Genomic DNA, 141,737 nt, shown 5'->3' with positions numbered 1-141,737 from the left:
TCTGTTTGTTCTCGTTTATATTCTACTTTAAAAGACGTTCTGTTAGTTCTTGTTTATATTCTACTTTTAAAGATGTTCTGTTAGTTCTTGTTTATATTCTACTTTTAAAGATGTTCTGTTTGTTCTTCTTTATATTCTACTTTAAAATGTTCTGTTTGTTCTCGTTTATATTCTACTTTAAAAGATGTTCTGTTTGTTCTTGTTTACATTCTACTTTAAAAGACGTTCTGTTTGTTCTTGTTTACATTCTACTTTAAAAGAGGTACTGTTTGTTCTTGTTTATATTCTGCTTTAAAAGACGTTCTGTTTGATCTCGTTTATATTCTACCTTGAAATATGTTCTGTTTGTTCTTGTTTACATTCTACTTTAAAAGAGGTACTGTTTGTTCTCGTTTATATTCTGCTTTAAAAGACGTTCTGTTTGATCTCGTTTATATTCTACCTTGAAATATGTTCTGTTTGTTCTTGTTTATATTCTACTTTAAAAGAGGTACTGTTAGTTGAAGTTTATATTCTGCTTTAACAGATGTTCTGTTTGTTCTCGTTTGTATTGTACTTTGACAGACATTCTCTTTGTTCTCAGTTATATTCTACGTTAAAAGAAGGAAACCCTTCCTGGGAGGTGACGGAAGCTGTTCTATTCATCATGGCTGCAATCGCAAAAAGTGTAGATCCGTGAGTATCTGAAGATTCTTTTTACAATCAAACGTTCTTTTTCCTTCAGGAGAAAGAAAATATGAAACACATTAATAATATCAGTTTATTTTCTTTTTTTTGACAAATGTTTTTATTGTCTTTTCCACAATACAAAAACACACGACAGAACAAGGCACATCAAAAGGTACACATAGGCACTTGGAGATATTTCAAATAAAGATATCGGTGGCATGTTTTATTGTTGGGTGTTACTGACTGTTTATATTCTATCTCTAAACCTTCTGGTGTGTGGTTCTCTTTCCGTACGATTATTCTGAATCTGTCCGGAATACATGTCATTAAAAAGTTTAAAGTTCAAACTGACTCTGTTTGTGTTTATCTTTCAGAGAGAACAACCCAACGCTGTCAGAGGTGTTGCAGCAGGTGGTTTTACTTCCGGAAACCGTCCATATGGCAGTTCGTTATACGAGCATCGAGCTGGTCGGGGAGATGAGCGAGGTTGTGGACAGAAACCCAAGATTCCTCGGTAAGCAATCATGATTTATTTCAAGATTAGTGAGTGAGGAATCAGAAGGCATTCAATGGCAGAATAAAACAGTTCAATGGCAGAATAAAACTGTTCAATGGCAGAATAAAACTGTTCAATGGCAGAATAAAACAGTTCAATGGCAGAATAAACAGTTCAATGGCAAAATAAAACAGTTCAATGGCAAAATAAAACAGTTCAATGGCAGAATAAACAGTTCAATGGCAGAATAAAACAGTTCAATGGCAGAATAAAACAGTTCAATGGCAAAATAAAACAGTTCAATGGCAAAATAAAACAGTTCAATGGCAGAATAAAACTGTTCAATGGCAGAATAAAACAGTTCAATGGCAGAATAAAACAGTTCAATGGCAGAATAAACAGTTCAATGGCAGAATAAACAGTTCAATGGCAGATTAAAACAGTTCAATGGCAGAATAAACAGTTCAATGGCAGAATAAACAGTTCAATGGCAGAATAAACAGTTCAATGGCAGAATAAACAGTTCAATGGCAGATTAAAACAGTTCAATGGCAGAATAAACAGTTCAATGGCAGAATAAACAGTTCAATGGCAGATTAAAACAGTTCAATGGCAGAATAAACAGTTCAATGGCAGAATAAAACAGTTCAATGGCAGAATAAACAGTTCAATGGCAGATTAAAACAGTTCAATGGCAGAATAAAGCAGTTCAATGGCAGAATAAAACAGTTCAATGGCAGAATAAAACGGGTAATAAAAGATGTTTTGACTGGACTGATGTGATATTGGTAACCTGTGAGGAGAAACTGGACTGATGTGATATGACTTGTCTTTATTGTCCTGACTCTGTAAAGGTGGAGTGTTTATTTTGAAAACCCTGACTCTGTGTTTCCTCTTCCTGTCACAGACCCTGTGTTAAACTACCTGATGAAAGGCCTCAGAGAGAAATCTCTGGCGTCGGCAGCAGCGAAGGCAATCCACAACATCTGTTCAGTGTGCAGAGACCACATGGCTCAACACTTCCAGGGTCTGCTGGACATCGCTCGGGCCCTCGACTCCTTCGTCCTGTCGACCGAGGCCGCCGTAGGACTGCTTAAAGGCACGTTAGTACACCTGTAACACACCTGTAGGGCAGCAGTCACACTATCCCCACCTGGCTGGCTAATTAGTATTCATACTCACCTGTGCCCCCTTGGCAGCTGACCTGGTCATACTAATACCTGACTTTAGTTATTTGTCTGTTTACCTGTACAGGTACTGCTCTGGTCCTCAGGTCTGTCACATCAATGTTACACTTTGTTTATTTACCTGTACAGGTACTGCTCTGGTCCTGGCCCGCCTTCCTCTGGAGAAGATTGCAGAATGTCTCAGTGATCTCTGTGCTGTTCAGGTCATAGCTCTAAAAAAGGTAAGTCACCTGTCTATCCCCTGGACTCTGAATAAAAGCAACAATTTTCAAACAAATACCAAAGTTAAGTTTTCTTTCAGCTTTTGGCTGAGGAGTCTACGAATGGTAAATCAGCTGATCCCACCGTCTGGCTCGACAGACTGGCTGTTATCTTCAGGTGAGTTTACCTATATTCAAATTTCAAAATGTATTTAAATTTACGCAGCAGCAGACTGTGAATAGGTTCATACAATTTGTTTGTTTTTCCTACAGACACACAAACCCTATTGTAGAGAACGGACAGACTCACCCTTGTCAGAAGGTCATTCAGGAGGTAAAACACCTGAGCACGCCTCACCTCACCTGACTTTTTCCTGGAAGACTCATTTGAATATTTACACAAAGTATTTTATTCATTAATAGCGTCATAATCATGTGACCACCCCATAGAGCCGTTCGTATGTTATTGATACGTTTAACCTGTGTCATGTGACTCCACTGTAAATCGGATAATGTATTCAATGAACGTTTCTTACCTGCGTCATGTGACTCACTTCTAGATCTGGCCGGTGCTGTCGGAGACTCTGAACACTCATCAGGCTGATAACAGGATCGTGGAGCGATGCTGTCGCTGTCTCAGGTTCGCTGTACGATGTGTAGGGAAAGGCTCCGCCTCCCTGCTGCAGCCACTCGTCACTCAGGTGAGACTCACCTGGACCCGTTTGTTTTTCTGATTTGTAATGAGTAGGACTGATGGGATCTCACGATCAATCGGTGATCCAAAATTTAACACACCTGTCCATGTGTGTATTTGAAACACACTTTAATTCTTCTGGTTGGCTGTTTGTTGTCATCAGATGGTGAGTGTGTATCAGGTGTATCCACACTCCTGCTTCCTGTACCTGGGCAGCATTCTGGTGGACGAGTATGGCATGGAGGAGGGTTGCAGGCAAGGACTGCTCGACATGTTACAGGTAAACACACCAACACACCTGTAGAATAGGTGCAAGAACACTTGATTGAGTTTTGACTCACAAAAAAGAGACGTTGGTGCACTTTGAGGTAAAATTCAGAAACACTAATCTACTTCCTCTTCCTTCCTCCAGGCTCTGTGTATGCCGACTTTCCAGCTGTTGGAGCAGCAGAACGGTCTGAGGAATCATCCTGACACCGTAGACGACCTGTTCAGACTGGCCACCAGGTGAGTCTGCTGGTTCACCTGAACACATTTATCTACTGCGGTACGTCTACCTGTACGTCCAGCTGTACGTCTACGTGTACGTCTACCTGTACGTCTACTGCGGTACGTCTATCTGTACGTCTACCTGTACGTCTACCTGTACGTCTACGTGTACGTCTACCTGTACGTCTACTGCGGTACGTCTACCTGTACGTCTACCTGTACGTCTACCTGTACGTCTACCTGTACGTCTACGTGTACGTCTACCTGTACGTCTACTGCGGTACGTCTACCTGTACGTCTACCTGTACGTCTACCTGTACGTCTACCTGTACGTCTACGTGTACGTCTATCTGTACGTCTACTGCGGTACGTCTACCTGTACGTCTACCTGTACGTCTACGTGTACGTCTACCTGTACGTCTACCTGTACGTCTACCTGTACATGTGCCTGACATCTACCTGATATCTCTACCTGTTCAGGTTTGTCCAAAGGAGTCCCGTCACTTTACTCAGCAGCAGCATCATCGTTCACATCATCCAGTGCGCCATCGCTGCCACCTCATTGGACCACCGAGACGCCAACTGCAGCGTCATGAAGTTTGTTCGAGACCTCATACACACCGGAGTCGCCAACGACGTGAGTCAACAGAAATAAAGAGATTCAGTCTACGTTAAGACCACACCGAGGACAGGAACATTGATCCTCACGTCTGTCCTCTCTCTCTCTGCAGCATGAGGAGGACTTTGAGGTGAGGAAGCAGCTGATTGGTCAAGCCATGGAGCAGCACGGTCAGCAGCTCATCTCTCAGCTGATGCACTCGTGTTGTTTCTGCCTGCCGCCGTACACGCTGCCGGACGTCGCCGAGGTGCTGTGGGAGGTCATGGTGTTCGACAGACCTGTGAGTAGAAAGAGTCACAGTCGAGTCGGTGCTCGTTCCTCAGGTACAATTTTAAACTCTTCTTCTTCTTCTCTGTTTCAGACGTTTTGTCGCTGGTTAGAAATTGCTCTGAAAGGTTTACCAAAGGAGACGTCAGGAGGAGCCGTGACCGTCACTCACAAACAGCTGACTGATTTCCACAAACAGGTCACCAGGTGAGTCACCTGCAACACAGTCATGTTTAGGGATGATTACTGCTTCTTTTTCCATTACTAAATAACTGCTTTTTAATATTTAAATTATAGTAACTTAAAAACAGGATTAGAATTTATTTAGCCGACAGCGAGGCGTTCAGGTGCACGTAGAGCCAACGGCGAGGCGTTCAGGTGCGCGTAGAGCCGACGGCGAGGCGTTCAGGAGCGCGTAGAGCCGACAGCGAGGCGTTCAGGTGCACGTAGAGCCGACAGCGAGGCGTTCAGGTGCACGTAGAGCCGACAGCGAGGCTTTCAGGAGCGCGTAGAGCCGACAGCGAGGCGTTCAGGTGCGCGTAGAGCCGACAGCGAGGCGTTCAGGAGCGCGTAGAGCCGACGGCGAGGCGTTCAGGAGCGCGTAGAGCCGACGGCAAGACATTCAAGGACCCGTTTAACATTATGTGACAGGTATTTGTTGAGACTTGTTCATCTGAATGTGGAAAGCAGAAATACCGGAGTCCTCGTAACAAGTTGAGACAAATCCTGTGAGGACTTGAACACACCTGAGTTCACCTGAACACACTGAAGGACAACAGAGGAAGGTTTTTATCAGACGGCTTGACGTTGACTAGCTCTCCTCCTCCTGCTGATGTCAACACAGACTTGTTGCATCATCAGGGATCGGCCACTGGAATGTAAATCTCCTAGTTGCATATTATAACCGAATAGCGATGGATGGCATCCTTAATAAAGAGACACTTATTCCACTAACCCAAACACAGGTTCTGTTCCCTCAGTGAAGTCCTAATGTTCATGTTTCCTGTCTTCAGTGCTGAGGAGTGTAAACAGGTGTGTTGGGCCATCAGAGAGTTCACCAGACTGTTCCGATAGCTGCACCCTTCACACAACACCAGGTAACTACCACCACAAGTAACTATTCACTACACAGGTATTCACACAACACGGGTAACTATTGACACAACACGGGTAACTATTCACACAACAAGGGTAACTATTGACACAACACGGGTAACTATTGACACAACACGGGTAACTATTGACACAACACGGGTAACTATTGACACAACAAGGGTAACTATTGACACAACACGGGTAACTATTGACACAACACGGGTAACTATTGACACAACACGGGTAACTATTCACACAACACGGGTAACTATTGACACAACACGGGTAACTATTGACACAACACGGGTAACTATTGACACAACACGGGTAACTATTGACACAACAAGGGTAACTATTGACACAACACGGGTAACTATTGACACAACAAGGGTAACTATTGACACAACACGGGTAACTATTCACACAACACGGGTAACTATTCACACAACAAGGGTAACTATTGACACAACACAGGTAACTATTGACACAACACGGGTAACTATTCACACAACAAGGGTAACTATTGACACAACACGGCTAACTATTGACACAACAAGGGTAACTATTGACACAACAAGGGTAACTATTGATACAACACGGGTAACTATTCACACAACACGGGTAACTATTGACACAACACGGGTAACTATTGACACAACACGGGTAACTATTGACACAACACGGGTAACTATTGACACAACACGGGTAACTATTCACACAACAAGGGTAACTATTGACACAACACGGGTAACTATTCACACAACAAGGCTAACTATTGACACAACACGGCTAACTATTGACACAACAAGGGTAACTATTGACACAACACGGGTAACTATTGACACAACAAGGGTAACTATTGACACAACACGGGTAACTATTCACACAACACGGCTAACTATTGACACAACACGGGTAACTATTGACACAACACGGGTAACTATTGACACAACACGGGTAACTATTGACACAACACGGGTAACTATTGACACAACACGGGTAACTATTGACACAACACGGCTAACTATTCACACAACACGGCTAACTATTCACACAACACGGCTAACTATTGACACAACAAGGGTAACTATTGACACAACACGGGTAACTATTCACACAACACGGCTAACTATTGACACAACAAGGGTAACTATTGACACAACACGGGTAACTATTGACACAACACGGCTAACTATTGACACAACAAGGGTAACTATTGACACAACACGGGTAACTATTGACACAACACGGGTAACTATTCACACAACAAGGGTAACTATTCACACAACACGGGTAACTATTGACACAACACGGGTAACTATTCACACAACAAGGGTAACTATTGACACAACACGGGTAACTATTGACACAACACGGGTAACTATTCACACAACAAGGGTAACTATTGACACAACACGGGTAACTATTGACACAACAAGGGTAACTATTGACACAACACGGGTAACTATTGACACAACAAGGGTAACTATTGACACAACACGGGTAACTATTGACACAACAAGGGTAACTATTGACACAACACGGGTAACTATTGACACAACAAGGGTAACTATTGACACAACACGGGTAACTATTGACACAACAAGGGTAACTATTGACACAACACGGGTAACTATTGACACAACAAGGGTAACTATTGACACAACACGGGTAACTATTGACACAACAAGGCTAACTATTGACACAACACGGCTAACTATTGACACAACACGGCTAACTATTGACACAACAAGGGTAACTATTGACACAACACGGGTAACTATTGACACAACAAGGGTAACTATTGACACAACACAGGTAACTATTCACACAACACGGCTAACTATTGACACAACACGGGTAACTATTGACACAACACGGGTAACTATTGACACAACACGGCTAACTATTCACACAACAAGGGTAACTATTCACACAACACGGGTAACTATTCACACAACACGGCTAACTATTGACACAACAAGGGTAACTATTGACACAACACGGGTAACTATTGACACAACAAGGGTAACTATTGACACAACAAGGGTAACTATTGACACAACAAGGGTAACTATTCACACAACACGGGTAACTATTGACACAACACGGCTAACTATTGACACAACAAGGGTAACTATTGACACAACACGGGTAACTATTCACACAACAAGGGTAACTATTGATACAACACGGGTAACTATTGACACAGGTGTAAACCAGTGATCCAGATGTTCAGCAGCTGTTGTCTTCTCTGTTCCAGGTTAAATCTTTTGTTGACCAACATTCAGAGGTGACGGCAAAAAGCTGCGACTGCAGACAAGGATCCAAAGGGACGGGATGAAGATGATGAAGAAGATGGAGGAGGGACTTTGAATGTGAAACAGGACAAATAACTCTGATGGACTGACAGAGTGAGTTCTCCACCCCGACCCCTGACCTCACCTGACCACACCTGCAGCAGGTGTCAGGTGGGCGGGGTCGGGTCCAGCGGGTTTCAGGTGGGCGGGGTCAGGACTAGGAGGAGTTCACTAAGTGAACTGATGTGGATCAGTCCTGTTGGATCTTCATCAGTAATCAATTGTAGGACGTGCCTGGCCAACAGTTTTTAAGAGAAGATTTATTTTTTGGGACTTTGGTCGTGATGTTTTTTGTCCGTGCCATACAAAGAGCCAAAAGATTTCCCATGATGCTCTTGGCTGAGTGGCTGCCTGTAGAGGCTTTAATGCTGGGATGATTTGGCGTCACCTTTGACCTTTTTAACTTTGGTTGACTTTTAGTTGTTTTTCCACAAAGTGAGACAGAGTGAACTCTGGGTAATGAGACGGAGAGACTGACACCATGACATCATCGGTGATGTAGCCTTGTTGTAAACAATAAACAAAAAACAACTGAAACAACAAATCCCGTCTGCTTCAGTGTGTTAATCGTCTGACCCGTCTGGATGTGTCTCGTTGTGTATCGGGTGTGAAAGTGACCCAGGTAAGTGTCTGGGGTGGGGGTTCTGGACTGTCGGGCCTGCTGGGGTCCTGTGAGAAACCGAGCTCGGAGACTCAAAAGACCGGATCCTGCAGCTGGAGAACACAACAGGCCCGACTGATTGGTCCTGAAGAAGAAGCGGCTCAGAGGAACCTGAACCAGAACACCCAGAACCTGGAGGACCCAGGTGGACCTGGGCCGAGACGAAACCTCAGAGACCTACTAGACTCTTGATTCGTTCGTGCATCATCGTCTTTTCTCTCTTTTATTTTTAAATGTAGGCTACACACAATCAACTACTGTTACTGGACCCTGGTTCTGATGGGACCCTGCACACATGAATAATGCTCATTGTAACGTGAGTCGTGGAGAGTCCTCTCTGTTGCTTCGCTCAGTAATCCGACGCCGTCTGCGATGATGTCACTGTGATGTCATCGTTGAGGCTTTCTGGTCGAACTGGTTCCAGTTTGTCAGTAATACACTAATACTGTAGGATACAGTGTATTACTGGTATTACAGGTTAATACTTTGTACTATGTTTTACTGTGTAATACAATATATTAGTTTAGAACAGTGTAATACAATGTATTACTGTATAATACTTTGTTTTACAGTGTCTTACTGTTATTCTGTGTATTAGAGTATTATAATGCTACAATGCAATACTGTATATTACTGTGTTTGTGTAATACTGTATATTACTGTGTGTTTGTATAATAATGTCTTCTCCGGTAAGTAAAAAGGTAAAAACTTGTGATGTATGAAAGAATACTGCAGTGGTGTTTATTGAACATGTCGGAGGTTGACGGACAGATCAGAGTTATTAAAGTCTCATTAAAAGCACTTCTAGTGTCACATGAAGTTTTCAGAATCAAACCTGCAGACATGATTCAGGATTCAGATGTTTTACAGAAGTGTGTCTCTTTAGACATGAGACACACTTCCTTTAACTCGACACAGTTCTGATGATCAACTGAAGGTTTCACTTATTCTAAAACTGAGGTCAGCTGACAAGGGAAAAGTTTAAAACCATTTGAATCTTTAACATGTTCAGAGTCTTTGAAAGTCAGTTCTGTAGTTTGGTCGTCATTACTCGGGACGTGGAGGGGTTCAACCTCTGGATGTGTGGATCAGGGGACGTGGAGGGGTTCAACCTCTGGATGTGTGGATCAGGGGATGTGGAGGGGTCCAACCTCTGGATGTGTGGATTAGGAGACATGGAGGGGTCCAACCTCTGGATGTGTGGATTAGGGGACATGGAGGGGTTCAACCTCTGGATGTGTGGATCAGGGGACGTGGAGGGGTCCAACCTCTGGATGTGTGGATCAGGGGACGTGGAGGGGTTCAACCTCTGGATGTGTGTATCAGGGGACATTGCCGGGGGTCCAGGGCCCCTGGATGTGTTGGCTCTGCAGGAGCCTCTGCAGCTCCTTGAACTGCTCCACCGTCTGGTCCTTCACATCAGGGTTTGAGATTTGCAGCCGGATGCTGTCGGTGGACCAACTGAGTTCTCCAGAGAACATCTCGGTCAGGATCCGAGCCACGACTGGAACAACCTGAGGAAAACCAGAACCAGATTTAAAAACCACAGAAAACAAACAGAGTGAAGGAATTAAACGTGCCCCCCAGTGGACGAGTGTTGACGAACAGACCTGGACGATGATGAGCTTCTTCTCTTTGGGTTTCTTGTCGGGCCAGTCCTCCCCGAAACAGAAGTAGATCTCGAAGGGTGGAGGGTTCTGAGTTTCCCCTCTATGAAACAGGATCAGCCCTGCGGACCGACACACGTTGATGTAAGTGTAAATGTGTAAATGAGACAGAGTTCTCCAACACCTCAGTGATTCAGTACCTTGCAGGAAGTCGTTGAGGCTGAACACCTTGATCTTCTTCTCCCGCTCCAGGGGGTTCGGTGGACCGTGCTCAGGCATGCCGGGTCCGGACCAGAACACTTTGCACTGACAGAGGCGGACGGCATAGATGTCCTGCTCCCAGATCTCCAGGATCAGCCCGCGGTCCATGACGTCCAGCAGGGCGTCGGTGTAGAACCTCTGCTTCTGGTTCTGAACATCAGACGTCCCGGGGAACAGGACCTGCTGCAGGGTGACGGGTCCAAACAGGTCCACCTGCTCCGGGGTCGGCTCCAGGTGTCCATAGTAAATCCGGCAGCCCTGAGGGTTACTGACGGTCAGAGAGCCGGTCGACCGGCCTCGATACTGGAACCTCAGGTCCAGATCTGTTACTACGGACACAGTTATTATATCTGTTACATCTGTTCCTTCAACAACAAACAACAACCATTTAAATAAGGACGCCACGTTCTTGGTTAATAATACACTCTAACCCTCAGCTTTCTTGGTAATACTCTGTGTTGAATAAACTTTTGTGATGTTCAGGGTTGAACCACAGAACCTGTTCCTCACCACACCTTCTCCACTGTGAGCCAACAGGTGGGCGTATCATCCAGGTGAAACAACACACCATACTTCATCCTCCTTTAGTCCTCTAGATAAGACTTAGTGTAGCTCCAGAGTTTTAACATTCATAAGTCATTATAGAGGTTAGAGGTTGAACTGTACCGGTCCACCTGAGATCAGGACCGTCTGGGATCCGGTGTTCAGGAGCTCCTGATCAAAGACCACCAGAGACACATCCCACTCCTTCATCAGTTACCTGAACACTGAAACCCCCCCCCCCCGCTGCCAGTCTTTGTGCTAAGCTAGGCTAAAGCTAACGTTGTTTTTATTGTCTCGACAAGAACCAAACCGGTGCTACTCACGTGGGACGCTGCTCAGCAGGTCGTACTTGCAAGGTTGCTGGTTCTGGGCGTCCCCCATGCTGCTGGCCTCCATCGGTGCCGGCTCGGGGGGAGTGGACGCTGCCGACGGGGGGGGCAGAGAGTTCAGGTCCTGGAGTCCGTTAGAGAGTCCTGCGGCGTGGACGAAGCTCCCCTGAACCACCATCGGACCCTGAGCCCGGAGGTCGGCGGTCATGGGGATCATGTGTTCAAACGCCGCCTCGGAATGCGGCGGGAAGGAGCCGAAGGAGGGGGGGTCACCGACGATCCTGGGGTCTGATGAGGCATGACATCATCATGAGAGGAAACGCTGAAACATGTGACTTCAGTGAAAAGATTCAAACAGGGAGGGAGGGAAGGAAGGACAACAACAACCAAGGAAGGAAAGAACAACAAACAAGGAAGGAAGGATGGAAGGAAAGAACAACAACAAACAAGAAGGAAGGAAGGAAAGAACAACAACAATTAAGGAAGGAAGGAAGAACAACAACAACAACCAAGGAAGGAAGGAAGGAAAGAACAACAAACAAGGAAGGAAGAATGGAAGGAAAGAACAACAACAAACAAGAAGGAAGGAAGGAATGAACAACAACAAACAAGGAAGGAAGGATGGAAGAAGAACCGTCAACCAGAGGAGCATGGAGAGGAGTCTTCAGGAATCGGTTTTCATTGTTCTTTCATTGTTCTTTCAGTCAGCTGTCTCATGATGTCCGGAGACAAAGACGATATAAATATAAACCCGACAACAAATCAGCTGATGTGAGTGAAATATCCACTACATCAAGTCTGGACTCTCTCCTGTTCCATGAGGAACCAGAAGAACCCGAGACGCGAGGCCTTCTGGTTCCTCACAGATCCAGTGTGGTTCCATGGAGACGCTGAAGTGAACGTGGTGCTTACTGATGGTGAGGTCCATCAGGTTGGGCATCTGACAATAGAAACACATTGTTGTTGTCAGTCAGCTGATTAAAGTGTGAAAGAGTGTCTTTTTTATTAACGCGTCGTCTTCCTTACCTCCTCGTCATCGTCGTCGGCTCCATCTGAGGAAGGAAGCAGATCAATGAGATGAAGATAAAGATGATGACAATAATGATGATAATGATGTCATCGAGACCTCACCTGTGGTCCCGCTCTGCTCACAGACCTCGTAGATCTTGTACGGTTGAACCGGAGTCTCTTTGGTGCCGTCGTACTTCAGCTGAAACTCTCGACTCTTGTTCAGAGCGCAGCGGAGGTTCGCCTTCCATTTGGCCGGCTCAGGTTCATCCACGCCCTCCTGGTATTTACCCGTCTCCAGGGCCCACGCCTGCAAGACATAGAGCAGGGCTAACGCACACCACAACAAACAGCTGATATAATCAGTCTGTGTTGTTGTGTTACGTCTTTGTAAACAAACAAAAAAACAGCTGATATAAACAGTCTGTGTTGTTGTGTTACGTCTTTGTAAACAAACAGCTGATATAAACAGTCTGTGTTGTTGTGTTACATCTTTGTAAACAAACAAACAAACAGCTGATATAATCAGTCTGTGTTGTTGTGTTACGTCTTTGTAAACAAACAAACAGCTGATATAATCAGTCTGTGTTGTTGTGTTACATCTTTGTAAACAAACAGCTGATATAATCAGCCTGTGTTGTTGTGTTATGTCTTTGTAAACAAACAAACAGCTGATATAATCAGTCTGTGTTGTTGTGTTACGTCTTTGTAAACAAACAAACAGCTGATATAATCAGTCTGTGTTGTTGTGTTACGTCTTTGTAAACAAACAGCTGATATAATCAGTCTGTGTTGTTGTGTTACGTCTTTGTAAACAAACAGCTGATATAATCAGTCTGTGTTGTTGTGTTACGTCTTTGTAAACAAAACAGCTGATATAATCAGCCTGTGTTGTTGTGTTATGTCTTTGTAAACAAACAAACAGCTGATATAAACAGTCTGTGTTGTTGTGTTACGTCTTTGTAAACAAACAAAAAAACAGCTGATATAATCAGTCTGTGTTGTTGTGTTACGTCTTTGTAAACAAACAGCTGATATAAACAGTCTGTGTTGTTGTGTTACGTCTTCGTAAACAAACAAACAAACAAACAGCTGATATAATTAGTCTGTGTTGTTGTGTTACGTCTTTGTAAACAAACAAACAGCTGATATAATCAGTCTGTGTTGTTGTGTTACGTCTTTGTAAACAAACAGCTGATATAATCAGTCTGTGTTGTTGTTACGTCTTTGTAAACAAACAGCTGATATAATCAGTCTGTGTTGTTGTTACGTCTTTGTAAACAAACAGCTGATATAATCAGTCTGTGTTGTTGTGTTACGTCTTTGTAAACAAAACAGCTGATATAATCAGCCTGTGTTGTTGTGTTATGTCTTTGTAAACAAACAAACAGCTGATATAAACAGTCTGTGTTGTTGTGTTACGTCTTTGTAAACAAACAAAAAAACAGCTGATATAATCAGTCTGTGTTGTTGTGTTACGTCTTTGTAAACAAACAAACAAACAGCTGATATAATCAGTCTGTGTTGTTGTGTTACGTCTTTGTAAACAAACAGCTGATATAAACAGTCTGTGTTGTTGTGTTACATCTTTGTAAACAAACAAACAAACAAACAAACAAACAGAGAACACGTTTCGGAGCTCAGAGTGAAACTTTCAGCAGAAACTGATCTGAGACATAAAAGCAGAAGTGGTTACTGGTGAAGGAGGAAGTGACATCATCAGCAGTAAAGCTCAGTGAGCCAATCAGCACGTTCCAAGTTTGCGGAACCTGACACTGAACTAACCCCCCTGACAGTACTGAGCTGATGGTTCAGTGTTTTTATATTTATTAGTATTATTGAGTCTCTCAGACCTTGAACACGGTGTTCTCCTCCTCGGACCCGGAGGACGGATTGTGACGTGTCGCGTGTCTCCAGGGGATCTGGAAGAGTCGGTGTTCTGAGCTGAGCCACTGGAGACCAGGATACCTGCCGCTGTTCACCTGGGCCAACAGCCAGGGCTTCAGACGGATCCTCCGGGGCTGCACGCTCATACTGGGAGGAGATGGTGGAGGGGATGATGGAGGAGATGATGGAGCACCTAGATGAGTGGTAACAACAGTTGTAATATATATTTAAATATGTTTAATATTAATGATGTTAGAGGTGAAAGTTCCCTTTGATGAAGACCATGAGATCCAGCTGAAAGTTCTGAAAAACTGTATGTGGACCTTACAGACCTCAGAAATCCTTTCACTCATCTATAAAGGACTAAATACCGGGGTCAGCTTCGGGTTCTCTACTGCCCACCTGAGGAACACCTGAAGAACAGGAACTAAATAAACTTTTGGGAAGTCAGAGTCACGAAGTCAGGACTCAGAGGACTCAGGTCCTCACAGAGGTCTCAGGTCTCAGAGGTCTCGGGTCTGAGAAACTCAGTGAAGAGAAGCGCTCAAAGTTTTCATGTAAACTGGTTCAGCTTCACGGCGACGGTTCGCTAAGCGCACGTGCGTGTGTGCAGGTGTGTGTGCGCGCGCCCTTTACTGTAATGATGGACTCACCTGGTCCTGGTCCTGGTCCCAGTCCCGGTCCTGGTCCTCGTTCCGGTGACTCTCCGCTCGTGAGTCGTTATTCAGGAACTCAAACTGAAGCTCATCACAGAGAAGAAGAAAAAGTCACGCAGACTTCAGAATCAAGTGACGTAATGACAAATACTACTTCCTGTTAGAGAGACCAAATAAAAGCCTCACTCTGGAATGAGAGAATAAGAAATGGAAACTGTTTTTTAAGAGACAAGAACACACATTAAATACATTCAAATTAAATTACATATAAATATTACATATAGTAAAGAATACTTCCACTACCACTACTTCTAAATACAAATCTACTAGAATCTACTGCAACCTGAGGAGAAGGCAGCCCCCAATCAATTATTTGATGTATTGCTTTAGTTACATATAGAAGCTTTTATTGTTTTAAATAAAATATTTAGTGCACGGAATGAGACCAAGTGTTTTATTGTGTAGGGGTGTCCGGTGGTTTCCGGAGTGTTGATGTTGTCTTGACGGTTTTCACGGAAGTGCGCGAGGTTCCTCCCTTCCGCTCAACACCGACATAAATAACTTCTACGAACTAAATAAAACTAATTAACTGTATTTAATTGAATATGTTGTTTAAAACTTATTCATAACTATCAATAAAGTTATTGAATTCATAATTCATTTTATTTTCAATATGAATTTAACAATACCAGGAAACTTATTGCTATGAATAATTAGTCTGTAAAATGTTTTAAATATTTAACACCAGATTGATTTTCTTTTAATATAAACTTTATAGTTTTTGCTTTAGCAGTTTTCTAACATTCACTCTCCTGATTATATGATTTCACTATAAACTGAATGTAAAGATATATAAAGTCTATAAAGATAAATAAAGTATATAAAGATATATAAAATATATAAAGATAAATAAAGTATATAAAGATATATAAAGATAAATAAAGTATATAAAGTATATAAAGATAAATAAAGTATATAAATATATATAAAGTATATAAAGATATATATGATATATAAAGATAAATAAAGTATATAAAGATATATAAAGTATATAAAGATATATAAAGTATATAAAGATATATAAAATATACAAAGATAAATAAAGTATAAAGATATATAAAGTATATAAAGATATATAAAGTATATAAAGTATATAAAGATATATAAAGATATATATGGTATATAAAAATAAAGTTTATAAAGATATATAAAGTATATAAAGATATATATGGTATATAAAGATCAATAAAGTATATAAAGATATATAAAGTATACAAAGATAAATAAAGTATATAAAGATACATAAAGTATATAAAGATATATATGGCATATAAAAATAAAGTTTATAAAGATGTATAAAGTATTTAAAGATATATATAATATATAAAGATAAATAAAGTATATAAAGATATATATGGTATATAAAGATCAATAAAGTATATAAAGATATATAAAGTATATAAAGATAAATAAAGTATATAAAGATATATAAAGTATATAAAGATAAATAAAGTATATAAAGATATATAAAGTATATAAAGATAAATAAAGTATATAAAGATAAATAAAGTATATAAAGGTATATACAGATAAAGACCTTTGGACTGCATATAGATAGAAATATTTAGACTGTATATAAAGATATATAAAGCATATAATAATATATATAGATAGATACCTTTATACTGTATATAAATATATATATGCAGATAAAAGCCTTTAAACTGTAAATAATTATATATATATAGATATAAATCTTTAGACTATATATTTATATGTATAAAGAGCTGTATATGTAAAGTCTATGGTTGTGACCACTGATTGTATATAAAGATATATATATATATATATCTATATGTATATATATATATATATATATCTTTATGTATATATATAGAGAGAGAGATACCTTTAGACTGTAGATACAGATATATAAAGTATATATAGATACACATAGATAAAGATCTGCAGACTATATAAATATATAAATAAATAAATAAATAAATATATATATATATATATATATATATATATATAGATAGATAAAGAGCTGTATATGTAAAGTCTATGGTTGTGATCACTGACTGTGTATAAAGATATATACTGTATATAAAGATATATAAATATATTGTAGATAATGATATATGTATATAGATAGAAATCTTTAAACTGTATATAAAGATATATAAAGAAAGAGACCTGTTGACTGATGACTGTTTAACATCTGTTGCCTTTATTTTGAAGTTTCTCGTGGAGGCAGGGTCGTGATGTGTCACGCTGTCATTGGACGACTCGGGTGTCTGATGTTGCTCGCTGTCATGATGAAGTCCATGTGCTGAAAGCTGTGGGTGTGATTACAGAGCAGCTGTTGGTGTTTTTAGAAGATTCACACACACACACACACACACACACACACACACACACACACACACACACACCTGGAGCTGATCACCTGCAGACAGGTGAGTGACGTCAGTCTGTGGCTCTGTGTGTTAACTGTGTGTTCATGTTTGATACAGAGTGTATCTGTTGGTTTTGTTGGGGGGGCGAGGCTTCTGGTTGGGGTGCAAGATGCTGATTGGTTCCCATTTGAATGACCTCACGTGGTCTAACAGCAGGTTATGTGATCAGTTGTGATATCGATGAAGACTTCTGTTAAACAGGAAGTGTTGTCATTTGTTTCACAGAATGATCAAAAGCATTTTGAGGTTTGTTGTATAAAGATTTATTCTGAGTTACAAAATTAGACTTGAACAATATCTTGGTTTTAATTTCTAAAAGTGGAAAAGGAAACAATAACAAGAAGGTCTGATATCACATCTATTTATTTGTCCCAAATGCAGAATAGTTCCTGGAACAAGATGACCACAGAGGAACTCTTTCTCCAATGAAGCAGTCTGAGGATGACTCGTGTAACTCTCTGATGTTCCTGCTCTGTGATTGGCTGCAGAGACATGTCAGTGTCCTGTACAGGCCATCATCCAGTACGGGTCATCTGAGTCCTGTGACGTCTCCTCTGATTGGTCCGTCTTCACGTTATCCTGTAACGTGTCGAAATTTTTTTTTAAAAAGTCATAGTATGGCAGCTATACTATGACTTTTAAAAAAAAATTCGACATACTATACTAGGACTTTTTTCGACATGCTATACAATGACTTTTATAACTTTTTTCGACATGCTATACAATGACTTTTATAACTTTTTTCGACATGCTATACTATGACTTTTTTCAACTTGCTATACAATGACTTTTTAAGACTTTTTTCGACATGCTATACTATGACTTTTATGACTTTTTTATGACTTTTTTCGACATGCTATACAATGACTTTTATGACTTTTTGTGACTTTTATGACTTTAATTACTTTTTTAGACAGAAAAAAACAGTGCATTCCTGTGAATTTTAAAACTTGCATCGGGGGGAATGCAAACAGCGACAACAAAACAGTTCTCTGGGCAATAAATTCAAAATCTTAACACAATTTCACATCAGAGTAACACAGTCCAAACAGCAATGATGTAAAGTCCTCTTGTCCAACTGGAGTCATGTACTCCGACCTTGATGTGATATCCAACGGTGGATGTACTATAACTTTTTTCGACATGCTATACTATAGCATGTCGAAAAAAGTAAAAAAAAAACGGTCATAGTATAGCATGTCGTAAATAGTCATAGTATAGCCTGTCAAAAACAGTCATAGTATAACCTGTCGAAAAAAGTGAAAAACGGTCATAGTATAGCATGTCGAAAAAAGTCAAAAAACAGTCATAGTATAGCCTGTCGGAAAAAGTGAAAAATGGTGTTATTATAGCATGTCAAAAAAAGTGAAAAACGGTCATAGTATAGCATGTCAAAAAAAACAAAAAACAGTCAAAGTATATTATGTCTTAAACAGTCATAGTATAGCCTGTAGAAAACAGTCATAGTATAGCATGTCGAAGAAAGTGAAAAACGGTCATAGTATAGCATGTCGAAAAAAGTTAAAAAAAACAGTCATAGTATAGCATGTCAAAAAAAGTCAAAAAACAGTCATAGTATATTATGTCGTAAACAGTCATAGTATAGCGTGTCGAAAACAGTTATAGTATAACCTGACGAAAAAAGTGAAAAACGGTCATAGTATAGCATGTCGAAAAAAGTAAAAAAACAGTCATAGTATATTATGTCGTAAATAGTCATAGTATAGCCTGTTGAAAACAGTCATAATATAACCTGTCGAAAACAGTCATAGTATAACCTGTCGAAAAAAGCGAAAAACAGTCATAGTATAGCATGTCGGAAAAAGTCAAAAAGAAGTCATAGTATATTATGTCGTAAACAGTCATAGTATAGCCTGTCGAAAACAGTCATAGTATAGCATGTCGAAAAAAGTCAAAAAATAATCTTAGTATATTATGTCGTAAACAGTCACAGTATAGCCTGTCGAAAACAGTCATACTATAACCTGTCGAAAAAAGTGAAAAACAGTCATAGTATAGCATGTCGAAAAATGTAAAAAAACAGTCATAGTATATTATGTCGTAAACAGTCATAGTATAGCCTGTCGAAAACAGTCATAGTATAACCTTTTGAAAAAAGAGAAAAACAGTCATAGTATAGCATGTCGAAAAAAGTCAAAAAACAGTCATAGTATAGCATGTCGTAAACAGTCACAGTATAGCCTGTCGAAAACAGTCATACTATAACCTGTCGAAAAAAGTGAAAAACAGTCATAGTATAGCATGTCGAAAAATGTCAACAAACAATCATAGTATATTATGTCGTAAAAAGTCATTGCATAGCCTGTCGAAAACAGTCATAGTATAACCTGTCAAAAAAAGTGAAAAAAGGTCATAGTATAGCATGTCGAAAAAAGTCAAAAAACAGTCATAGTATATTATGTCGTAAACAGTCATAGTATAGCCTGTCGAAAACAGTCATAGTATAGCCTGTCGAAAAAAGTGAAAAACGGTCATAGTATAGCATGTCGAAAAAAGTAAAAAAAAACGGTCATAGTATAGCATGTCGAAAACAGTCATAGTATAACCTGTCGAAAAAAGTTAAAAACGGTCATAGTATAGCATGTTGAAAAAAGTCAAAAAAATAACATAGTATATTATGTCTTAAACACTCATAGTATATTATGTCGTAAACAGTCATAGTATAGCCTTTCGAAAAAAGTGAAAAACGGTCATAGTATAGCATGTCGAAAAAAGTCAAAAAACAGTCATAGTATATTATGTCGTAAACAGTGATAGTATAGCCTGTCGAAAAAAGTGAAAAACAGTCATAGTATAGCATGTCGAAAAAAGTCAAAAAACAGTCATAGTATATTATGTCGTAAACAGTCATAGTATAGCCTGTCGAAAACAGTCATAGTATAGCCTGTCGAAAAAAGTCAAAAAAGGTCATAGTATATTATGTCGTAAACAGTCATAGTATAGCCTGTCGAAAACAGTCATAGTATAGCCTGTCGAAAAAAGTAAAAAACGGTCATAGTATAGCATGTCGAAAAAAGTCAAAAAATAGCCATAGTATATTATGTCGAAAACAGTCATAGTATAGCCTGTCGAAAACAGTCATAGTATAGCCTGTCGAAAAAAGTGAAAAACGGTCATAGTATAGCATGTCGAAAAAAGTCAAAAAACAGTCATAGTATATTATGTCGTAAACAGTCACAGTATAGCCTGTCGAAAACAGTCATACTATAACCTGTAGAAAAAAGTGAAAAACAGTCATAGTATAGCATGTCGAAAAATGTCAAAAAACAGTCATAGTATATTATTTCGTAAACAGTCATAGTATAGCCTGTCGTAAACAGTCATAGTATAACCTGTCGAAAAAAGCAAAAAACGGTCATAGTATAGCATGTCGAAAAAAGTTAAAAAAAACGGTCATAGTATAGCATGTCGAAAACAGTCATAGTATAACCTGTCGAAAAAAGTTAAAAACGATCATAGTATAGCATGTTGAAAAAAGTCAAAAAAATAACATAGTATATTATGTCTTAAACACTCATAGTATATTATGTCGTAAACAGTCATAGTATAGCCTGTCGAAAAAAGTCAAAAACGGTCATAGTATATTATGTCGTAAACAGTGATAGTATAGCATGTCGAAAACAGTCATAGTATAACCTGTCGAAAAAAGTGAAAAACAGTCATAGTATAGCATGTCGAAAAAAGTAAAAAAACAGTCATAGTATATTATGTCGTAAACAGTCATAGTATAGCCTGTCGAAAACAGTCATAGTATAGCCTGTCGAAAAAAGTCAAAAACGGTCATAGTATATTATGTCGTAAACAGTCATAGTATAGCCTGTCGAAAACAGTCATAGCATAACCTGTCGAAAAAAGTGAAAAACGGTCATAGTATAGCATGTCGAAAAAAGTCAAAAAACAGTCATAGTATATTATGTCGTAAACAGTCACAGTATAGCCTGTCGAAAACAGTCATACTATAACCTGTAGAAAAAAGTGAAAAACAGTCATAGTATAGCATGTCAAAAAATGTCAAAAAACAGTCATAGTATATTATTTCGTAAACAGTCATAGTATAGCCTGTCGTAAACAGTCATAGTATAACCTGTCGAAAAAAGCAAAAAACGGTCATAGTATAACCTGTCGAAAAAAGTTAAAAACGGTCATAGTATAGCATGTTGAAAAAAGTCAAAAAAATAACATAGTATATTATGTCTTAAACACTCATAGTATATTATGTCGTAAACAGTCATAGTATAGCCTGTCGAAAAAAGTCAAAAACGGTCATAGTATATTATGTCGTAAACAGTGATAGTATAGCATGTCGAAAACAGTCATAGTATAACCTGTCGAAAAAAGTGAAAAACAGTAATAGTATAGCATGTCGAAAAAAGTAAAAAAACAGTCATTGTATATTATGTCGTAAACAGTCACAGTATAGCCTGTCAAAAACAGTCATACTATAACCTGTCGAAAAAAGTGATAAACAGTCATAGTGTAGCATGTCGAAAAAAGTCAAAAAACAGTCATAGTATATTATTTCGTAAACAGTCATAGTATAACCTGTCAAAAAAAGTGAAAAACAGTCATAGTATAGCATGTCGAAAAAAGTCAAAAAACAGTCATAGTATATTATGTCGTAAACAGTCATAGTAAAGCCTGTCGAAAACAGTCATAGTATAACCTGTCGAAAAAAGTGAAAAACGGTCATAGTATAGCATGTCAAAAAAAAAAAAAAACAGTCAAAGTATATTATGTCTTAAACAGTCATAGTATAGCCTGTAGAAAACAGTCATAGTATAGCATGTCGAAGAAAGTGAAAAACGGTCATAGTATAGCATGTCGAAAAAAGTTAAAAAAAACGGTCATAGTATAGCATGTCAAAAAAAGTCAAAAAACAGTCATAGTATATTATGTCATAAACAGTCATAGTATAGCGTGTCGAAAACAGTTATAGTATAACCTGACGAAAAAAGTGAAAAACGGTCATAGTATAGCATGTTGAAAAAAGTCAAAAAACAGTCATAGTATATTATGTCGTAAACAGTCATAGTATAGCGTGTCGAAAACAGTTATAGTATAACCTGACGAAAAAAGTGAAAAACGGTCATAGTATAGCATGTCGAAAAAAGTCAAAAAACAGTCATAGTATATTATGTCGTAAATAGTCATAGTATAGCCTGTTGAAAACAGTCATAATATAACCTGTCGAAAACAGTCATAGTATAACCTGTCGAAAAAAGCGAAAAACAGTCATAGTATAGCATGTCGGAAAAAGTCAAAAAGAAGTCATAGTATATTATGTCGTAAACAGTCATAGTATAGCCTGTCGAAAACAGTCATAGTATAGCCTGTCGAAAAAAGTGAAAAACGGTCATAGTATAGCATGTCGAAAAAAGTCAAAAAATAATCTTAGTATATTATGTCGTAAACAGTCACAGTATAGCCTGTCGAAAACAGTCATACTATAACCTGTCGAAAAAAGTGAAAAACAGTCATAGTATAGCATGTCGAAAAATTAAAAAAAACAGTCATAGTATATTATGTCGTAAACAGTCATAGTATAGCCTGTCGAAAACAGTCATAGTATAACCTTTTGAAAAAAGAGAAAAACAGTCATAGTATAGCATGTCGAAAAAAGTAAAAAAACAGTCATAGTATATTATGTCGTAAACAGTCACAGTATAGCCTGTCGAAAACAGTCATACTATAACCTGTCAAAAAAAGTGAAAAAAGGTCATAGTATAGCATGTCGAAAAAAGTCAAAAAACAGTCATAGTATATTACGTCGCAAACAGTCATAGTAAAGCCTGTCGAAAACAGTTATAGTATAGCCTGTCGAAAAAAGTGAAAAACGGTCATAGTATAGCATGTCGAAAAATGTCAAAAAACAGTCATTGTATATTATGTCGTAAACAGTCACAGTATAGCCTGTCGAAAACAGTCATAGTATAACCTGTCGAAAAAAGTTAAAAACGATCATAGTATAGCATGTTGAAAAAAGTCAAAAAAATAACATAGTATATTATGTCTTAAACACTCATAGTATATTATGTCGTAAACAGTCATAGTATAGCCTGTCGAAAAAAGTCAAAAACGGTCATAGTATATTATGTCGTAAACAGTGATAGTATAGCATGTCGAAAACAGTCATAGTATAACCTGTCGAAAAAAGTGAAAAACAGTCATAGTATAGCATGTCGAAAAAAGTAAAAAAACAGTCATAGTATATTATGTCGTAAACAGTCATAGTATAGCCTGTCGAAAACAGTCATAGTATAGCCTGTCGAAAAAAGTCAAAAACGGTCATAGTATATTATGTCGTAAACAGTCATAGTATAGCCTGTCGAAAACAGTCATAGCATAACCTGTCGAAAAAAGTGAAAAACGGTCATAGTATAGCATGTCGAAAAAAGTCAAAAAACAGTCATAGTATATTATGTCGTAAACAGTCACAGTATAGCCTGTCGAAAACAGTCATACTATAACCTGTAGAAAAAAGTGAAAAACAGTCATAGTATAGCATGTCAAAAAATGTCAAAAAACAGTCATAGTATATTATTTCGTAAACAGTCATAGTATAGCCTGTCGTAAACAGTCATAGTATAACCTGTCGAAAAAAGCAAAAAACGGTCATAGTATAACCTGTCGAAAAAAGTTAAAAACGGTCATAGTATAGCATGTTGAAAAAAGTCAAAAAAATAACATAGTATATTATGTCTTAAACACTCATAGTATATTATGTCGTAAACAGTCATAGTATAGCCTGTCGAAAAAAGTCAAAAACGGTCATAGTATATTATGTCGTAAACAGTGATAGTATAGCATGTCGAAAACAGTCATAGTATAACCTGTCGAAAAAAGTGAAAAACAGTAATAGTATAGCATGTCGAAAAAAGTAAAAAAACAGTCATTGTATATTATGTCGTAAACAGTCACAGTATAGCCTGTCAAAAACAGTCATACTATAACCTGTCGAAAAAAGTGATAAACAGTCATAGTGTAGCATGTCGAAAAAAGTCAAAAAACAGTCATAGTATATTATTTCGTAAACAGTCATAGTATAACCTGTCAAAAAAAGTGAAAAACAGTCATAGTATAGCATGTCGAAAAAAGTCAAAAAACAGTCATAGTATATTATGTCGTAAACAGTCATAGTAAAGCCTGTCGAAAACAGTCATAGTATAACCTGTCGAAAAAAGTGAAAAACGGTCATAGTATAGCATGTCAAAAAAAACAAAAAACAGTCAAAGTATATTATGTCTTAAACAGTCATAGTATAGCCTGTAGAAAACAGTCATAGTATAGCATGTCGAAGAAAGTGAAAAACGGTCATAGTATAGCATGTCGAAAAAAGTTAAAAAAAACGGTCATAGTATAGCATGTCAAAAAAAGTCAAAAAACAGTCATAGTATATTATGTCATAAACAGTCATAGTATAGCGTGTCGAAAACAGTTATAGTATAACCTGACGAAAAAAGTGAAAAACGGTCATAGTATAGCATGTTGAAAAAAGTCAAAAAACAGTCATAGTATATTATGTCGTAAACAGTCATAGTATAGCGTGTCGAAAACAGTTATAGTATAACCTGACGAAAAAAGTGAAAAACGGTCATAGTATAGCATGTCGAAAAAAGTCAAAAAACAGTCATAGTATATTATGTCGTAAATAGTCATAGTATAGCCTGTTGAAAACAGTCATAATATAACCTGTCGAAAACAGTCATAGTATAACCTGTCGAAAAAAGCGAAAAACAGTCATAGTATAGCATGTCGGAAAAAGTCAAAAAGAAGTCATAGTATATTATGTCGTAAACAGTCATAGTATAGCCTGTCGAAAACAGTCATAGTATAGCCTGTCGAAAAAAGTGAAAAACGGTCATAGTATAGCATGTCGAAAAAAGTCAAAAAATAATCTTAGTATATTATGTCGTAAACAGTCACAGTATAGCCTGTCGAAAACAGTCATACTATAACCTGTCGAAAAAAGTGAAAAACAGTCATAGTATAGCATGTCGAAAAATTAAAAAAAACAGTCATAGTATATTATGTCGTAAACAGTCATAGTATAGCCTGTCGAAAACAGTCATAGTATAACCTTTTGAAAAAAGAGAAAAACAGTCATAGTATAGCATGTCGAAAAAAGTAAAAAAACAGTCATAGTATATTATGTCGTAAACAGTCACAGTATAGCCTGTCGAAAACAGTCATACTATAACCTGTCAAAAAAAGTGAAAAAAGGTCATAGTATAGCATGTCGAAAAAAGTCAAAAAACAGTCATAGTATATTACGTCGCAAACAGTCATAGTAAAGCCTGTCGAAAACAGTTATAGTATAGCCTGTCGAAAAAAGTGAAAAACGGTCATAGTATAGCATGTCGAAAAATGTCAAAAAACAGTCATTGTATATTATGTCGTAAACAGTCACAGTATAGCCTGTCAAAAACAGTCATACTATAACCTGTCGAAAAAAGTGATAAACAGTCATAGTATAGCCTGTCGAAAAATGTCAAAAAACAGTCATAGTATATTATTTCGTAAACAGTCATAGTATAACCTGTCAAAAAAAGTGAAAAACAGTCATAGTGTAGCATGTCGAAAAAAGTCAAAAAACAGTCATAGTATATTATGTCGTAAACAGTTATAGTATAGCCTGTCGAAAACAGTAATAGTATGACCTGTCGAAAAAAGTGAAAAACGGTCATAGTATAGCATGTCGAAAAAAGTCAAAAAACAGTCATAGTATATTATGTCGTAAACAGTCATAGTAAAGCCTGTCGAAAACAGTCATAGTATAACCTGTCGAAAAAAGTGAAAAACGGTCATAGTATAGCATGTCAAAAAAAAAAACAAACAGTCAAAGTATATTATGTCTTAAACAGTCATAGTATAGCCTGTAGAAAACAGTCATAGTATAGCATGTCGAAGAAAGTGAAAAACGGTCATAGTATAGCATGTCGAAAAAAGTTAAAAAAAACAGTCATAGTATAGCATGTCAAAAAAAGTGAAAAAACAGTCATAGTATATTATGTCGTAAACAGTTATAGTATAGCATGTCGAAAACAGTCATAGTATAACCTGTCGAAAAAAGTGAAAAACAGTCATAGTATAGCATGTCGAAAAAAGTCAAAAAACAGTCATAGTATATTATGTCGTAAACAGTCATAGTATAGCCTGTCGAAAACAGTCATAGTATAGCCTGTCGAAAAAAGTCAAAAACGGTCATAGTATATTATGTCGTAAACAGTCATAGTATAGCCTGTCGAAAACAGTCATAGTATAGCCTGTCGAAAAAAGTGAAAAACGGTCATAGTGTAGCATGTCGAAAAATGTCAAAAAACAGTCATTGTATATTATGTCGTAAACAGTCACAGTATAGCCTGTCAAAAACAGTCATACTATAACCTGTCGAAAAAAGTGATAAACAGTCATAGTATAGCCTGTCGAAAAATGTCAAAAAACAGTCATAGTATATTATTTCATAAACAGTCATAGTATAACCTGTCAAAAAAAGTGAAAAACAGTCATAGTGTAGCATGTCGAAAAAAGTCAAAAAACAGTCATAGTATATTATGTCGTAAACAGTTATAGTATAGCCTGTCGAAAACAGTAATAGTATGACCTGTCGAAAAAAGTGAAAAATGGTCATAGTATAGCATGTCGAAAAAAGTCAAAAAACAGTCATAGTATATTATGTCGTAAACAGTCATAGTAAAGCCTGTCGAAAATAGTCATAGTATAACCTGTCGAAAAAAGTGAAAAACGGTCATAGTATAGCATGTCAAAAAAAACAAAAAACAGTCAAAGTATATTATGTCTTAAACAGTCATAGTATAGCCTGTAGAAAACAGTCATAGTATAGCATGTCGAAGAAAGTGAAAAACGGTCATAGTATAGCATGTCGAAAAAAGTTAAAAAAAACAGTCATAGTATAGCATGTCGAAGAAAGTGAAAAACGGTCATAGTATAGCATGTCGAAAAAAGTTAAAAAAAACAGTCATAGTATAGCATGTCAAAAAAAGTCAAAAAACAGTCATAGTATATTATGTCGTAAACAGTCATAGTATAGCGTGTCGAAAACAGTTATAGTATAACCTGACAAAAAAAGTGAAAAACGGTCATAGTATAGCATGTCGAAAAAAGTAAAAAAACAGTCATAGTATATTATGTCGTAAATAGTCATAGTATAGCCTGTTGAAAACAGTCATAATATAACCTGTCGAAAACAGTCATAATATAACCTGTCGAAAAAAGCGAAAAACAGTCATAGTATAGCATGTCGGAAAAAGTCAAAAAGAAGTCATAGTATATTATGTCGTAAACAGTCATAGTATAGCCTGTCGAAAACAGTCATAGTATAGCCTGTCGAAAAAAGTGAAAAACGGTCATAGTATAGCATGTCGAAAAATGTCAACAAACAATCATAGTATATTATGTCGTAAAAAGTCATTGCATAGCGTGTCGAAAACAGTTATAGTATAACCTGACGAAAAAAGTGAAAAACGGTCATAGTATAGCATGTCAAAAAAAGTCAAAAAACAGTCATAGTATATTATGTCGTAAACAGTCACAGTATAGCCTGTCGAAAACAGTCATAGTATAACCTTTCGAAAAAAGTGAAAAACAGTCATAGTATAGCATGTCGAAAAAAGTCAAAAAACAGTCATAGTATATAATGTCGAAAACAGTCATAGTATAGCCTGTCGAAAAAAGTAAAAAACGGTCATAGGAGAGCATGTCGAAAAAAGTCAAAAAACAGTCTTAGTATATTTTGTCTTAAACAGTCATAGTATAGCCTGTCGAAAACAGTCATCGTATGACCTGTCAAAAAAAGTGAAAAACGGTCATAGTATAGCATGTCGAAAAAAGTCAAAAAACGGTCATAGTATATTATGTCGTAAACAGTCACAGTATAGCCTGTCGAAAACAGTCATAGTATAACCTGTCAAAAAAAGTGAAAAACGGTCATAGTATAGCATGTCGAAAAATGTCAACAAACAGTCATAGTATATTATGTCGTAAAAAGTCATTGCATAGCCTGTCGAAAACAGTCATAGTATAGCCTGTCGAAAAAAGTGAAAAACGGTCATAATATAGCATGTTAAAAAAAGTAAAAAAACAGTCATAGTATAGCCTGTCGAAAACAGTCATAGTATAGCCTGTCGAAAACAGTCATAGTATAACCTGTCGAAAAAAGTTAAAAACGGTCATAGTATAGCATGTTGAAAAAAGTCAAAAAAAATAACATAGTATATTATGTCTTAAACACTCATAGTATATTATGTCGTAAACAGTCATAGTATAGCCTTTCGAAAAAAGTGAAAAACGGTCATAGTATAGCATGTCGAAAAAAGTCAAAAAACAGTCATAGTATATTATGTCGTAAACAGTGATAGTATAGCCTGTCGAAAAAAGTGAAAAACAGTCATAGTATAGCATGTCGAAAAAAGTCAAAAAACAGTCATAGTATATTATGTCGTAAACAGTCATAGTATAGCCTGTCGAAAACAGTCATAGCATAACCTGTCGAAAAAAGTCAAAAAAGGTCATAGTATATTATGTCGTAAACAGTCATAGTATAGCCTGTCGAAAACAGTCATAGTATAGCCTGTCGAAAAAAGTAAAAAACGGTCATAGTATAGCATGTCGAAAAAAGTCAAAAAATAGCCATAGTATATTATGTCGTAAACAGTCACAGTATAGCCTGTCGAAAACAGTCATACTATAACCTGTAGAAAAAAGTGAAAAACAGTCATAGTATAGCATGTCGAAAAATGTCAAAAAACAGTCATAGTATATTATTTCGTAAACAGTCATAGTATAGCCTGTCGTAAACAGTCATAGTATAACCTGTCGAAAAAAGCAAAAAACGGTCATAGTATAGCATGTCGAAAAAAGTTAAAAAAAACGGTCATAGTATAGCATGTCGAAAACAGTCATAGTATAACCTGTCGAAAAAAGTTAAAAACGGTCACAGTATAGCATGTTGAAAAAAGTCAAAAAAATAACATAGTATATTATGTCTTAAACACTCATAGTATATTATGTCGTAAACAGTCATAGTATAGCCTGTCGAAAAAAGTCAAAAACGGTCATAGTATATTATGTCGTAAACAGTGATAGTATAGCATGTCGAAAACAGTCATAGTATAACCTGTCGAAAAAAGTGAAAAACAGTCATAGTATAGCATGTCGAAAAAAGTAAAAAAACAGTCATAGTATATTATGTCGTAAACAGTCATAGTATAGCCTGTCGAAAACAGTCATAGTATAGCCTGTCAAAAACAGTCATACTATAACCTGTCGAAAAAAGTGAAAAACAGTCATAGTATAGCATGTCGAAAAATGTAAAAAAACAGTCATAGTATATTATGTCGTAAACAGTCATAGTATAGCCTGTCGAAAACAGTCATAGTATAACCTTTTGAAAAAAGAGAAAAACAGTCATAGTATAGCATGTCGAAAAAAGTCAAAAAACAGTCATAGTATAGCATGTCGTAAACAGTCACAGTATAGCCTGTCGAAAACAGTCATACTATAACCTGTCGAAAAAAGTGAAAAACAGTCATAGTATAGCATGTCGAAAAATGTCAACAAACAATCATAGTATATTATGTCGTAAAAAGTCATTGCATAGCCTGTCGAAAACAGTCATAGTATAACCTGTCAAAAAAAGTGAAAAACGGTCATAGTATAGCATGTCGAAAAAAGTCAAAAAACAGTCATAGTATATAATGTCGAAAACAGTCATACTATAACCTGTCGAAAAAAGTAAAAAACGGTCATAGTATAGCATGTCGAAAAAAGTCAAAAAACAGTCTTAGTATATTTTGTCTTAAACAGTCACAGTATAGCCTGTCGAAAACAGTCATAGTATGACCTGTCAAAAAAAGTGAAAAACGGTCATAGTATAGCATGTCGAAAAGAGTCAAAAAACGGTCATAGTATATTATGTCGTAAACAGTCACAGTATAGCCTGTCGAAAACAGTCATACTATAACCTGTCGAAAAAAATGAAAAACGGTCATAGTATAGCATGTCGAAAAATGTCAACAAACAGTTATAGTATATTATGTCGAAAAAAGTCATTGCATAGCCTGTCGAAAACAGTCATAGTATAGCCTGTCGAAAAAAGTGAAAAACGGTCATAGTATAGCATGTCAAAAAAAGTAAAAAAACAGTCATAGTATAGCCTGTCGAAAACAGTCATAGTATAGCCTGTCGAAAACAGTCATAGTATAACCTGTCGAAAAAAGTGAAAAACAGTCATAGTATAGCATGTCGAAAAAAGTCAAAAAACAGTCATAGTATATTATGTCGTAAACAGTCATAGTATAGCCTGTCGAAAACAGTCATAGTTTAACCTGTCGAAAAAAGTGAAAAACAGTCATAGTATAGGATGTCGAAAAAAGTCAAAAAACAGTCATAGTATATTATGTCGTAAACAGTCATAGTATAGCCTGTCGAAAACAGTCATAGTATAGCCTGTCGAAAAAAGTGAAAAACGGTCATAGTATAGCATGTCAAAAAAAGTTAAAAAAAACGGTCATAGTATAGCATGTCGAAAACAGTCATAGTATAACCTGTCGAAAAAAGTTAAAAACGGTCATAGTATAGCATGTTGAAAAAAGTCAAAAAAATAACATAGTATATTATGTCTTAAACACTCATAGTATATTATGTCGTAAACAGTCATAGTATAGCCTGTCGAAAAAAGTCAAAAACGGTCATAGTATATTATGTCGTAAACAGTGATAGTATAGCATGTCGAAAACAGTCATAGTATAACCTGTCGAAAAAAGTGAAAAACAGTCATAGTATAGCATGTAGAAAAAAGTCAAAAAACAGTCATAGTATATTATGTCGTAAAAAGTCATTGCATAGCCTGTCGAAAACAGTCATAGTATAGCCTGTCGAAAAAAGTGAAAAACGGTCATAGTATAGCATGTCGAAAAAAGTCAAAAAACAGTCCTAGTATATTATGTCGTAAACAGTCATAGTTTAGCCTGTCGAAAAAAGTGAAAAACGGTCATAGTATAGCATGTCGAAAAAAGTCAAAAAACAGTCATAGTATATTTTGTCGTAAACAGTCACAGTATAGCCTGTCGAAAACAGTCATACTATAACCTGTCGAAAAAAGTGAAAAACAGTCATAGTATATTATGTCGTAAACAGTCACAGTATAGCCTGTCGAAAACAGTCATAGTATAACCTGTCGACAAAAGTGAAAAACGGTTATAATATAGCATGTCGAAAAAAGTCAAAAAAAAGTCACAGTATATTATGTCGTAAACAGTCATAGTAAAGCCTGTCGAAAACAGTCATAGTATAACCTGTCGAAAAAAGTGAAAAACGGTCATAGTATAGCATGTTGAAAAAAGTCAAAAAACAAACATAGTATATTATGTCTTAAACACTCATTGTATAGCCTGTCGAAAACAGTCATAGTATAACCTGTCGAAAAAAGTGAAAAACAGTCATAGTATAGCATGTCGAAAAAAGTCAAAAAACAGTCATAATATATTATGTCGTAAACAGTCATAGTATAGCCTGTTGAAAACAGTCATAGTATAGCCTGTCGAAAAAAGTGAAAAACGGTCATAATATAGCATGTCGAAAAATGTCAAAAAACAGGTATAGTATATTATGTCGTAAACAGTCATTGCATAGCCTGTCGAAAACAGTCATAGTATAACCTGTCGAAAAAAGTGAAAAACGGTTATAGTAGAGCATGTTGAAAAAAGTCAAAAAACAGACATAGTATATTATGTCTTAAACACTGATAGTATAGCCTGTCGAATACAGCCACAGTATAGCCTGTCGAAAAAAGTGAAACAAGGTCATAGTATAACATGTCGAAAAAAGTTTTATAAAACGGTCATAAAATAGCATGTCGAAAAAAGTCAAAAAACAGTCATAGTATATTATGTCGTAAACAGTCACAGTATAGCCTGTCGAAAACAGTCATAGTAAAACCTGTCGAAAAAAGTGAAAAACGGTCATAGTATAGCATGTCGAAAAAAGTCAAAAAACAGTCATAGTATATTTTGTCGTAAACAGTTACAGTATAGCCTGTCGAAAACAGTCATACTATAACCTGTCGAAAAAAGTGAAAAACAGTCATAGTATATTATGTCGTAAACAGTCACAGTATAGCCTGTCGAAAACAGTCATAGTATAACCTGTCGAAAAAAGTGAAAAACAGTCATAGTATAGCATGTCGAAAAAAGTCAAAAAACTGTCATAGTATATTATGTCGTAAACAGTCACAGTATAGCCTGTCGAAAACAGTCATAGTATAACCTGTCGAAAAAAGTGAAAAACGGTTATAATATAGCATGTCGAAAAAAGTCAAAAAAAAGTCACAGTATATTATGTCGTAAACAGTCATAGTAAAGCCTGTCGAAAACAGTCATAGTATAACCTGTCGAAAAAAGTGAAAAACGGTCATAGTATAGCATGTTGAAAAAAGTCAAAAAACAAACATAGTATATTATGTCTTAAACACTCATAGTATAGCCTGTCGAAAACAGTCATAGTATAACCTGTCGAAAAAAGTGAAAAACAGTCATAGTATAGCATGTCGAAAAACGTCAAAAAACAGTCTTAATATATTATGTCGTAAACAGTCATAGTATAGCCTGTTGAAAACAGTCATAGTATAGCCTGTCGAAAAAAGTGAAAAACGGTCATAATATAGCATGTCGAAAAATGTCAAAAAACAGGTATAGTATATTATGTCGTAAACAGTCATTGCATAGCCTGTCAAAAACAGTCATAGTATAACCTGTCGAAAAAAGTAAAAAACGGTTATAGTAGAGCATGTTGAAAAAAGTCAAAAAACAGACATAGTATATTATGTCTTAAACACTCATAGTATAGCCTGTCGAATACAGCCACAGTATAGCCTGTCGAAAAAAGTGAAACAAGGTCATAGTATAACATGTCGAAAAAAGTTTTATAAAACGGTCATAAAATAGGATGTCGAAAAAAGTCAAAAAACAGTCATAGTATATTTTGTCGTAAACAGTTACAGTATAGCCTGTCGAAAACAGTCATACTATAACCTGTCGAAAAAAGTGAAAAACAGTCATAGTATATTATGTCGTAAACAGTCACAGTATAGCCTGTCGAAAACAGTCATAGTATAACCTGTCAAAAAAATTGAAAAACGGTCATAGTATAGCATGTTGAAAAAAGTCAAAAAACAGTCATCGTATATTGTGTCGTAAACAGTGATAGTATAACCTGTCGAAAACAGTCATAGTATAACCTGTCGAAAAAAGTGAAAAACAGTCATAGTATAGCATGTCGAAAAAAGTCAAAAAACAGGTATAGTATATTATGTCGTAAACAGTCATTGCATAGCCTGTCAAAAACAGTCATAGTATAACCTGTCGAAAAAAGTGAAAAACGGTTATAGTAGAGCATGTTGAAAAAAGTCAAAAAACAGACATAGTATATTATGTCTTAAACACTCATAGTATAGCCTGTCGAATACAGCCACAGTATAGCCTGTCGAAAAAAGTGAAACAAGGTCATAGTATAACATGTCGAAAAAAGTTTTATAAAACGGTCATAAAATAGCATGTCGAAAAAAGTCAAAAAACAGTCATAGTATATTATGTCGTAAACAGTCACAGTATAGCCTGTCGAAAACAGTCATAGTATAACCTGTCGAAAAAAGTGAAAAACGGTCATAGTATAGCATGTCGAAAAAAGTCAAAAAACAGTCATAGTATATTTTGTCGTAAACAGTTACAGTATAGCCTGTCGAAAACAGTCATACTATAACCTGTCGAAAAAAGTGAAAAACAGTCATAGTATATTATGTCGTAAACAGTCACAGTATACCCTGTCGAAAACAGTCATAGTATAACCTGTCAAAAAAAGTGAAAAACGGTCATAGTATAGCATGTTGAAAAAAGTCAAAAAACAGTCATCGTATATTGTGTCGTAAACAGTGATAGTATAACCTGTCGAAAACAGTCATAGTATAACCTGTCGAAAAAAGTGAAAAACAGTCATAGTATAGCATGTCGAAAAAAGTCAAAAAACAGTCATAGTATATTATGTCGTAAACAGTCATAGTATAGCCTGTCAAAAACAGTCATAGTTTAGCCTGTCGAAAAAAGTGAAAAACGGTCATAGTATAGCATGTCGAAAAAAGTAAAAAAACAGTCATAGTATAGCCTGTCGAAAACAGTCATAGTATAGCCTGTCGAAAACAGTCATAGTATAACCTGTCGAAAAAAGTGAAAAACAGTCATAGTATAGCATGTCGAAAAAAGTCAAAAAACAGTCATAGTATATTGTGTCGTAAACAGTCATAGTATAGCCTGTCGAAAACAGTCATAGTTTAACCTGTCGAAAAAAGTGAAAAACAGTCATAGTATAGGATGTCGAAAAAAATGAAAAACAGCCATAGTATAGGATGTCGAAAAAAGTCAAAAAACAGTCATAGTATATTATGTCGTAAACAGTTATAGTATAGCCTGTCGAAAACAGTAATAGTATAACCTGTCGAAAAAAGTGAAAAACGGTCATAGTATAGCATGTCAAAAAAAGTAAAAAAACAGTCATAGTATATTATGTCGAAAACAGTCATACTATAACCTGTCGAAAAAAGTGAAAAACGGTCATAGTATATTATGTCGTAAACAGTCATAGTATAGTCTGTCGAAAAAAGTGAAAAACGGTCATAGTATAGCATGTCGAAAAAAGTCAAAAAAAAGTCACAGTATATTATGTCGTAAACAGTCATAGTAAAGCCTGTCGAAAACAGTCATAGTATAACCTGTCGAAAAAAGTGAAAAACAGTCATAGTGTAGCATGTCAAAAAAAGTCAAAAAACAGTCATAGTATATTATGTCGTAAAAAGTCATTGCATAGCCTGTCGAAAACAGTCATAGTATAGCCTGTCGAAAAAAGTGAAAAACGGTCATAGTATAGCAATTCGAAAAAAGTCAAAAAACAGTCCTAGTATATTATGTCGTAAACAGTCATAGTAAAGCCTGTCGAAAACAGTCATAGCATAACCTGTCGAAAAAAGTGAAAAACGGTCATAGTATAGCATGTCAAAAAAAGTAAAAAAACAGTCATAGTATATTATGTCGTAAACAGTCACAGTATAGCCTGTCGAAAACAGTCATAGTATAACCTGTCGACAAAAGTGAAAAACGGTTATAATATAGCATGTCGAAAAAAGTCAAAAAAAAGTCACAGTATATTATGTCGTAAACAGTCATAGTAAAGCCTGTCGAAAAAAGTGAAAAACGGTCATAGTATAGCATGTCGAAAAAAGTCAAAAAACAGTCCTAGTATATTATGTCGTAAACAGTCATAGTAAAGCCTGTCGAAAACAGTCATAGCATAACCTGTCGAAAAAAGTGAAAAACGGTCATAGTATAGCATGTCGAAAAAAGTCAAAAAACAGTCATAATATATTATGTCGTAAACAGTCATAGTATAGCCTGTTGAAAACAGTCATAGTATAGCCTGTCGAAAAAAGTGAAAAACGGTCATAATATAGAATGTCGAAAAATGTCAAAAAACAGGTATAGTATATTATGTCGTAAACAGTCATTGCATAGCCTGTCGAAAACAGTCATAGTATAACCTGTCGAAAAAAGTGAAAAACGGTCATAGTATAGCATGTCGAAAAAAGTCAAAAAACAGTCATAGTATATTTTGTCGTAAACAGTCACAGTATAGCCTGTCGAAAACAGTCATAGTATAACCTGTCAAAAAAAGTGAAAAACGGTCATAGTATAGCATGTTGAAAAAAGTCAAAAAACAGTCATAGTATATTGTGTCGTAAACAGTGATAGTATAGCCTGTCGAAAACAGTCATAGTATAACCTGTCGAAAAAAGTGAAAAACAGTCATAGTATAGCATGTCGAAAAAAGTCAAAAAACAGTCATAGTATATTATGTCGTAAACAGTCATAGTATAGCCTGTCAAAAACAGTCATAGTTTAGCCTGTCGAAAAAAGTGAAAAACGGTCATAGTATAGCATGTCGAAAAAAGTCAAAAAACAGTCATAGTATATTATGTCGTAAACAGTCATAGTATAGCCTGTCGAAAACAGTCATAGTATAGCCTGTCAAAAAAAGTGAAAAACGGTCATAGTATAGCATGTCGAAAAAAGTCAAAAAACAGTCATAGTATATTATGTCGTAAACAGTTACAGTATAGCCTGTCGAAAACAGTCATACTATAACCTGTCGAAAAAAGTGAAAAACAGTCATAGTATATTATGTCGTAAACAGTTACAGTATAGCCTGTCGAAAACAGTCATACTATAACCTGTCGAAAAAAGTGATAAACAGTTACAGGATAGCCTGTCGAAAACAGTCATAGTATAGCCTGTCGAAAAAAGTGAAAAACAGTCATAGTATAGCATGTCGAAAAAAGTCAAAAAACAGTCATAGTATATTATGTCGTAAACAGTCATAGTCAAGCCTGTCGAAAACAGTCATAGTATAACCTGTCGAAAAAAGTGAAAAACGGTCATAGTATAGCCTGTCGAAAAAAGTAAAAAAAAACCGTTAATATCATAGCATGTCGAAAAAATTGAAAAACGGTGATAGTATAGCATGTCGAAAAAAGTCAAAAAACAGTCATAGTATATTATGTCGTAAACAGTCATAGTATAGCCTGTCGAAAACAGTCATAGTATAACCTGTTGAAAAAAGTGAAAAACGGTCATCGTATAGCATGTCGAAAAAAGTCAAAAAACAGTCATAGAATATTATGTCGTAAACAGTCATAGTATAGCCTGTCGAAAACAGTCATAGTATAGCCTGTCGAAAAAAGCGAAAAACGGTCATAGTATAGCATGTCGAAAAAAGTCAAAAAACAGTCATAGTATATTATGTCTTAAACAGTTACAGTATAGCCTGTCGAAAACAGTCATACTATAAACTGTCGAAAAAAGTGAAAAACAGTCATAGTATATTATTTCGTAAACAGTCATAGTACAGCCTGTCGTAAACAGTCATAGTATAACCTGTCGAAAAAAGTGAAAAACGGTGATAGTATAGCTTGTCGAAAAAAGTAAATAAACAGTCATAGTATATTATGTCGTAAACAGTCATAGTATAGCCTGTCGAAAACAGTCATAGTATAACCTGTCGAAAAAAGTAAAAAACGGTCATAGTATAGCATGTCGAAAAAAGTCAAAAAACAGACATAGTATATTATGTCTAAAACACTCATAGTATAGCCTGTCGAATACAGTCACAGTATAGCCTGTCGAAAACAGTCATACTATAACCTGTAGAAAAAAGTGAAAAACAGTCATAGTATAGCATGTCGAAAAATGTCAAAAAATAGTCATAGTATATTATTTCGTAAACAGTCATAGTATAGCCTGTCGTAAACAGTCATAGTATAACCTGTCGAAAAAAGTAAAAAACGGTCATAGTATAGCATGTCGAAAAAAGTTAAAAAAACCGGTCATAGTATAGCATGTCGAAAACAGTCATAGTATAACCTGTCGAAAAAAGTTAAAAACGGTCATAGTATAGCATGTCGAAAAAAGTCAAAAAACAGTCATAGTATATTATGTCGTAAACAGTCACAGTATAGCCTGTCGAAAACAGTCATAGTATAGCCTGTCGAAAAAAGTGAAAAACGGTCATAGTATAGCATGTTGAAAAAAGTAAAAAAACAGTCATAGTATATTATGTCGTAAACACTTACAGTATAGCCTGTCGAAAACAGTCATACTACAACCTGTCGAAAAATGTCAAAAAACAGTCATAGTATATTATTTCGTAAACAGTCATAGTACAGCCTGTCGTAAACAGTCATAGTATAACCTGTCGAAAAAAGTGAAAAACGGTCATAGTATATTATGTCGTAAACAGTCATAGTATAGCCTGTCGAAAACAGTCATAGTATAACCTGTCGAAAAAAGTAAAAAACGGTCATAGTATAGCATGTTGAAAAAAGTCAAAAAACAGACATAGTATATTATGTCTAAAACACTCATAGTATAGCCTGTCGAATACAGTCACAGTATAGCCTGTCGAAAAAAGTGAAACAAGGTCATAGTATAACATAATGAAAAAAGTTTAAAAAAACGGTCATAATATAGCATGTCGAAAAAAGTCAAAAAACAGTCATAGTATATTATGTCGTAAACAGTGATAGTATAGCCTGTCGAAAACAGTCATAGTATAACTTGTCGAAAAAAGTGAAAAACAGTTATAGTATAGCATGTCAAAAAAAGTAAAAAAAAAGTCATAGTATATTATGTCGTAAACAGTCATAGTATAGCTTGTCAAAAACAGTCATAGTATGAACTGTCGAAAAAAGTGAAAAACGGTCATAGTATAGGATGTCGAAAAAAGTCAACAAACAGTCATAGTACATTATGTCGTAAACAGTCATTGCATAGCCTGTCGAAAACAGTCATAGTATACCCTGTCGAAAAAAGTGAAAAACGGTCATAGTATAGCATGTCAAAAAAAGTCAAAAAACAGTCATAGTATATTATGTCGTAAACAGTCATAGTATAACCTGTCGAAAAAAGTGAAAAACGGTCATAGTATAGCATGTCGAAAAGTCATAGTATAGCATGTCGAAAAAAGTGAAAAACGGTCATAGTATAGCCTGTCGAAAAAAGTAAAAAAAAACGGTAATAGCATAGCATGTCGAAAAAAGTCAAAAAAAAGTCACAGTATATTATGTCGTAAACAGTCATAGTAAAGCCTGTCGAAAACAGTCATAGTATAACCTGTCGAAAAAATTGTAAAACGGTGATAGTATAGCATGTCGAAAAAAGTCAAAAAACAGACATAGTATATTACGTCTTAAACACTCATAGTATAGCCTGTCGAATACAGTCACAGTATAGCCTGTCGAAAAAAGTGAAACAAGGTCATAGTATAACATGTTGAAAAAAGTTTAAAAAAACGGTCATAGTACAGCATGTCGAAAAAAGTCTAAAAACAGTCATAGTATATTATGTCGTAAACAGTCATAGTATAGCCTGTCGAAAAAAGTGAAAAACGGTCATCGTATAGGATGTCGAAAAAAGTAAAAAAACAGTCATAGTATATTATGTCGTAAACAGTCACAGTATAGCCTGTCGAAAACAGTCATACTATAACCTGTCGAAAAAAGTGAAAAACGGTCGTAGTAAAGCATGTCGAAAAAAGTAAAAAAACAGTCATAGTTTATTATGTCGTAAACAGTCATAGTATAGCCTGTCGAAAAAAGTAAAAAAACAGTCATAGTATATTATGTCGTAAACAGTCATAGTATAACCTGTCGAAAACAGTCATAGTATAACTTGTCAAAAAAAGTGAAAAACGGTCATAGTATAGCATATCGAAAAAAGTAAAAAAACAGTCATAGTATATTATGTCATAAACAGTCATGGTATAGCCTGTCAAAAACAGTCATAGTATAGCCTGTCGAAAACAGTCATAGTATAACCTGTCGAAAAAAGTAAAAAACGGTCATAGTATAGCATGTCGAAAAAAGTCAAAAAACAGACATAGTATATTATGTCTAAAACACTCATAGTATAGCCTGTCGAATACAGTCACAGTATAGCCTGTCGAAAACAGTCATACTATAACCTGTAGAAAAAAGTGAAAAACAGTCATAGTATAGCATGTCGAAAAATGTCAAAAAACAGTCATAGTATATTATTTCGTAAACAGTCATAGTATAGCCTGTCGTAAACAGTCATAGTATAACCTGTCGAAAAAAGTAAAAAACGGTCATAGTATAGCATGTCGAAAAAAGTTAAAAAAAACGGTCATAGTATAGCATGTCGAAAACAGTCATAGTATAACCTGTCGAAAAAAGTTAAAAACGGTCATAGTATAGCATGTCGAAAAAAGTCAAAAAACAGTCATAGTATATTATGTCGTAAACAGTCACAGTGTAGCCTGTCGAAAACAGTCATAGTATAGCCTGTCGAAAAAAGTGAAAAACGGTCATAGTATAGCATGTTGAAAAAAGTCAAAAAACAGTCATAGTATATTATGTCGTAAACACTTACAGTATAGCCTGTCGAAAACAGTCATACTACAACCTGTCGAAAAATGTCAAAAAACAGTCATAGTATATTATTTCGTAAACAGTCATAGTACAGCCTGTCGTAAACAGTCATAGTATAACCTGTCGAAAAAAGTGAAAAACGGTCATAGTATATTATGTCGTAAACAGTCATAGTATAGCCTGTCGAAAACAGTCATAGTATAACCTGTCGAAAAAAGTAAAAAACGGTCATAGTATAGCATGTTGAAAAAAGTCAAAAAACAGACATAGTATATTATGTCTAAAACACTCATAGTATAGCCTGTCGAATACAGTCACAGTATAGCCTGTCGAAAAAAGTGAAACAAGGTCATAGTATAACATAATGAAAAAAGTTTAAAAAAACGGTCATAATATAGCATGTCGAAAAAAGTCAAAAAACAGTCATAGTATATTATGTCGTAAACAGTGATAGTATAGCCTGTCGAAAACAGTCATAGTATAACTTGTCGAAAAAAGTGAAAAACAGTTATAGTATAGCATGTCAAAAAAAGTAAAAAAACAGTCATAGTATATTATGTCGTAAACAGTCATAGTATAGCTTGTCAAAAACAGTCATAGTATGAACTGTCGAAAAAAGTGAAAAACGGTCATAGTATAGGATGTCGAAAAAAGTCAACAAACAGTCATAGTATATTATGTCGTAAACAGTCATTGCATAGCCTGTCGAAAACAGTCATAGTATACCCTGTCGAAAAAAGTGAAAAACGGTCATAGTATAGCATGTCAAAAAAAGTCAAAAAACAGTCATAGTATATTATGTCGTAAACAGTCATAGTATAACCTGTCGAAAAAAGTGAAAAACGGTCATAGTATAGCATGTCGAAAAGTCATAGTATAGCATGTCGAAAAAAGTGAAAAACGGTCATAGTATAGCCTGTCGAAAAAAGTAAAAAAAAACGGTAATAGCATAGCATGTCGAAAAAAGTAAAAAAAAAGTCACAGTATATTATGTCGTAAACAGTCATAGTAAAGCCTGTCGAAAACAGTCATAGTATAACCTGTCGAAAAAATTGTAAAACGGTGATAGTATAGCATGTCGAAAAAAGTAAAAAAACAGACATAGTATATTATGTCTTAAACACTCATAGTATAGCCTGTCGAATATAGTCACAGTATAGCCTGTCGAAAAAAGTGAAACAAGGTCATAGTATAACATGTTGAAAAAAGTTTAAAAAAACGGTCATAGTACAGCATGTCGAAAAAAGTCTAAAAACAGTCATAGCATATTATGTCGTAAACAGTCATAGTATAGCCTGTCGAAAAAAGTGAAAAACGGTCATCGTATAGGATGTCGAAAAAAGTAAAAAAACAGTCATAGTATATTATGTCGTAAACAGTCACAGTATAGCCTGTCGAAAACAGTCATACTATAACCTGTCGAAAAAAGTGAAAAACGGTCATAGTAAAGCATGTCGAAAAAAGTAAAAAAACAGTCATAGTTTATTATGTCGTAAACAGTCATAGTATAGCCTGTCGAAAAAAGTAAAAAAACAGTCATAGTATATTATGTCGTAAACAGTCATAGTATAACCTGTCGAAAACAGTCATAGTATAACCTGTCAAAAAAAGTGAAAAACGGTCATAGTATAGCATATCGAAAAAAGTAAAGAAACAGTCATAGTATATTATGTCATAAACAGTCATGGTATAGCCTGTCGAAAACAGTCATAGTATAGCCTGTCGAAAAAAGTGAAAAACGGTCATAGTATAGCATGTCGAAAAAAGTAAGAAAACAGTCAAAGTATATTATGTCGTAAACAGTCATAGTATGTCTGTCGAAAACAGTCATAGTATAACCTGTTGAAAAAAGTGAAAAACGGTCATAGTATAGCATGTCGAAAAAAGTCAAAAAACAGTCATAGTATATTATGTCGTAAACAGTCATAGTATAGCCTGTCGAAAACAGTCATAGTATAACCTTTCGAAAAAAGTGAAAAACAGTCATAGTATAGCATGTTGAAAAAAGTCAAAAAACAGACATAGTATATTATGTCTAAAACACTCATAGTATAGCCTGTCGAATACAGTCACAGTATAGCCTGTCGAAAAAAGTGAAACAAGGTCATAGTATAACATAATGAAAAAAGTTTAAAAAAACGGTCATAATATAGCATGTCGAAAAAAGTCAAAAAACAGTCATAGTATATTATGTCGTAAACAGTGATAGTATAGCCTGTCGAAAACAGTCATAGTATAACTTGTCGAAAAAAGTGAAAAACAGTTATAGTATAGCATGTCAAAAAAAGTAAAAAAACAGTCATAGTATATTATGTCGTAAACAGTCATAGTATAGCTTGTCGAAAACAGTCATAGTATGAACTGTCGAAAAAAGTGAAAAACGGTCATAGTATAGGATGTCGAAAAAAGTCAACAAACAGTCATAGTATATTATGTCGTAAACAGTCATTGCATAGCCTGTCGAAAACAGTCATAGTATACCCTGTCGAAAAAAGTGAAAAACGGTCATAGTATAGCATGTCAAAAAAAGTAAAAAAACAGTCATAGTATATTATGTCGTAAACAGTCATAGTAAAGCCTGTCGAAAACAGTCATAGTATAACCTGTCGAAAAAAGTGAAAAACGGTCATAGTATAGCATGTCGAAAAGTCATAGTATAGCATGTCGAAAAAAGTGAAAAACGGTCATAGTATAGCCTGTCGAAAAAAGTAAAAAAAAACGGTAATAGCATAGCATGTCGAAAAAAGTCAAAAAAAAGTCACAGTATATTATGTCGTAAACAGTCATAGTAAAGCCTGTCGAAAACAGTCATAGTATAACCTGTCGAAAAAATTGAAAAACGGTGATAGTATAGCATGTCGAAAAAAGTCAAAAAACAGTCATAGTATATTATGTCGTAAACAGTGATAGTATAGCCTGTCGAAAACAGTCATAGTATAACTTGTCGAAAAAAGTGAAAAACAGTTATAGTATAGCATGTCAAAAAAAGTAAAAAAACAGTCATAGTATATTATGTCGTAAACAGTCATAGTATAGCTTGTCAAAAACAGTCATAGTATGAACTGTCGAAAAAAGTGAAAAACGGTCATAGTATAGGATGTCGAAAAAAGTCAACAAACAGTCATAGTATATTATGTCGTAAACAGTCATTGCATAGCCTGTCGAAAACAGTCATAGTATACCCTGTCGAAAAAAGTGAAAAACGGTCATAGTATAGCATGTCAAAAAAAGTCAAAAAACAGTCATAGTATATTATGTCGTAAACAGTCATAGTATAACCTGTCGAAAAAAGTGAAAAACGGTCATAGTATAGCATGTCGAAAAGTCATAGTATAGCATGTCGAAAAAAGTGAAAAACGGTCATAGTATAGCCTGTCGAAAAAAGTAAAAAAAAACGGTAATAGCATAGCATGTCGAAAAAAGTCAAAAAAAAGTCACAGTATATTATGTCGTAAACAGTCATAGTAAAGCCTGTCGAAAACAGTCATAGTATAACCTGTCGAAAAAATTGTAAAACGGTGATAGTATAGCATGTCGAAAAAAGTAAAAAAACAGACATAGTATATTATGTCTTAAACACTCATAGTATAGCCTGTCGAATATAGTCACAGTATAGCCTGTCGAAAAAAGTGAAACAAGGTCATAGTATAACATGTTGAAAAAAGTTTAAAAAAACGGTCATAGTACAGCATGTCGAAAAAAGTCTAAAACAGTCATAGCATATTATGTCGTAAACAGTCATAGTATAGCCTGTCGAAAAAAGTGAAAAACGGTCATCGTATAGGATGTCGAAAAAAGTAAAAAAACAGTCATAGTATATTATGTCGTAAACAGTCACAGTATAGCCTGTCGAAAACAGTCATACTATAACCTGTCGAAAAAAGTGAAAAACGGTCGTAGCAAAGCATGTCGAAAAAGTAAAAAAACAGTCATAGTTTATTATGTCGTAAACAGTCATAGTATAGCCTGTCGAAAAAAGTAAAAAAACAGTCATAGTATATTATGTCGTAAACAGTCATAGTATAACCTGTCGAAAACAGTCATAGTATAACCTGTCAAAAAAAGTGAAAAACGGTCATAGTATAGCATATCGAAAAAAGTAAAGAAACAGTCATAGTATATTATGTCATAAACAGTCATGGTATAGCCTGTCGAAAACAGTCATAGTATAGCCTGTCGAAAAAAGTGAAAAACGGTCATAGTATAGCATGTCGAAAAAAGTAAGAAAACAGTCAAAGTATATTATGTCGTAAACAGTCATAGTATGTCTGTCGAAAACAGTCATAGTATAACCTGTTGAAAAAAGTGAAAAACGGTCATAGTATAGCATGTCGAAAAAAGTCAAAAAACAGTCATAGTATATTATGTCGTAAACAGTGATAGTATAGCCTGTCGAAAACAGTCATAGTATAACTTGTCGAAAAAAGTGAAAAACAGTTATAGTATAGCATGTCAAAAAAAGTAAAAAAACAGTCATAGTATATTATGTCGTAAACAGTCATAGTATAGCTTGTCGAAAACAGTCATAGTATGAACTGTCGAAAAAAGTGAAAAACGGTCATAGTATAGGATGTCGAAAAAAGTCAACAAACAGTCATAGTATATTATGTCGTAAACAGTCATTGCATAGCCTGTCGAAAACAGTCATAGTATACCCTGTCGAAAAAAGTGAAAAACGGTCATAGTATAGCATGTCAAAAAAAGTTAAAAAACAGTCATAGTATATTATGTCGTAAACAGTCATAGTAAAGCCTGTCGAAAACAGTCATAGTATAACCTGTCGAAAAAAGTGAAAAACGGTCATAGTATAGCATGTCGAAAAGTCATAGTATAGCATGTCGAAAAAAGTGAAAAACGGTCATAGTATAGCCTGTCAAAAAAAGTAAAAAAAAACGGTAATAGCATAGCATGTCGAAAAAAGTCAAAAAAAAGTCACAGTATATTATGTCGTAAACAGTCATAGTAAAGCCTGTCGAAAACAGTCATAGTATAACCTGTCGAAAAAATTGAAAAACGGTGATAGTATAGCATGTCGAAAAAAGTCAAAAAACAGACATAGTATATTATGTCTTAAACACTCATAGTATAGCCTGTCGAATACAGTCACAGTATAGCCTGTCGAAAAAAGTGAAACAAGGTCATAGTATAACATGTTGAAAAAAGTTTAAAAAAACGGTCATAGTATAGCATGTCGAAAAAAGTCTAAAAACAGTCATAGTATAACTTGTCGAAAAAAGTGAATTAAGGTCATAGTATGACATGTCGAAAAAAGTCAAAAAACAGTCATAGTATATTATGTCGTAAACAGTCATAGTATAGCCTGTCGAAAAAAGTGAAAAACGGTCATAGTATAGGATGTCGAAAAAAGTAAAAAAACAGTCATAGTATATTATGTCGTAAACAGTCACAGTATAGCCTGTCGAAAACAGTCATACTATAACCTGTCGAAAAAAGTGAAAAACGGTCGTAGTAAAGCATGTCGAAAAAAGTAAAAAAACAGTCATAGTTTATTATGTCGTAAACAGTCATAGTATAGCCTGTCGAAAAAAGTAAAAAAACAGTCATAGTATATTATGTCGTAAACAGTCATAGTATAACCTGTCGAAAACAGTCATAGTATAACCTGTCAAAAAAAGTGAAAAACGGTCATAGTATAGCATATCGAAAAAAGTAAAAAAACAGTCATAGTATATTATGTCATAAACAGTCATGGTATAGCCTGTCGAAAACAGTCATAGTATAGCCTGTCGAAAAAAGTGAAAAACGGTCATAGTATAGCATGTCGAAAAAAGTAAGAAAACAGTCAAAGTATATTATGTCGTAAACAGTCATAGTATGTCTGTCGAAAACAGTCATAGTATAACCTGTCAAAAAAAGTGAAAAACAGTCATAGTATAGCATGTCGAAAAAGTCAAAAGACAGTTATAGTATATTATGTCGTAAACAGTCACAGTATAGCCTGTCGAAAACAGTCATACTATAACCTGTAGAAAAAAGTGAAAAACAGTCATAGTATAGCATGTCGAAAAATGTCAAAAAACAGTCATAGTATATTATTTCGTAAACAGTCATAGTATAGCCTGTCGTAAACAGTCATAGTATAACCTGTCGAAAAAAGTAAAAAACGGTCATAGTATAGCATGTCGAAAAAAGTTAAAAAAAACGGTCATAGTATAGCATGTCGAAAACAGTCATAGTATAACCTGTCGAAAAAAGTTAAAAACGGTCATAGTATAGCATGTTGAAAGAAGTCAAAAAAATAACATAGTATATTATGTCTTAAACACTCATAGTATATTATGTCGTAAACAGTCATAGTATAGCCTGTCGAAAAAAGTCAAAAACGGTCATAGTATATTATGTCGTAAACAGTCATAGTATAGCCTGTCGAAAACAGTCATAGTATAGCCTGTCGAAAAAAGTGAAAAACGGTTATAGTAGAGCATGTTGAAAAAAGTCAAAAAACAGACATAGTATATTATGCCTTAAACACTCATAGTATAGCCTGTCGAATACAGCCACAGTATAGCCTGTCGAAAAAAGTGAAACAAGGTCATAGTATAACATGTCGAAAAAAGTTTTATAAAACGGTCATAAAATAGCATGTTGAAAAAAGTCAAAAAACAGTCATAGTATATTATGTCGTAAACAGTCACAGTATAGCCTGTCGAAAACAGTCATAGTATAACCTGTCGAAAAAAGTGAAAAACGGTCATAGTATAGCATGTCGAAAAAAGTCAAAAAACAGTCATAGTATATTTTGTCGTAAACAGTCACAGTATAGCCTGTCGAAAACAGTCATAGTATAACCTGTCAAAAAAAGTGAAAAACGGTCATAGTATAGCATGTTGAAAAAAGTCAAAAAACAGTCATAGTATATTGTGTCGTAAACAGTGATAGTATAGCCTGTCGAAAACAGTCATAGTATAACCTGTCGAAAAAAGTGAAAAACAGTCATAGTATAGCATGTCGAAAAAAGTCAAAAAACAGTCATAGTATATTATGTCGTAAACAGTCATAGTATAGCCTGTCAAAAACAGTCATAGTTTAGCCTGTCGAAAAAAGTGAAAAACGGTCATAGTATAGCATGTCGAAAAAAGTCAAAAAACAGTCATAGTATATTATGTCGTAAACAGTCATAGTATAGCCTGTCGAAAACAGTCATAGTATAGCCTGTCAAAAAAAGTGAAAAACGGTCATAGTATAGCATGTCGAAAAAAGTCAAAAAACAGTCATAGTATATTATGTCGTAAACAGTTACAGTATAGCCTGTCGAAAACAGTCATACTATAACCTGTCGAAAAAAGTGAAAAACAGTCATAGTATATTATGTCGTAAACAGTTACAGTATAGCCTGTCGAAAACAGTCATACTATAACCTGTCGAAAAAAGTGATAAACAGTTACAGGATAGCCTGTCGAAAACAGTCATAGTATAGCCTGTCGAAAAAAGTGAAAAACAGTCATAGTATAGCATGTCGAAAAAAGTCAAAAAACAGTCATAGTATATTATGTCGTAAACAGTCATAGTCAAGCCTGTCGAAAACAGTCATAGTATAACCTGTCGAAAAAAGTGAAAAACGGTCATAGTATAGCCTGTCGAAAACAGTCATAGTATAGCATGTCGAAAAAAGTGAAAAACGGTCATAGTATAGCCTGTCGAAAAAGTAAAAAAAACCCGTTAATATCATAGCATGTCGAAAAAATTGAAAAACGGTGATAGTATAGCATGTCGAAAAAAGTCAAAAAACAGTCATAGTATATTATGTCGTAAACAGTCATAGTATAGCCTGTCGAAAACAGTCATAGTATAACCTGTTGAAAAAAGTGAAAAACGGTCATCGTATAGCATGTCGAAAAAAGTCAAAAAACAGTCATAGAATATTATGTCGTAAACAGTCATAGTATAGCCTGTCGAAAACAGTCATAGTATAGCCTGTCGAAAAAAGCGAAAAACGGTCATAGTATAGCATGTCGAAAAAAGTCAAAAAACAGTCATAGTATATTATGTCTTAAACAGTTACAGTATAGCCTGTCGAAAACAGTCATACTATAAACTGTCGAAAAAAGTGAAAAACAGTCATAGTATATTATGTCGTAAACAGTCACAGTATAGCCTGTCGAAAACAGTCATACTATAACCTGTCGAAAAAAGTGAAAAACAGTCATAGTATACTATTTCGTAAACAGTCATAGTACAGCCTGTCGTAAACAGTCATAGTATAACCTGTCGAAAAAAGTGAAAAACGGTGATAGTATAGCTTGTCGAAAAAAGTAAATAAACAGTCATAGTATATTATGTCGTAAACAGTCATAGTATAGCCTGTCGAAAACAGTCATAGTATAACCTGTCGAAAAAAGTAAAAAACGGTCATAGTATAGCATGTCGAAAAAAGTCAAAAAACAGACATAGTATATTATGTCTAAAACACTCATAGTATAGCCTGTCGAATACAGTCACAGTATAGCCTGTCGAAAACAGTCATACTATAACCTGTAGAAAAAAGTGAAAAACAGTCATAGTATAGCATGTCGAAAAATGTCAAAAAATAGTCATAGTATATTATTTCGTAAACAGTCATAGTATAGCCTGTCGTAAACAGTCATAGTATAACCTGTCGAAAAAAGTAAAAAACGGTCATAGTATAGCATGTCGAAAAAAGTTAAAAAAACCGGTCATAGTATAGCATGTCGAAAACAGTCATAGTATAACCTGTCGAAAAAAGTTAAAAACGGTCATAGTATAGCATGTCGAAAAAAGTCAAAAAACAGTCATAGTATATTATGTCGTAAACAGTCACAGTATAGCCTGTCGAAAACAGTCATAGTATAGCCCGTCGAAAAAAGTGAAAAACGGTCATAGTATAGCATGTTGAAAAAAGTCAAAAAACAGTCATAGTATATTATGTCGTAAACACTTACAGTATAGCCTGTCGAAAACAGTCATACTACAACCTGTCGAAAAATGTCAAAAAACAGTCATAGTATATTATTTCGTAAACAGTCATAGTACAGCCTGTCGTAAACAGTCATAGTATAACCTGTCGAAAAAAGTGAAAAACGGTCATAGTATATTATGTCGTAAACAGTCATAGTATAGCCTGTCGAAAACAGTCATAGTATAACCTGTCGAAAAAAGTAAAAAACGGTCATAGTATAGCATGTTGAAAAAAGTCAAAAAACAGACATAGTATATTATGTCTAAAACACTCATAGTATAGCCTGTCGAATACAGTCACAGTATAGCCTGTCGAAAAAAGTGAAACAAGGTCATAGTATAACATAATGAAAAAAGTTTAAAAAAACGGTCATAATATAGCATGTCGAAAAAAGTCAAAAAACAGTCATAGTATATTATGTCGTAAACAGTGATAGTATAGCCTGTCGAAAACAGTCATAGTATAACTTGTCGAAAAAAGTGAAAAACAGTTATAGTATAGCATGTCAAAAAAAGTAAAAAAAAAGTCATAGTATATTATGTCGTAAACAGTCATAGTATAGCTTGTCAAAAACAGTCATAGTATGAACTGTCGAAAAAAGTGAAAAACGGTCATAGTATAGGATGTCGAAAAAAGTCAACAAACAGTCATAGTATATTATGTCGTAAACAGTCATTGCATAGCCTGTCGAAAACAGTCATAGTATACCCTGTCGAAAAAAGTGAAAAACGGTCATAGTATAGCATGTCAAAAAAAGTCAAAAAACAGTCATAGTATATTATGTCGTAAACAGTCATAGTATAACCTGTCGAAAAAAGTGAAAAACGGTCATAGTATAGCATGTCGAAAAGTCATAGTATAGCATGTCGAAAAAAGTGAAAAACGGTCATAGTATAGCCTGTCGAAAAAAGTAAAAAAAAACGGTAATAGCATAGCATGTCGAAAAAAGTCCAAAAAAAGTCACAGTATATTATGTCGTAAACAGTCATAGTAAAGCCTGTCGAAAACAGTCATAGTATAACCTGTCGAAAAAATTGTAAAACGGTGATAGTATAGCATGTCGAAAAAAGTCAAAAAACAGACATAGTATATTACGTCTTAAACACTCATAGTATAGCCTGTCGAATACAGTCACAGTATAGCCTGTCGAAAAAAGTGAAACAAGGTCATAGTATAACATGTTGAAAAAAGTTTAAAAAAACGGTCATAGTACAGCATGTCGAAAAAAGTCTAAAAACAGTCATAGTATATTATGTCGTAAACAGTCATAGTATAGCCTGTCGAAAAAAGTGAAAAACGGTCATCGTATAGGATGTCGAAAAAAGTAAAAAAACAGTCATAGTATATTATGTCGTAAACAGTCACAGTATAGCCTGTCGAAAACAGTCATACTATAACCTGTCGAAAAAAGTGAAAAACGGTCGTAGTAAAGCATGTCGAAAAAAGTAAAAAAACAGTCATAGTTTATTATGTCGTAAACAGTCATAGTATAGCCTGTCGAAAAAAGTAAAAAAACAGTCATAGTATATTATGTCGTAAACAGTCATAGTATAACCTGTCGAAAACAGTCATAGTATAACCTGTCAAAAAAAGTGAAAAACGGTCATAGTATAGCATATCGAAAAAAGTAAAAAAACAGTCATAGTATATTATGTCATAAACAGTCATGGTATAGCCTGTCGAAAACAGTCATAGTATAGCCTGTCGAAAACAGTCATAGTATAACCTGTCGAAAAAAGTAAAAAACGGTCATAGTATAGCATGTCGAAAAAAGTCAAAAAACAGACATAGTATATTATGTCTAAAACACTCATAGTATAGCCTGTCGAATACAGTCACAGTATAGCCTGTCGAAAACAGTCATACTATAACCTGTAGAAAAAAGTGAAAAACAGTCATAGTATAGCATGTCGAAAAAAGTTAAAAAAAACGGTCATAGTATAGCATGTCGAAAACAGTCATAGTATAACCTGTCGAAAAAAGTTAAAAACGGTCATAGTATAGCATGTCGAAAAAAGTCAAAAAACAGTCATAGTATATTATGTCGTAAACAGTCACAGTGTAGCCTGTCGAAAACAGTCATAGTATAGCCTGTCGAAAAAAGTGAAAAACGGTCATAGTATAGCATGTTGAAAAAAGTCAAAAAACAGTCATAGTATATTATGTCGTAAACACTTACAGTATAGCCTGTCGAAAACAGTCATACTACAACCTGTCGAAAAATGTCAAAAAACAGTCATAGTATATTATTTCGTAAACAGTCATAGTACAGCCTGTCGTAAACAGTCATAGTATAACCTGTCGAAAAAAGTGAAAAACGGTCATAGTATATTATGTCGTAAACAGTCATAGTATAGCCTGTCGAAAACAGTCATAGTATAACCTGTCGAAAAAAGTAAAAAACGGTCATAGTATAGCATGTTGAAAAAAGTCAAAAAACAGACATAGTATATTATGTCTAAAACACTCATAGTATAGCCTGTCGAATACAGTCACAGTATAGCCTGTCGAAAAAAGTGAAACAAGGTCATAGTATAACATAATGAAAAAAGTTTAAAAAAACGGTCATAATATAGCATGTCTAAAAAAGTCAAAAAACAGTCATAGTATGTTATGTCGTAAACAGTGATAGTATAGCCTGTCGAAAACAGTCATAGTATAACTTGTCGAAAAAAGTGAAAAACAGTTATAGTATAGCATGTCAAAAAAAGTAAAAAAACAGTCATAGTATATTATGTCGTAAACAGTCATAGTATAGCTTGTCAAAAACAGTCATAGTATGAACTGTCGAAAAAAGTGAAAAACGGTCATAGTATAGGATGTCGAAAAAAGTCAACAAACAGTCATAGTATATTATGTCGTAAACAGTCATTGCATAGCCTGTCGAAAACAGTCATAGTATACCCTGTCGAAAAAAGTGAAAAACGGTCATAGTATAGCATGTCAAAAAAAGTCAAAAAACAGTCATAGTATATTATGTCGTAAACAGTCATAGTATAACCTGTCGAAAAAAGTGAAAAACGGTCATAGTATAGCATGTCGAAAAGTCATAGTATAGCATGTCGAAAAAAGTGAAAAACGGTCATAGTATAGCCTGTCGAAAAAAGTAAAAAAAAACGGTAATAGCATAGCATGTCGAAAAAAGTCAAAAAAAAGTCACAGTATATTATGTCGTAAACAGTCATAGTAAAGCCTGTCGAAAACAGTCATAGTATAACCTGTCGAAAAAATTGTAAAACGGTGATAGTATAGCATGTCGAAAAAAGTCAAAAAACAGACATAGTATATTATGTCTTAAACACTCATAGTATAGCCTGTCGAATATAGTCACAGTATAGCCTGTCGAAAAAAGTGAAACAAGGTCATAGTATAACATGTTGAAAAAAGTTTAAAAAAACGGTCATAGTACAGCATGTCGAAAAAAGTCTAAAAACAGTCATAGTATATTATGTCGTAAACAGTCATAGTATAGCCTGTCGAAAAAAGTGAAAAACGGTCATCGTATAGGATGTCGAAAAAAGTAAAAAAACAGTCATAGTATATTATGTCGTAAACAGTCACAGTATAGCCTGTCGAAAACAGTCATACTATAACCTGTCGAAAAAAGTGAAAAACGGTCGTAGTAAAGCATGTCGAAAAAAGTAAAAAAACAGTCATAGTTTATTATGTCGTAAACAGTCATAGTATAGCCTGTCGAAAAAAGTAAAAAAACAGTCATAGTATATTATGTCGTAAACAGTCATAGTATAACCTGTCGAAAACAGTCATAGTATAACCTGTCAAAAAAAGTGAAAAACGGTCATAGTATAGCATATCGAAAAAAGTAAAGAAACAGTCATAGTATATTATGTCATAAACAGTCATGGTATAGCCTGTCGAAAACAGTCATAGTATAGCCTGTCGAAAAAAGTGAAAAACGGTCATAGTATAGCATGTCGAAAAAAGTAAGAAAACAGTCAAAGTATATTATGTCGTAAACAGTCATAGTATGTCTGTCGAAAACAGTCATAGTATAACCTGTTGAAAAAAGTGAAAAACGGTCATAGTATAGCATGTCGAAAAAAGTCAAAAAACAGTCATAGTATATTATGTCGTAAACAGTCATAGTATAGCCTGTCGAAAACAGTCATAGTATAACCTTTCGAAAAAAGTGAAAAACAGTCATAGTATAGCATGTTGAAAAAAGTCAAAAAACAGACATAGTATATTATGTCTAAAACACTCATAGTATAGCCTGTCGAATACAGTCACAGTATAGCCTGTCGAAAAAAGTGAAACAAGGTCATAGTATAACATAATGAAAAAAGTTTAAAAAAACGGTCATAATATAGCATGTCGAAAAAAGTCAAAAAACAGTCATAGTATATTATGTCGTAAACAGTGATAGTATAGCCTGTCGAAAACAGTCATAGTATAACTTGTCGAAAAAAGTGAAAAACAGTTATAGTATAGCATGTCAAAAAAAGTAAAAAAACAGTCATAGTATATTATGTCGTAAACAGTCATAGTATAGCTTGTCGAAAACAGTCATAGTATGAACTGTCGAAAAAAGTGAAAAACGGTCATAGTATAGGATGTCGAAAAAAGTCAACAAACAGTCATAGTATATTATGTCGTAAACAGTCATTGCATAGCCTGTCGAAAACAGTCATAGTATACCCTGTCGAAAAAAGTGAAAAACGGTCATAGAATAGCATGTCAAAAAAAGTAAAAAAACAGTCATAGTATATTATGTCGTAAACAGTCATAGTAAAGCCTGTCGAAAACAGTCATAGTATAACCTGTCGAAAAAAGTGAAAAACGGTCATAGTATAGCATGTCGAAAAGTCATAGTATAGCATGTCGAAAAAAGTGAAAAACGGTCATAGTATAGCCTGTCGAAAAAAGTAAAAAAAAACGGTAATAGCATAGCATGTCGAAAAAAGTCAAAAAAAAGTCACAGTATATTATGTCGTAAACAGTCATAGTAAAGCCTGTCGAAAACAGTCATAGTATAACCTGTCGAAAAAATTGAAAAACGGTGATAGTATAGCATGTCGAAAAAAGTCAAAAAACAGACATAGTATATTATGTCTTAAACACTCATAGTATAGCCTGTCGAATACAGTCACAGTATAGCCTGTCGAAAAAAGTGAAACAAGGTCATAGTATAACATGTTGAAAAAAGTTTAAAAAAACGGTCATAGTATAGCATGTCGAAAAAAGTCTAAAAACAGTCATAGTATAACTTGTCAAAAAATGTCAAAAAACAGTCATAGTATATTATTTCGTAAACAGTCATAGTATAACCTGTCGAAAAAAGTGAAAAACGGTCATAGTATAGCATGTCGAAAAAAGTTAAAAAAACGGTCATAGTATAGCATGTTGAAAAAAGTAAAAAAACAGTCATAGTATATTATGTCGTAAACAGTCACAGTATAGCCTGTCGAAAACAGTCATACTATAACCTGTCGAAAAAAGTGAAAAACAGTCATAGTATAGCATGTCGAAAAATGTCAAAAAAAACATAATATATTATGTCGTAAACAGTCATTGCATAGCCTGTCGAAAACAGTTATAGTATAACCTGTCGAAAAAAGTGAAAAACGGTCATAGTATAGCATGTCGAAAAAAGTCAAAAAACAGTCATAGTATATTATGTCGTAAAAAGTCATTGCATAGCCTGTTGAAAACAGTCATAGTATAACCTGTCGAAAAAAGTGAAAAACGGTCATAGTATGGCATGTCGAAAAAAGTAAAAAAACAGTTATAGTATATTATGTCGAAAAAAAGTCATAGTATAGCCTGTCGAAAACAGTAATAATATAGCCTGTCGAAAAAAGTAAAAAACGGTCATAGTATAGCATGTCAAAAAAAGTTAAAAAACAGTCTTAGTATATTATGTCTTAAACAGTGATAGTATAGCCTGTGGAAAACAGTCATAGTATAACTTGTCGAAAAAAGTCAAAAACAGTCATAGTATATTATGTCTTAAAAAGTCATTGCATAGCCTGTCGAAAACAGTCATAGTATACCCTGTCGAAAAAAGTGAAAAACAGTCATAGTATAGCATGTCGAAAAAAGTCAAAAAACAGTCATAGTATATTATGTCGTAAACAGTCATAGTAAAGCCTGTCGAAAACAGTCATAGTATAACCTGTCGAAAAAAGTGAAAAACGGTCATAGTATAGCCTGTCGAAAAAAGTGAAAAAATGTCATAGTATAACATGTCGAAAAAAGTAAAAAAAAACGGTCATGGTATAGCATGTCGAAAAAAGTCAAAAAACAGTCATAGTATATTATGTCGTAAACAGTCATAGTATAGCCTGTCGAAAACAGTCATAGTATAACCTGTCGAAAAAAGTGAAAAACAGTCATAGTATAGCATGTCGAAAAAAGTCAAAAAAAAGTCATAGTATATAATGTCGTAAACAGTCATATTGTAGCCTGTCGAAAACAGTCATAGTATAGCCTGTCGAAAAAAGTGAAAAACAGCCATAGTATAGCATGTCGAAAAATGTCAAAAAACAGTCATAGTATATTATGTCGTAAACAGTCATAGTATAGCCTGTCGAAAACAGTCATAGTATAGCATGTCGAAAAAAGTGAAAAACGGTCATAGTATAGCATGTTTAAAAAGTTAAAAAAACGGTCATAGTATAGCATGTCGAAAAAAGTTAAAAAAAAGTCACAGTATATTATGTCGTAAACAGTCATAGTAAAGCCTGTCGAAAACAGTCATAGTATAACCTGTCGAAAAAAGTGAAAAACAGTCATAGTATAGCATGTCGAAAAAAGTCAACAAACAGTCATAGTATATTATGTCGTAAAAAGTCATTGCATAGCCTGTCGAAAACAGTCATAGTATACCCTGTCGAAAAAAGTGAAAAACAGTCATAGTATAGCATGTCGAAAAAAGTCAAAAAACAGTCATAGTATATTATGTCGTAAACAGTCATAGTAAAGCCTGTCGAAAACAGTCATAGTATAACCTGTCGAAAAAAGTGAAAAACGGTCATAGTATAGCCTGTCGAAAAGTCATAGTATAGCATGTCGAAAAAAGTGAAAAACGGTCATAGTATAGCCTGTCGAAAAAAGTGAAAAAATGTCATAGTATAACATGTCGAAAAAAGTAAAAAAAAACGGTCATGGTATAGCATGTCGAAAAAAGTTAAAAAAAGTCACAGTATATTATGTCGTAAACAGTCATAGTAAAGCCTGTCGAAAACAGTCATAGTATAACCTGTCGAAAAAAGTGAAAAACAGTCATAGTATAGCATGTCGAAAAAAGTCAAAAAAAAGTCATAGCATATAATGTCGTAAACAGTCTTAGTGTAGCCTGTCGAAAACAGTCATAGTATAGCCTGTCGAAAAAAGTGAAAAACAGCCATAGTATAGCATGTCGAAAAATGTCAAAAAACAGTCATAGTATATTATGTCGTAAACAGTCATAGTAAAGCCTGTCGAAAAAAGTGAAAAACGGTCATAGTATAGCATGTTTAAAAAGTAAAAAAAACGGTCATAGTATAGCATGTCGAAAAAAGTCAAAAAACAGTCACAGTATATTATGTCGTAAACAGTCATAGTAAAGCCTGTCGAAAACAGTCATAGTATAACCTGTTGAAAAAAGTGAAAAACGGTCATAGTATAGCATGTCGAAAAAAGTCAAAAAACAGTCATAGTATATTTTGTCGTAAACAGTTACAGTATAGCCTGTCGAAAACAGTCATACTATAACCTGTCGAAAAAAGTGAAAAACAGTCATAGTATATTATGTCGTAAACAGTCACAGTATAGCCTGTCGAAAACAGTCATAGTATAACCTGTCAAAAAAAGTGAAAAACGGTCATAGTATAGCATGTCGAAAAAAGTCAAAAAACAGTCATAGTATAGCCTGTCGAAAACAGTCATAGTATAACCTGTCGAAAAAAGTGAAAAACAGTCATAGTATAGCATGTCGAAAAAAGTCAAAAAACAGTCATAGTATATTATGTCGTAAACAGTCATAGTATAGCCTGTCAAAAACAGTCATAGTTTAGCCTGTCGAAAAAAGTGAAAAACGGTCATAGTATAGCATGTCGAAAAAAGTCAAAAAACATTCATAGTATATTTTGTCGTAAACAGTTACAATATAGCCTGTCGAAAACAGTCATAGTATAACCTGTCGACAAAAGTGAAAAACGGTTATAATATAGCATGTCGAAAAAAGTCAAAAAAAAGTCACAGTATATTATGTCGTAAACAGTCATAGTAAAGCCTGTCGAAAACAGTCATAGTATAACCTGTCGAAAAAAGTGAAAAACGGTCATAGTATAGCATGTTGAAAAAAGTCAAAAAACAAACATAGTATATTATGTCTTAAACACTCATAGTATAGCCTGTCGAAAACAGTCATAGTATAACCTGTCGAAAAAAGTGAAAAACAGTCATAGTATAGCATGTCGAAAAAAGTCAAAAAACAGTCATAATATATTATGTCGTAAACAGTCATAGTATAGCCTGTTGAAAACAGTCATAGTATAGCCTGTCGAAAAAAGTGAAAAACGGTCATAATATAGCATGTCGAAAAATGTCAAAAAACAGGTATAGTATATTATGTCGTAAACAGTCATTGCATAGCCTGTCGAAAACAGTCATAGTATAACCTGTCGAAAAAAGTGAAAAACGGTTATAGTAGAGCATGTTGAAAAAAGTCAAAAAACAGACATAGTATATTATGTCTTAAACACTGATAGTATAGCCTGTCGAATACAGCCACAGTATAGCCTGTCGAAAAAAGTGAAACAAGGTCATAGTATAACATGTCGAAAAAAGTTTTATAAAACGGTCATAAAATAGCATGTCGAAAAAAGTCAAAAAACAGTCATAGTATATTATGTCGTAAACAGTCACAGTATAGCCTGTCGAAAACAGTCATAGTATAACCTGTCGAAAAAAGTGAAAAACGGTCATAGTATAGCATGTCGAAAAAAGTCAAAAAACAGTCATAGTATATTATGTCGTAAACAGTCATAGTAAAGCCTGTCGAAAACAGTCATAGTATAACCTGTCGAAAAAAGTGAAAAACGGTCATAGTATAGCCTGTCGAAAAGTCATAGTATAGCATGTCGAAAAAAGTGAAAAACGGTCATAGTATAGCCTGTTGAAAAAAGTGAAAAAATGTCATAGTATAACATGTCGAAAAAAGTTAAAAAAAACGGTCATGGTATAGCATGTCGAAAAAAGTCAAAAAACAGTCATAGTATATTATGTCGTAAACAGTCATAGTATAGCCTGTCGAAAACAGTCATAGTATAACCTGTCGAAAAAAGTGAAAAACGGTCATAGTATAGCATGTCGAAAAAAGTTTAAAAAAACTCACAGTATATTATGTCCTAAACAGTCATAGTAAAGCCTGTCAAAAACAGTCATAGTATAACCTGTCGAAAAAAGTGAAAAACAGTCATAGTATAGCATGTCGAAAAAAGTCAAAAAAAAGTCATAGTATATAATGTCGTAAACAGTCATATTGTAGCCTGTCGAAAACAGTCATAGTATAGCCTGTCGAAAAAAGTGAAAAACAGCCATAGTATAGCATGTCGAAAAATGTCAAAAAACAGTCATAGTATATTATGTCGTAAACAGTCATAGTATAGCCTGTCGAAAACAGTCATAGTATAGCATGTCGAAGAAAGTGAAAAACGGTCATAGTATAGCATGTTTAAAAAGTTAAAAAAAACGGTCATAGTATAGCATGTCGAAAAAAGTTAAAAAAAAGTCACAGTATATTATGTCGTAAACAGTCATAGTAAACCCTGTCGAAAACAGTCATAGTATAACCTGTCGAAAAAAGTGAAAAACAGTCATAGTATAGCATGTCGAAAAAAGTCAACAAACAGTCATAGTATATTATGTCGTAAAAAGTCATTGCATAGCCTGTCGAAAACAGTCATAGTATACCCTGTCGAAAAAAGTGAAAAACAGTCATAGTATAGCATGTCGAAAAAAGTCAAAAAACAGTCATAGTATATTATGTCGTAAACAGTCATAGTAAAGCCTGTCGAAAACAGTCATAGTATAACCTGTCGAAAAAAGTGAAAAACGGTCATAGTATAGCCTGTCGAAAAGTCATAGTATAGCATGTCGAAAAAAGTGAAAAACGGTCATAGTATAACATGTCGAAAAAAGTAAAAAAAAACGGTCATAGTATAGCATGTCGAAAAAAGTTAAAAAAAACGATCATAGTATAGCATGTCGAAAAAAGTAAAAAAACAGTCATAGTATATTATGTCGAAAACAGTCATAGTATAACCTGTCGAAAAAAGTGAAAAACGGTCATAGTATAGCATGTCGAAAAGTCATAGTATAGCATGTCGAAAAAAGTGAAAAACGGTCATAGTATAGCATGTCGGAAAAAGTGAAAAACAGTCATAGTATAGAATGTCAAAAACAGTAATAGTATAGCATGTTGAAAAAAGTCATAGTATACCATGTTGAAAAAAGTCAAAAAACAGTCAAAGTATATTACGTTGAAAACAGTCATAGCATAACCTGTCGAAAAAAGTAAAAAACGGTCATAGTATAGCATGTCTTAAACACTCATAGTATAGCCTGTCAAATACAGTCACAGTATAGCCTGTCAAAAAAAGTGAAAAAAGGTCATAGTATAACATGTTGAAAAAAGTAAAAAAAAACGGTCATAGTATAGCATGTTGAAAAAAGTAAAAAAACAGTCATAGTATATTATGTCGTAAACAGTCATAGTATAGCCTGTCGAAAACAGTCATAGTATAACCTGTCGAAAAAAGTCAAAAACGGTCATAGTATAGCATGTCGAAAAAAGTCAAAAAAAGTCATAGTATATTATGTCTTAAACACTCATAGTATAGCCTGTCGAATACAGTCACAGTATAGCCTGTCAAAAAACGTGAAAAAAGGTCATAGTATAACATGTCGAAAAAAGTAAAAAACGGTCATAGTGTAGCATGTCGAAAAAAGTGAAAAAAAGTCAAAGTATAGCAAGTATGTAAAAAAAAAAGGTGAAAAACTCATAGTATCTTGTCAGAACAAAAAGGAATGGAACAAAATATTGGATTCTGATATTACTTTTATTTTTTCCTGCATGCATTAAACACCACGACTTTTTGGAATTGCTTTTTATTCAATAACAAATTACAATTCATACATTAATACTGAAGAATGACAGTATTCAGTGAAGTAAATGCTATTATTTTAACCAATACATGTTGCAGCGCTACTCTGTCTATCTCAGCCAAGAATGGAGAAATGTAGAGTCCATCCTGAGTCATGTCATGGAGACACTCCGAGCCTGAGCCCTCACTGCTGTTGCTTCTGTTGGAGCTCTCTCCAATCCAACCTATGGGATAAGAAATCATATTATAGTGTGTCTACAAAAAGTTATAGAAAGTCATAGTATAGTATGTCGAAAAAATAAAAAAAGTCATAGTATAGCATGTCGAAAACAGTGAAATACAGTCATAGTATAGCATGTCGAAAACAGTAATAGTATAGCATGTTGAAAAAAGTCATAGTATACCATGTTGAAAAAAGTCAAAAAACAGTCATAGTATATTATGTTGAAAACAGTCATAGTATATTATGTCGAAAAAAGTCATAAAACGGTCAAAGTATATTATGTCAAAAACAGTCATAGTACAGCATGTCGAAAAAAGTGAAAAACGGTCATAGTATAGCATGTCGAAAAAAGTCATAAAACAGTCAAAGTATATTATGTCAAAAACAGTCATGGTACAGCGTGTCGAAAAAAGTGAAAAACGGTCATAGTGTAGCATGTCGAAAAAAGTCAAAAAAACAGTCATAGTATAGCATTTTGAAAAAAGTCAAAAAACAGTCATAGTATATTATGTCGAAAACAGTCATAGTATATTATGTCGGAAACAGTCACAGTATAGCCTGTCGGAAAAAGTGAAAAACAGGCAAAGTATAGCATGTTGAAAACAGTGAAAAACGGTCATAGTATAGCATGTCGAAAAAAGTGAAAAACGGTCATAGTATAGCATGTCGGAAAAAGTGAAAAACAGTCATAGTATAGAATGTCGAAAAAAGTCATAGTATAGCATGACGAAAAAAGTCAAAAAACAGTCATAGTATATTATGTCGAAAACAGTCATAGTTTAGCCTGTCGAAAAAAGTGAAAAACGGTCATAGTATAGCCTGTCGAAAAAAGTGAAAAACAGGCAAAGTATAGCCTGTCGAAAAAAGTGAAAAACGGTCATAGTATAGCATGTTGAAAAAAGTCAAAAAACAGTCATAGTATATTATGTTGTAAACAGTCATAGTATAACCTGTCGAAAAAAGTGAAAAACGGTCATAGTATAGTATGTCAAAAAAATTGAAAAAAAAAAGTCAAAGTATAGCAAGTATGTAAAAAAAACAGTGAAAAACTCATAGTATATTGTCAGAACAAAAAGGAATGGAACAAAATATTGGATTCTGATATTACTTTAATTTTTTCTTGCATGCATTAAACACCACGACTTTTTGGAATTGCTTTACAAAAAAGTCAAAGTATAGCATTATTTTCCTCTCCATCATATTGGGAGTCTCTTAAGTGTCCAACATGTATTAATACATGAAATGAGTGTCCGTGTCTTTGAGTCCAACAGACTACTCAGATATCTTAACAATCAGCAGTCCGTCTACTGCGGCCACATCCCCCACGCCAGCCCGGGCAGGATGAGAGCGACGAGGACGGAGGAGAACAGGTTCACCGCGTTGTTGTCTAAGATCGGTTTCCCACAGATCCGCCGGGTCGTGGCCGACTGGTAGCTCACCACCTTCCCGATGCTCGAGTCGAAGCCTAAAGACAAGAGGAACGTACAGTTAGTGACTCTGAAACTTCATTTACAGAAGAAGAAGATCAAACTGCTAACAGGCTTGTAATTAGCCTTTAAATTGAAAAAGAGAAAATGATGAATAAAGAAGAATAATGTGTTCCTACCCGAGTATTGCATGTGTGCTCCCAGGAAAGAGTCCAGCATCGAGCCCAGCAGCCCGGCCACGCCCCCGTACAACATGATTGGCCACTGGGGGTTCACCAGGTTCAGGTTGTCCACCAACAGGAGCTGCGTTACGTAATAAGTAAATATTTTTACAATCTTCTGACCATATTTGTATTTCTTATACTTAGTTTTTATTGTTTTGGATTTTTGTTGTGTCACCTGTTTTGTTTCTCTTGTAAAGCTTTTTCTTTAAACACCGGTAAGCAACGGCCGTAGGCGAAACAGCCGCAGGCGAAACAGCAGCGCTCCTTAAATGTGAGCCTGGTTAGCTGTAGCCGCTCTCTGGCAGCGGTCTGCTCGAAACCAGCCGTAATGTCCCCGATCAGGCAATATTCGTCCAGAAGCGGGGAGGAGGGCACGTAGCGCTGCTACCAGCGGCTATATAAGCAAAACGCGGTTACTAACACGACACCATAATATATTACAATCAGGACCTAATCGAGACTCACCGACACAGATCCGCAAGTGAGTCACCTGTGCAGGATGAGGGGAGCCCCAGAGATCGCCTGCAACAGCGGCGGAAGTCCAGCAGACCAGAAGCGGGACACGCGTTTGACGTCTGGGTTGAGTTAAAGGGAATCCCCGTCGCATTTATATGATGTCCGCCCACCGTGATTGGCTAGTGGTGGCCTTGTAATTAAAGGGACAGTAATTAACCGAGGCCCAGCAAGTGATAGAAGCTCTCTTCTGCTACATTTATGTTGGCCTGTAGTCGTATCCATGGAGATGGAACGTGTGACGTCATCAGAAGCAAGATTGGCTTTGATGTCATCAGAAGGAGTATTGGCTTTGATCACACACAAAGAAATTTGACTGAATGTGTTAAGAATTCATATCACAATTAACATCAAATCAAACAATGACAGACTTCATGATTACCTGTGACAACCAGGACAACAAAGATAAAAACGTGGAGATGGTGGGTTCCTCACCCACCCCTTTTTTTAAGAGGATATTTAGGAGAAAGAGGCGTGACAGAAAGGTAAACGAGGAAACAACTGGTGTAGCTCCATCTCCCTCACCCGTCCCTCCCCTTATCAGTCATGTGTTTGACTGTGTGACGGGTGACGGAGATGAAAAAGTGGAGGTGTTTGATTGGGTGACAGGTTTCTGGGATGAAGACGAGGAGGCGGGCTTCTCTACTCTTGCTGCCCTCTCCACCTCCCTCCCTCCTCCATCTCCCTCACCCGTCCCTCCCTCCACCCTCCCTCCCCTTATCAGTCATGTGTTTGACTGTGTGACGGGTGACGACGGAGTTGAAAACGTGGAGGTGTTTGATTGGGTGACAGGTTTCTGGGATGAAGACGAGGAGGCGGGTTCCTCTACTCTTCCTGCATCTTCCTCCTCTGTACACACCTATTTTCTACCTCCCCCACCTCGCCCACCTTCCTACAGATTCTGGGGTTTTCTCCGTTTTGTGAACATTTTTATGTGCAAGTACATCTTTCGTTGCATTTTCATTTGTATTGTGATTGCTTGGCTTATAGTGGTTCTTCCTCATTATCTTTTTATTAGTTGATAAAGTGGCGTGTTCCTCTACTCTTCCTCCCCCCTCCCTCCTCCATCTCCCTCACCCATCCCTCCCTCCACCCTCCCTCCCCAAATCAGTTATGTGTTTGACTGTGTGAGAATGTGAGAAGAATGCAGAATATCACAGCCGACTCTGACTGAAGTAACGTCTGTACACAAACTCCACACACGTAGAAGGGTAATTCTTCACCTGCAATGTGTTAAATATAGTCCAATTAAATTACTCTGAAATTACTGCAAAAACAACAACATGAAGACACACATGAGAGAGAGGAAAGAAATGATTCCACCTACCGAGCAGAGACGAGAGGACAAGGATGAGAGGAAATATAAGATGTGCTCATTTTGACGATACTTTTAAGGGTGGAGAGAGAGAGAGAGAGAGAGAGAGAGAGAGAGACAGAGAGGCAGAGAGAGACAGAGACAGACAGAGAGAGAGAGACAGAGAGACAGACAGAGAGAGAGAGAGACAGAGACAGACAGCGAGAGAGAGAGACAGAGAGAGAGAGAGACAGAGAGAGAGAGACAGAGAGGCAGAGAGAGACAGAGACAGACAGAGAGAGAGAGACAGACAGAGCGAGACAGAGAGACATAGAGAGACAGAGAGAGTATATATGTATATATGTAATTAATAATAGACGTTATATTAACAATATTGTGTATATATAAAATAATATTATATATATATACATATATATGTGTGTATATATATACATATATATAGCTGGAGAGACGAATGTAAACATGTATACATATATGTATATATACGTATATATATGCAGTTGTGGTCAAAAGTTTACATACACTTGTAAAGAACATAATGTCATGGCTCTCTTGAGTTTCCAGTTATTTCTACAACTCTGATTTTTCTCTGATAGAGTGATTGGAACAGATACTTCTTTGTCACAAAAAACATTCATGAAGTTTGGTTCTTTCATGACTTTATTATGGGTTAACAGAAAAAGTGACAAAATCTGCTGGGTCAAAAATATACATACAGCAACATGAATTAGCAATTTTGGTGACTTAGAAAGTTGTGTCAATGAAATGAGCTTCATAGCATGGCCTCTTAACTTCTTGTGAGTGATTATGAGCTACATTGTGAGATACAGCTGGTGACTTCTCTGAGGCCATTTAAATAGGGCTCATTGGATACAAACGCCCACAAACGCTACAATGGGAAAGTCAAAGGAGCTCAGCATGGATCTGAAAAAGCGAATCATTGACTTGAACAAGTCAGGAAAGTCACTTGGAGCCATTTCAAAGCAGCTGCAGGTCCCAAGAGCAACAGTGCAAACAATTGTTTGTAAGTATAAAGTGCATGGCACTGTTTTGTCACTGCCACGATCAGGAAGAAAACACAAGCTATCACCTGCTGCTGAGAGAAAATTGGTCAGGAGGGTGAAGAGTCAACCGAGAACCACCAAAAAGCAGATCTGCCAAGAATTAGAAGCTGCTGGAACACAGGTGTCAGTGTCCACAGTCAAGCGTGTTTTGCATCTCCATGGACTGAGAGGCTGCCGTGCAAGAAGGAAGCCCTTGCTCCAAAAGCGGCACCTTAAGGCTCGACTGAAGTTTGCTGCTGATCACGTGGACAAAGATAAGACCTTCTGGAGGAAAGTTCTGTGGTCAGACGAAACAAAAATCGAGCTGTTTGGCCACAATGCCCAGCAATATGTTTGGAGGAGAAAAGGTGAGGCCTTTAACCCCAAGAACACCATGCCTACCGTCAAGCACGGTGGTGGTAGTATTATGCTGTGGGGCTGTTTTGCTGCCAATGGAACTGGTGCTTTACAGAGAGTAAATGGGATAATGAAGAAGGAGGATTACCTTCAAATTCTTCAAGATAACCTAAAATCATCAGCCCGAAGGTTGGGTCTTGGGCGCAGTTGGGTGTTCCAACAGGACAATGTCCCCAAACACACATCAAAAGTGGTAATGGAATGGCTAAATCAGGCTAGAATTAGGGTTTTAGAATGGCCTTCCCAAAGTCCTGACTTAAATCCCATTGAGAACATGTGGACAATGCTGAAGAAACAAGTCCATGTCAGAAAGCCATCAAATTTAACTGAACTGCACCAATTCTGTCAAGAGGAGTGGTCAAAGATTCAACGAGAAGCTTGCCAGAAGCTTGTGGATGGCTACCAAAAGCGCCTAATTGAAGTGAAAATGGCCAAGGGACATGTAACCAAATATTAGCACTGCTGTATGTATATTTTTGACCCAGCAGATTTGATCACTTTTTCTGTTAACCCATAATAAAGTCATGAAAGAACCAAACTTCATGAATGTTTTTTGTGACAAAGAAGTATCTGTTCCAATCACTCTATCAGAGAAAAATCAGAGTTGTAGAAATAACTGGAAACTCAAGAGAGCCATGACATTATGTTCTTTACAAGTGTATGTAAACTTTTGACCACAACTGTATATATATACGTATATACGTATATATATATATACGTATATACGTATATGTATATATACGTATATATAAATATAATATATATAGAGCAGGAGAGACGAAACACTTCATATATATATGTACACGTATATATATATATACACACATATACATATATATACACATATACGTATATATATATATGTATACATATATATGTGTATATACGTATATATAGATATATATGTGTATATATATACGTATATATATATATATATATATATATATATACGTATACATATATATATACGTATATACATATATATGTGACGTCACCTTTTTCTTTTATTTATTTAAATTGAAATAAGACATCCATGTCAATGATTTCTGTGTGTATGTGTGTATATTCTGCTGTGTAAAAAACATGTCAATCTTTATGTGTTTATCATTATTGATAACTGTTTAACTTTTCATAATTTTCTCAATGTGATTTGGACAATTTTGGAGAAAATGTGCCTGCAGGGGGGGGGGGATTTATATAAAAAATATAATGTATGTGAATATGTGTTACTGCAAGTTAATAAACATGTTTGCTGACATTTGTTTTGCTGCTGTTGTCCACAGGTAAAGAGCCTAAATACATGACTGCACTGAGACATGTTGTCCACAGGTAAAGAGCCTAAATACATGACTGCACTGAGACATGTTGTCCACAGGTAAAGAGCCTAAATACATGACTGTACTGAGACATGTTGTCCACCTGGCCAACTGTAGAATGTATGAAATAATACAACTAAGAATACTTTCATAATATGCCTTTTAAATACAATACATTGGATATTTAATGTTTATTTGTTTTTGTTAACAAATGGACATCTACTGTCATAGCCTGGCTAACTGTGAACTATATTATCTGCCAGTAATTGATATTATGAGATTCCCATTGAGAAGATACAGCATCACTTGTAACACAGTGAGGTGAGATGGTCAGACGTCTCTTGATGAGGTTATCATGAACATTCAAGCTCCCAGTCTCCCTCTTCCTACAGCTAGCTACTCCACTGATAAGCTAACTTGCTAAACACCGGCTATGCACTAGCCTAGACAGCATGCTAGCGTCATTAGCATGTTAGCATCGATCGCTAGCTTGATGTTCTAACCATCACCATGTATATACAATAGGCTATGTAGTCAGAACCAGACATACATTTTACATCAAGCTAACTGACGTCTGTCACACTCAGATAAAACCTTCACAGACAATCTGCTGAACTTGAAGATCTGAAGACTGAACTCGTGAACCGTCTCTTGATTCGTGGAGAAAGTATTTTGAGTATTTTAAATACAAAATGAATTGTATTAATAATAAATTAATTACAAAATACTCAAAAGTAATTGAAATACGTATTTCAAATACAAGTAATAGAAATACTGCCCATCTCTGTCTGTTCTGATAGAGGTCTGATACAGGAGCAGGACTACACCGAGTGTCACAACCAGTTAAAAGTCTCGGTGCTTCTTCCACCACTGATTCACTCTCTCCTGGTAACTCCTACAACACCAATCCTAAAACGAACAGGAGATCATTCAATGCGGCCTTCTCTTTCCTGATAACTATGCCAAGGCTTTCTCAGTCATCAGCATTTATTGTGAGGAAAGACAGATTCAGGGATGAAAAGCATGAAGGTTCTGTAAGAGGTTTATTTTCTCCATATATTTTACAAATAGAAGCACAAATGTCCGTCGACTCTCGACAACACAGCGGTGTCTGAAGTACTTTGAATAGCTATAGGTAATGGAAACGAAGATGTCGTCCGTTTATCTGCAAAGAAAGAAAAATGAGAAAAGAGGTAAGAACGTGAACACAAAGAGCTCTTTAAAGTTGGACGGGGACACGGTGAAACTCTGGAGATACTCTAAAACCTAGAGGGTATCTAGACTGTTACGGCAAAGAACTAATGCTACACAAAATGATCCCAGCGTTACAGCGTTACCTCCTCTGTTAAAACAAGCCTCAGGTTCTGAGTTCAGCAGAGAATGAGGAGCAGCACATGAGTTCAGAGAGGAGCATTAGTCACAACAATGTGATGGATTTTGGACATTCTAAAAAGACATGCATAGGTGAGAGAGCGGAGGACAGAAAATAACTCTCAAAGGGGAACGATGGAGGAATAGAATGAAAGAGGGCGAGTCGCTGGGGGAAAATGTGTGAAAAGTCTTACAGAGCAGCAGCTCCGGAGATGATCTCAATGAGCTCCTTGGTGATGACGGCCTGTCTGGTGCGGTTGAAGGTGAGGGTCAGCTTGTCAATCATCTCAGCTGAAGGAACGGGAGACAAAGCGCGTCAGTCAATGTCACGGAAGAACCTCTAAATACGGTTTCAAAGACACTTCAGGTTATCGATTTGTCTGAGAAACACGGCGACAGCACACTCCTGAAAGAAGGGGATGTAAAACGTGTTCTTACAGGCGTTCTTGCTGGCGTTGTCCATGGCGGTCATCCTGGCACTCTGCTCAGCGGTGGTGGACTCCTTCATGGCCAAGTAGAGGATGTTGACCAGAGCAAATTCCTGGTAGTTCCTCAGCACATCAGCATCAATGTCATCATAGACGCCCATGCTCTCTGTCGGGGAGGAGCACAAGATGTTCAGTATCTCTCTGCAAGCGACACCCGAGGATCTGTGCAAACATTTGGGTTTTTTTACAACACTGTACCTGCGTTAGCAACTGTGTCTATGGAAAACAACGGCTTCTTGTCCGTCTTGTATGAGATAACAGACCTGCGTCAGACAAAGAGATTCATTTCGACCATCGAGACAACGTCGTGTTTCCACACGTGAAATGATTTTACGCAAATGTAAAAGAAAAAAGGAAAAAGTGAGCAGCGTACCTGAACCTGTTGAAGATGATGGAGCCCTGGTCAAACTGGTATCCACAGTCGAGCAGCGCGCTGGCGACGATTGAAGCGTCACCGAAGCTCGGGGGCTTGCGGCCGATTTCCTTACAGTTCAGAATGATGTGCTGTCCATGAGTTCTGATCAGCAACAGTCGGTGTTATTGGCACAGTAAACCAAACATCGCCTGGCACACTTATTCTTTGATCGACATTTGGATTGTTACTCAACATCAATTGTTGTGATTTAGAGTTTCTTGTCAGGCTTTCTGAACCGTTTCATGCCCATAACCGCATTTTAAATCAGACCGTTCTCATGAGATGTCAAAATAGAAACTTCAGCAGAATAAAAACGATTGCCGTAACCCTTAACTACAAGTCATCTGATTAGCAACTTCGTTATTCTAAAGCTAACACAAGACGGTAAATAAACAGCTGCTCAGACTGAACCTGTGTCTTTCATTAAATGGTAGAATTATATGAAGATGTAATGTTTCCATTCGTACCTGTGCAGGATGCCTCTCAGCTTGTCTCCCACATTGATCACCATGACCTCCTTGCCAGCGCCGGTCAGGAGGGCGATCTCGCTCTTGATGGCCTTAGCCACATTGGAGTGGATAGCGCCACAGAGTCCACGGTCGGAGGACACGCCAACGATCAAGTGCTTGGCGGTCTTGTCCTCCGGCGCTTGGATGTCGGCCTTCTCGTAGAGGGCTGGAGAGCAGAGAGGAAACGGTGGAAACTCAGACCCGTGTCAAAACACACTATCAGGGGTCAAAATAATACCGAGGGAGAGACAACAAGACAGGCGTACGTACCCAGAGCACCAGTGCCGTACACTCTGGCTGGCTTCAGCTGCCTCTCAGCACGAGCATACTTGGCGGCGGCCACCATTTTCATGGACTTTGTGATTTTCTGGATGTTCTTGATGGACTTCAACCGGATGGTGACTAAAGAAGAGAAAGGACATTACTAAGACTGACAACTGTGATGATACAAATGTGGTTAAAAAGGCACATTAAACTACATTCACCTATCTGGCAGCTTGATGCTTGATATTACTGGCAAACAGCCACACTTTACTGAGAAATGACCTTTTGTGAATCACTAAGATCGGCTATTATTAAGTTATTTAATGTTGCTTTTAAAGGGTTTCTTCTCCAGTTGCCGGCATACTCGCCTTCAACCAAAACAGACCACAGAGGGAGTGACCTAGTTAAGATAGCTTTATCTGTAAACTACTATTTTGCATGTAAAACATTGCAATGGTTTAATAAAAAGATATTAAAACCATGTTTTGCAGGTTTTGAAGACTGTAAAAACGTGTAAACTTACACATTTGAATGACTTTTATCTCACAATGCATTTCAGCAGAGACCGTTTTGCATCTGGTGTGTTATTAGTGCGAGTTTACGTCCTCAACATGTTGTCTTTGCATATTAAGAGGCTAGTATGCTAAAGTACTTACTGTCCTTCAAGGTAGCCATGTTCCTGACCTGCCCACTGTGGAAAGAAACACAGCACGTGAGCTTCAGCTGCCAGCAGCATCAACACGTTACAGCATTCATAACAAAGTGTAACATTAACAGCCGCTAATGTCACGTTAGCTTTGACTCATTGTAATTTAAAACGTGAGGAACATTCACTTTGTTTGCTGGCTAGCGCTGCAAGTGTGCTAGCATCAGTTAGCTTAGTAGCTGCTTTGCCAGTTAGCACTAGCTAGCTTTATCTGTATGACGTGATGCGTTGGACAATGTAGTAAAAATCATTAATTGGTTAAATGTTTAATATCTTCACTGGCTTCTCGCACAATGTCAGAGCGTTTAAGCCAGTAAGCTAAGCTAGCATTAGCTTCTCTGAACGCAGAGACGCACCGCTGTCATTCATTAGCCGCGGCCTCCACGTTAGCACGTCCTTGCATTCAATAACTGCATGTTTTACAGACTACAAGTTACACACATACTCATATTCAATACCACATAATGTACATACAAATAACATACACGCGAGGAATGATGTAAAAGTATTTAAATGCGTTTGACTTTACCATTGTGGGGAGAACACCAACGCGCTGGTCCTGGCGAACATGGTTACTGCTATGAAGGTCAGACACTCACGACTGCGCAGGCGCAATCTAAGGGTAAAATGGACGAGTGATGAGTTCATGAGCTGCCAAATATGTCGTTAAGAGTGGGATCCACAACGCATGAACGAACCCACAATGTCTCGCACTAAAAGTAACCCTTTTAATGAAAGAAGTGTTCAGATATTTTACTTAAGTAAAAAGAAGCAATACCCCCGGTGCAGAAATACTATGTTACAAGTAAAAGTCCTGAATTCATGTATTAGCATCAAAGTACTCACATTATGTCCACCTCACATGTATATGTACAGTAAAAAATCTCCCATGTTTTAATAAAGTAATGTCTTAAGTATTGTATATTGTTAGTACGTATTTTATTTTGTACTCTTTATATGTTAAGTATGACTGAACATTGTGTTAAATCCGAAGCTTACGACTAGTCCCTGAACGCACTTACAGTTCTCGCGCGATTAAAGCTTTCTCGCGAGAATATGACGTTCGACATGCGGAAACTGTATACGTTAGCAGCTAGCGGTTGTTCATGGTGTAGCCACGATTCGAGGAGACTTTCCCCCTCCGTTTAAGCGTTATAAATACACACGTAGCGGGTGTTTCGTGTTTGTTGTTGCTCGTCAGAATGGGGAAAGCTGATTTTCTCTCCCCGAAAGCGATAGCCAACCGGATAAAATCAAAAGGGCTCCAGAAGCTGAGATGGTATTGTCAGATGTGTCAAAAACAATGCCGCGATGAGGTGAGATGTTCGGTTAAATCCGTCTGATTTAGTGTATTTGTTTGATTTTTTTTTTTTTTTTTTAACGTATATGTCTTTTCCAGAATGGCTTCAAATGTCACTGCATGTCCGAGTCCCACCAGAGGCAGCTGCTGCTGGCCTCAGAGGACCCAAACAAGTTCATGGACTACTTCTCTGAGTAAGTAAATCAATAAATACATCACGGAAAGTGGAGTTCTTCACGTGGAAGAGTTCATTGACGTTTCATTTTCTCCCAGTGAGTTCAAAAACGACTTCATTGAGCTGCTCAGCAGACGTTTCGGTGAGTCCTGATTCCACACACACACACACACACACACACACACACACACATCCAGATGTTTTGCTCTACAGGCAGCTGTGTCATTGAGTTGTTTTTCTTCCTGCAGGGACCAAGCGAGTGCACAACAACATCATTTACAATGAATACATCAGCCACAGAGAGCACGTGCACATGAACTCCACACAGTGGGAGACGCTCACGGACTTCACCAAGTGGCTGGGCAGAGAAGGTGAAGTGTGTTCATACAGCCGCACACCTTTTCAGTGCTACGCTCCACAACGACACCTTTAGGGGAGGAGCTTCTCTTCTCGGACAAACGGATGTGCAACAGCTTCCATATTTGCAGAGTAGACAGATGTGGAAGCACTAGAATGACAGTATTAAGTAAATAAAGTACATAACATGGGTAAATATTAAATGTTTAAGAGTTTCCATGGGGTCAGATATCAGTCTCAATATTATCAATTGCATTTGATTTATATTTTTAAAATATGTGATTGGTGGAGACAACATTTACATTTGTGGATTTCTATTATATTTATTTAAAACAAGAAACATTTGTGCAAACATCAGACATATATTGTGGATTCTGTCTACGTTTATATATAAAGATAATTCTTTTATGTGCATTGAAAAAGTAATTCATCTTAAAATATCTTGTGAACCAAGAAGTTAGCTATTAAATAAAAAGGTAAATAGTAAGGACTACACAAGTAGAGTTTTCTGAAGATGGTTATGGGGTTAATATTAAATATATGAATAAAAGTACATATTAAAAAGTAACAATAGGAGCAAGGTTTGTGCAACACATGACTAATTAATAAATAAGGCAGTCTGTCAAATTACCTTAAATCTTGTCGGTCATGTAAATGTGTCAATGGCAAAAATGTGTGTGTGTGTGTATATATATATGTGTATATATATATACACACACACACACACACACACACACACACACACACACACACACACACACACACACACACACACACACACACATACATCTTTAAATACACCATGGTAAAGATCTTGGTTTGAAATACGAGTGATTTAAAAATAACTATTTGTAAATGTACAACGTTACCGTCGGACACAATATTCAGAAAGAAGTTACTGCTGCATCATTTTAAATGTGCAACGATCCGCTGAACATTGCTGCTAGGTTTCTGCAAGGTGGACGAGACCCCTAAAGGCTGGTACGTCCAGTACATCGACCGAGACCCGGAGACCATCCGCCGCCAAGAGGAGCAGGCGAGGAAGAAGAAGCAGGACCTGGACGACCAGGAGAGGAGCGCCAAGTTCATCGAGGAGCAGGTCCGCAGAGGCCGCGACGGCAAGGAGATAGAGGTGAGCGCTGGCAGCACGGACTTCAGCCTCGCACGTGCTCAGTAGATCAATAGATTCAAAGTCAAAATACGTTGTTCCTGTGTTGTATTTTGTAGGAATCTCCAGTTTTCACCGAGCTGAAACGTGAGAGCGAAGAAGAAAAAGGTTTGGTTTTTTTGCTTCGTTTTGTGTTCCGTCACGTTTCCCCCGTTTCTTTCCACTCACACTCACCTGTTTGCCTGCAGTTGCTTTCAACATGGGCGCCTCCTCATCTGTCGCCGGTCCTTCCAAATCGAGGTACAGACGTCTTAGCACGTTGCTAATTGTGCTGGCTAATTATCAAGCTATGTAATTGAATTCTCTAATTGAATCTCCCTGTAGCTCTGCTCTGGGTGCCAGTGCCCTGAAAGCAGCAGCAGCAGCAGCAGCGTCCTCCACCAAGAGGAAAGACACCAGTTCAGACACCCGGAGCGACAAGAAGAAGAAATCTGCTCTGGAGGAGATCATGGAGGTAGAGAAGATGATGGCTTTTTTTGTCTTCTTCCACGTGTCTGCATTCAGTCTGTACTCACCCCGGTTTGCGATGCGTCTCGTTCAGATGGAGGAGAAGAAGAGGAAGAAGCAGTCGGTCAAAACGGATCACTGGCTGCAGCCCAACATCGTGGTGAAAGTGGTCACCAAGCGACTGGGAGAGAAGTACCACAAGAAGAAGGCCGTCATCACGGTAACGACTGGTGCAGCCGACGCCGTGTTTATGTCGGAGACGCGTGTCGCTGAAAGCTGTCTTTTATTTTCTCGTAGGAGGTGCGAGACAAATACGGAGCCGTGGTGAAGATGATCGACTCCGGAGACAAACTGAAACTGGACCAGAACCACGTGGAGACGGTGATACCTGCTCCAGGTGAACCACCGGAACGCCTTAAAAGTCCTTCTACAGATTATTGAACGTAGCGCCGATCGACGGTGGGAACGTCTCGTACCTCAGCTGTATCTTTTTATGTCCTCCTCAGCTTCTTGTTGTCAAACTTCCTGCAGGTAAACGGGTTTTGATCCTGAACGGTCCGCACAGAGACACGGAGGCTCTGCTGGAGGGAATAGACGAGAAGAACTTCAGCGCAACACTCACGCTCGAGTCTGTAAGTGTCTTCAGATAAAGGACTCCAAAATATATTTTTAAAATAATGTCTTTCTTCAAAAAGTGTCCAGTGAGGCCCGTTTATTTTCAAAAGCAACAGGGACACCATTAATGGAGAGAGATTGTTCTGGGAATCAAATTTTCAATATTAGCACCATAAACAAAACCTGGCAAGATTTATTGATATGCATGGCTCACTGGTCTGGGGTCAGATCAGGCTCAATAATGGCAAAAGCACACAGAACGATTCACAAATACATTCCAATGCACACATAGATAAATTACGATTTATATAAATGTAAAAAAAATAAATCACAAATATATTTCTGCATTTGTATGTATTTGTTTGTGGGTTTTTGAGACTCCCCTGACATCTCAGGATTCTCCAAAAAAATAAACCAAAAAAAAACGCATTTGCCGCGAATTCGCTTCAATCGCCAAAACGCCCCAAAGGCGTGAGTTGGAATCATGTGATTGGTTGAAAATGAGGCTGACATCTGATTGGCTACAGATAGATCCAAAAACAAACATGTATGTTTGTTTGTATTTGTCCACAAACAAATGCAGAAATATATTTGTGGGGTTTTTTTATTTATTTTTTTTACATTTATATAAACCGGAATTTATCTATGTGTGCATTGGAATGTATTTGTGAATCGCTCTGCGTGCTTTTGCCATTATTGAGCCTGATCTGACCCCATCCACGTAAGTGAGAGAATCTGTTTCTACTGAACATAAAGTGAGCAAACCGACCCTCTTAATACTCTGCACTCACACCACGTTAGACAAGAGAGTGGTCAGCTTTACTCCCGCGTGAGAATAAACTTCAGAAAGTCCCGAAAATACAACTTGGACTCAAATATTTGACGACACAAATGCTGATTGACGAGGCTCGGCGGCGGACGTGACGCTCTGCACAGTAGTGTTCTCGAGATCGTCTTAACATCTTCTGACCACAGTCACTGAAGTCTCACCGTCTCTCGTCTTCAGGGTCAACAGAAGGGGAAGAGAGTGGAAGTCGCCTATGAGGATTTCTCAAAACTGGCCTGAACCGACAACCTCCCCCGTTCAAACCTCAGGGACTCTACTGTGTCAGAGTAACACCCCCCCCCCCCCCTGTACATAAACGCATCGTCACCCCAGGGAGTCATCACAGAGGAGCAACGTGTTCAATTTGTTTTTTATTTTGTATTAATATTCAAGTTGATCTTAACATTGCAGATGTCAATTTTGTTCAAATAAACTCAATGAAAAAAATGATTCCGGTGTTATTTTGGAAAACAATGAGCAGAGAAGCCTGGACGTGGAATGCACATGAACACCAGTGGGACAGTTGTGCTCCCATCTTTCTTCTGGCTCCTGTTTTTTCCCCCCCACTGTTTAAAATGCACACAATGGACGTTTTCGGGGTACTCGAACGCGTCTCTGGCCGCTCAGAGCATCTGCAGGAAGCTGTGGAGGTTGGGGACGATGTAGTCGGTGTAGTGGCCGTCGATGAAGCCCTTCCCGCTGTTGTGTATGAACCAGCAGTAGACGCTGGAGCCGCGTCTGTTATCACGCCTGTAGTCCTTCTGCCAACCCCTGAGAGAGAGAGAGAGAGAGAGAGAGAGAGAGAGAGAGAGAGAGAGAGAGAGAGAGAGAGAGAGAGAGAGAGAGAGAGAGAGAGAGAGAGAGAGAGAGAGAGAGAGAGAGAGAGAGAGAGAGAGAGAGAGAGAGAGAGAGAGAATAAGAAACGTCTCGATGTTTGACTTCTTTTGTACGAGTCTAAACGTACCTGGTGACGAGCAGCGTGTTGCCCTTCACCTCCATGGTGGCCTCCTTCTTCAGAGGGTCGACTCCCTCGTGCACGTCGTACACGCTCACCTCAGGCTCTCTGGAAAACTGCCCTGAAGAGATCACACACACACACACACACACACATCGCTCAGCTCTAAATAAAGAGATCACACACACACACACATCGCTCAGCTCTAAATAAATAAAGAGATCACACACACACACACACATCGCTCAGCTCTAAATAAATAAAGAGATCACACACACACACACATCGCTCAGCTCTAAATAAATAAAGAGATCACACACACACACACACATCGCTCAGCTCTAAATAAATAAAGAGATCACACACACACACACACACACACACACACACACACACACACACACACACACACACACACACACATCGCTCAGCTCTAAATAAAGAGATCACACACACACACACACACACACACACACACACACACACACACACACACACACACACACACACACACACACACACACATCGCTCAGCTCTAAATAAAGCAGCTAAAAGGGACATTTTGGACCTAAAACAAGCCTGTTGTTTTTCAATGTTAATGGCTACGATTTGCCAGTTTCACAAAGTCCAGTAAGACGGTTTCTAACTCCTGTTTTATAGACACCTAAAAATAATCACTGCTAGTAAGAGTGTACCCTGTGTTGAGATTATTTTCAGTGCTTTAGCTTTGCCCTGAAAGAGTGCTTTCAGACGGGGAAGTGAAGCCGTTGCCTCTCTTCAAAGCCTCACGACTCCATTAACAGAAACCTCTATGAGTTGCTGGTCTGGTGGCTTTAAAGACGGATAACATCTTCAGTTCTCTGACTGAAAGGTAAAGGAGTGTAAATATTCTAAATGCAGCAGACATTTAAACTGATATTTATAATTTTAGGTTGTCGATTCATCTTTTTTTCATGCCGAATGACTTATTTCCAAGAAATCTCTGGTAAACACGAGATTTAAAGAGGTGCTTTTGTGTGGTTCTTTGAGGAGAAGCTCAACTAAAACAACTCAGTCGACTAAGAATTTCTTTGGCTCTACCTGAAATATAAAGTCAGTACTTTTTTTTTACTTTTTCTGATGTGTCTTTTGATTGTCATTGTTCCACTTAGCAGATATTTTACAGTACACATGTTAAATCGGCAGCTGATGAAGACGTCCTCCTCTGGGTGACTCGGTCCATGTTTTGCTACGGTGTGAGGCTTGACGTCTGACTCGCCAGCAGCATCAGGTAAAGGTCTGTAGCTGTGAGTGTGTCGTACCTATGAGCCCATGGACCAGAGGGGAGTACCGGTTGTCGTTGGGAATGTAGACGCCGAGGAAGTCCACGTTGACGGGGTTTTTCTTCCACACGCGGTGAAGCAGCACCATCACCTCGATGTCATTATTTATGATGATGGAAACATGAGAGTTCTTCACGATGGAGATCCTCACACTGAAACGCAGGAACAAAGAGAGAATGTAAAAAGGCCGAGTCCGTCGTTGAGGCGGACGCTGTCAATGAAGCGCGTGGCGGTTTACCCGTCCTGCGTGATCTGAGTCGTGGCGCCCCAGGTGAAGGAGTGGTTGTTCTGGCCGTCGGTCAAGGAGATGCTGTCGGTGTCGACGGTCACGCTGACTCCATCCGGTTGGTAGTAGACCGAGATGGCGCCGAAGTAGGTGCTCAGTTTGCTTTTGATCGGCTGCTTGGAGCCGACCAGCCGACCGTTCACCACCAAGCCTTGAGGACAGGAGTTCCAATGTCACAGATGCGTCAAAACAGAAGCTCAAAATATTAAGAGTTGGTATGTATCGTCGAGGTTAAAGTAAGGTTAAGTTGAAAGTTGCAGCAAAATAGACGAGTGAAACATTATTGAGCATCTTTTGTCATCCGATACCTGAGTTTTTATTTATAATTCTACGTTCAGCACAGTCTGGTACCTGTTCCACTGTCAGACACCAGGTTGAGAATGTGTCCAGGTGTGGAGTCGATGTTGAAGCAGACGTCCATGTTTCCTCTGGGCAGGTGGACGATGAAGTGAGGGTCGTTGTCCACTGGAGGAGAAACACATCGAGTAACGTTTTAACATTGAACAATGCAGCTGGAAAAGTACTCGTGACTTTAAGGAAGAAATCAGAAGAGTGTGTGTGTCTGTGTGTGTGTGTGTGTGTGTGTGTGTGTGTGTGTGTGTGTGTGTGTGTGTGTGCGAGTGTGTTACCCAAGTTGACGTGCGGAGGCAGGCTCACATCCACGGTGCCCTTCACAGCCTCTTTCGGGGGAGCGACGGTGGTCATCTGGACCCAGGGTGGAGGATTGTAGACCAAAGGCGACACAGCCAGATCCTGGGAGACAGAGCCTCCTCTTCTTCCTCCTCCTCCTCCTCCTCCTCCTCCTCCTCCTCCTACTCCTCCTACTCCTCCGGCTACACACACAAGATATATTTAAAGTTAACGCAGGTGTCGTTTTAAATCAGCATCGTCATTACGGATTCCATTAGGAACACTAAGTTGAATATTTTGTTCATCATTCTGGTCAGATAAAGATCCAATCAAAAATCTAATCTCGTGCAAATCTGTTGAACCTCGGTTTAGACATCAATCAACACCATAGAAGGTATTTAAACCCGTTGGTTTGTGACCTGCAGTTTTGCATTTTGGCCGTCGCCATCTTGGTTTCTTGCAACCAGTGAACAGAAGTGACCATATTTGGACACCGTGCTATAGACCTGTCATTTACAGTAGCCTCGCCCCTAAATCATCCCCTCTTTATGGTGTGTTTGACTCTAAATGGAGCATAATGTACTAAATGAACATCATGCTGTATTGAAGAAGACTGTAAATTAGAGATTGAGACCATAAACTCATGTTTACAATGTTTACTGAGGGAATAAATCAAGAGAGAAGTAGAGTCATTTTAGACTAGACTTCTATACAACCAGAGGAGTCGCCCCCTGGTGGACACTAGAGAGAATGCAGGTTGCCGCCTGATCAACACTAAAACGTTGTATCTCCTGTCGGGCACCTGAGCAGCAGCCGTGCTTGGGGTCCCTCGGCGAGTCGGCCAGCAGCCTCTCCTTGCCGTCCTCGCTCTCCACCAGCAGAGCGGTGAGAGGAGTGACGAACTGATGCTCCACGGCCAGCGCCATGATCTTCTGGGTGATCTTCCTCTTCTTGGCAGCCGTGGGAGCCAGAGACCTGCAGGAGAGAAACACTGCAGCTGTCAAATACCGACCAGATTACCATCATGCTTCCACACTTTTAGTCTACTGGAAGGTTCTTGGACCCGGTAACCACGTTTCCTATGAACCTTCATGATTGAATTGTCATCTCTTTTCATCATAAAAGTGTATAGGAAACAACATTGCTGGGTTTCATATAGGCCATATAGGAGTTTCCATTAGACTTTAAGCTCATTAATTCCCAATTAAGATTCTTGTTTCTTGATTTCTTCTTTTACTATATCCTGCTGGTGAATTCAGGACCTTCTTACCACCCTGCCATGTTTTCATGTTTCAACAGTCCTTCATCCCTCGGTGTGCTCATGACCCTCTCACCTGTCAGCGATCAGCTGTTTGACGGTGATGTAGGCCCACATTTGTCTGGCGAAGTCCGTGAACGAGTGCTGCTGCTTGGCCAGCTCCGTGTCCACCTCCGCGAAGTCCCCATCCGTCTCCAGGGTGAGGTCCAGGCGGGCCTGCAGGACGAGATGGGACAGAGGACACCGGTAGCACCATTCCGTTCCCTTCATCCGTTCCCTTGAACCCTTCAAAGCATGCTTTTTATTTTTGACTCACAGCCGACGCGGTGGTGAAGCTGGTCAGGGTGTTGCTCTCGGACGGCAGCACCTTCCCGGCCACCACCAGCTCTGAGCCGCTGAAGTATTTGTCGAAGCTCTGCTGGGTGACGTCCGACACCGCGTCTTCTGGGAACTGGATGGTGATCCTCCTCAGCAGAGGCGAGGAGACCTGGCTGTAAAAGGCCTGCAGGGCACAGAGGAAGAGGGGATGTAGAAGATGTTCATCTTTAAGAGGAACGAAACCCTGATCTCCTGCATGTCACAACACAAGTACAAGTATTTCCAAGATATAATACGGAACAAACGATGCATGGAGCTTATTCCTCTTTCACGAAGAGAACACAGTGTTGTATGATCTTCGTGACGTAGAGTTGTTTTGCCGGAGGTGAGGTTTGCCCCCCAGTCGTCGTACCCGTAGCTGTTCTGCAGCGTCGTGGTTGGCGTAGATCCTCTGAGCCATGCCCCTGTTCTCCATGGCGATGCGCTCCAGGAAGTCGTAGTCCACGTCGAAGCCGATGCCCAGCGAGAAGAGAGAGAACTCCTCCCTCATCACCCGCTTCACGTTCTTCTGGATGGTGCTCAGCTTGATCTCACCTGCAAGAAGTCAGCATCTTACTGAGACAGTTTCATGATTTTTCACCTTTATTTCAATGCATTCTTTCTTCCTGTGGGTGGACAAACCAAGAAACCTAAAATCTTTTTAACAGCAGCTGGATCAGTCCATCTTACCCACAGTGGGGTCTCCATCAGACACCAGGATGATCATGGAGACGGAGCGAGGGTCGATGAGCCCCTGGTTGGACGCCCTCACCAGCATCTGGACCGCTCTCATCAGCGCCTCGTTGATGTTGGTACCTGGAGTCGGTAAAGCAGTCATAAACACACTGAGCAGCCTCATCAGAGCAATCAAATACTCGATTAAAGAATAATATTCTCTCTCACCTCCGTTGGGTTTGATGTCCTGGATGTATTTCTTGGCATCTGCGACCTGAATGGAGGAGCCGGGGACCAGCTCCTCGCTCCAGCAGCGCACGTTGTGGTTGAAGTCGATGATGTTGAAGTGATCGTCGATGGTCAGGTCGTCCAAAATAGCCTGCATGGCCGCCACGGTCTGCGAGAGAGGTCAGCAATTAAATGCACTCTGCAGAATGACCACAGGGGGGCAGCGTTTCACAATGTCCCCCCTAGGGCCCTAAACCCTGGACCCTCAGGGACCTAGCTCAGGTCACCTGGTAGTGTGAGAGGCTGCAAGTGTTCGAAATGGTATTCATACGAATGGGACGGCACTGAGACATTGAGTCAAAGTGCACAGAACTCTTTGTAAACAAACCACTTACTTGCTTCATCTTGACTCCCCACATGGATCCACTGACGTCAATGACAAACACCACGTTTTTAGGAAGAGGAGAGAGGTTGGAGGGAGCGAAGAAGTGGACAAAGTGTCCGTCTGACACCTGGAAGAAACCACAACAAACTGTTTCTAGCCTCATGCAACGGTAAAGTTCATTACTGAGGCTTTAGACAGTCGATTTTGACACCTGCAGTTCCCCGGCATTGCCGTCTCTCGTCACGTCATATTTGACCGTTAAGGCGCCGTCTATGGCGCTGTCGGTGCAGTTGTCACACTTTCTCTGCTGCTGCAGGTTTGGCTTGAAGACGATGTGAGCCTGAGGACAAACACACAGTTCATGAAACAAACCGTCAAACCTGCTGACACATTAAAGTAAAACCTCTCTGTTATTATCTCTGCCAAGAAAGCGCACGATCTCAATTGAATTGGCCTCACCTTGTCTTTGGACGACGTAAGATTGACGAGCTCTGCAAACTGCTCTCCGAGGGAGTTCACCGTTTGCACCATGGAGATTCCCTTCGGCTCAAAGATGTACACGTCCACCTGGAGAGATTCTGGGTTTAGCTGACGACCGGTGGTTGACATAGAGGCAAACGCATGGATTCATCGCGTTATCCTCACCTGGAACTGTGGCACCAGCCTCCCGGGCTGCAGGTACAGCGAGTGCTCGTAGGAGCCCAGCTTCCTCTGCATCATCTCCTGGTAGTGGAGCTCGAAATCGATGTTGCTGCCTGGAGGCACGTGGACTTCTGTCTTAAATGTCTCCATGTCCTGGGAGTTGGCCCTGTAAAGCAGAACACATTTTACAGTGACGCTGGTGAGCTCCACGGAGGATGGAGCACCAAGTGGGCCGGTCCGGTACCTGACGATGCCCGCCGCCTTGCCTCTGGCTCTGGCCTGGGCGTACAGGTTCCTGGCCACCGTCTTCTCCTTCACCGAGCCCACGAATATGATCCCGTTCACGTTCCTGCAACACAGACAGTGACGAGTCAAAGCTGTCCCTATAGGAGGCCGCTGGGGACGGTGTGACAGCGGGACTCACATGGTGAAGTTGGTGATGAAAGCTCGCTTGGGGATCTGGACGTTGAAGCCGATGCTCTGGGATTTGGAGCCAGAGTTGACCACCGAGCTCCTGACGGTGGTGTGGGAGAAGCGCGACGTGATGCGGCTCTCCACCTTGTAGCTCTTGACGGTGATGTCCTCTCCGCGGATGGCCTGTGAGGAGACAAAGACAGAAGAAGAAGAAGTGAGGAGGAGGAGGGTACGTTTCAGGGACATTAAGGACTCTCTTAGAATTCTTTACTGCTTCCGACCTGGACGTCTCTTTATCATCAGCTGTGATGTTTTCACCGCGTGTGTGTGTGTGTGTGTGTGTGTGTGTGTGTGTTTCATCATGGCTATATGTGGTCCTGGAGACACCAGGAACGACCACAGAGGAGGTTTTGAGAACTCTGCCGGCTGTCCCCCCCCCCCCCCCACACACACACACACACACTTTACGCCCTGGTTTTGGGGGGGTTTGGGGGGGGGGTGGGGGGGGGGGGGGGGGGGGGGGTTTGTTACCTTTTGTGACTTAATGTTTCTTTTGCCATACTTTTCTTAGTATTTAAGAGATGTCTCTGTCTCACTTATTTCCTACTGTGCACCACAAACAGCTAAAGATTTCTTTATATCGTCCCTTTAGTTTGTTTAAATTTAGAGAACTCTCTGAATTTATGACGTTATGAAAAGTGTGACCCTAAGAACACGTGAATGTTAGCGATGCCTCGTGGACAATTTCTGATACACGTCCCCTAAATGTGATGAAACCACTAAATAACAACCCGACGTATTTGATTTGTTGGGAAGACAAAGACGGAATGAGAGCAGGATTGGTGCAGAACAAAGTCAATAACCCGTCAGTCATGAATCTCTTCAAACAGCAGCATGTTGACTGTTAGATAAGGTTAAACTCTGTCACAGTGGAGAGGCTCCAACAACAGACAGGGAGTCGTACCTCAAAGTCCTCCTGCTCCTCGCTGGTCAATATCGCTCTCTGAAACACACAAACACATCAGCTTCACACTGTCTCAAGCTGCTCTCGGAGAGAAGAGCATCCATATAAAAAGCTGCTGGAATTCAGAAACAGGTGACACAGGATTCAAATCAGGACCCGTTGGGTCGTTCGTTCAGGTCTGGGTAATCAGTAACACGCTCTCCGCGGATCGATGATGCCGATATTGCAACACCAACAAGAAAATGTTAAATAAATAAGAAATGTCAGCTTGTTTGGGAGGAGATCTCACCTTGAGTCTCTGCTGGTGATCCCGTACAGCTGACTAGAGGCAGAGAGAGAAACAGAAAATACACTCAATACCATCTTCATTGTTTCTGCAAACATTCTAAATTGACTTTAATCATAAAAACATACGCAAGAAAAAAAGCTTGTTGTAATATTGATGAAGTTTATCATGCAGAATTTGGGCGGTAGCATTTATGAGACGAACACTTTTCTATTTATTCAGAGAGGAGACAAAATAAATGAACCTTCTGCTTTTAAAAGGTCCATTTAGATTTCATTTTAAAGATTTAAAATGTACACAAAAAAACTCTCAAATGACTACAACTCACTGAAGAAAAATACTTTTTCTCTTAGAATTGAGCCTCAATTTTGCTTGTAAAATCACATAAAAACCAATGATAAGGAAAAAGGAAGTGTGTCATTAGGAACTAAAACAACCACCAACACACGCAAAATCTATTCAGAGACATTAGAATATAAATGTACATTTTGCTTTCTTTCAATTTATAAATCAAAACAAATACTTAAAGATTGATATTAGTGTATAAAATGGTTGTTACCACCCTCCAACTCACCCTGTCGTCCTCCCATTCTCCGTCGATCACGAACTCAAAGCAGCGGCCCTGCTGGAGGACCAGGAGCCCCAGGAGAAGCAGCAGCAGACGCCTCATGTTTCCAGGCCTGTGAGCTCAACCAGCCTCACACACACACACACATAGACAACAATGAGCAGCAGAGAGCCTCGAGGAGACACGGCCGAGCTGAAGGCTGAAGGTTCAGATCCAGTGAACTGATCAACTCCCTGTCCTGGTCAATATTTGTTGTGTTTCATGTGAAGCCAGAGAAGAGGAGGACACTTTGTAACTTGACCTGCGGTGTGTAAATACAACCGATCTGACTCGTTCTCAGAGACCCCATGTCACATCGCTTTTCAGAGCCCATGTAAAAGTGAGTCACGGTGCACTTTGGGTCAGATATCATTGTGGTGTGTTTCTTTTTTTAAACGATACAAAGGCAAAGAGATGAACATGATTACAGCACATATCCCCAGTTTACACGAGAAAGATGTTATGTTGCAATGTGGCCACAAGATGGCACCAAAGTAGATCTAACAGCAGAAGCGTTCCTGTCTCCTCATTCACGTTGTGATTCTGTATATATATATATATATATATATATATATATACATATATATATATATATATATATATATATATATATACATATACATATATATATATATATATATATACATATACACATATATATATATATATATATATATACACATATATATATATATATATATATATATATATATAAAAACATATATATATATATACATATATATATATATACGTATATATATATATATATATATATATACATATATATATATATATATATATATATATATATATATATATATATATATATATATATATATGTTTTTATATATATATATGTATATATATATATGTTTTTATAGTCAGTTTGACTTTGACTAAATGCTTCATTTCTAGGGGAAATAATAGATATGGAATTATGGGGGATTTTTGTTTACATCGTCAAGGAAAAAACAACAATTAATGAAGAAAATAATAAAAACTGAGGTTAGATCATATCTCCCCAATACTGACTGAATATAACAGCTACTGTATATTCTGCCCAACAAACCATCCAACTACAAAATATAAAAATAGGATAAAACAAGATTAAATTAAATTAAATTAAATAAATAAATAAAATCATAATTTCTAAATAAATAATTAAAATACGAAAATAAATGATTTAAAACATAATTTTCTTTGTTAATTAGCCTTTGTCGTGCGTAGTTTAAAATAATAGAAATGATAGGTGAACTTATATTACTTATTATGGAGCCACGTTAAGACTTGAGGCAGCTGATAGAAGGTCGCGGTCAGTGGTTAAAGGTGACGGAATGCTGCCTTCAAGTGCACTTTGTAAATGTTTACAGCATTTAGAAGAAGCGTTCCTCGGCGGAACGACCTCTTCAGCGTTAACACAGTCATAACGGAGGTTTTCCATTGTGATTCTTCTAACAGGCTTTATAGTCACATGTATGTCCATGCTCCTCCTCCAGTGGTGATTGTGAAATAAAGAAATTGTCTTCCAGTCCCGGTCTCTGTGTATCTCCTGTCTCTGTCTGACGTCAAATGCAGATCGACTTTTTGAATTATTATGCTTTCTGCAGAAACATCAACGCTAAAGACACAGAATGCATCAAAGTCACCTATTAGAACACAGCATTTCAAACATCAGCCCCCTAGTGGTGACTACAAGTAGCACACGTGGGTGTGAACAATAGAAGTAGACTAATATCAGACTCCTTCACGTTATACTGCGCTACATTTAGAACAGCTCTGGTTACTTTACCAACGGTTTGTGTTGATTGAATATGTTTTGCCATAAACACACAGTATATGTAAGTAGAGCTGAAATGATGAGTCGATCGGAACATTTATTGGAAGGTATTTTGATGAACGTTTAAGTTATTCTATCAGGTAAAAACACTTCATGGTTCAGGATTCACAAACGAAGATTTGCTGCTTTTCCTTCAAATAATTTAAAGAGCAAAATGGTTCAAATTGAGCTTCACCTCAACCAACTAGATTGAAATTCATTCGGGGTTTAACTCATACTTGAAAACATTCCGACACCCCCTGAAGGCAGCACCAGCAGCCCAAATTGCCCTCATCTAGGAGTGGGACTGAACACAGCGCGTCTCTCTCCTCCAGCTGGGTGGGCGTGTTTCTCCTCCACCCCGCGTCCCCGCTCTGATCCGGACACACGGAGACTTGGAGACGCGCCGCGCGCTGGAAAATAATGTCCCATTCATCTTTTGAGGTTTGACCGGAGAAGGACTGCAAGATGCTGCTGCTGACTGCACTGCTGTGCTTCAGCCCGAGTGTGCTGGGACAGCTGGAGGACTCTCCGTTTGGAGATGACATCGATTCAGAGCTCGCAGACTTTGATTTAGACATTGTAAGACGTTTACAATGCGTTGTACATTCTGGTGATTGGATTTCCAAACCTGACTCCTTTTCTTGTGTACACACAGGCGCCACGCAGAGTCCCACGGCAGGTGAAAACTATACTCAGCAAGGTAAAGTCACATTTACCTCACAGATCTTTTTAATCTACGGTCTTCCGATGTAGAGGCTAAAGGAGAACGTGCGGTGAAGTAAGACTTGTACTGATGTGAGGTATGAAGGTCCTATCTTAGTCTGGCGTCTTCGACCTGATGCGTTGGGTTTAATCTGCCAGTACTCCGAGAGTTCAGGAGTTTATGGAGAACTGACCTCCCCGGCATGAAGAAAACATTTGATGAAACGGACCTTCATACCTTTTAAAAGTCACCCAGAAAGCGTGACCTAGTTTCCGTTCTTCAGGACCGTCTGTTGTCGCCCTAAACTTGTGCGCTTTGTTTGGGCGTGACGCACAGGAGATCCGCCAAGCGCGCAGATGTGCCAGAGTCTCTGTAATGCACTGGATCTGAGCTCATGGGAACAAATTCCGTTTGGTTGTTGTAACTTGTGAGGAGGTAGCTTTGCTAATCGAACATAATATGGGGGGGGGGGGGGGGGGGGGGTAATTACGCGCAGCAGTGCCGCGTAAAATCGTGCCAAATTAGCTTTTACAACTGATCTAGAATCCAGCTGACGTGTCGGTGTGGGTGGTTCTGCAGTGACTGCGTTTGAACGTTACCTCTGCAGGAGACTAAACCTCACATCCAGGAGCTCTCCATCAAGACCACCGTCATCTCCCGCTACGCCTTCACCGCGGTGCACTGCGCCATGCTCAACCGGCACTCCGCCGCCGCAGAGGGCGTCTTCCAGTTCCAGATCCCCGCTGGCGCCTACGTCTCCAACTTCACCATGTAAGAGCCACCTCACACAGAGTGGCCCTAACAACCTAGCAACCATAGTAACGGACTATCAGGCTCACAGGGGGTTACACACGTGTTGCATGGAAACCTCTTCATGAGAATGTAAACGTTCAAGTGATGTTAAAACTCACCAGAGGGAATGGGATTCAATGAGGAGATGCAACAGTGACTCCACAGCTTTTTGACTCTTTTGTCGTTGTGACACTTCATCACCTTCAAACAGGAGAATAGAGTCGCAGAACATATTGAAATCTTGATTTCTTTATCCTTCTAATCACCTTGTGACCCCTCAGGTTTATCTTGAGACCCCTAGAAGGAGCCTGAACCCCACGTTGGGAACCACTACTTATATAAACAGGCTCCTATCAAGATGCTCATTCTAACTCCTGTGACTATAATCAAAATACTACATTGTTAACAGAAAGATTTGGCAAGTTGAAGTAAGTAATTCCACTTATAGCGAGTCTGGAGATCAAATTATGAATGCACTAAGTCTTTTAGGAAGCCCAAAGGAAAATGTCATCAGACAACAAATGATGAATCAAAGCTGCCATACTTCAGAGGTACAACACAAATGAACGTCATCAGCATTTATGATGTTTCTGCTGCCATGGAGACGATAGGAGACAAAACAGGGTGGACACTTTTATGCTGCTGTTAACACACACACACACACACACACACACACACACACACACACACACACACACACACACACACACACACACACACACACACACACACACACACACACACACACAGTGGCCAGAGTTCATCCTCGTGCACCCATAAAAAGGTAACAACAGGATCCCCCCCCCCCCCCCCCGTCTTTTTGTGTGAGGGCACCCTGTTGAAACGTGACAATGGGTGGTCCTGAATATTTAGCGGCCGCTCTAATCCTCCACCTTTGACCCCCGTGAACCAGGATCATCGGAGGGCGTGTCTACCAGAGCGAGGTCACGCCGAAGGCAAAGCGGGTCAAGCAGGAGAACGGCAGAGCCAGGGACAAAGAGTCAGGTGATGCAAGGTAAGAGGAACCTGAGAGTGTGTGTGTGTGTGTGTGTGTGTGTGCGTGTGTGTGTGTGTGTGTGTGTGTGTGTGTGTGTTGAATGAGGTCGTGTGAACCTGTGACACGGTGAAGGAGTGACGAGATTTACTTCAACTGGACCCGACATGAAAGTGACCTCCTCCTCTCTCCTCCTCTCTTCTCCTCTTCCTCTCTCCTCTCTCCTCCTCTCTCCTCCTCTCTTCTCCTCTTCCTCTCTCCTCTCTCCTCCTCTCTCCTCCTCTCTCCTCCTCCTCTCTCCTCCTCTTTCCTCTCTCCTCCTCCTCTCTCCTCCTCCTCTCACCTCCTCCTCTCTCCTCTCTCCTCTCCCCTCCTCTCTCCTCCTCCTCTCTCCTGCTCTCTCCTCCTCTCCCCTCTCTGCTCTCCTCCAGTCCTGAGGAGGTGGAGGTGTTCAGGATGGCGGCCAGCATCCCGGGTCGGAACCGGGCCGTGTTCCTGCTGACCTACGAGGAGCTGCTGCGGCGGCGTCTGGGTCGCTACGAGCTGGTGAGCAGCCTGCGGCCGCTGCAGCTGGTCAGCCGCCTCAGCCTGGACGTCACCATCGTGGACCACTCGCCCGTCACGGACCTCCAGGTGCTGCCGCTCCGCAACGGCCGGAGCACCAGCACCGCTAACGGGCCCAACGGGCCCAAGACTCCAGGTTCACAGATACATCTCATCATTCTGTTCATTTCATCACACATCTTTGTGGTTTTTCATTCTTATTTTACTCTGTTTCTCTCCACTTCTGTTATTTTGATCATGCGGCACAAATATTATTTTTGAACTTTTTTGTTAATGTTCCTTACATCCCATACTATATATATATATATATATATATATATATATATATATATATATATATATATATGTTAATGTATTATCATTGCTTTCTTTATGCAGTTATTGCAAAGCTCAAAGGAATAATTTATATCTGATATTATCTAAATTATAGCAACAGGAATATTTATTATAACTATTATCAACTATTTTTGTGCATTAAATCAAATAATGAAAGTGAATTTATCTCAGCTAAACACACAGATATGAAGATGAAGTCACAGAGCCACCGTTTTGTTCTTGAGTCTGTCAAAACACAAACACACCTCCCGTCTTTGTGCCGGCAGCCAAACCCGAGCCTCCCGTCACCACCGCCATCACAACGGAGAAGAACGTCTGCAGGATCACCTTCAGCCCCAACATCGTCCAGCAGGCCAAGATCACCACCAACGGCATGCTGGGAGACTTCGTGATCCGCTACGACGTGCAGAGAGACATGGGGATCGGAGACATTCAGGTATTCAACCACAGACAACGATAATGAAAAGCAGACTGTGAAACATTTTCATATTTTGCAAGTGTGCACACATATTTCCCATCCAGTGATACGCGCACTAACACACACACACACACACACACACACACCTGTTAGTGATTCATTTCTCTGGTTGCCTGTCACTACAGTCGCTCCGCTGCCAAACTCTCTCTCTCTCTCTCTCTCTCTCTCTCTCTCTCTCTCTCTCTCTCTCTCTCTCTCTCTCTCTCTCTCCTCAGAACCAAACTACGTTTTGCTAACAACTCACTGCCTGTAAAACGTCTTTGTCTCCCAGGTTCTAAACGGACATTTCGTGCACTACTTTGCCCCCAAAGACCTGCCGGTTGTGCCCAAGAACGTGGTGTTTGTGATCGACACCAGCGCCTCCATGTTGGGGACGAAGATCAGACAGGTACAGCAGCACGCTCAGGGGACATCTGGACATCTGTTGTTCACTCAAAAGCTGCAGGAATGTGCAAGATACTAGGGACATTCTCAATGCAGTCAGTAGATCTGAGCTATCGACGTTCACACAGGACTCCAACGTCGCTCTTTAGCCTAAGGCACCTGACTTTCTCCTTTGCTGCCGTCATAATTACTGTAGCCGCCTAACATCAAAGGTAAATACGGGTCGTGATCACAGACTGTAGATATGAAGGGGTTTGTGGACTGATGTTTTGAAGCCTAGAGTTCGTCACTTTGGCCGTCGCCATCTTGGTTTTTTGTAACCAGTGAACGGAAGTGACCGTATCAGGAATGTGGAGGAGTGACGTTGAGACGCCGTATATATGTGTGTCTCTGGTAGAGATTATTTTTCATATTGTGATGAAAGCCCACAGGTGTGTTTGGTCTATATTAACATTGCGTCTTACATAATGCAGCTAATAGTTCCACCTTACACCAGAAGTAGATATCAACTCCTTACTTTTCCAGAGTGTGTCAGAGAAAATTCTAGCTTTGCCTGCAAAGCAACTTACCCTGATTTGAAGCAGAAAAGATCAGAAACCGGACACCCCACCTCCTCACTCCCACACTGGAATATCAACATCAGACCTTTCTCCTCCATCTGCAATAGCACGATAATCCCCCTCGGCCAGACTCAGAGCGGATCTCTGCAGCTGCCGTGAGTGCAGAAACAGAGGAGAGGAGAGGAAAAACAGATTTTCAGCGAGAAAAGAAAAGTGGAAACATACAACACAAGGCCGTGCTGTGAGGGAGGAAGGTCAGCGTCTATGGGGTAATGGAACTTCATGACAACAGCATCGTCGACCCCTCGACCCCATTACCCCACCCATCGCCAGCCCCCAGTGGGCTGCGGGAACACAACAACAAGACTTGTGTTTTGATGTGGCTCCACAATAGACTGTTCAGTGTGGTTCAGTCTGTGGTTCTGACCCCTGCTGTATACGGCCAGTATAGACATCTATAAACCCCCCAGAGCCTAATTATATCTGGCACCCACGCTCAGGGCAGCAGAGCCACTGGCATGGTGAAGAACAGTAGGAAGATGTCTCTGTACTTCTGCTATGGACACATTCAAAGCAAACTAAAAGGCCGTCAGAAGACGTCACCCGTTGGTTGGTGGAGGATTGACTGAACCGAACCCATAACCTCCTTGGCGGAGGGGATAATGATTAAAAGGGTAAAACGCTGAATCATCAGCAAACAGACAACACCCCACTGTATGCAAACAAAAATCACGTTTCTTCAGAGTAAAAGCAGACTAATGTTGGCTCATATAATTTTCTCGGAGAAAACGGCTTTTTTCTCCAGAAATTACACTTGCAAGTTTGCAATGCAATGATTACACAGTCTGTGTTTTGTAAATAATGTATAACAATAGCATACGAACCCGTTCAAACCCACTAAATACATTTAAACATGCAGGATCAAAGTCAAGCTACAGAAAAAGGGCGTTTTTAGTTCCCAAAAAGCTAATGGATCGACATAAAACATGTTCAGATTAACTAGGTCTGACCTTTTTAAACACTTTTTTGACTGCAGTTTTCATGAGTATTGACCCCACCCTCCTGGGCCCGATTCATGGGTGGAGGGTGTGTGTGACCAAAACATCACAGCTGGTCAAAGGGCTGGGCTTCTGGCCTCTGGTTTTGTTTCCAACCACTCTAGTGTTATGATACAATAAGCACGGCTTATAGTTTTGTGTCCAGCATTCTCTTGGCGCATGAGTTTTCACATTTGTCTGTGTCAACCCTAGTCTTGCTTTCTAAGTGAGATTACTTTGTTCCTCTTTGTTCCTCAGACTAAAGATGCTCTGTTCACCATTCTGAGGGATCTGCGACCCGGCGATCGCTTTAACTTCATCAGCTTCTCCAACAGGATCAAGGTTTGGCAGCCGGATCGCCTCGTACCGGTGACGCCCCTTAACGTCAGAGACGCCAAGAAGTTTATTTACACGCTGATGCCGACCGGAGGTGAGGCATCATTACCCTTTTGGCTCATCTTCTTCACTGTTCCTATATTTTGATAGATAAATATGATCTAGTTTGATTGAATAACGTTTTTAAGAGTTGTCAATAAGAATTGTTTAACTTGAAGTGACTCTGGTGCAACATGTATGCATGGTTCACTGAAGACTTAAAGTGCATATGAGAACATATATGGGGTCAGATCAGGCTCCATAATTGCAAATGCGCACAGAACGATTCACAAATACATCCCAATGCATACATAAATAAATTCCGATTTATATAAATGTAAAAAAAAAAATCACAAATATATTTCTGCATTTGTATGTATTTGTTAAACATACATGTTTGTTTATTGAGGCTCCCCTGATGTCTCAGGATTCGCAAATGTGTTTTTTTCAACATGGACCTATCTGTAGCCAATCAGATGTCAGCCTCATTTTCAACCAATCACATGAGCCCAGCTCCCCCCTCCCCTCCCCAAGTGACTGCCAGCTGTGTTCACACCAAACGCGCAACGAGATTACATACAAAGTCTATGCACAGACGCGATGAGACTGGAGTGACGCGAATTTGTGGCGCGTTTGTCGCGGCGCGTTTGTCGTTTGCATTTGTGAATCTTTCTGTGTGCATTTGAAATTATTGAGACTGATCTGACCCCATAGACATATTTATGGTGTATCCGCCTCACTGTAGGTACAAATATCGATGGTGCCATCCGGACCGGCGCCACTCTGCTCGGGGATTACCTCTCGAGCCCGGACGCCAGCCCGAACAGCGTCTCCCTCATTATCTTCCTGACGGACGGACGGCCCACGGTCGGGGAGATCCAGTCCACCGCGATCCTCGGGAACACCCGCTCAGCCGTGCAGGAGAAGTTCTGCATCTTCACCATCGGGCTTGGGAACGACGTGGATTACCGGCTGCTGGAGCGCATGGCTCTGGAAAACTGTGGAATGATGAGACGCATCCACGAGGACGCCGACGCCAGCGCTATGCTCAAAGGGTAAGCGAGTCTATATGTTGACGAAATATTTCTTCCATCCGTCATCTTGTAAGTTTTCAAAACCTTTTTTGACATTTTTGTAAAATAAGAAATCACATTTTCCCAGATGCAAACATAGCAGCCATCTTGGATGTGTGAAATGGCGACCAATATGGGATTGCTCATTATTTTAGCTTCTAGATGACCTACTCTCAAGATACTGGTGGCCACACCTATAAGGACAAGGAATCTCATGGTGCTAATTGAGTCATGACCAATGAAGAAACTGGTCCTAAAAACAGATCTTAAAAAGGCTTGAAACTGGCCTAAGACTGGCTTAACAATGTGGTCTGGAAGTGGTCTACAGGCCTTTTTTGAAACGTCTCTCTTATTTAGTAAAATAAACCAGTTGTATTATACTAAGTTCAGAACAAAACAAACACCGCAAGACCCTTTAGACCCTTTTACTGTGCGAAAAGAAACCAAACCAACAGGAAAACGCACCAACTAATCCACTGATTCGGACCAGAGCAAACAACAGTTTTGACACCGTCTTAAAATTGGTCCTATCCTAAAACACCTATCCTAAATCTGGCCTGACACTGGAGTCAAAGTGGTCTCAAACAGTCTGAAATTGATCGTAAAGTAGTAAAACTGGAGTGAAACTGGCGTCACACCGCCATGAAGCAAGAAGTCACTTATAGGATTTACATCTGACAACAGGAATGAGGAAAGGTGAATTTTTCACATCTTATTTTGGGACTTGAACCTGATCTACAAGTGGCTTGAGGACAGAAGTCGTCTAGACGATGAACTATTGAGACATTTTGAGGTAGTTAATTGAAAATATGGCCGCCATATTGGCATGAGGCACGTTATATCTACTGGTTCAAATATTTCATACAACATCATTTTCTTTTGTCTCCATGTTTGATCCTTACGTTTGCATTTGGCAGAAAATTACTCGTTAATCGAACAAGATTTTCCCGTAAAACACCTTCTACACGTTAGCTGTTTCAACCATGAAATAAGAAAAGACGAAGAATCCCTGATTTATGAGAAGATATTGTTGATTATTACTGTTAATACCCTTCCACATGTGTATAATCCGCCTCTTATTAAACAATTAGCTCTCCTTAATCCCCCCCTCTTTCCCGTTGACACGTCCGTCCATCTCTCATCGAGCAACGCAGCGCTCAAATGTGGCGGTGCTGACAACAGTCCTCTTCAGTCGACTTCAACAGACGCCCTCTTTCTCTCAAACACCACTTTTTTTTTCCTATCCTTTACACACTACCCTCTTTTCTCTTCCGCACTCGGACACACAAGATGTTTGTTCAGTGGAGCAGGAATGCATGTGTGTGTGTGTGCGTGTGTGTGTGTGTGTGTGTGTGTTGTGAAACATGCATCCGAGTTTGTACGTGGGGTTAACAGATAGACTCCACAGATAATAGACTTCGTCCGGCTTGAACAAACACGCTGGTTAAGAGGTGAGGAGGTTTACTGCGGCGTGATAACAAGGACAGGACAGAGGACTTGTGTATACACACACACACACACACACACACACACACACACACACACACACACACACACACACACACAACCTTTGCTGTGCACACACTCCTGTATGAATGTGTGCACAAACTCTGAAGTGGGGTTGAATTAGCTTTGAGAAGTTAGACAAGCAGGTTTATGGCCGGAAGGTGGCCTCTGTTTGAATAAGCAAGACATTTGATGAAATCTGTAATAACACGCTCCACAACTGATGTGCCCTTGAGCAAAGGCGCCGAACAGGTTACTGATTGATGATCGGCAGAGAAGAATGGGCATATGTCAAGTTTAGATAGCAATGAGAAATAAGGCTGACAACCTGTTCTCACGCCACACTCTTCCACATCGGTACTGGACGGTCAGAGCAACCGATGCAGTTCAAACAACGACAAAGTCAGAGCAGAAACTGAGAACGCCAAAGCTGACGTTACAGCGCCACGGTTTGAAGCGGAGGGCCACTGACTGAGCGGTTGTATTTGACGAGATGGGAGTGAGAATGTGTTGGGCCGGGTATCGTTTGAAAAATGCCGACGCCAGTACCAATTCCAGTAGCCTTAAAGGCTGGTCCACCAACCAGCTCCCCCCCAGGGTCAAACTGTTAGCTGCTTGCTTGAAAAGGCTCTTTTGACTGGAGAAGTTTCAATACTACTTGGTACTGGGTTGTTTCGGTTGGATGAATCCGAGAGGTCTCCTCGTTCCTGTTCTAGGTTCTACGATGAGATAGGAACTCCTCTGCTGTCGGACATACGGATCAACTACACCGAGGACTCCGTCCAGTACGTCACCCAGCATCTGTTCACCAACTACTTCAACGGCTCCGAGATCGTCATCGCCGGCAAGCTGTCCAACAACAGCGCAGAATCTCTCCACGTCCAGGTGACGGCCAGCAACAACGACAAGAGCATCGTCCTGGAGACCGACGTCCCGCTGCGGCACCGACAGACGGAGACCGAGAAACACGTGAAAGCAGCCGCGGCGGCGATGGCGGGCGGAGCCAAGACTCCGGGGCCAGGGGTCGCACAGGGATTAGGAGTGGCTTTGGGTTTGATAGCGGAAGACTTTGTGGAACGCCTGTGGGGTTTCCTGAGCGTCAAGGATGGGCTACGATCACGGCTGCGCAGCCAAACCAGCAGGGAGAGGGAGGACCACATCCAGCAGGCCACCAATCTGTCTCTGACCTACAACTTCCTCACCCCGCTCACCAACCTGGTGGTGGAGAAGCCTGAGGTCCTGGCCGACGGCACCATGGCTCCGGCGCCCACCACCCCCCCGTCGGCTGGCGAGGCTGTGTCAACTGCCAATGAGCTGCCAGATGACGCAGAGGACGGAAAGCCACAGGAATCCAACGGGAAGCCGGGCAGCCGGACTTCATCCCTGAGCAACATGATTGGTGAGGTTGTGTCTCCTAGATTAGGGTCCACAGGGTGTCTGAAAAGCACGCGAGAAGAAGCACCTTAATGTCCACTAAATCTCCTAAAATCACGCTTGTATAATAATCCACTTCAATACAGTCAACGCAGTCCAAAAGAATCCGTTTCTTTTATCTCTGGCGTAGTTATCCGTTGTATGTATTTAGCTACATTCCTACCAAGATACTTATGGACAGATAAAAAGGGAGACCTGAGAAGTCTGTGGTACTTGTTCAAGCCATTTAACCTTTGGAAGCCATTGTAACGCCAAGCTAGCTCAGCTATTGACGTCTAAAAAGGCCCAAACTACAAACTTCTCAGAGGCATAGTTTTTGGTTTTGAAAAAACATGCAGACCACGAGGCTCTTCTCTCTCTCTCTTCAGACGCCCTGTATTACACCAACAGCTGACCGACCAGAGGTTAATGTCACTTTAACAAGAAGCATCAAAGAATGGCTCAATGCAGTGGATAAATGTTCTCTTCCTTGCAGGTAAAGCTGAGAGACGACCAGCCAAGAAATCCATCACCTTCTCCAAAACATCAGGTGACTCCACATTCTCCCTCGTGTTTCATCCGATAGCATCCGAAAAGCGATGTACTGCGAGAACAGAAAGAACAGAGACTTGAAAGAAAGGAGAGGGGGAATGTACAGTACTCTCTCTCTCTCTCTCTCTACTCTCTGTGTGGGCGGCCTGTAATTTGGATGTTGGTCAGACAGTCTGAGGGAACAGTCCTCTGAACATGACCGGGAAAGAAACACGCAGGGTCTAATTGAAATACCGACACAAGTGGCACTTTAAAAACACACACCGAGGTCGAATGGGAGCCGAGTGGGGGGGGGGGGCAAAGAGAGGGACCCCGTCAGAGGGGGCTAATGACCCCGTCATTACCGTTGGCTCTCTATTCATCTCAGCCAGGTTCTCACAAGCCCGCGGAGACGCCAGCTCACAGATACATAAACCGTCTCGTGAAATCAGATCTGAGGAACACCGACAAGTTAAAGACAGCTCCTGATCAGCCCGTCTTTAGAGGCTTCACTAAGATGTTTCATTCATCCCGACATGAAAAATGAACTGGTTTTCTTTGTAAGCTAGAGAGCCGAAGTCCCGCCTGTCTCCGTTTCAGCCCCTGTGACTAGAGGAGGTTTCTCAGAGCTGGCCCTGAGGTTCATACGGACATCATGAGTCCTACTTAACCCAACAGAACTCTACATTTGAAGATATTTCTGATTAGACAGCAACGAAACGGAACAAAAATGTCACATTTAACATATTTATTGAACTATTTCATTATATTTCTTGCTAGTTATCCAATTCTGGTGCAGAATACTAAATTCCTTTCATTAAAAAAAAAGACTTTTGCCTAAACAGTCAAATTTAGTCAGAATCCGCCGTAAAAACCCAACATATGTAATGATCTTCTTCTTCTTCCTCTTCTTCTTCAATAATGTCATGTTCCTCCCTCTCCTAACCTTTCAACTACCTCAGCGGATGGCGACCCCCACTTTGTGGTGGACTTCCCGCTCAGTAAGCTGACCGTGTGCTTCAACATCAACGGTGAGCCTGGACACATCCTGCGCTTGGTGTCCGACCACAAGTACTCTGGTAAGACTCCTCAGACTCCTCAGTCCAGTCAAGAGCCACATCACGTATGCTTCGGGTTGGTTATTCACGCCACGTGTCTCCAGGTGTGACAGTAAACGGTAAGCTAATCGGCGCCGCCGCTCCGCCGGGTAGCCACAAGCAGCAGCGCACCTACTTCAGCACCATCACCATCGTGGTGGATCAGCCCAGACGCGCCTACATCGAGGTGACGCCGAAGAAAGTCATCCTGGACGGGCGGGACAGAATGGTGCTGCCCTGCCACTCCACGGTCGCCGTCGACAGCGGCGCCCTGTCGGTGTCCGTCGCGGGAAGGTCCAACGTGACCGTGACGGTCGGAGGGAACATCGCGTTCGTGATCCTGCTGCATCAGTACAAGAATCCGGCCCCCTACCAGAGAGACCACCTGGGGTTCTACATCGGCAACAGCAAGGGGCTGTCGCACAACTGCCACGGCCTGCTGGGTAGGTTGATAGTGAGGGCTTGAAGGAGTCATGACATACAAATCTGACAACAATCAGAAAAGAGCAGTTATGTTCAACTGAAGTATTTAAGGATTGTCAGTACGCCGTCATGAAGACTCAACGGAGACTACGATAACTCGGCTCCGTGTCTGCTTTCAGGTCAGTTCCTGCACGAGGAAGTGGGACTGGCAGAGCTTCCGGCGCAAGGAGACAGGAAGCCGTCGTCCGTGCTGAAGGTGAAGGAGCGCTCGGTGCCGGTGGTTCAGAAGAGCAGGAGGATCTACAGCGGGGCTCAGAGCGTGGACTGCTGGTTCGCCCGCAACAACGCAGCCAAGCTGATAGACGGACAGTACGAGGACTATTTGACGTCGCACATGTTCGACACGGGGGACCGGCCGCACGGGACCAACGGAGTGTGATCCCACGAACTGAAGCGTGTACGGGACTCATTGTACTCTGCGTCCAAATCACGTCCCAGCAGACGTTTGCAAAAGACAAAACTTCACATTTCACTCTTCTTTCGCTCATTTTTGAATATATTTTTGTATTATTTCTAATGAAAATTAAATTGTTTTTATTATATTATGTGTATTATTTTTTACAATAATTGTGTAACTGTAAATAAAACACGTAAACACATTGCGTGGTGTTTTTTTTCTGAGACAACCATTGTTGGGAATGCATGTTTTATTCGTCACACGTCAAACGAGCTGAAGATCACACCTGGTTGGTTGGTTAGCAGCACCACACACACACACACACACACACACACACACACACACACACACACACACACACACACACACACACACACACACACACACACACACACACACACACACACACACACACACACACACCTCAATACCCCCCCTTCCCCTGTCATCAGCTGGAGGTCACAGGGCTGCTGGCCCCGCCCACACAGGTGTGCTCTGGCCAGGTCCCCGCTCAGGTTGTCTGTCATCACCCCCCCCCCCCCACCACCGAGGAATTCAACACCACACACCGGTTCATGTGTCAATCATCTTTATTCAAAGCACAGATTAAAGAGATACATTCAGTAAGAAGCACCGCGGCACTTTACGGCCTGCTGATGATTATCCACATGTTTGTAATAATAATGATAATAAAAAAAATACAAAATAAACCATTAGAGAAGAAGTGTGTAGAAACAGTCCATGTTAACAGGAGAATTTAAATGTTTGAACACCTGCAGTTTGGAGAGGACTCTCAAAAGTCTCCCGATAAAAACCTCCTATTCCACATGTTGGACCACAACATGTAAAGTCAAATACATATCAAATATGAGCGGAATAAATAAAAGACATGTGCGGTAACTTGCAAAAGTTGAATACACAGCTGCTGTATAATATCACTGTGACTGGGAATATTAGGGTCATTTTTAGGGATAAAAAAAAATGGGAGATTTTGAGAAAAAAGTCATAATATTTGGAGAGGAAAAAGTCAGAATGTTGCGAAAATAAAGTTGGAGGCTGAATTTGATGAGAAACAAGAACGATAGCAAGAATTAATACGTTACATTTTCAAGAAAAGGGTTTTCGTATTTTGAAAAATATCACGACCGAAAAGTCAGTTCTTCTCCCAAAACATTCAAAAAGGGGAACAGTTTGACGTTTTGGGAAATAGGAATCAATACCAATCTGATATCCGCCCACTAGAAGTGAAGCCAGGTGATGGTTAGCATAGCTTAGCACAAAGACTGGAAACGGGGGGAAAGAGCTAGCGTGTCTCTGTACAAAAGAGATCATGTGACCCGGCGTGAAGCCCCGATTGGTCCTTTTCAGACTTTGTGCGGATAAAACAAACGAGACATGAAGTGTTAATTAGTGAGCTTTAACAGGCGCTATGTTTTGTTACCTTTGGACAGGCTAGTTGTTTCCCTCTGTTTCCAGTCTTTATGCTAAGCTAAGCTAATCAGCAGCTGGTTGCTGACACAGGAATATTAGGTTATCAACTTTTTCTTTGTAACATTTACAAATTTTTCTCAAAATATTCAGACATTATTCTGAAAATCTCGTTGTGTTTTTCCTCCACAACAGTGTCCCCAGTACTCGAATATGAAAATACACATGTATGTATTTTCATTATAACCACTTCTTTCAACACGTTTGGTCCGTCATGACGGCAGCAGCCCAAAAACAATGAACCTTTGCATGGTTTTAACAGCAGCAACCTTCTTTCAACGTTAAAGTAAGCAGCCAGAGGAATGACTAGAAGCAAACCTTGATTCAAAAGGTGGATTTGATGGGATTAGATGAGTAAACTATTGTACTTCTCGCTCCTCTTTGGCATACCATACACGACAAATGACTCTTTAGAGAGGACACATTTACTTCGGTCTTTCATCGTTACCACGCGGCGCTGCCCTCCTGAAGAAGTTCCCTCCACACTCGTTCAGTTGTGGTTGCTCTGATGCTCTGAGAGGATGAAGAGCTTCTAATCCCCAAAATGCTATTTGACTCGCACGCGTCGGTGCAGAGGAACGCCACGTCGACAGGTGACACGGGCTTTAATTGGGCCTTCGCTTGCGGGGGAGCCGGTATTTAGACCTTTGAGGGGTTAGGGATGCATGGGTTTGTTTGCGTTTGTGCTCATATTTAGGCTCTTAAGAGTGTGTTGCGTGTGGACAGCGGATGGACGCGTGGGAGGTAACATCACCTGGGTTCACACCACCACCCAGCTGGGTCTCAGCGGTCCTCCAGAGTACTGCACAGGAGGGACCGGTCCCACGTCGCCAGGGTCTTCCTCCCCCTCCGAAGCCTCGTCTGTGTCCGTCTCCGCGGTCAGCAGCACCTGAGAGAAGAAGCGTGAGCTGAAACGGAAGCTGAAGTACAGTCCAGTAGTTATCGGCCCTTTTAGGTTTGGGTTCTGGGAAATATCTCTGTTCTGCATTCCCGATCTCAAGTGGAACAGCAGCAGGGATTCAAGTCCCACATGAGCAAAATTCCACAACTATATGACATCTACGGCATTAAACATCCCTCCATGTGTTGCTTTGTGTTGGGGTTTGACATGAAGAGCAGACCCGATCCAGATCCTGGGATAAAGACAGAGAGGGTACCACCGTCTCCCACGGCGACATCATCGTCTCCACTACAACCTTGATGTCACACGCAGCAACAACTACAGCATTGTGAGCGTAGTTCTGACCCCCCCCACCCCCCACCCCCCACCGAGACCTCGTCCAAGTCAATGCCTCTCTATCCGTCGCCCTCCTCCACCACACTCCACTTTCCATAACTTCAGCGCGTGGAAAGGACTCCTAAATGTCACCGTTATTCCCGGGAAGAAGGCTTTGATTTATTGGCTGCCTATTGGCAGACGACCAGGGAGAAGGAAAGAGGGAGGGATCAACACGAGGGTCGTGACCCCCCCCGGCGGTCATTAGCCCCGATGTCTGTCAGTTAAGTCTTTCCTGAGAGAGGAATGACTTCTGTGCTGTGTGGAGGAGGAGGAGACTCGGGAACAACAGGACCCAGATGAACCAGCACTGGACCCGTTCCAACAGGTGGTCATGATTAAGACCTGCACCACATGGACTACAGGATGTGGAGATACCACATCCCATGGGTACTAAATTCACTCAAATACTAATATGATTATTATCATGATCGTGATCATCTTAGTACAATAGAGAAATCATTTAGTGGTGTGGACACATTACTGACATTTTAACCAGACAGATGTTTAAAAACACTATTCGCTTTAAATATTATAAACACTGTTTTTGTGGGCCGCTAAGAATCGTACGCTACATAAACTAAATAACACTAGTCATGAGTAATCACCACTCGGAGACAGCGAGGAAACACATCGTTGTGATTTGTGTGAACTCACTTTTTAAAATTTGCAGAAGAAACTTAAAGCATGACAGCACCTGCTCGACTTATTGTCCAGAAACTGATCTCACCGACTTCTGCACTTTTGGCACGAACAAGAAATTACAACATTTCTGAATCCACAAACGCAACTGTAACAAGGAAGGAACGGGGGAACAGCCTGACTCACTGTGTGTGTGTGTGTGTGTGTGTGTGTGTGTGTGTGTGTGTGTGTGTGTGTGTTCATTCCCCCCAAAACAACAGGTGCGGTTGACACCCAGCGTGACCGTGTGGGCACATCAAGCATCGACGGCCGTTTTCTCACACATTAAAGTCTTGGAGTCACATGAACAGTCAGTGGACTGTTTCATCACATCCACAGTAATCCCTCTAAAAGGCCAGTGAGCCACTGAGCGCGTTGTTATTGAAACTATAAGACGTTCTTGGAATGTAAATAAACACTGAACGATCAAAACATGGAAAACTAAATCTGGGAAATGTTCAAGACGTAAAGTTTAGCTTGAAGCGTATCTTTGGATGCGATCATCGTCTTAATTCCGAGTTACAGATCTAGTGAATACGAACGGAGACGATCCGTAGAGCGAAGCAGGCGGTTTGATTAGGTCAGAGACGTTAGAAAACGGTGAACGGCCGTAAACGAGAGCCCCCTCTGCTCCGTGCTCATTGAAGCGTCCGTCCTCTCAGTCGCTCTCACCCGTGAGTCCTCGCCGCTCGCCCGGGGCGGCGAGGCGGCCTTCTTCGCCGAGCGGTCGCAGGAGTCGTCCAGGCTCTTCGTCGTCTTGTACTTCCTCATCATCAGGCTGTCCACCACCCAGAACATGACGGACTACAGGGAGAGCCAGAGACACGAGACCGGGGTCACCCACGATGCAGACATGGACTGAAATACATGAAAGGACTTGTTTGGACTGTTTGTACTGGGGTTGTCTGAGGTACTTCTACATAGTCAGTGTATTCATTACAGTAGATGGAGTTTGGAGTAGCAGCAGCCGTCAGTCAAGCTGCTATATCCAGCTTGGTTAGTTAGTGTTATCGTGTCTTTGGTGTTATAAAGGGTTAGTTCAGATTCACTGAAGTCACACAACAGCACAAACAAACAAACACCAGACCAGGACCTGCCCTGTACTGTGAGGCACAATGGCTGGTTCTTCCAAAAGGGGTCTGGTGTCTTTGAAGAGAGCAGAGATAAAGGCTTCAGATCCCCGTCAGACTGAATATAGCGCTCCCTGAAGCTGACAGTGATTCCTTTACGTGTCTAAAATACGTCCACAGCAGTGCGTTACTGTGCTGGTTCTCCAAACTCCATCTACTGTGGAGAAGAAGCTCATTCAACCACACTGTCCCTTCAACATGTAGCTCACGACGGCGCCGCTCACGTTCACGATGAAGGGCACGATGAGCATGACCAGCACCAGCTCCAGCTGAGGGTTAGCAATGTAGCTCAGCAGCACCTCCTGCAACTGGAAGAGGAGAGAGGAGAGAGGAGGAGCCGTTAGAGGAGGACTCCAGCTAGAACGACACGCCGTCCAGTTTAACCACCTCTCCATTTTAATAAAGAACTTTTGAATATCTTCCAATTTCACACTGATGTTTGGTGTGAACATCTGGGACAAACAACACGGACATATTGGTAAGAACACTAGTGTTACTATTAATAACACTAGTGTTACTATTAATAACTCTAGTGTTACTATCAATAACACTAGTGTTACTATCAATAACTCTAGTGTTACTATTAATAACACTAGTGTTACTATTAATAACTATAGTGTTACTATTAATAACACTAGTGTTACTATTAATAACACTAGTGTTACTATTAATAACACTAGTGTTACTATTAATAACTCTAGTGTTACTATCAATAACACTAGTGTTACTATCAATAACACTAGTGTTACTATCAATAACACTAGTGTTACTATCAATAACACTAGTGTTACTATCAATAACTCTAGTGTTACTATTAATAACTCTAGTGTTACTATCAATAACACTAGTGTTACTATTAATAACTCTAGTGTTACTATTAATAACTCTAGTGTTACTATCAATAACACTAGTGTTACTATTAATAACTCTAGTGTTACTATCAATAACACTAGTGTTACTATCAATAACACTAGTGTTACTATCAATAACACTAGTGTTACTATCAATAACACTAGTGTTACTATCAATAACTCTAGTGTTACTATCAATAACTCTAGTGTTACTATCAATAACACTAGTGTTACTATTAATAACTCTAGTGTTACTATCAATAACACTAGTGTTACTATCAATAACACTAGTGTTACTATCAATAACACTAGTGTTACTATCAATAACACTAGTGTTACTATCAATAACTCTAGTGTTACTATCAATAACACTAGTGTTACTATCAATAACACTAGTGTTACTATCAATAACACTAGTGTTACTATCAATAACTCTAGTGTTACTATCAATAACTCTAGTGTTACTATCAATAACACTAGTGTTACTATCAATAACACTAGTGTTACTATCAATAACACTAGTGTTACTATCAATAACACTAGTGTTACTATCAATAACTCTAGTGTTACTATCAATAACACTAGTGTTACTATCAATAACACTAGTGTTACTATCAATAACACTAGTGTTACTATCAATAACACTAGTGTTACTATCAATAACACTAGTGTTACTATCAATAACTCTAGTGTTACTATCAATAACACTAGTGTTACTATCAATAACACTAGTGTTACTATTAATAACTCTAGTGTTACTATCAATAACACTAGTGTTACTATTAATAACTCTAGTGTCATTAATAGTAACACTAGTGTTACTATCAATAACACTAGTGTTACTATTAATAACTCTAGTGTTATTGATAGTAACACTAGAGTTACTATTAAAAAAGATAACTACAAAAAGGTTGAAAATCTGCTATTAGTCGAGGTAAAATGGGGTTCGTGCTCCTGTTCTACCATTTCCTCTTGTGTTTTCAGCGGATACAGAAACATCAAAACGTCACGAGACGCCATCTTTCCCAGCGGACCTGAAGGCAGCACAAGCTTCTGTCTAGAGTTCTTACTTTGGACCATCCGGGGACGAGCAGCACCAGGCTGACCACAGCTTTCTCCAGCACCATGATGAGCAGGTAGACGCCACACTGACCCAGCCATGCTGCCGCCTGGGGGGGGTCGCCTGGAGAACATCACACAGAAACTCTTCAGTACTCAGGATTAGAAGCACAGCCGCTCTGCTCATGCCGGTTAAATCAGAAGTAGGACTGAAAGGTGGAATTGCTCATTTTGTATGCGTTTCATTTTGATACACCAGAATGCTTTTTTAATTCAATTCCAGTTATTTTGATGACAAAAAGAACAAAAATGTATCATTTATTTATTGTGGCCCACCCACATTTTGTAATTGTATGTCACATGTTTGCATGACACGTTCAGTATAATATGTCTAACTCTGTAGCTTCAACATAACTCTACTGTAAACAAACACTTAAACTACTGCGTCCCAGATGAAGAGGATGTCAACCGAAACATTCCCCAAAAGATCTGTCGCACAGGTGTCTCAGCACAGCAGACTCAAAGGAGGACCAGTCTGTCATTAAGACAGGAAGAAGGGAGGAGAGAGACACAAAGACAGGCGGAGAAGAGGAACTAGAGGGTGAACCGAGGAAGAAAGAAAGAGACCACTGATCAAATGTAAACGTGGGAGTGAAATGTTCAGTCGCACAAAGACGGAACGCAAAAAGGAAAGAGCAGCAGCGGAGCGAGGTGGTGGAGTAATCCCCCTCTGGAGCCACTGGGACTGTCTTCCAGAGGTTTGCAGCTGGAGACGCTGGCTCTCCTCCCCGTCCTCCTGCTGTGGCTCTCCAGCGCCCTCCGGTGGCACGAACCACATCTGCAGCTTCACGTTCCATTTGATTCATAAACATGACCCCTCAGGCATTTTATGTTTTAGAAAGGGGAAATAAAAAAAGGAAGGACGTAAAGAAAAGCACTGATTTCTCCCTCACCATATTCTCCGAACATGAGCAGCGTCCACTGCTTGTACTCCACGAGTTTGGACACCGACTTCACAGCCAGCCAGATGACCAGCATCCCCAACGTGGCGTCCAGCAGGAAGTTCATCAGATACCTTTGGGGTAAAATAAATGAATGGAAACCCAGGTTCTCAGTGAGACAGCGCTTCACGTCGCATCGTGACCGGTTTGTGCGGATCGACAACTCACAGGGAGCACGGGTCCTCTTCAGTGAGCGTGGACAGGAAGACGTTGGCGAAGTGGAGGAACAGAGCACCGATGGCCTGCTTGAACGTGTCAAAAAACCTGGAAACCGTAGGATGGACCACGTTACAGAAGAACAGTACTTCTTTATTCTATTGTGTTCTGTCCTTCTAAGCATTTTAAAGTGAAGAAACCCACAGACTAGACAGCAGGATAGCATTGGAGGAGAAAAGTGAAGCTTCTTAGGATAAAAGAAAGGAAGAAACATGTCTGACCAGATCCTCCAGGGTCGTCTGATCCCTACAGGCTCCCGGAACCTCTTCACTGCAAACAAATAGAGAAAGTCAATCGGTTAATCAATGACGTCACCGCTACACTTCAACCACAGCATGTAATGCGGTTTCTTTCCGGTTCGTTTGATCTTCATCGTGAGCCGCATCTCTCTGCAGGACAGATGAAACGCAGACGTTCTCGTATTGGTTTTTAGCCACAACACTCGGCTCCTCCCCCAGCGGGCTCAGGAGCAGACGCCCACTGTCCCCCCACCTCACCCGACACGGTGAGGGAGCGTGAACCAGCAGCGAGGCTTCCTGCAGACGTCTGTGAACTCCAGTTGAAGTCAATTTTGAGAATCCATTCATCGTTAAAGTCATTCGTGAAGTTCAGCATTCACTGATTCCAGCTTCTCCAATAGTTAGGAGTTAAGCCTCTCCCTGATCTATGTCATCGTAAACGGAATCTTTGGGGGTTTTGGACTGTTGGTCTGGAAACACAAAGTTATGCGAAGATGTCCTTTAAGGCTCTGGGAAATTGTAACGGCCATTTTGTATTATTTTTTCTAGAATAAACAATGTGTCTATGAATCACAATCGTGTTTGAGCCCTACATCACTTACAGGTTACATGTTTGTAAAGCTTTAGAGGCTGTGAGGAAGTCATCATCGTAGCCGAAGGGCTCTCAATGCTCTGCTGCACACCGATGATGGGGGATCAATATGAACAGATGCATGTGCTTTGACCAAGAACGACACACCAGACGCATGCTGGCAACAGGAACGGGAAGAGGAGGGGGTATCGATTTCTCTTCTAATAAGTAACTGAGTGGAGGTTAGAGCTCATTGATCGCAGTCGCCCCCAAGGCCTGACCTAACCCTGCAACCCTGCACTGCTCCGAGGCTTCTACTGCTACACCGGCAGACACAACTGTAACCCACACACAGGTGAATGGACAACATACGTGGTTTTAAAGGCTCTGAACTGAGATAAAAGGAAGACTATACGACACGTACGAGTCAGTTAGCTCAAACACGTGAATTGATTCGTATATATTTTTCAATCAAGACACCTGGAGGTGGAATAAAGTCAATGTGATCTTAAATGTAATGCAGGAAGTCATAAGGAAATCCTCACTGAACATGGAGAGGTTGAACTGTTGAGTGCTCTCGCATTGAAACGAACCAAAAGAAGTTCCTGAAGGACTCAAGTGTTCAGTCTGTGTTCAACACGGCCTGTGGCGCCAAAAGTGGTGAAGACGCCCGACATTCTCCAAGTCAGCTGCCTCAGAATCACAAGTTGTTCGGCAGTCAGCAGCCACTACTCACATTAAATCCACACCGTGGCTGTGAAAGCAGCATCTGGTTGTGCTGTGGAGGCAGGCACTGGAAAACACCGTGACCGGGGCTGACGTCGCTTTAAATCAACCATGACACCGTGGGAAGCAGTCAGTGTTGCGTTTGCTGAATGTCACTGAGATGTAATATGCATATTGTTGGCAGGAGTTTTGGGCACCAAAAACCTGCCATAGATAGAGAGCATCGCGACACTTCCCTTCAAAATATGGCAATTTGTGGAGCTTGCTTTGCTTATAGGCTCACATATACCAGCGTGCAACTGATCATGTATGGCGTGGTATTATTACGTGCACTTAAAGAAACGTTCCCAGCGTCTATTTTGTGGAGGTGGAAGATGGTTGCAGCCATCTCAAGTCACAAAATAAATGAATTTTCCTCACAAAATGTTTTGTTTACAGCGTTCAATTCATGCCGAAGTTAGTGGAGAACATGTATAAGTCACGTTGTGTGAACGCGTGTTCAACCTGGGTGCGTTTTTCTGTTGAAACGCAAAGCAATATTAAAAAGTCATATTTTTCAATGGAATTTGGTGCGACGCCACTGAAGCGCTGCAGAAAACAAACGTCAACAAAACGCCACGTGGACCGGAGTAGCCCTTTAAATAGCACGCGTCTGCACGGTGCGTCTCGTGCGTCCTCTCCCCGTACAACACACACACACAAGTACAGACGGTGACATGAGAGTCAAAGGTGTTCGCCTCAGGCACTCACACATCAGCGTGCTGAAGGCGACGATGGCCAGCAGCCCCTGGATCAGGACGCCGAACTTGTCCGTCAGGGCTCCGTTATCGCAGCCGTGAGGACTCGCCTTGTTGATGTCGGACATGTTTGCGACTTCAAGCACGAATCTCTTCACCGGGAGGACCCCGCTGTATCCGTGCATGTCCATGTTGACGCGATAACAACAACAACAACAACAAAAGGAAACACTAAGACGGGCTTAACCTTTCCTTAGTCGAGGAAAACTAACCGCCAGATTTCTACTTCCGGGTTTTAATTAGCGGTTAAGTTTTTCTTCAATGTTCCCAGAGGCTGACGCTCCATCTCGTGATGCAGAAGAGGACAAGAGAATCGATTATCTGACTCACATCCATGTTTATGACATCGAAAATACACAGAGGAGCTTGCTTCCGGTTTAAACATTTCAAAATAAAAGTAACTTCCGGTTTCTTTTGGAACCGCTTGGCAGAAAAACAAAGGGACAGATTGCGATCTGTTTCTCTATGTGTCCTCTTAATATCACATATTGCAATTTCTACTTTTTTAAACAACCTTAACATGTTTGGATCTATGAGTTCAGTTGATTTTATTTAATTTTATCATTAAATAGTTACAAATTGAAAGTAAAATAACAACAGACGGCAACATACAGACTCAGTTAAAACAGTTATGGGCAGATCGCGGACGATTATTGAAAATAGTCTTGAAAACTCTAAACGTTTTGATTTACACATTCTTATGGGAGCGTGTTAGGCTCTGAAATGTGCCTTATAGGTCGAACTGCTTATATAGACTTCGCATGACAACACAGCCGCATGCGCAGAAGCAAATACCCATTTATTCATTAACATTAGAATGTTCTTCAGCTGCAGACGGAACGCTTTGTCACAGTGACATTAATAATCCAATGACTTCATTTATGAACTGACCCACACACCTTTTTCTAACACTCCACGTGCTGTATTTTGCTATTTATGCACGATTATCACCATTATTCCGCCAGATTTGTTGGAGATTTGGGATTAAAGCATAATTAAATGGCCTAATTTAATGAATTACTTGCTTTATGTGACTACAAAAACCTAGATAAAAGGACTCAGGCTGGTTCTGAGAAGGAACTTTAGTTTCACGCTTTATATTAAAGAGTTCATGGAAGCTTTAGAAGAAGCTTAACCTGCTTCTGAAACATGAATCGTTGCCAAAACTAAACAAAAACCGGTCCTCTGCCTCGTGCAGTTTGCGGTCTCATGCACAAATTGCACGCTATGTGTGTGTGTGTGTGTGTGTGTGTGTGTGTGTGTAAAGGGGAGGGGGGGGGGGGGGGGGGGGCATAATCCTTTCTCGCGCGTGCTTGGAAAAGCCTCTTCTCTGCAGATTAATGGAGCAGGGCGCGCACGCTCCAACCATCTGTTCCTCCAGCGGCATCACACCGGCACGAGCGCCTCTCCTCCGGACTTTATGGTTCCTTTGTGTCTTTATGAATCAGATCCGCCGCCGCAAAATGCAACACTGGACTTCCCGTTACAGGTTTCAAAATAAAATCCAAATAAATTGCGCCACTCTGTCATAGTCTAAACACTTACTTTGAAGCCTATTTGTTGGAGTCTTTGGTGACTTTCTCCTTAAACCTGTTTGGCTCCTGTTTCCTAAAAATGAAGCAAATGTATCCTTCTGATATTGTTGAATTTGAAGGTTGTTCATTCAAGCTGAATTGATGCAATATTTCACATTAAAAGAGCAAAAAAAAATAAAAATGGGGAAAACTTTAAAATATAAACTGAAGTTTGCGGAAAATAAATATTCCTTTTGTCTCTTATCCTGTTATCTATCTGGTGAGCCTCATATTGGGTGGTACGACCCACTAATTGATTTCTGCTTTTTCTAATAACCACAATCTAATCAGAAACACCTCGCAGGGATCTCTTTGATTTGGTCTCTCTCTTATAGTGTGTAGGTGACCTTACTCATCGTCAAAAGCGCTTTACGAGTTTCCATTTTGCCAAACATCCATGTCTCTATAAAGACTCTCAGTTTTGAAACATGCACTAAAGAACACAACATCCATAAGAATGTTGTAGCCATGTTATATTCCAGGTGAAATCAAGACAAAAAGACAGAAAATCAACCAAACTGTATATGCATTCCAGTTTCTTTCTTCCAAATATGCATTGACATATTAACATGAGTGCGTCACATATTTCATTTTAGTTTCATGATCATAAGAAGACAAGGGTGAACGTCGGGGGATTTTGGTGAAGTTTCCGGGGGATTCCCAGGAAAATGACAAAACAATATATACACTCATAGGTTCAATGGACAGTAAACCTTTGACTTTTATTTTGTTGAACCTGCTGTTTCCCAAATGTCAAGAGTAAACTTCCATGTTTTAAGAGGAACATGCTTTTATTGAACTGTAACCTTTAGAAAAAGGCCGGCGGGAGTCATAGGTTTCACTTTCTATGAAGCCAAACAGATTTCCATGAGAGCGCAGGGTGGTTCAGCCTCACTGGGACTGGCTTATGTTTATGGAAATATGTGGCGACTTTTGAACCCAAGGCATGCCTATTAAACGTGGTGCAATGCGCTCCTACCACTAGAGGATACTGTTGAGTTTGAGGAGACACGGCCCCATTAAAATAACAAACTCTTTGGGTATTTCTCAAGAGCTGTTTGGAGAAAAGTGATCGCAAAACCCCCCAAAAACAGGAATGGAGCAAGAAGAAGTGGTAAAAGGACGCATGGTTATAAACAGATCATACAGCTTAAGACGAGGGGACGTTTGTGTTGCTGCTATAACCATCCATAGTTATATTTATTGTATGAACACTTTTATGTTTTGTTGATGATTAGGAGTGTTTTCTCCTCCTGTTAATGACACAACTTGAGTGGTTATTGGCTCAAAGAAGTAGCTGTAAACAAACGTACAAAATGACAGATTAGATTTAATTTGAGCTGTCAACAATGACTCATTGAGATATATTGAAATATGTATTTAAATTGCATCAGAATAAGCTTTAATAAGAAAACTAAATAACGTATCTTTGGAGCATCACACAGTTTTCTGACGACTGAACTTTACTTCCCTGTTTTAATATAAAACAAAATGAAGAAACATTTTGTTTGTTGCTACACACATAAAAAAAAAAAAGGTCCATGAAGGAGTTGGCTTGAAAATATCTGTAGATGTTTTTTTTTGGACATGCGCAGAAGGGAGATGCCATATTGAATCGGGGGCAGCAGCTGAAAGACGTCCCTCGCGTTGCTGTGCTCGGGCTCACGCGAACGAGGAGAAGAGAGCGAGCGAGCGAGAGAGAGCGAGCGAGCGAGAGAGAGAGAGCACGCGAGCGAGAGAGAGAGAGAAAACAGAGGGGGTCTCGAGACGGAGAGGCGACAAAAAACTTGGACAGGTAAGACAGGTGACGGCTCGCGCGCGCGGTCCTGGAAGGGTTTCCCGTGGTTGCTGCGTTTTTTGTTCTGTCGACGGAATAAACACGGGGAGAGTTAATTTATCTAAAAAAACCACCAAGTGCTCCCGAGGCGGTTTCTGTAGAAACGAGAAGATAGTCGCGAGCGTTCGTTCACGAGCCCAAGTTGCTCAAAGTGTCTCTGACGCGCTGTAATTAACAGCCTTCACCGGGGGCTGAGAGGACGCTGTCTCGTGGCACTCTATATGGTTTATTGCGTTGTGTTTTTGTCTGTCATGTTTTTAAATGTCACGTGAATTTATCTGCAAGAGCGACAGTTGACACGTTATTTTCAGGTGTTTTAATGTTGCGTTTGTGTGTATAATTGTGTGTAAATGGTGTGTTTGATGGGCGCACCAAGTTGTTTCCACAGTGACTTATTGCAGTCATTCACATATAGATGAGTCATTTGGGGGAATTTTGTTTTTCCTCCGTCACCCTAAGGTGCGTAAAAGCCATCGGAAAATACCGGACTCTGCCAAAAAATGTCAAGCCACTTTCAACATGGCGGGTTATGGCGTTCAGGAGGAGGAGGAGGAGGAGGAGGAGTGTGGGGGGGGGGGGGAGAAACTGCGCTTTCAAAATCTTTGAACGAGGAAAAAATAAAACGATGGCAGATAACGCGCCCGCGTCTGTTTCTTTTGATGGACACACACGAGGTGTAATCAATTAAATCCAAAGTGTGCGTTTGGCGTTTCCGTGGGAGTTTTTTTCCACTGCAGTTTTTTGAGTGTGCAAAGTACACGAGCGGAGTGTCAGCCAGCCTGCTGGTCGGCTACACCCCTCACAGCCTCATCTTCCTCATGTGCACTTAACGTTTCCTCTTTCACTTTTATCCAACAACAACCGAAAAACATGCTCGAGCACATGCGCATTATATCAGATTAATATCGTTTTTATTCCGAATAAAAACCGAACAGCGAGATGCTTTAATAATTCCACCCTCTTTTTTTCTTAGATTAAAATGTTGATGATTGCGCAGTCGCACCAGATACTATTTTACAACCAGTTTATTGTGTCTCTTTTTGGTCAATTTGCAACGATTACGCAGAGAATTGGGTGAATCCGCGCGTGTGTAGCTTATATCTGTTTAATTATTTCTCTTTTGCGGGGCGGTCTGCAAATCCGGGGTTTATGCAGCTTTGCGTTATTCGATAAATTCAGCACCATAATGAAGAGAAACAATAAGGACCGCGCGTTATGGAGCCGACGCTGAATGAATAAATCATGCTTTCAGACTTCTTGTTGCTCCTAATATATATTTATTTCTTCCACGGAGATGTGAGAGCGGCAGCGTGAAGATACATAAAAACCTGCCCCCCCCCCAAAAAAAAATAGAGCACTTTATTAAAAGGGAACGGATGGAAACATGGTAAAACATATATAGGATCTATTTCCTCCACGAGGAGAGATCAATAACAGTCCTGCTGTATTGATGCGTTATTGATGGTTTGGACTGTTGGCCTTTTTTTTTTTTTTTTTTTTTTTTTTTGTAAGAACCACCCACCAGCCATTTTTTTGGATCATGTATCAGTTTTGTGATGAAGGCATTGTGTGTTGATGTTCTGGTGAATGTTTCCTCTCAATCAAAGAATTAAAGAACTACAGAGACAGAGAGAGAGAGAGAGACAGAGAGAGAGAGACAGAGACAGAAAGAGAGAGAGAGAGAGAGAGAGAGAGAGAGAGAGAGAGACAGAGAGAGAGAGACAGAGACAGAAAGAGAGAGAGAGAGAGAGACAGAGAGAGAGAGAGAGAGACAGAGAGAGACACAGAGAGAGAGAGACAGAGAGACAGACAGAAAGAGAGAGAGAGAGAGACAGAAAGAGAGAGAGACAGATACAGAGAGAGAGAGACAGAGACAGAGAGAGACACAGAGAGCGAGAGACAGAGAGACAGACAGAAAGAGAGAGAGAGAGACAGAAAGAGAGAGAGAGAGAGACAGATACAGAGAGAGAGAGAGAGAGAGAGACAGACACAGACAGAGAGAGAGACAGAGACAGAAAGAGAGAGAGAGAGACACACAGAGAGAGAGAGAGACACAGAGAGAGAGAGACAGAGAGACAGACAGAGAGAGAGACAGAGAGACAGACAGAGAGAGAGAGACAGAGAGACAGAGAGAGAGAGACAGACAGACACAGAGAGAGAGAGAGACAGAGAAAGAGAGAGAGAGAGAGACAGAGAGACACAGAGACAGAGAGAGAGACAGACAGACAGAGAGAGGACACTTTACAGGAAATGATGAGGTCAGGACCACTTCTGTCTTTCTCTTCTTTCTCTCTCTCCCTGTGTCTCTCTCTCTCTCTCTCTCTCTCTCTGTCTCTCTCTGTGTCTTTCTTTCTTTCTTTCAGCTACCAAACCAGCTCTTCATGTATTTGAATAAGGTGGAGGACTTATTGAAATGTCAGATTTGACCTCTCCTGTGTGTGAAACACAAAGAGTCTCAGAGCTGCTGGTTGTGTCGGCTTTAAGTGTTGAGCACACACGTGTGTGTGTGTGTGTGTGTGTGTGTGTGTGTGTGTGTGTGTGTGTGTGTGTAGGAAGTTGTTTCCCGTCATTGATGTTGAAATTAGAACGCTTTGGGCTGAGGGAGTCCCCCCCCCGACCCCCCTCCTCTAGTTTTTTTGCGCTTCATCATTTTATAGCGAGCTGATCTCAGTGAGCATCACAGCCTGTCGTGATTGGGCATGAAGCACACAGGCTGCATTGTGTACACATTCAACAAAAGAAAACTGTAGGAATCAAGAGGAGGAAACAGAGAGCAAACTGTTATATGAAGGCCTCCTGTTGCCAAGAGGAAACAACTCTTGGATGGGTCTAAAAGAGGAGAACCTAATAGGGAGTAATGCAATAAAAGCCCAAGCTCATGCAGTGGCAGTTAATCTCCTAAATCCCCCCATTAAACCTTTGGCATGGATGGGTTTAGGGAACAGGCAGGAGGACAACATGTGGATGCCCAGCGACCCATCCGGGGCTAATCAATAAATAAAAGCCCTCTCAATCTGAGACCACGGGGGAAACAAATGTCCTGAGATTAACTCTCCCGGACCACGGTAATCCCCCAGTGCCCAATCTGGACTGTTCCCTCAGGGACGCTGCAGGCCCTAAGCTCCATCAAGTACAAATGCTGCGCCAAAAAACCCAAAGTCTCAGCAGGGAGGAGTCACATAGTTGACATTGACATCTAGCCCGAGCAGCGAGGGACCAAATTAAGAAGCCAAGAGCGTGAAGGAAGATGTGATTAAAGTTGACTTTTTAATGTTGCTTCGGAGCTGTGATTGATGATAACGTGTTGCTTTCTGTGGAGGGTTTAGCTCTCAAGTCGCTTGTTTCCACCTTTTACAAACTCTTCACACCCTCAGGTTGCGTGTGTTTTATGGGAGAAGCGTAGACGTGGGTCGCTGTCAGAAAAGAGAGCGTAACGCGAGACCATGAGCTCGGTGAGAGGAGGAGTAGAACGAGTGACCTTTTCAAATTCCAGAGGCCGATCCAAACAGTGTGCCGAGATGATGAATATGTCAGGGAAATGAGCAATGCAGTCCAAAAGTATTTGGACAATGACACATTTCCTGTTTTGTTTAGTTTTTTGGCTCTGAGCTCCATCCAGCACGTTGGATAGTGAAATGAAACAACTTTCAGTTTGAAGGTTCTGGTGCCGTTCACATCCGTGTTGATTCTGATGTTCCTTCATACAGTTAACCTCCAGGTTCTGAAAGCAGTGGGGCTTCAGTTCTTCCACTGTTCATCTGATGTGGTTGTTAAAGTCAGCACACACACACACACACACACACACACACACACACACACACACACACACACATATATATATACACATATATATATACAGACTATACAGTCACAAATACATCACGACTGTCGGGTTGGGCTGCACTGAACGTACGGCGCAAAACAAGAATACTTCCATCGGGGCTGAAATTAATCATCACTTTCATTATTAATACATCTGTTGATTATATTTTTAACAAATAGATTAAAATAGATTAGTGTATGAAATGTCAGAAAATAGAGAAAAAGGTTCCCAGAGCCCAAAGTGATGTCTTTAATTTGCTTCACTTCTGTAATAAACATTCCAAAAACTTGAATGTACAATGATATAAATCAGCCAGTTGTTGTTTTGCAGTGTTTTCTTGATAAATAACTTTATTGTCCGATTGTTTGAACGTTCATTTCAGCTCGATGTAACTACAGAAATGAGGCGTCACTCAGTCGTCAGATAGCTTTTCTGAAGTATTGAAGCATCAGATGCAGATTTCATCTGATGCTGTCATGCAGTGTGGAGAAAAAACCCCCCAAAACAGCCACTTTAGGGGAATGTTAAGGGCAACAAGCAGCTGCTGTGAGGAACTCCTCGCACCACGTGAGTGCACTTTCCATCAGGGGCGCAATTAATGATCATTTTCATGATTAATTCATCTGTGGAAGATATTTATGATAAATAGATTGAAGCGTTTAGTGTGTAAAATGTCTGGAAATATTGAAAAATGTTCCCAGAGCCCAAAGTGATGTCTTTAAATTGCTTCACTTCTGTAATAAACAGTCCAAAACCCCCAAAATATAGAATTCACATGAATACCTCAGTCGTCCGATTGTTTGAACGTTCATTTCAGCTCAATGTAACTCCAGAAACGAGGCGTCTTGGGTTTGACTATGTCCCTCTAGCTGTTGAAGGTTTGAAACATGCAGATTTAGAATTTATCTCCGTGATGCTGTCCTACAGTGTGGAGGAAAAAAACAAAACGGCCTCTTAAGGGGAATGTTAAGGGCAAAAAGCAGCTGCTGTGAAGCACTCCTCGCACCATTTGAGACCGGCGTCGGAGTGCACTTTAATGTGTTTAGTGAGCGCCGTAGAGGACTGCATGCTGACGACAGCGATGTGTCAATGCTGCTGAAGATTGTAGGGCTCATGGGCAAGAAACACTGATAGTCTGAGGGGGGGGGGGGGAGGAGGGAGAGAAGGAGGGAGAGAAGGAGGGAGAGAAAGGCAGCGAACGGAGTCATGTGAGCCAAATTAGCTCAGCTTGTTGTTTACGCAATGTATGTTTGCTTCAGCCACTGTGGGTCGTCAGGGGTGTGTGTGTGTGTGTGTGTGTGGACTGTCACTGCCTTCGGAGCCTCACAGTTCTGTAAATACACTCGGCTCAAACAGCAGCTTGAGCATCGTCTGTGTGTTTTCGTCTCCTCCGGATTTAAAGGCTCTTCTGGACGTCAGACTTACGAGGATTGTCGGACGTCTCCGTCTTCTTTCTTTGTCCCTCCTCCAGCTCGGGATGTGTTTCTGGTCTAGTTCCACAAGAAGGATATTGTTCTACTCTCTCTTTTTGGATTTCTGAGTTTGGGAGGTGGTTTTGGGAGAGTTGTGAGAGGAGAGCCTCCGTGTTGATGAGAGTGGGTGGAAGTCATCGCTGATGTTTCACCACATGACCTGCTGCAGGACAACCAGCAGGCAAGTGGCTCTGCTGTTGTGTGAAGATGACCAGTGTCACATATTCCTGTGCAGATTATTCAGAAATAAGACTATAATAAGTAAAATATATAATAAGAAGTTGTATTATTGAACATGGGCCCGTTGGATATATTCTCCGTAATTTACCTTTTAGATGAATTGGGAATTCTGGTTTGTCTTATTTTGAATGTCTTTAATAGATCTATAATATCTTGAATGATGCCGTAAACACACAGTGGTTAAGACCTATACCATAATACTGTGATGTCAACTTGAACTGAACTGATTAGTCAATTAATCAATTAGTTGATTGGCAGAAAAGTCAGCGGGAACTATTGTGAACTATTGTGAACTATTGTGAACTAGTCTGAACTATTGTGAACTATCCTGAACTAGTCTGAACTAGTCTGAACTAGTCTGAACTAGTCTGAACTATTGTGAACTATTGTGAACTATTGTGAACTATCCTGAACTATTGTGAACTATTGTGAACTATTCTGAACTATTCTGAACTATCCTGAACTATTCTGAACTATCCTGAACTAGTCTGAACTAGTCTGAACTAGTCTGAACTATTCTGAACTAGTCTGAACTATTCTGAACAATCCTGAACTATCCTGAACTATCCTGAACTATTCTGAACTATCCTGAACTAGTCTGAACTAGTCTGAACTATCCTGAACTAGTCTGAACTATCCTGAACTATCCTGAACTATCCTGAACTATCCTGAACTAGTCTGAACTATTCTGAACTATCCTGAACTATCCTGAACTATTCTGAACAAGTCTGAACTATTCTGAACTATTCTGAACTATTCTGAACTATCCTGAACTAGTCTGAACTAGTCTGAACTATCCTGAACTATCCTGAACTATCCTGAACTATCCTGAACTAGTCTGAACTATTCTGAACTATCCTGAACTATCCTGAACTATTCTGAACAAGTCTGAACTATTCTGAACTATTCTGAACTATCCTGAACTATTCTGAACTATTCTGAACCAGTCTGAACTATCCTGAACTATTCTGAACAAGTCTGAACTATTCTGAACTATTCTGAACTATTCTGAACTATCCTGAATTATCCTGAACTATCCTGAACAAGTCTGAACTATTCTGAACTAGTCTGAACTATTCTGAACTAGTCTGAACTATTCTGAACTATCCTGAACTATTCTGAACTAGTCTGAACTAGTCTGAACTAGTCTGATTTTCTCTTCTGTATCATTTTGAACTGAACATGTTGATCGGACAAAACAAGAGCTTCGATGACGTCAGCGATTTTTAAAGACTAAATGATCGATTGAGTGTTGGAGAAAATAATGTGCAGATTAATCGATAATTCAAATAATCATGAGTGATTTTAAGATCCCCAGTGTGAGTTCCACTTTAGTTGGGTGTCACTCCTCTTTTCTGTCCGCTGTTGAATAAAAAATACTTAAAAACACAAGAGCTCTAGATGAGTGTTTCCAAACCTGGGGGTCGGGGCCCCTCCAAGGGACCACAAGATGAATCTGCGGGGTCGTGAGACCTTGAATAAGTCAGGAAAGAAGAAACCTTTGACTAATACACTGACTACCACGTGTGTGTGTGTGTGTGTGTGTGTGTGTGTGTGTGTGTGTGTGTGTGTGTGTGTGTGTGTGTGTGTTACTAGAGACGGGATGGAGATGTGGATATGGAGTCCTCTTATCGGTGCTCTCCATCAGTTTTGCATGAGCAGTGACGCAGCGCCACACACACACACACACACACACACACACACACACACACACACACACACACACACACACGTTGCATCATGTTCTGTGTTTAGAGAGGAAGCGTTTCACGAGAGCAGAGGACGACGCCTCAACATGTAACATGACGTGTTATACGGCAAAAGTGACGCTTTCATCCAAGGGCGTATGAATACTGTCCGTATGCTGAAGCATTTGTAGAGACACGGTGTCCTCCTGTGTACCTTCTGTTCAGAGGTTAAGACATAGAAGTAATCTAATTAACACTGTTTGTACTCTTATTACACCCAACAGTGAATCAGGAATCAATACAGCAATCGATAACATCAAGTCTCATCTTTATACACCAGATCACAAAGCAAAGGCCAGAAGTGCAATGACTGAGGCGACCCTTTGAACCGTCACAACTTTATCGACAATGAGACGAGACGGCGGGTTATTGATCGGGTCTCGTGTTTGCTTCACGGCGATGAATCAAAGTCGGCGTTAGTGTTAGTGAGAGGACGACGCTTCATTCAGTGTGGAGAAGAATCGTAGGAAGTCCAAAGTCATCTTCACAGCAGACAGACAGAGTTCATATTCATATGCTGCGGTCTCTGTTTGGACAAAGAAACATTGGCTAATTGATGCATTAATTAGCAGAACTAATGACCTCTTTAGTGAAACTGATTGCACTTCATGTATCACTGTGACTATGGCCCAGCATTAGGAAGCCCCTCTCGTGTATAAATACACACAGTACAAGTGTGTATAAATACACACTTGTACTGTGTGTTTCCTCTTTCAGCGTCCTCACTGAGCTGCTTCAGCCTGCTCTCCTGTTTCTTGCTGTCTCTCTGCTGAACAACAGTGATCTGCCGGCCTGTTGTCTCGCTCGTGTCGTTCCAGTTCCTCTTGTTTGTTCGACTCTGATTGATTATCTGTTGTTGTTGTTGTTGTTGGTGTTGGTGTTGTTTTTTTTTTGCTGTGGTATGCAAATGCAGGCGGCCCGGCAGCCAATCTGCATAGCCTGATATTCCAGGAGACTGAAGAGAGGCCGAGGTTGCTCTGCAGTTAGACACAACATTGCTGCTGGCCTTCACTTGTGCTTCACAATGAGTGTGAGTGTGGTTCAGTGGCACAGCTCTGCTTCTGCTTCGTCTCTTCCACTTTGCTCGGGCTGCTCAGTGTTTGTGCTCTGGACTTCCCCAGAGATCAGCTGTCTTTTCCTTGGATCTGGCGTTGGTTCGGTTGAAGTCTCTCGAGGTTCTTTGGTTCACGCTAATGATCCACTTCTTCTGTTTATTCTGAGGGAGCTGGAAATGCAAAGTGTCTTTTATTTTTCTAAGGAAACTCTTACAAAATACCGTGGGTGTTTATTTTAGCAAATGTCAAAGCGTTTATCAACTTCCTTTGGGTTTAATCTCTGTTGTGAGGCTGTAAGGGGAGTTTCTCCCCCCCAAATGTCATGGATTGTTTTGTGAACAATAGACAATATTTGATAAATCAGCAGCACATTAATGAACTGCGTTGATCCACAGCTGTCGGGGAAAGTGAGCGATGCAGTGAAGAACGGCCGACACGCCTCGGCTCAAAGGTTAACGGGAGGCGGAGGTGCAGGATGCAGTCTCTCGGCAAGGAGCGGCCATTGGCCCTGGCTGCAGTGATGTCACACTATCCCACCAATGGGAAAGAAGAGGAGGTGAACACAGGTGAGGAGGCCCTGGAGCTCCGTCCTTACTCTGAATGTGGCCGGGTCGGTTCCGCCCTCATCGGACCGACACATAACCACTGACCGATAAATTCACTATTATATTGTTTGGTCTCTTGTAGAATTTTCCGTTTTAAGTAAGGCTTTTAGTTTGTGATTATTCTACTATGAGGAATTATTGTTGTACACTAAAAACAATAGGGTATACATATCTATTAATTCATGTACTTGATACATAATGGTTTTTCTTCATATGTTCATACTTTAACCATATGGCAGGTATTCAGACATATGTGACGATAACTGCGATATTTAAAAATTCAATATTAATACCATGTTAATAATACACATGTGATAGTACTGTGGGAGTAATCCAGCACTTCTTAAATCCTTTTATACAGTATGTACAGCTGTGGTTACAGACTCTCTCTAGTCTGATTTTGTGTGTTATTTCTATATATATATATATTTAAAAAGCGACAAAACGCACCATAAACACAGTTGAAGATGAACTTGACAGATGGATTTGTCTGCTCTGTGCGCTCTGTTTGTTAACAAGTGTGTGTTCAACCCCCCCCCGCCAGAGCAGGTTCAGTCCCGCTCTCCTCACACACACACACACACACACACACACACACACACACAGAGACACGACACATTGTACCTCCAGTGTATCCGTGTCCCTGAAGTGAAGAATTCTCACCTGATCATGTCCTCTACATTCACATCTCCACCCACATGCTCTCCACAAACCTCAGGACGAAAGAGCACAGAGAGCGCTTCTATTGACCGTGACCGACTGCTCCTCCGTTCCCATGCAGATTCCATGAAGGAGGAGGAGGAGGAGGAGGAGGAGGCGGAGTTTAACTGGGAGGAGTACATGGAGGAGACGGGGGCCAGCGCCGTCCCTCACACCACCTTCAAACACGTGAGTGATTTGAATCCTTTAAACACGGCCTCAGAGATAAGTGCCATATGCAGAAATCCTTTAAGGACATATCGCCGTCGCCTCCGCCAATCGAGCGCTCTCATTGGCTCCGCCCCCCCATATGACGCACAAGTTGTTGGACGACCTGCGCCGGGTTTTTAAAAAAACAACAACACACAATTGAGGGTAATTACCGTGGATGCAAGTAAGCAGCTTGGTGTGTGTGTGTGTGTGTGTGTGTGTGTGTGTGTGTGTGTGTGTGTGTGTGTGTGTGTGTGTGTGTGTGCGCTTTTCGAGGAAGGTCACAAAACTAAAAGTGACAGACATGTAAAAGGCAAATATTTGTTATTTCTATGAGGCTGCACGATCAACAGCTGCTTCTGAGGTCAAGGTCAGGTTCTTAGTTGTCATTTGCACAACAATTACAGAGGAGCAATGACACATGATGAATGTAGAAGAAGTCCAAGATGATATGTATTTATGTCTACACACAGAACCATTCTTATGTTTTTGTTTTCTTTCTTCATTTAATTTTGGATTTTCCAAGTAGTTTATAAAAAAAAAGAAAAAAAAAGTACTTTTTAGAAATGAAGTGTTTTACAAAATAAAGCATTGCCGTATTACCCGATCAAATCAAATTATAACCGTTTGATTTCCTTCAAGTCAACAAACGTCAAAAGTGCCAAAACCAGTGTTTTTAAATCAGCCGTTTCTATTGTGTTACAGAGGTGTAGGTTACTGTGAGTGTCAGAGCGCCTCTGATCTTTACCTCACATATCTGAGTCAGGGAACTACTTCTAGAGAAAAGTGACTCATCAGAGACTCTAAAGCAACTTTTAAAAACAGTTTGAAATGTCATGGACACAAACGGGGACAGTATGGAGAGTAGGTGTGCTGCCTGTTGAACATGTCCCACTCTCTGCTGCTGGAGGAGCTACAGCTCTGTGTTCTCACTTTGGATCTGATATGACTGAGCGGATAGCTGCTGTGTGTTCATGAGACATGTGGGCTGCAGAGTAACTGAATTAAAGAATCAGATCGTCTGGTTTTTTTCCGCTAAATGCTGCTGTTCTTTCTGTGAAGTTCAGCAGAACTGCTGCGGTGCCAAAATGACAGTGAATCTACTGATCGATTGAACATTCATTCATTGTGAAACGGCATCTTTGTTTAGTGCCAGTGGAGCCATAAAGTGCTGAAAGTTGACCACAGTTTTAGCATTGATTATTAGGCGCAAGCCCGTGGGGAGATTATGTATTTGGTCGTGCGTCTATCTGTCTGTCCACAGCTAATCTCGTATATCACGTGGGCCAGCTGATATTTGTGTTTTTGGCTCAAAAACTGGCATCCATAGAAAAGTTTGGTCTCGCTTTGAACTGGAGCGTCCGCAGATTTATTCCATATCGGATACATTACGGCCCACTAAAGTCAGGAACGCCACAAGATGAACAAATCCCTGTTTTTTTTTATCTGGCGGAGATCTGCACCACTGATGCACTTCTCTAATTTACTCTTTGATTAGACAGATCTGGAATTATTTCGGCTGTTTTTGTTAAAAAAGGGCACTCAACACAACTTTAAGTCCCAGCCGGTTGTCAGAAAATGTTAAATACTCGTCTCCTGCGTCTCTCGAGAATGCTTTGAGTTCTTCCAGTTTGGGTCTAGAGAGTGTAGATGGTGAACAAAAAGCCTGCGTTGGACGTTTTAAGGGGAAAGCGGAGGATCCGGTGTTTTTTGTTTGGGGCTGAACGTCTGAACGTCTTGTTCTGTCTCTCAAAAAGTCCCTCCATCTTTTGTTAATCCCTCAAAGTGATGCTGTGCAGAATAACAATGATTAAACTCTGCAGAGCTATATTTTTCAATTTCAATTTGAGATTTCAAAGTTTCCAAAGCCGCCAAATATGACGAGAGTTTTTGAGACGACTATTTCCATAAAACAAGACATTAAATGAAGGGTTGGAACATAAAGCAGGTCGTCAGACGATGAGATCATGTTTCACTGTAAAGCTACACGAGAGGAGAACTCTGGACATCGGCTTTTGAGAATTTTGACTTTTGCGTAATAAGAGTTTTGAAGATATCCAATAAAGACTGGTTTGGTGACGGCACCAGTATTGAGAGACACTTTGAGCTGCAGTGTCTTGAGTTGTTTCTCTGGTTACTTGTTAACCTGTAAACCACACTAACCAACATGGAAGGTGCTCGTTTTAAGTGTTACAGTGAAGCGCTGCAGGGCCTTTCTTTTTGAATAACAGATGTGTTTAGCTACGTTAGGATTCTTAATGTTCCCCAACAGACTGCAGCTCTGATCAAACATCAGGAATGTCAAATGTTTGAAAAGAATGTCAAGAATTCTTAATTAATGGGTTTGCAGAAGACTGAGAACCAGTGGTGGAAAGTAACTCAAGTACCGTACCGAGGTACTTGTACTTTACTTGAGTATTTCCATTTTTCCATAGTATTTGTGTGACGGCTGTAGTTCCTCGTCAGTTGATGAAACCAACATTCTTCAGATAAACACGCTCTTTAAAACGCCTCTTGGATCAGAAACGCCACAAATATATGATGATCTTCTAGAATATGATGCATTGCTAAATTAAACCAGGCAACAAGACATAAAGGAATTGTAGTACTTTAAGTGTTTTAAGTACTTTTAGCTGAGAAGTGTGGTGTTCATACTTTTACTTAAGTAAAGGATCTGAATACTTTGGGAACATTAAGTGTTTGTTTTGCTAATTTTAGCATATAGTTCTAACAGTACATGAACGTGTTGCATCACAGCAGAGGGTCAGATGAGCGACTGCAGGTGATCCTGGCTGTGAAGTCTTTCTGTGTCTCTTTCTGCGTCTCTTTCTGCGTCTCTTTCTGCGCCTCTTTCTGCGCCTCTTTCTGCGTCTCTTTCTGCGTCTCTTTCTGCGCCTCTTTCTGCGTCTCTTTCTGCGTCTCTTTCTGCGCCTCTTTCTGCGTCTCTTTCTGCGTCTCTTTCTGCGTCTCTTTCTGAGTCTCTTTCTGCGTCTCTTTCTGCGCCTCTTTCTGCGTCTCTTTCTGCGTCTCTTTCTGCGTCTCTTTCTGCGTCTCTTTCTGCGCCTCTTTCTGCGTCTCTTTCTGCGTCTCTTTCTGAGTCTCTTTCTGCGTCTCTTTCTGCGCCTTTTTCTGCGCCTCTTTCTGCGTCTCTTTCTGCGTCTCTTTCTGCGTCTCTTTCTGCGTCTCTTTCTGCGCCTCTTTCTGCGCCTCTTTCTGCGTCTCTTTCTGCGTCTCTTTCTGCACCTCTTTCTGGGTCTCTTTCTGGGCCTCTTTCTGCGTCTCTTTCTGCGCCTCTTTCTGCGTCTCTTTCTGCACCTCTTTCTGCGTCTCTTTCTGGGCCTCTTTCTGCGTCTCTTTCTGCGTCTCTTTCTGCGTCTCTTTCTGCGTCTCTTTCTGCGTCTCTTTCTGCGCCTCTTTCTGCGTCTCTTTCTGCGTCTCTTTCTGCGTCTCTTTCTGCGTCTTTTTCTGCGCCTCTTTCTGCGTCTCTTTCTGCGACTCTTTCTGCGTCTCTTTCTGCGCCTCTTTCTGCATCTCTTTCTGCGTCTCTTTCTGCGTCTCTTTCTGCGCCTCTTTCTGCGCCTCTTTCTGGGTCTCTTTCTGCGTCTCTTTCTGCGTCTCTTTCTGCGCCTCTTTCTGCATCTCTTTCTGCGTCTCTTTCTGCGTCTCTTTCTGCGCCTCTTTCTGGGTCTCTTTCTGCGTCTCTTTCTGCGTCTCTTTCTGCGTCTCTTTCTGCGTCTCTTTCTGCGCCTCTTTCTGCGTCTCTTTCTGCGCCTCTTTCTGCGTCTCTTTCTGCGTCTGGTGTGTTTGAGATCGTGGAGCGGCTGCTGCTGCTCTCGGGACGGGCCTGAGAAACGGCGGAGACGTGTCCGCTGCTGAATCAAGACCTAAAGGAGCGTGTCGGCGTTTGGGATACTTACATCATGAATGGTAATCAGGGCGAGATTAAGAATACGCGTGTTTTCTTTACGAGCGGACAAACTGTCTGTGTGGTGATGCTTTGGAGCGGGCGAGGTCTCTGGGGAAGCTAAATTGCCTTGTTGGTAAGTGGATTGAGTCGCTGGGAAACAGACCATGAATTCCCCAGAAAAAAATGTGATTCACTAAAGTGCAGCCCTCATTTCTCTCCCTCTGCCTCTCTGTGTGCCTGGACAAATTGAAACAGTGATTTCTCTTGGGCCTGTGTATACACACACACACACACACACACACACACACACACACACACACACACACACACACACACACACACACACACACACACAGTGTTTGCTGCCCCGTAGCTCTCTTACATAAGCCAGAGTGATGCAGCACGTTTGCATTGTTGTAGCAGGAAGTCTCAGGGCCATTTGTATTGTGTTTATTTCTAAGATGTTGGCTTTTTTTTTTTTCTTCTGTTCATTCAGTGGCGAGCGTGTGCGTTCGTGTTGAATGTTAACATCCTGTTGGGCTTCTCGAGAATTGTATAGCAGCCTGTGGCTATGGTGGAGAGCGCACAATGCCGCGCTGCGTTCACTGACGTACAGATTTATCACTTTCTCATGAACGAGGACGGGGCTGAAGTGGAGTGCCGAGGTTTCGTTTCAGGCCGTTTGATTACACTTGTTGTTCATGAAATCTCTTCGCTTTAATCGAACAAATCCTGCTCGTCAAAGTCTCTCACCTGCTGCTGGATCTGTGGGATGTTCTGTACTATTCATAGTGATGTGAGACTATATATTATTTGTTATGATTAGAAGTTATTTTCATCATTAATTAATCTCTTGATTCTTTTTTTTTCCCCATTAATTTGTTAAAGGAATCCTGAGAAAGCGATTTTCTGGCATGTCTATATAGTTAACAATTACATACTTCAAGTTAACTGTTTATTCATTTCTGCAGGTTTTAGCGGAGATGCATGTGTCTGGAAAGTAGTGAGAAAACGACTGGATAAATGAGACATTGAACGAGTCGTGTGACAGTTTGTAAAGTGACGTAGAGACGCTGTATACGTCTCTGGTGTCTACCTGTCAATCACTGTGTAGCCCCGCCCCTAAGTCATCCCCTGCTTTATGGTCTGTGTGACTCTAAATGTTCCATAATGTACTAAATGAACATCATGCTGTATTGAAGAAGACTGTAAACTAGAGATTGAGACCATAAACTCATGTTTACAATGTTTACTGAGGGAATAAATCAAGAGAGAAGTAGAGTCATTTTAGACTAGACTTCTATACAACCAGAGGAGTCGCCCCCTGGTGGACACTAGAGAGAATGCAGCTTTAACACGCGAAGCTTTGACATCCATTTTGAATTAAGAGATTTCATTCTACTTTAGTGATATTAAATGGCTACTCCAGCTATTTATCATACATGTCCATTAAGTTGATGGATCACAAGATACAGATTATAAAAAAAAGAAGGGGCTGAGAGATCCTGGATCCTACAATTCCCAAAATGCAACTCAATGGCGTCTTTGTGCTCGACGGTCGGTCGGAGCCTCGATGCCCTCATCTTGTAAAACAGGCTTTCATTTGTTGTTTTGAAAATCTCAACGTCGGGACAAGTTGACCCTGTTGACATCATCCGTACTATTTACAAAGCTCCTTTCAGAGACAGAAGACACAAAGACAACAGTCGTCACAGGTTGTCTTCACGTCTTCACATAAACTGACCTTTTTTACGGGTGAAGTAAGCGGAGTTCCCTTTTAGACTGAAGCTCTGTTTCCTGTCATGTAAATACATATTCTGAAAGCGAAGAGTCATGTTCAAAATATTGTCAGATCACAATAATGTCAGTGTTCAGTCATTAATGTCACCCCGACCCTCCTTCTCAGCTTCTCAAGGACCCTGAACATGTATCCTCTCCGTTGTGTTTGTACTTTGGCAGAGAGTTGTGTGTTCATCGCTCAAAGTCTGAATCCTGTTGGGTATTTTGCAGGAGAGATTTTGTGTATTTGTTTATTAACGAAGGACGCTCGTTTCTGAACTTTAACTTTGATTGTTCCTTATGAAGTCATGAATATTTCATTTGATGAAGAAGAATCTTCAGGTTTGAAGTTCTTTGAACAAAAAGGTAACATTTTCATAGTTTGACCTTCACATCAAGTCATCACAGCGAATCAGACAGAATGTAAACAAAGCCAACGCTAAACTTATTGTCTGTCCACAAGCTTCCTCCCTGGTTCACCTTTGACCTGCCGTATTTACTCTAGTCTGCTGAGTAAACTGTTGTTCTAACTGAGCCCCGGGTCGTGTCTCTCAGGTGGAGCTCAGCCTGCAGAGCAGCTTCCAGCCGGGCATGAAGCTGGAAGTGGCCAATAAGGGAAGCCCGGACTCGTACTGGGTCGCCACCATCATCACCACGTGCGGCCAGCTGCTGCTGCTGCGCTTCAGCGGCTACGGCGACGACCGCAAGGCCGACTTCTGGTGCGACATCATGACGGCCGAGCTGCACCCGGTGGGCTGGTGCACCCAGAACAACAAGACCCTCATGCCCCCCGAAGGTAGGAGGAAGCACTGACGCTCACGCGTTCCCCCGGACCCGGGCGGGGTTCACGTTGGTGTCTTTGGTGTCTTTTTAAAGAAGATCGTTCAGCGTTACGGCTCATTATCTTTTCACACAGTTAGAAAAGTGACGACGATCATGAACTAGTGGTGCCAAGTTATCACAATGCTCTTTCTGTGTTGCATTAACGTGATCAATTGACCGAATTTTGCTGCAACCTCAAATGAGGGTTGAGAGATTTATTTGATTTTATTAAAGGGTCATTACTTTTATTTGATTAAGCCTAAAATGCTGCATCGGGTAACGGCAAGTAAGAGAGTCTATGCACCAATCATGTATGATTTAATTCATCAGTTACGCTACTCGGGAACAACAACAGTAACTTTCTGCCTGATCCGTACTGAGCATGTGCAACTCTCAGCAGAGATGCCAAAGAAGCGAATGCTAACTCGTTAGCTGCTTCATCCTTGATTCCCGGACGCAGCTGACGATGGAGATGTGAGGGTAGCCTTTTTCTGTTTAGTTTGTGGAAGCGTTGGATGTTCTGAGCAGTTAAAGAACATAAAGAAGTGTGACTTGTGCCGTTCTGTGAATAAATCATGTTTTTAATTCATTAGTGAAAGGCATCTTAGTTTCTTCAGTTTTTCATTAAAGAGGGAGGTTTCTTTGGAGGGGGGGGGTCCAAAGATAGTTTGAGGAACATTTTGGATTTGGGGCTATATAAATAAAAGTGATCTCATTCTTTTAGTTGGGGACATTTTATGCCTTTTTAAAATAAAATATATCATCAAACAAAGGTTTCTAGTCCGACTTGAATCGTCTGCACCGTAGCTTTCAGGGAACCCGGTTAAAACAATGAGCCGGAACTTTATCTTGTCTTGCAGTGACCTTGTGATGCACTTTGTCCATGTTTCCGTCCTGACAGTAAAGACACTTTTGCCATCAAAGGATGGGCTAACGGTTGGTTGTTACCACTCACACACAGACCAAGGTGAACACCTGCCACCTTTCAAAGAGCGCTTTACACAAACTGAGTGGAAAGTTTCCCTTTAAGCTGCCTTGACTGTCACGACGGCTCAACTGTCGTTTCAGACCACGGGTCGCCGTCTCCATTCTCGTACGCCGTCTTTTGACACCTGAACGCAACCTTTTCCAAAACGAGGCGTCCTCCTTAACTCCTCCAGCAGCCCTTCTTCCTACCTGTCCCCCTCACATTATCCGACACACTTCCACCTGCAGGCAGACGACTCGCCCTCCCCAGCCTCGCTCAGACCACTTCTGTTATTCTCCTCGACACTTTTCCCCGCTGATGGATGGCGCCTCCGTTGTTGTGGAGACGACCCGGATGTGTGTTTCCACCTGACTCGGGCGTCCTCGTCCTCACACCAGCAATGCTCAGCGGCAGGAGGTTCATAAAGATGACGCTTCTCGGTGGAACAACCGCAGCGTATTCTGTAGCTCGTATTCAAATCTCCAAACGCGACGCGACTGAAGCAGGGCCTCGTTATCTTTAGGAGCACGCAATCTGTTGAATACTTTCTCCATTAATAGTCCATCAAATGAAAGAAAGTCAAAAAATGCACAACTTCTCCAAAGCCAAGTAGACAATCATCTCACTTTTTTATTGGAGACCATGACATGTTCACTTTAGAGCAGCTGGAACCAGTGGATTTAAAAAAAATGAGCCAAAAGACGCCCGATTATCAAACAAGTTGCAGGTGAATTTTCTGTTAATTGACTAATTGTCTTAGGTCTAGACAGAAGAACAGCGTCTTTCAAATCACACATAGGAGCTACATTTGTTGCTCAGCTGCCTCCATGTTGAGAGCCATGTGGAGGCAATCCCTCAATCACAGATATGCTTTTAATTTGAAATTCAGCCCCTTTTACAAGAAGCTGGAACCAATGATTTATGCATTTTCCTGTTTTAGAAAATGACTGCAGTTATTAAACTTATGTCAAAATAGTTGGCACTTAATTTTCTGTGGAGCCACTAATGGTTTCAGAATCGCATATTTCAAATCAAACCGGCTAAACGGTTGACACTGTTGGACAGTCGAGGTGTTTTAAATACACCTCTACTATTAATGTTGCTTTACTTTGTGTCTCTTGTCTTTAAGACTTAAACTCTTGGTCCTGAAATGATGAAATCGTTGCTGGTAAAACTGGTTCTTAAACTGTCTGTGAACACATTTCTGTTTGTGAACACGTCTGGAGCCATAATGCTTTGCATATTACGATTCACCTTAAGATAACAGTGTTACAGTGTTTGTATGAAACGTAGCTGCCGAATGGGGAGGAAAGTGTTGCTGGGCAACGTAAGCCAGGCGGCATGTGATCGTATTTTGTGTGAGAAAGATCACGTGATCTATCGGTTGAGAGTATTTTGTAGGCGTACAAAACTTGTGTCAGAAATGTACTCTTGTGCATGTTTGGATGAAATACATTGTATGTTTTACTTGAGTATATCTGTCAGTGTTGGGTCATAAACTGAGAGCTTCAGCTGAAGCTCATCAAGAAGCTGACGTAGTAGTAGTAGTAGTTCAGTGACCACAGAGCTACTGTGAGCCGTCTCTTCCTGTGTCTCTCAGAAAGCTCACATTTCCCCTTTTCTTCTTTTAATAATACCAGACAGCTGACATCCGCATGCTTAATGATGCAAACTGAAGCGTACTTCATGCAATGAAGGCACTTCTATATTTCCCTGAAGGGGCTTCTGCCAGATACTGTCAAGTTGTGAATATGACACAAAAAGAAATTGATTTCAAGGCTTTGCATCATGTTGTGCACATTTCTGTTGCTTGGAGAAAAGTGTGTCACGGTTACCTGTTTTTATGTGTTTCCTTTTTTGTCTCTCAGATAACATTTACCTAAGAAAAGGTAAGCAGCTCTAACTGTGCCTCTGACTAACGCGCCTTGCCTCACTAGTGGCTAACATGAAATCAACAGTGTGTTAGGGCTGACAGAGCTGCATGTACAGTGTGCTTCCTCCTCTTCCTCTTTTCACCTCTCTGCAGGAAGTGACCTCACAGCTCAGTCGCCTTGCCTCCTCTTGCATGTGACTCCTTTCTAGCCGAGTGTGACTTAGCAGAGTGATCACACACACACACACACACACACACACACACACACACACACACACACACACACACACACACACACACACACACACACACACACACACTGCTGTTTGTGCCAAGCTGGGCTTGCGTGATAACTAGTGCAAAAAAAAAAAAAGCAACGCAGCGGCTCAGCCAGAAATGTGATGCTTTGATAAAGAGGCCTCTTCTCATGCGCAGCAAACAAACTGTGTCCTGTATCAGGAAAAAAGTCCAAACACAGTGAAGAAAAGGTCACAAGTTAAAGAAGCGCTGTGTGTAAAGCGTCTCACGGTTAGGACTGATGACAGTAACAGCGCCTTACTAAGGGCGCTTTGTTGAGACCGCTCTAGAGGACATGTAGCCTTTAAGGTTTGTGCTTGTGGGTTTGTTTCCTTCCATGTGTGTGTGTGTGTGTGTGTGTGTGTGTGTGTGTGTGTGTGTGTGGTTAGAGATGGGAGGATGTCGGCTTTTTGCGGCTTGTGACATTAGTGATGATCATAATATATATATATATATATATATATATATTTATAACACAAGAAAAATACTCCCAAACATCTGCACCAGCGTGTGCTCCCTGAGATGGTGTCTTCTTGAGATGGAAGTGTGAACAAGCAAAGCAGCAACAAGTGTCAGGGTTCTATTAAAAGGACTTGGTGTGAACGCAGTGTTGGACTGTAGACCGCTACTGACGACAACCATGATATTTTTAAAATGTAATAATCCAGCGCCCTCACAACTTTTCCACGGATAGAGCGAGAACATGGTAATTGTGAATTCTTTTAATAATCCTGTAAAATCTGATATTGTGTCAGCCCTAAGTCATATAAAAGTAATCCCTCTCAATCACCACTCATGACCCACTAGAGTGGGAGTCCGTGGCTCCGCCCCCTGCCTGGACTTTCTTTTCATTTCGATTTGTCCCAGTTGGCTTCATGCATTGGAGACGTGGAGCTGAAGAGACCTCCAGGAGACGGCCTCGGCCCCTTAGTGCTGCTCTGCTCCCAAACAAATCCATCCAAAGACAAACATCAACCCATTCTAATCAGATGAAACCCTCTCTGTTGCTGAGCTTTAAAGCAGCAGCACAGAGCTTCTTCATCCCCTGGTGAGGTCCTGCAGGCCTCGCTCCTCTTCATCACGCTCACAGTTTACTACAAGGTGCAAAACCTGGAGACAAATAAGTGTTTCAACTGGACAAACCGCAAATAACAAACACACCTTGATCCCTCGTCAAACTCGCTCTCTCACACACACACACACACACACACACACACACACACCCCCTCTCAGCTCCTCCTCTCCGCTCCTTTCCTGCTAACTGATGCGTTCACTGAAGCGTTTTGTTGCTCATGGAATCAGCGCTGCTATTAACCAGCGTCTCTGTTTGCAGGAGCATGAGTCTGCAGCGCTGCGAGCGCTTCTGTTGCGTAATTTGCTCTTTTTTTTCGGGGGGGGAGGGGATTAAAAACTCATTTGAACGACAGTGGAACGGGGTGAACAGGGTGAACTTTGATTATTTTATTTCTACACCTGCTGCCATGTTTTTCTATATATATATGAGGCAACTCGTTCTGAATGTACAGGTTTCAGATGGACATCATGAACCTGTGTTTGTGTTTTTATTGTAAAGATCATATCGATTTTAAAGAGGAAACTGCAAGACAATAACAGAACCAGAGAGCAAAAACTCTGTTCATCCCACTACTGTACACACATGTATGCTTGTTAGACTTCACGGACCGCGAAGCAATCCTGATTTAGGACTTCAACCAACGACTGTTTCGTTATCAGTTAAACCGATGATTCTTTTATTGATTTGCTCTATAAAAAGGTCAGAAAATGAAAGCTTCAAATAGTTTGTTCTGACCACTAACAGCCCAAATAATGAGATGAATTTCCATCACATGAGCTGGATCGAGGCCGGTTTTGTAGGACGATCTTTTTATGCCACAACGATCGGATAAGAGTATAATAATGCCAAACGAAACATAAAATGGATTCTCTGGCTCTGGTCACAAAACTTGCACGTCTATAAATATGAAATATTTGGCACAGGTGTAGAGAGACTCATTCGTTCCTGTACAACCGGTGATATCCTGCCAATCCAGTTTGTGGACAGTGTGAGCACAGGAGCAGCACATTAGTGAGGCCTGTTTGATGCTCAGACATCTGTGATATTACTTCAGTGAGATGGTCTTTACATGACTTAGAACAGAGTATTTCTACACTGTACTATTACTACTTTTACTCAAAAGTGCCCCCAGAATCCGACCCGGTGGCACCGATCCGATGAAGTGAGGCGCTTTCAGAACCAGTTCAAAGTTCCTCTCAGAGACTTTAAGTCAAACATCGTCGTACTTCTTCCACCACTGGCAACGTGAGCAGGTTTTTCATGAAGAAAGACACAATGATAAGCCCTACACACACACACACACACACACACACACACACACACACACACACACACACACACACATCTTCGCAGTATGGTTCCTGCGGGTCTCTTTAACACTCACCGCAAACACACATCACTTGAGTAATTCATATTTACACAAATTGCTCCAACATCCCCTGCCCTCTCATGAAGAACAACACACACACACACACACACACACACACACACACACACACACACACACACAGGCCCGTGTGCTGCAGAGATGAGGCTGTCGTCCGTCGGTCACAGTGGAAGGAGGGAGCAGTTTGAGTTCTGTGCTCTTTGTGCGTTGATCTCATAATGACTGCATGAGGCAGAGAGAGGCAGTCGGGCCTAATTTGCTCTCATTAACTCGGATTGGAATCTGTTGCACTGCTGTGATCGCTGCAACACAAAGAACCAGAGGATTTTTCCTCCTTAATTAGGACATTGGTTATCTAAAGTAAAGCTCTATAATAACCTCTGAGCACAGACGGCTTTACAGAGGAAGAGGGAGCTGGAGCACAATATGCAAATATCAGGTTCCATGCCTGTGTTTTTGTTTAGTTAATGCCAGACATTTGCATGAGGACTTCAGCCAGCAGGAGGAGGAGGGGGAGGAGGAGCGTGGGGGGAGGTTAGCTCAGCGTGGAGGGGGGGGGGGTTCAAGGTTAATTATGCACTTATTGTTATGTGAAAGTCAGGCTCTCACCTCTACGTGTCTGCTGCCTTTGGGATGGAAATAAAGAAAAACAGATCATTATTTATAAAAAAAAAAAGAAAAGAATAATGAAACTGCAAGCGGGGGGGGGGGGGGGGGGGGGGTTTGTATGTTTTAGCTTCTGCTTCTACGTTCGGCTGAGCTCTCTAAATGGCTTCATGAGTAATCTGGGCAGGATCTGTAAAAATAGTTTATCTATTTCTGCACACCCGAGATCAACACAGGAGGTGTGTGTGTGTGTGTGTGTGTGTGTGTGTGTGTGTGTGTGTGTGTGCGCACTCTTACAAAGTCCAGCAGCAGCAGCAAGGAAAGAAAATGGTGTCACAGGAACCGCCTCTATTATTAAACAGGCGTAGAGAGAGAGACGAGGCCACAGAGACGCTCAGCGCTCCCGTTACATTGTCTCAAAAAGACAATTCTTTGCATGTTTAACGTCGCTTTGAAGTTCCAGTTGACTGTGTGACTGATGGTATAATGAAGTAAAAGTCATATCTCATAATTATGACATCCAGGAACAGGTGTAACAACTCGTCCTGTGACCCGATCGGGAATTTCACCCCCGCTGACACCGCAAACATTTTTCTCATACTTTCGTTTTGTGCTCTGACAGCTGTGAGATCCATAATGGCGAGTTCATAATCGAGCAGTAATTAATTAATTGCTGGAGAATGTCGTGTTGTTCGTCAAACGCTCCTCTGAAGATGATGCGATGGTGAGAGTGTCGGAGTGGGAAAGCTACAGGAATGTGACAGCCGTGACCAGGAATCCTACCGTGAAGTAAACCAAGAAAAAGGCCTTCTTGTAATCAAAGTATGTAACTAGTTTCTAGTAATATCAATCGTTAAAGAGGATTCTTCTGTGACGTTGAACAAAAATATCTAAACATATTTTTGTTTTGGCATTAAGATGATTATTTACGAGCAGATTTAATAAACATTAAGTTAATGATTTAAGTTCTTAAAGTTGTAGGACCTTATCCCTGTTTCCTTTTCCAACATACATTTATTTTATTTTTGTAGTGTGTGTGTGTGTGTGTGTGTGTGTGTGTGTGTGTGTGTACTTGGAATGCACGCTCTGTATTTTGGGGGCAGGAGTAAACGGGAGGCTGACTTCACGAAAGCAGGAATTATATAACACTGTTGCACTCTGGGTAACAGGAATCAGACACAAAGACCCATGACTCTGGAGACAGAGCTCTGGTCCAGCTGGTGTGTGTTTGCATTGTGTGCATATTATAGTTCATAGCTTGCTGGAATTACACTCAACTTAAAGGGACAGTTCACCCAAAACCTCTCAAACTCACATTTTCTTTTCTTAGCTGTGGTGTTTTTATCAGTCGAGATTGTTTTGCTGAGTTTTGGAGATTATCTTAACCGGGTCAGGATTTGTGGAAAGAGACGTTGCTGTTTTTTTGGCGTTTTGAGGAACAGGAAGTCAGGGGTAAAGTAGTAAAGCCCGCCTCTTGCTTGATTTGATTGGCTGCCTGGGTCAGGCGTGACATTGACTTTAACTGTGCGTCTAAAAACCACTAGAAACAAAAATGCAACTCACACCAAAACTATCTCGATAAATAGTACCAGAGGTAAAAGCATGTTTTTGATTTTGGGGTGAACTGTCCCTTTAAGGGGAGGGTTTTAAGTCTTCATATCAGAGAGCAGGTGAGCTGAAAGTCTCTCCGGTCTCTTTATTAACAGCAGTGTTTTCTGCTTCTCTTGGTATCTTTGATTTTTCCCAATTTAACACTTCAAAAGCTTGAGACTGAATGTTTGTGTCTGACGTTACGTTAGCTAGTTGGTTACAGCTCTTATTATTATTATTATATTATTAGACTGCTTGGTTCACAGTTCCCTCGCTCTCCTCTTAAACTCCTCCAGTCTAATGCAGCAGTGCTGCCATGACTCCTGCTCAGTGAGGGTTACACTGTCCATTCCCTGCATGTCTTCACCGAGCTGCAGACTGACCACCCAGCCACCCAGCCTCAGACCACGGATACATTTCAAATGAGTCATCGATCGTCTATCTGGTCAACTGAATTCACTCTTAGTGTTGCCATCAAAATTCCTATCATTTTAGCATTATTAAAGATTTGAGTGCTTTCTTTCCGAGTTGCGCCCCAGATCTGTCTCTTCCCGTCTGAATCGGACCTTTACGTTTCTGACTCTGGCTTCCTTCATGCGTGGACTTCATCATGTGACTCTGTCATTGGTGGCAGTGTGACCTCCTCAGCCTCAGCTCATTGTGAAGTCACCCTAAACTCCGGATGAATCTCCGCTAATCAAACGTTTGGACTTTGTTTTGCCTCCTTTTTTTTTTTCTTTCTTTTTTATTGTATTCTCAAAACTGTGCATCTGTCACTCTTCACATGAACATTGAAATGGCAGCGCTCAACACGACATTAATCGGTGTTTTTCATGTCGATGTGTTTACTCCTGCAGAAGCCTTAAAACAAATATCTGATCTCAGCCATAAATCAGAGCATTAATGTTGTGCAGCGTGAATAAAGCCGTCAAGGAGGCTTTCCTCGGGAAGATAAATGAATACCTGGGGGGGGTTCTCACTTCTTTTGCATAGAAATTAGACACTTATTGTTAAAACTCTTCACATGTGCCGTTTTGATGGATATCTGCCTTTGAAGGTAGAACTGCTGTGTTTGAGCATGCACTGACTCATGCATGCTGTTCTCTGGTGACTCCACCTAACAGGTCAAAGTGGTGGCTCACCATCAGTTATTCACCATGAACTCAACGGTTTGCTCACTTTGCACTCGCTCCGATTGTGTGTGTGTGTTTCTCAGTCTCGACTCTCTCTCTGTGTGTGTGTGTGTGTGTGTGTGTGTGTGTGTGTTTGTTTCTTTTGTCTCTTTGCAGCCATCAAGGAGAAATACAGCGACTGGACAGAGTTCCTGGTTCAGGACCTGACCGGAGCCCGGACGGCACCGGCCAACCTGCTGGAGGGGGTGAGTGGGTTCAATGAGGACATTAGGGAGAAAGCTGAATTCATAATGTTATTCTTTCTGCTTCCAGACAGAACTTCAGTAGATTCTAGTAGAACGTGTTGTTCTACAGAGGAGAAGAATGAAGTCAAGCAGCCTGATTCTCACGATGGCTCGACTTTAACTGGCATTTATTGTTTGGGCTTTTTTAGGAAGAATGTACACAAAGTATATATTTAATGTACAGCTCCTTGAAATGTGGAACACTTACTTATCTTATTATGACAGTGAAAAGTCCTGGAACATGATCTCTAGAAGAAGAGCAGGAGCCCTGCTTTATTTTGGGTCGTCTGTTGCATGATGGGTAATGACATGAGCTGACCCCTCAGACTGAGACGAGGAGATGGATGGCGCTCTGGTGTCTGGACAGTAAGCGTGTATCTGGAGCCAGAAGGCCGCTGCCGGCTGCAGCCTGATTTATGAGGGACAGATATGATGGTGTCGCCCTCGGCAACGAAAGCCAGACGAGTGTTCCTCAGAATGTGTCCGACGATTGTGCGTTTGAAGAAAGGCCACCACACCCTTTAAAGACGAGATCAGCGGCGCAAAAAGAAACAAACGGAGCACTTTCATTTCAACCCTTTTTTTGCATCTTAAACAATTTCCTCCAGCAATTAAATTAAAGTGTTTTTTGCGTCTTTATCACTTTAAGAAAGTAGATTCAAGTTCTTTGACCTCAAGAATTTCTTTAAGCAAGTAGATTAAGGTGTTTTTTGCGTTCTTTTTAGATTTCTGTCTTAATTAGCACTCGATAAACACCAACGGCAGCGTCTACTGTACAGCTCAGTCCAGACTGAGGATCCTACCTGGATCACACGGTCAGAACCGGGAGAAACGGATAATAAAAGGCCAACAGCTCAAGATCAACTTCCTCTTGTGTTGCTTATTTCACAAGTGGAACCACTAAACCACTCTCTCTGTGCTTCTGCCTCAGCCTCTGAGAGGTAAAAACACCGTGGACCTGATCGTCGAGGGCTCGGTTCTGGAGCTTCAGGACGTCTCGGGCCCGTTCCTCTACTGGCCGGTCCGAGTGCTCCAGAACGTGGGAGGGAGGCTCCGCCTGCGCTACGCCGGCCTCTCTGACGACCACCGGGCTCAGGACACCTGGCTGTTCTACCTGGACGTCAGGCTCCGCCCCCTCGGCTGGGCTCTGGAGAACCGGCTCGCCTTAGAACCGCCCACAGGTGATAATCTGTCATTCACAGATCTGTCAGGAACTTTGTTTTCAGTGATCATAAGACATTTAAAGAGATGTTTTCCATTGTTTGGAAAGTTTAAATCAGGGCTCTTCACTGTCAACTAATCTGAAAAATCACCACCTCCATTCCAAAAATCAAGGTGGTGTCTTGTCACAGAAGAAGTATTTTATACTGTCAAACAGTGTTTCTTTGTAAGTTTAAAGGTGTTTGAAGGTAAAATCAGGAGTTAGCGTCGTATAAAGTCATTAAACATCAACAGCTATCATTCATATCCTCTTAATGAAGTTAGTTTTGATCCGTAACAATTGAAAACTGCTGACAGAAGCTGCTGTATATGAAAAGCATCACTGACTTTATGCGTTTCAGTTTTAACGTGTCACACATCATCTCTCCGCTCCTCAGGGTTCAGGTCTCTGAAGAGCGCCCCCGACTGGCAGGAGGCTCTGGAGGACGCTCGACTCCACGGACAGAAGAACCCACTGCCACTGGAGGTGTTCAAGGTGAGTCTTCACTGTGTGTGTGTGTGTGTGTGTGTGTGTGTGTGTTGGCTCAGAGCCAGACTGCAGGACTACCTGGTTGAGATGAGCTTTGTTTGACTGCTGCTGATTTCTGATATGAAACTGGGATAATAAACAGTGACGCAGTGTCACACACAGTTAGGTTTAAATAGATCTTTTCATCATCGTTGAATGGACATTTTTACTAATTTGTTGTTGGGAAGTTTAATTGTTTGAATTGTTTACTTGCATGAAGACACATTTCTGGTTTATGCATGTTCAGCGAACCTGTTGTGCACTTAGAGAGAGAGTTAAAAGAAGTATATTGTCTTTTTATGGACCTGTACGTATAATGAAGCGTAACATAATAAACTCTCCGGAACCAGAACTATAAAAACTACAACAGGAGTAACACAGCGAAGGAAAAAGCAATAACTAGAATAAAAAATGAGAGATATTTGTGACCAAAACACGGTGAAACTCATTGACACTCACAAACAAAGAGTGTAACACCAAGACCAGCCTGAGCCCCGTTAGAAGAAGCTCGCAGCGTTTCACCGAGCGCTCACTGATTACAAAGGCAGCATTTGTTTGAATGTTAAGTAACGGTCTCCTCTAGTTTCCCTCCGTCACACGGGACGTGATGTGTTTACGAACAGAAGAAGAAGAAGAAGAAGAAGAAGAACCGGCTGGTTGACATGAGGAGGAACCACATGGCTGAAATGTGAATCCAGTAAAAAAAAAAAAAAAGCCGTGGTTATTTTGGCCTAATGATCGCAGCAATCTGTGCCTCGTTCGTCACACGCCCACCCAGCAGGGTTAGCGTGACCTACATTGTCTTGTGTGTGTGTGTGTGTGTGTGTGTGTGTGTGTGTGTGTGTGCGTGCGTGCGTGCGTCACACAGAAGTGGAGCACATTTGTCTAAAAAGTCTGGACTTTACTGTGTCAGGACCACGTGGACCTGCCCGAGCACTCCTTCAAGACGGGGATGAAGCTGGAGATGGTTTCTCCGTGGGAGCGGCTGCAGATCTGCCCCGTTTCTGTCACCGAGGTGAGTCACAGCCAACGCAACAAGAAGGTTCTGAGCACCAGGCGGGCTGCTCCACCCAGCATCCATCAGCTGCCCTGATGAAGAGAAGGTAGCCTTGTTCTTTAGGTTTTACCTCCAGGATTCTGTCTAATACGGATCCCTCTCACGCTGAATGTCATTATTTTAGTATGCGAGTTATGCGTGTTGCATTATAAGGAGACTCGCTGTATGATATCCTCTCTTTCCTGGAGTGGAAGCTGACAATAGTCAATATTTTGTGTTCAAGAGTACAAAGTATTTCCAGCTCACTCATGATGCTTGAAGGATTGTGACGTTCACATTTTTGACATACTAATAGATAATGTAGGGATTTCTAGGTGATTGATATGTACTACATCAAAATATGGAAGGGGTTAATGGCCAGTTTAAAAAAAAAAATGCTTGAAATCTCGCAACTTAAAATTTTGACTTTTCCAAGAAAAGTTCAAAAGATGAATTTAGCTGATGCTTGTTCTCCTAGAGTATACCGATGCTATAAATATCATTCATTTGTATTAACATTTTAATAGTAAGTATTTAATCATGTTTAAAATTCACCCTTGTTTGCTTCCATACCAGACTGTAAAAGGGCCCTCAAACTGTTTCACTGCATCTTAATTAGTGCAGCAGAAGCTGAGATATCTTCAAATTCTGGATCCTACATTTCCCAAGATGCACCTCAATAGCATGTTTCCTGCATGTGTAGTCTCCTAACCCAAGCAAGT

General features: G+C 40.2%; 9 protein-coding genes and 1 long non-coding RNA gene across 21 annotated transcripts in view; 5 read left to right on the top strand and 5 right to left on the bottom strand.

The window, feature by feature from the left end:
* The window catches only part of tnpo3 (transportin 3), a 16,161-nt gene extending 7,308 nt beyond the window's left edge, over positions 1-8,853 (top strand). Inside the window, exons 10-24 of one of the 2 annotated variants that reach the window (XM_068734074.1) lie at positions 584-675; positions 824-841; positions 1,044-1,183; positions 2,073-2,264; positions 2,482-2,573; positions 2,654-2,730; positions 2,826-2,886; positions 3,113-3,253; positions 3,410-3,526; positions 3,659-3,753; positions 4,216-4,372; positions 4,467-4,634; positions 4,716-4,828; positions 5,635-5,718; positions 7,980-8,853. In XM_068734074.1, the coding sequence (XP_068590175.1) occupies positions 584-675; positions 824-841; positions 1,044-1,183; positions 2,073-2,264; positions 2,482-2,573; positions 2,654-2,730; positions 2,826-2,886; positions 3,113-3,253; positions 3,410-3,526; positions 3,659-3,753; positions 4,216-4,372; positions 4,467-4,634; positions 4,716-4,828; positions 5,635-5,695 (1,524 nt within the window). In that variant the 3' untranslated portion in view covers positions 5,696-5,718; positions 7,980-8,853. The remainder of the gene's footprint in view (positions 1-583; positions 676-823; positions 842-1,043; positions 1,184-2,072; positions 2,265-2,481; positions 2,574-2,653; positions 2,731-2,825; positions 2,887-3,112; positions 3,254-3,409; positions 3,527-3,658; positions 3,754-4,215; positions 4,373-4,466; positions 4,635-4,715; positions 4,829-5,634; positions 5,719-7,979) is intronic. The other variant, XM_068734075.1, reaches the window with a different exon arrangement.
* A 601-nt stretch (positions 8,854-9,454) lies between these two features.
* On the bottom strand, positions 9,455-15,133 carry irf5 (interferon regulatory factor 5). Its single transcript, XM_068734076.1, has 9 exons — positions 15,026-15,133; positions 14,339-14,565; positions 12,609-12,795; positions 12,504-12,529; positions 12,390-12,417; positions 11,472-11,765; positions 10,545-10,934; positions 10,348-10,466; positions 9,455-10,251 (listed from the first exon to the last, which is right to left on the bottom strand). Exons 2-9 carry the CDS (start codon positions 14,516-14,518, stop codon positions 10,060-10,062), a joined length of 1,416 nt encoding a protein of 471 aa, XP_068590177.1. The 5' UTR covers positions 14,519-14,565; positions 15,026-15,133; the 3' UTR covers positions 9,455-10,059.
* A 2,235-nt stretch (positions 15,134-17,368) lies between these two features.
* Positions 17,369-18,975, top strand: LOC137889986 (uncharacterized). The gene is made up of 2 exons (XR_011105260.1): positions 17,369-17,490; positions 17,872-18,975. It is a non-coding gene; the product is annotated as an uncharacterized lncRNA (long non-coding RNA).
* A 42,901-nt stretch (positions 18,976-61,876) lies between these two features.
* LOC137889994 (transmembrane protein 19-like) lies at positions 61,877-63,438 on the bottom strand. 4 transcript variants are annotated; one of them, XR_011105263.1, is made up of 5 exons: positions 63,332-63,434; positions 62,927-63,239; positions 62,612-62,830; positions 62,392-62,515; positions 61,877-62,250 (listed from the first exon to the last, which is right to left on the bottom strand). XR_011105263.1 is itself a non-coding variant. In XM_068734066.1 (4 exons), the coding sequence occupies exons 3-4, from the start codon at positions 62,465-62,467 to the stop codon at positions 62,090-62,092; spliced, it is 237 nt and encodes a 78-aa protein (XP_068590167.1). In that variant the 5' UTR covers positions 62,468-62,515; positions 62,612-62,830; positions 62,902-63,035; the 3' UTR covers positions 61,877-62,089. The 4 variants fall into 4 exon arrangements, 1 of the variants encoding a protein (XP_068590167.1); XR_011105261.1 differs by having other exon boundaries at positions 62,902-63,082; positions 63,332-63,346; XR_011105262.1 differs by having other exon boundaries at positions 62,612-63,239; positions 63,332-63,438.
* A 4,628-nt stretch (positions 63,439-68,066) lies between these two features.
* Positions 68,067-71,408, bottom strand: atp5f1c (ATP synthase F1 subunit gamma). Of its 2 annotated transcripts, XM_068734060.1 has the most exons (9): positions 71,323-71,408; positions 70,744-70,778; positions 70,094-70,225; positions 69,782-69,989; positions 69,273-69,416; positions 69,098-69,162; positions 68,850-69,005; positions 68,606-68,702; positions 68,067-68,205 (listed from the first exon to the last, which is right to left on the bottom strand). In XM_068734060.1, exons 1-9 carry the CDS (start codon positions 71,361-71,363, stop codon positions 68,202-68,204), a joined length of 882 nt encoding a protein of 293 aa, XP_068590161.1. In that variant the 5' UTR covers positions 71,364-71,408; the 3' UTR covers positions 68,067-68,201. The 2 variants fall into 2 exon arrangements, with proteins under 2 accessions (XP_068590161.1, XP_068590162.1); XM_068734061.1 differs by lacking the exon at positions 68,067-68,205 and having other exon boundaries at positions 68,602-68,702.
* Positions 71,409-71,870: 462 nt separating this feature from the next.
* Positions 71,871-76,259, top strand: kin (Kin17 DNA and RNA binding protein). 2 transcript variants are annotated; one of them, XM_068733953.1, is made up of 12 exons: positions 71,871-72,109; positions 72,193-72,287; positions 72,367-72,410; positions 72,517-72,639; positions 73,573-73,757; positions 73,853-73,901; positions 73,982-74,033; positions 74,118-74,247; positions 74,335-74,460; positions 74,538-74,637; positions 74,772-74,872; positions 75,862-76,259. In XM_068733953.1, exons 1-12 carry the CDS (start codon positions 71,996-71,998, stop codon positions 75,919-75,921), a joined length of 1,179 nt encoding a protein of 392 aa, XP_068590054.1. In that variant the 5' UTR covers positions 71,871-71,995; the 3' UTR covers positions 75,922-76,259. The 2 variants fall into 2 exon arrangements, with proteins under 2 accessions (XP_068590054.1, XP_068590055.1); XM_068733954.1 differs by lacking the exon at positions 75,862-76,259 and having other exon boundaries at positions 74,747-74,829.
* On the bottom strand, positions 76,040-84,867 carry itih2 (inter-alpha-trypsin inhibitor heavy chain 2). The gene is made up of 21 exons (XM_068733952.1): positions 84,658-84,867; positions 84,087-84,119; positions 83,798-83,836; positions 82,844-83,016; positions 82,664-82,768; positions 82,423-82,585; positions 82,237-82,344; positions 81,989-82,117; positions 81,788-81,904; positions 81,393-81,561; positions 81,180-81,305; positions 80,863-81,044; positions 80,449-80,634; positions 80,209-80,348; positions 79,677-79,849; positions 78,874-79,077; positions 78,596-78,709; positions 78,197-78,395; positions 77,938-78,110; positions 76,646-76,757; positions 76,040-76,452 (listed from the first exon to the last, which is right to left on the bottom strand). The coding sequence occupies exons 1-21, from the start codon at positions 84,751-84,753 to the stop codon at positions 76,305-76,307; spliced, it is 2,889 nt and encodes a 962-aa protein (XP_068590053.1). The 5' UTR covers positions 84,754-84,867; the 3' UTR covers positions 76,040-76,304.
* A 2,107-nt stretch (positions 84,868-86,974) lies between these two features.
* itih5 (inter-alpha-trypsin inhibitor heavy chain 5) lies at positions 86,975-99,401 on the top strand. Its single transcript, XM_068733993.1, has 14 exons — positions 86,975-87,088; positions 87,165-87,209; positions 87,820-87,983; positions 88,918-89,019; positions 89,430-89,698; positions 90,165-90,334; positions 90,648-90,764; positions 92,616-92,787; positions 93,478-93,787; positions 96,028-96,710; positions 97,221-97,274; positions 98,218-98,334; positions 98,418-98,795; positions 98,955-99,401. Exons 1-14 carry the CDS (start codon positions 86,975-86,977, stop codon positions 99,212-99,214), a joined length of 2,955 nt encoding a protein of 984 aa, XP_068590094.1. The 3' UTR covers positions 99,215-99,401.
* tmem110l (transmembrane protein 110, like) lies at positions 87,713-109,877 on the bottom strand. Of its 4 annotated transcripts, XR_011105257.1 has the most exons (11): positions 109,221-109,877; positions 107,156-107,204; positions 106,887-106,982; positions 106,671-106,792; positions 105,729-105,841; positions 104,032-104,115; positions 103,350-103,481; positions 101,475-101,609; positions 91,330-91,470; positions 90,144-90,294; positions 87,713-88,018 (listed from the first exon to the last, which is right to left on the bottom strand). XR_011105257.1 is itself a non-coding variant. In XM_068733995.1 (9 exons), the coding sequence occupies exons 1-8, from the start codon at positions 109,396-109,398 to the stop codon at positions 101,481-101,483; spliced, it is 903 nt and encodes a 300-aa protein (XP_068590096.1). In that variant the 5' UTR covers positions 109,399-109,877; the 3' UTR covers positions 99,805-101,365; positions 101,475-101,480. The 4 variants fall into 4 exon arrangements, 2 of the variants coding, with proteins under 2 accessions (XP_068590096.1, XP_068590095.1); XR_011105256.1 differs by lacking the exon at positions 87,713-88,018 and having other exon boundaries at positions 90,038-90,294; XM_068733995.1 differs by lacking the exons at positions 87,713-88,018; positions 90,144-90,294; positions 91,330-91,470 and adding an exon at positions 99,805-101,365.
* An 8,132-nt stretch (positions 109,878-118,009) lies between these two features.
* Positions 118,010-141,133, top strand: sfmbt2 (Scm like with four mbt domains 2). Of its 3 annotated transcripts, none has more exons than XM_068733998.1 (9): positions 118,010-118,154; positions 121,412-121,582; positions 122,340-122,509; positions 128,772-129,012; positions 131,874-131,894; positions 138,123-138,211; positions 139,182-139,431; positions 139,849-139,946; positions 140,893-141,133. In XM_068733998.1, exons 2-9 carry the CDS (start codon positions 121,492-121,494, stop codon positions 141,070-141,072), a joined length of 1,140 nt encoding a protein of 379 aa, XP_068590099.1. In that variant the 5' UTR covers positions 118,010-118,154; positions 121,412-121,491; the 3' UTR covers positions 141,073-141,133. The 3 variants fall into 3 exon arrangements, with proteins under 3 accessions (XP_068590099.1, XP_068590101.1, XP_068590100.1); XM_068734000.1 differs by having other exon boundaries at positions 122,403-122,509; positions 140,893-141,132; XM_068733999.1 differs by lacking the exon at positions 131,874-131,894 and having other exon boundaries at positions 140,893-141,132.
* Positions 141,134-141,737: the final 604 nt, after the last annotated feature.

The sequence above is a fragment of the Cebidichthys violaceus genome, unplaced genomic scaffold (genome assembly GCF_023349555.1).
Source record: "Cebidichthys violaceus isolate CVI_PGR_0920_01 unplaced genomic scaffold, fCebVio1.0.p SCAF_60, whole genome shotgun sequence".
In the NCBI taxonomy this organism is placed as follows: Eukaryota; Metazoa; Chordata; class Actinopteri; order Perciformes; family Stichaeidae; genus Cebidichthys; species Cebidichthys violaceus.
The sequence above is the reverse complement of the archived record's forward strand: the minus strand, read 5'-3'. Positions and strand labels throughout refer to the sequence as shown.

Coding starts and splice junctions, on each gene's coding strand:
- irf5 (XM_068734076.1), bottom strand. CDS start 14,518: ATGAGCGTGCAGCCCCGGAGGATCCGTCTGAAGCCCTGGCTGTTGGCC. Junction 12,796..14,338: donor AGGAGAACACCGTGTTCAAG/GTCTGAGAGACT, acceptor TATGTCTTGCAG/GCGTGGGCCCTGGAGACGGG. Junction 10,935..11,471: donor CCTGCTGAGCAGCGTCCCAC/GTGAGTAGCACC, acceptor CTGTGTCCGTAG/TAACAGATCTGGACCTGAGG.
- kin (XM_068733953.1), top strand. CDS start 71,996: ATGGGGAAAGCTGATTTTCTCTCCCCGAAAGCGATAGCCAACCGGATA. Junction 74,248..74,334: donor CTCTGGAGGAGATCATGGAG/GTAGAGAAGATG, acceptor CGTCTCGTTCAG/ATGGAGGAGAAGAAGAGGAA. Junction 74,873..75,861: donor CAACACTCACGCTCGAGTCT/GTAAGTGTCTTC, acceptor TCTCGTCTTCAG/GGTCAACAGAAGGGGAAGAG.
- LOC137889994 (XM_068734066.1), bottom strand. CDS start 62,467: ATGTTGTACGGGGGCGTGGCCGGGCTGCTGGGCTCGATGCTGGACTCT. Junction 62,251..62,391: donor AGCACACATGCAATACTCGG/GTAGGAACACAT, acceptor TCTTGTCTTTAG/GCTTCGACTCGAGCATCGGG.
- tmem110l (XM_068733995.1), bottom strand. CDS start 109,398: ATGGACATGCACGGATACAGCGGGGTCCTCCCGGTGAAGAGATTCGTG. Junction 106,983..107,155: donor AGACGACCCTGGAGGATCTG/GTCAGACATGTT, acceptor TACGGTTTCCAG/GTTTTTTGACACGTTCAAGC. Junction 106,793..106,886: donor GAAGAGGACCCGTGCTCCCT/GTGAGTTGTCGA, acceptor TTTACCCCAAAG/GTATCTGATGAACTTCCTGC.
- itih5 (XM_068733993.1), top strand. CDS start 86,975: ATGCTGCTGCTGACTGCACTGCTGTGCTTCAGCCCGAGTGTGCTGGGA. Junction 87,089..87,164: donor CAGACTTTGATTTAGACATT/GTAAGACGTTTA, acceptor GTGTACACACAG/GCGCCACGCAGAGTCCCACG. Junction 89,020..89,429: donor AAAGAGTCAGGTGATGCAAG/GTAAGAGGAACC, acceptor GCTCTCCTCCAG/TCCTGAGGAGGTGGAGGTGT.
- atp5f1c (XM_068734060.1), bottom strand. CDS start 71,363: ATGTTCGCCAGGACCAGCGCGTTGGTGTTCTCCCCACAATG. Junction 70,779..71,322: donor TTGGTGTTCTCCCCACAATG/GTAAAGTCAAAC, acceptor TTCTTTCCACAG/TGGGCAGGTCAGGAACATGG. Junction 69,417..69,781: donor CTGAGAGGCATCCTGCACAG/GTACGAATGGAA, acceptor GTTGCTGATCAG/AACTCATGGACAGCACATCA.
- sfmbt2 (XM_068733998.1), top strand. CDS start 121,492: ATGCAGTCTCTCGGCAAGGAGCGGCCATTGGCCCTGGCTGCAGTGATG. Junction 121,583..122,339: donor AGAAGAGGAGGTGAACACAG/GTGAGGAGGCCC, acceptor CACAAACCTCAG/GACGAAAGAGCACAGAGAGC. Junction 122,510..128,771: donor CTCACACCACCTTCAAACAC/GTGAGTGATTTG, acceptor CGTGTCTCTCAG/GTGGAGCTCAGCCTGCAGAG.
- itih2 (XM_068733952.1), bottom strand. CDS start 84,753: ATGAGGCGTCTGCTGCTGCTTCTCCTGGGGCTCCTGGTCCTCCAGCAG. Junction 82,345..82,422: donor GGCTGGTGCCACAGTTCCAG/GTGAGGATAACG, acceptor GAATCTCTCCAG/GTGGACGTGTACATCTTTGA. Junction 80,349..80,448: donor GCTTCACCACCGCGTCGGCT/GTGAGTCAAAAA, acceptor CTCGTCCTGCAG/GCCCGCCTGGACCTCACCCT.